The sequence below is a fragment of the Nomascus leucogenys genome, chromosome 16 (genome assembly GCF_006542625.1).
Source record: "Nomascus leucogenys isolate Asia chromosome 16, Asia_NLE_v1, whole genome shotgun sequence".
NCBI lineage: Eukaryota > Metazoa > Chordata > Mammalia > Primates > Hylobatidae > Nomascus > Nomascus leucogenys.
Window position 1 is genome coordinate 45,635,225 of NC_044396.1, and position 144,179 is coordinate 45,779,403.

Genomic DNA, 144,179 nt, shown 5'->3' on the forward strand with positions numbered 1-144,179 from the left:
GAAAGAAATTCACTGAAAACAGAAAGCAAACTGGGGTGAATGTGCTGTTTGCATTCCTGCTAAGAAATAAGATCTGACACCACGCATTATCTGGGAAGGACTCCTGCCAGAGCTGTGGGAATCTTGCTTCCCAATAGGAAATCTGGTTTGAGAAAGAAACCACTTTGTTTCTCTGTCTGACAAGATGGAATCCTTCGTTTCCTGATGTTCTCATGTTAATCCCCTAAGCAAGACTGGCTGGCAAACAGCACTGCTGAGATGAGGGATGAAAGTTCTAGAGAGGAAATGGAGACAGTGTTAGGTGCTGGCCCCTGTCCGTGAATTCACTATGAGTCATGTTTTTTCTCCATTTGTTCGAAACTCCAAACTGTTTGAGCAAGACAAATTAAAATTTGGGGAAATTAGAAAAAATAAAAAATCAGATATCATCTCCAAAATATTAGGTGGTACCTGGCACTCTTTTAGTAAAACTTGAATCCCTATTGAAGCTCTTTGGAAACTCTGAAATGATAGTCCTGATTAAAGCCACCCAACAAAGTTCAAAGGAGTAAGAAAATAGTCTTTGAAATTATTAAAGAGCCAAGCCATTTGAAAACATGTCTGTACTTTCAAGATACTAAGTAATTTTTAAAATAATGGTCTATATGCTCATACCTCATAAGGATATAGAATTCTTTACTATCTATTTATGAGCAAATAAAAAGCATTTTTTAAAATACGATTATAAATTTGTTCATTTAATGTTTTTCACTTCTGCATTAGTGCTTCTAAGACCATAAATCTCCAAAATGCAGAGACATTGAACTGAGTTTCATGTTCATAAACAATAAATTCCAGGAGGCACCCCTTATCATCTGTTGCTTACAAATAAATATTTTATCCACTTAGAGAAAGAGGTACTCTGTGGCCCCCTCAGTGAGATCATCTCAACCTGTGGAGAGAAACTATTCACCTGATCCTGTGGCAGCCGTGCAGTGTTGGGAGGAAAGTTATCTGAGTGTTTTTTTCCTGATACCTGACATCCCTCTCATATGTATGTGTCTTAGTTCAGAATTCCCTGTCTACCTGTGCATGTCCCCATCCCATAAGCTTCAAATCCCCTTGTTGACCTCCTACAGTAAAGGGGGCTTAGGGGCAACCTTATTGAACTATTTGAATCAAACATTTGGTGCTACAACTTATCGGGAACTGCTGGAATCACTGTGCCCACACAGGTCACAAGCATGCTATCCATACCTGAGCACTGGAACCAGCCCTCAGAGCTGTGGAGCAGCTGGATGCCAGCCTTCCGCACCCATGGGGCCGCTTCTGCTAATGGCCACAGTGGAGAACTTAGAAATGAGTGATTTCTATGGTATAGGAATTATATCTCAATAAAACTGTCGTTTTTTTTTTTCCAAAAAACATCTAGGGATTATTTAATGTTGACTCTAAATCAGTGATCCTCAAACTCAGACAAGCATCAGCATCACCTGGAAATGTGTTCAAACACAGATTGCTGGGCCTCACCCTCACTGTTTCTGAGTCAGTAATTCTGGGATGTTCCTGAAACTTTGCATATCCAATATGTTTCTGGGTGATTTTGATGCTGCTGCTCTGCGGGTTGCACTTTGCGAACCACTGCTCTAAAACAGCAACTTTTTGAATCAAGAAAAGCACTTGCTACAAACCAAAGCCTGCCTCCTACTTCTATGTGGTCTGTAGTTGGCACAGGCTGATGCCTGAGAGGATAAAGAAACCTGAAGAGCAGCAAGAGTCAGCCAAGTCAAATGACCCTGTCAGCAGAACTAAAAGCCATCCTGCCTCCCGACTGAAACAGTGCTGACAATAGCAAGGACAAGGTGTAGCTCTGAGAGTTGCTTATGAGCAGCTGTGAACATACCTTTATAATCACTAGTCCTTAGAACTGGAAAAACAAATAGCTTTTGGGGGAACCATGTGTTCTTTTGTGGCCACAGACTAATGGAAGGAAGCCCCCATTCTCACTTACCCTTTTCTTTTTTCAGGTAAGGGCATATCAACCTTGCAATCATATTAGAGTCTTTATTTAATTGTATTAGTCCATTCTCACACTGCTGTAAGGACATACCCAAGACTGGGTGATTTATAAAGGAAAGAGGTTTAATTGACTCACAGTTCCGCAGAGCTGGGGAGGCCTCAGGAAACTTATAATCATGGTGGAAAAGGAAGCAAACTCGTCCTTCTTCAAATGGCAGCAGGAAAGGGAAATGAGTGCCCAGTAAAGGGGGAAGCCCCTTCTAAAACCATCAGATCACATGAGAACTCACTATCACAAGAACAGGATGGGAAAACCACCCCCATGATTCAATTATCTTCACCTGGTCCCACCCACAACATGTGGGGATTATGGGAACTACAAGATAAGATTTGGGTGGTGACACAGCCAAACCATATCATTCATTAACATATTTCTCTTTTTTGTAATTGTTTTGTATCAAAGTGAGAGATTCTTAACCGAAAAACTATATTATTAATTGAAACAAATGGCAGGCACTTTAGATAGCTCTCTCTCCTCACCTTTCCTCCCTTTCTGTGTCATGATTCCACAGCTTACCAACTGTGTGGCCCAAGCCTCAATTTTTAAATCTGTACAATGAGAGTATGATACTACTTCTGAGGGCTGTCAAGAAGATTAAATGAGCTAAAGAACATTCCAAACTTAGAATGAGGCCTGCTGTGCAGCAAGCCCTTCATGTTAGTGGGTTCTGGAACCTGACTGTCTTCAAGTTCTTCAGATCCAGGAGTTGCCATCCTGTACTATAATCTCAAATAGCAGAGTCCCCTCTGCCCCACCCTGTGTGCCTGTAAAAGATGACCAGTGGGGATTTCTGGGAATCTGGGGAAAGCACAGCCATTCTCCAAATCAGTTCTGGTTGCTATTTGTTATCTCTTGCCCCAGCCCTGTAGCCTTGTGTTTGGGTCACTTGCTACTTCTCATAGCTGTGTTCAAGAGAGACCCTGTAGCCACTGCCTCTGGGCACAGACACCTGAGCTCACTGTGCACACCCTCTGCCAGACACTACCTTTCAAAGATTTGTCTTTCAAACAGTTTGCCTTTCAAAGGGTTCCTCTGCAAGCTGATCTTTCACCATCACCCTCACTTTCATTACTTCACACCGTACTGCCTTCTTCACATCAGTGCTCTCCAAGTTTAAAGCCACATGTGAGATTTGCAGAGTCCGAGCCACGTATCAGTGTCCTCGTGGCAAAGAAGACTGGGAACAAGAGTTTCTGGTTCTACCATGTGGAGATGAAGCTGTGAACAGAGAGGTGTGATTCAAAGTTCTGTGAAGCAAGGAATCAAAACAAATATCCATACAGATACATGGGCCTCAGGACAGCCTTCCAGAGTCCCTTGCACACCAGTAAGGTGAGCAGAAAGATGTTAGGAGTCCCACAAGCCTCTATGGGGCACAGGAGTACTTAGAGGGCTGGTGGATCCAAAGGGCCTGGTTGGAGCAAGGGGAGTACAGAACACAGATGCTGATAACTGAAGCCCACTGTGGGATATTGGGACACTTCAGGCATAGATGCAAAAAGAATAAAAGGCCAATACCCAAAGGCTACAGCATGAATACCTTGAGCAGAGGCCATATTTTGAGAAAGAGAATGGTACTCGGACCAGACACCTATCCTGGAAACCAAGATAGTAATGGAAGCCTCTGTGAACTCTGCCACCCCAGGGGAAAGATGAAAGCACAAGGGAAGGAGAGAGCTCTGTGTGTGACACCATATATATAGCCAAATTGCAGGGTCAGTAGCTCACCGCTTGCAGAGTCCAATTAACAAGAGCGGGATCTGATATAAAGAAAGCGACTTTTTATGCCATAGCTCACTTAGAGGAAGAAGTACAGGCTTCCTACCTTAAGGGTACTGCTTCCCTGCTGGGGCAGAAAGCAGGGGTTTTTAAAGGGGGGACTTGGCATGAATGACATGCAGGATAGGGGGCAAGAAGGAAGGGGTCTATGTGACTCGTTTCAGTGCCTTATCTACTGGGTGGTCGAGCTGGCACCTTTACCAGCAGAACTAGGTTGTAAAGTGGTTGCTGCCCCAAGGTGCTCTGCAGGTGGGAGAGAGTTTTGTAGCGGGCATACTTCGGGTTGTAAATTGACTGTTGTCTTTCAAGGCAATCTCCTGGCAGAAGAGGTTTCTGCTCTGGAGCTCCTAAGCACATAGTTAGATAAGCTTGCCCTGTATCCCTGGTGAAGGAAAGGTAAAAGGTTATAATTGCATCTCTAAAGAGCTAAGTAGGAAGTGGGGTATAGGGAAAAAGGAGGAAAGATAAAAGAAGAAAAAAATATACAAAATAACTTATTCTCTTTCTCTTAGAAAAGTAGGGGTACTTGGTTACAGGTAGAAAGCCCAGTGTTATATCATAAATCAGTGTTATATTGAGTGTGCAAGTGTGAAAATGAGCAAAGACCAACCAAATAGAAAAAACAAAGGCTATTTATACAGAGCTTGCTATAGCAAGGAGTCAACCACCATCACTGTGTTTTGGCAGAGACTGAAAGGCAGGCAGATGAGTGGGAAAACTTAATCGAGGAAAAAGCCAAGACTTCGAATGTGCTCTGAGTGGAGGCTGCTGGTCCGGGGAAGCTGGAGGTGACTGACTAGAAGGAGTGTCCTATGTAATTGGAAGGGGGGTGCATCCAGCTTCCTCTGGTTAGTACTAAATTGGAAGCAGAGACAAAAGTTAAGGAAGCTGCCAGTTATTGATCAAGTCCTGGCTATTTTGGACAGATTATTACTGAAGTGATTGTTTAGCTTCTTGGATTGTTACTAGACATAGTAATCTGGCCACTTGCAAGTGTGACTTACAACAAGCTGGTTTTCTGGGCTGTTTATTATAGACTGGACGGTAGTTTCCTGGGAAGAACGCTTCAGATTGTGTGTTGAAGCTCTATTTTCATATTGTCTGTCATTGTCAGTTTTTGTCTCTCACAAGGTCAAGTTTTTTCTTCATTAACTAGAAAAGATGTCCTAAAATTGAGCTCAGAAACACAAAAATTTACATTCTTTCAAATCAGGTTCATGATCACAAATTCTAAACCTACTTGTTCATATTATTGATATTCTCTGGCCTCAGTGAAGACCGCCTCATATATTATGACAGAGACCATAGACTCCTCCACGTGATAACAGCTCCTATAGGATAAAATCTGCATATGGAAGAGAATGGCGTTTCCAAACAAAAGAGCAGGATTTCCTATAGGTAACTTTGCTATCTTCTCCCTAAGGACACTCCTCCTGCAAACACATTTTCCCCACAACACCTTTGAAAATAGCATTGTTGGGGTCGCTTCCAAGATGGCTGAATAGGAACAGCTCCAGTCTGCAGCTCCCAGCAAGATCAACACAGAAGGTGGGTGATTTTTGCATTTCCAACTGAGGTACCTAGTTCATCCCATTGGGACTGGTTGGACAGTGGGTGCAGCCCACAGAGGGCAAGCTGAAGCAGAGTAGGGCATCATCTCACCCGGGAACTGCAAGGGGTCAGGTGATTTTCCTTTCCTAGCCAAGGGAAGCTGTGGCAGACTGTACCTGGAGAAACAGTACACTCCTGACCAAATACTGCACTTTTCCCACAGTTTTAGCAACTAGCAGACCAGGAGATACCCTACCATGCCTGGCTCAGTGGGTCCCATGCCCACTGGGTCCCTTGCTCACTGCTAGCACAGCAGTCTGAGATTGACCTGCGACACTGCAGCTTGATGGGGGTAAGGGCATCCACCACTGCTGAGGCTTGAGTAGCTCACAGTGTAAACAAAAAGGCTGAGAAGCATGAACTGGGCAGATCCCACCACAGCTCAGCAAGCCCTACTGCCCCTATAGATTCTACCTCTGGGGGCAGGGCATAGTAGAACAAAAGACAGCAGACAGCTTCTGCAGACTTAAACGTCCCTGTCTTACAGCTCTGAAGAGAGCAGTGTTTCTCTCAACATGGCATTTGAGCTCTGAGAATGGACAGACTGCCTCCTCAAGTGGGTCCCTGACCCCTGTGTAGCCTGACTGGGAAATACCTCCCAGTAGGGGCTGACAGATGCCTCAACAGGCAGGTGCCCCTCTTGGATGAAGCTTCCAGAGGAAAGATCAGGCAGCAATATTTGCTGTTCTGCAGCCTCTGCTGGTGATACCCAGGCAAACAGGATCTGGAGTGGACCTCCAGCAAACTCCAACAGACCTGCAACTGAAAGGTCTAACTATTAGAAGGAAAACTAACAAACAGAAAGGAATAGCATCAACATCAATAAAAAGGACATCCACACCAAAACCCCATCTGTAGGTTACCAACATCAAAGACCAAAGTCAGATAAAATCACAAAGATGGAGAGAAATCAGAGCAGAAAAGCTGAAAATTCCAAAAAACAGAGCACTTCTTCTCCTCCAAAGGATCATAGCTCCTCGCCAGCAAGGGAACAAAAGTGGACGGAGAATGAGTTTGATGAGTTGACAGAAGTAGGCTTCAGAAGGTTGGTAATGACAAACTTCTCTGAGGTAAAGGAGCATGTTCTAACCCATTGCAATCTTTAAAAAAGGTAAGACAGATGGCTAACTAGAATAAACAGTGTAGAGAAGACCTTAAATGACCTGATGGAGCTGAAAACCACAGCATGAGAACTTTGTGACACATGCACAAGCTTCAATAGACAATTCGATCAAGTGGAAGAAAGGATATCACTGACTGAAGATCAAATTAATGAAATAAAGCGAGAAGACAAGATTAGAGAAAAAAGAGTGAAAAGAAATGAACAAAGCCTCCAAGAAATACACTTCTCAAAAGAAGACATTTATGCAGTCAACAGACATATGAAAAAATGCCCATCATCGCTGGTCATCAAAGAAATGCAAATCAAAACCACAATGAGATACTATCTCACACCAGTTAGAATGGCAACCATTAAAAAATCTGGAAACAACAGATGCTGGAGAGGATGTGGAGAAACAGGAATGCTTTTACACTGTTGGCAGGAGTGTAAATTAGTTCAACCATTGTGGAAGACAGTGTGGCGATTCCTCAAAGATCTAGAACTAGAAATACCGTTTGACCCAGCAATCTCATTACTGGGTATATACCCAAAGGATTATAAATCTATGCTACTATAAAGACACATGAACACATATGTTTATTGCAGCACTATTCACAATAGCAAAGACTTGGAACCAACCCAAATGTCCGTCAATGATAGACTGGATTAAGAAAATGTGGCATATATACACCATGGAATACTATGCAGCCATAAAAAATGACGAGTTCATGTCCTTTGCAGGGAAATGGATGAAGCTGGAAACCATCATTCTGAGCAAACTATCACAAGGACAGAAAACCAAACACTGCATATTCTCACTCATAGGTGGGAGTTGAACAACGAGAACACATGGACACGGAGTGGGGAACATCACACACCAGGGCCTGTCTGTAGGTGGGGACTTCGGGGAGGGATAGCATTAGGAGAAATACCTAATGTAAATGATGAGTTGATGGATGCAGCAAACCAACATGGCACATGTATACCTATGTATCAAACCTGCACATTGTGCACATGTACCCTAGAACTTAAAGTACAATTAAAAAATAAAAAGAAAATAGCAGTGTTACCATTGTCCCTAAAATTTTTTGTCTTACTCCCAATTCTCCAAGAAATACAAATGCCAAGGCTGTTAAATAACTCCCATTTAGCTTTCCTTTTTTTTTTTTTTTTTTTAAGACAGAGTCTTGCTCTGTCACCCAAGTCTGGAGTGCAATGGCACGATCTCGGGTCACCGCAACCTCTGCTTCCTGGGTTCAAGCGATTTTCCTACCTCAGCCTCCCGAGTAGACGGGATTACACCTAGCTAATTTTTTGTAGTTTTAGTAGAGATGGGGTTTCTCCATGTTGGTCAGGCTGGTCTCGAACTCCCAACCTCAGGTGATTCGCCCGCCTTGGCCTCCCAAAGTGCTGGGATTACAGGTATGAGAGCTTTCCTTATAAATACTTTTATTAAATACTTTTATTCTTACACGAATTCTTCCTTCCTTGTCTCAGAGAATAAGATTTCTTCTCCTTTCCTGAGTCAGCCCATCTGTGCTTTTAAAACTACTTCCCCTTCTTTATCATCTTACTCTACAATTGTTTCTCTTTTTCTCCAGCACCTTCATCTTCTCTCTTCACGTTATTTTAAGTCAATAAATATTTATGGAGCACCCCTCTGTGCCAGGTATCATGCTGGTCACTGAGAATATAAAGAAGAGTAACATGCATCCCTGCCGTTTCTAGGGGAGGAGAAAAGGGCTTCCCACTGCCTGAGAACATGGTGGAGAGACAGAGTTTTTCACTGTGGCCCTTGCATGTCCTTGTTCCCGTAGCTGGTGTGAAAGGAAAATAAATCTTGGGGCCCCAGGCTCACTAAGCCAAAGTGAAAAGTCAAGCTGGGAACGGAGTCACACAAAGCTGCCTCTCTTTTTTTTCCTAAATAAGATAGGTACAGAGATAAAAGAGCTACACACCTCCCTCACCATGTGTCCACAATGAGCTCCAAGATCTTTACCCTAAAACAGTTTTGTTGAATTTCATCCTGACAATGTAAGTTGATAGCTCATTTATCTTCACGAGCATGGAACAAAGGACAGAACTTAAAGTCATCCCTCTGCTCACCTGAGACAAATGTATATCTGATTGCTTCCTCTGCCCTATGTTTATTTTATCTTACATAAAAATGCAGTTTCACTGAGTGAGAAAAATGCATAAGTGACTATTCCTGTACTTCTTTCTCACATGTAAAATGTGTATTCAATAAATGCTGATCAAAGATTCAAAAGAATGCAACTGCTTGCCTCTTATCTACCCACACCCTTATACACTTTTTTTACTCTTTTCCCAATATATGCCCTTTTCTCTTAAAATATTGAGGTCCCAGACCCTCTTTGGAAAAAGCATGAACCACAGTTTTTCCTGTGGTTCCATGTCTTTTTCCCAGGCACATCCTTAACCTTGGTGAATAAGCCTTTTAAAATGATTGAGACTCACTACTGTCTTTGATTTACACTGACCAATAAAATCCAAATTGCCCAAACAATGGCTGCACATCCACAGAACAATCCCTTCCTTCTCAGAGAATCATCCAAGTTAAACTAGTTAAACTTTCACAGAATGCCTCTTGCCCAAGCCTTGTAAAACATTTCACTCTTGTTCCCTTAGTTAGACTGCTCCCTCAGGGCCTTCTAGTCCCTGGGATTTTTGAAGAAAGTCCTATGCTAATGGCAGTGTTGATTTTCACAATTTTTGATGCTGTGACTTAGATAGGGCTTGACCCTGCTACTCAGCATCAGCACAAGACAGCAACTTTAGAGAGACTGTTTAAAGAACAACCACAATTACATGAGGTCAAATCCTTTTAACAAGTTCCTTATTTTATATATACTTTTTTTTTTTTTTTGAGATGAAGTATATCGTTCCTGTCGCCCAGGCTGGAGTGCAATGGCGCTATCTTGGCTCACTGCGACCCTCCACCTCCCAGGTTAGCGATTCTCCTGCCTCAGCCTCCCAAGTACCTGGGATTACACGTGACTGCCAGTAGAAATGGGGTTTCACCATGTTGGCCAGGCTGGTCTGGAACTCTTGACCTCAGGCAATCTGCCCACCTCAGCCTCCCAAAGTGCTGGGATTACAGGCATGAGCCACCTTGCCTGTCCTTTTATATATACTTTTATATACATGTACATAATATATATTCCTAGCGGTTTTGCTTTTCTGATTGAATTTGAATTGATACAGAATTTGGCACCAAGAAAGAGTTTCAGAGGGACAACATCTTAAGGACAAGTTCTTTGAATTGAATATGGAGTTGGTTTTCAATTTGATTAGATTTGAAGGCATTAATGACCCTGTTTCCAGCGGCAAAGGGGCAGAACATGGCAATCAGTTGCAAAAGTCATGCAAATTTTTAACTACATTTACCCATAAGAGAAGCCTCTTGGGGACAAAGTTACCACGCTAGAACATTTAGAACATTTTAGCAAAATGAAGAGTAAAATACGGTAGGTTGGTTTCTTCTAAATGTGCTGTAGAACTTAGGGGAATAAAAATGAGTTCAGGGCTTTAAATTCCCAAGTTAATATCTGCATAAGGACCTGAAAAGCTCCTATGACTGCCTTAAAAACAATACAGGCCAGGGGCAGTGACTCACACCTGTAATGACAGCACTTTGGGAGGCTGAGGTGGGAGAATCGCTTGAGGCCAACTGTTCAAGACCAGCCTGGGCAACATAGTGAGAATCTGTCTCTACAAAATTTTTTTAAAAATTATCCAAGTGTGGTGGCACATACTTGTAGTCCTAGCTACTTGGGAGGCTGAGGTGGGAGGATCACTTGAAACCAAGAGTTTGAAGTTAAAGTGAGCTTTGATTGTGTCACTGTTCTCCAGCTTGGGTGACAGGGCAAGGTCTTGTCTCTAAAATAAATTAAAAACTTAAAAAAAATTCTTATATCCTATGACTACAGAACTGAGATTCTGAAAAACAAATTCAAAGTTTTATCTTGCTGGTGGGTGAATTACAAGGCAAACTGAATACTCAAACTTGCATGGTCTATTTTGTCAAAATTAGGGCAATGACTGGAAAGGAATGAGATTCTAAAAATTGGGATTAGGTCATATGGACAGATTCTGATAAATCTGGAGACCTTGTACCCCCAAATTCCACCAAGCCTTCTTTGCACTTCTACTGCTGCTGCCTGAAGAACCTCTAATAACTTTCACTTGGCTGCTTTACAAAGGGCTGCTGGTGCTCTCCAGGACCTACTCCCACCACAGGTCCCTGAGGGCCTCAGAGGGTGAGACTCAAAATGAGGCCTATAATGAGATGCAATGAACACCAAAATAACTGCATGATTTTCCAACTTATATTGACATAAACCTGAGGAATATATGTGAGAACTGATCCTCAGGGTGTGGAATCAGAGTAGAGAAAATACAATGTTGGACCAATAAATAAAGACACACCCAAGACTGGCTAATTTATAAAGGAAAGAAGTTTAATTGACCTACAGTTCCACATGGCTGGGGAGACTTCATAATCATGCCAGAAGATGAAGGAAGAGCAAAGGAACATCTTAGATGGTGGCAAGCAAAAAAGAATGAGAGCAAAGAGAAAGGGGAAACCCCTTATAAAACAATCAGATCTCATGAGACTGATTCATGACAATCAGACTCGTGAGACACTACCATGAGAACAGTATGGGAGAAACCACCTCCATGATTCAATTATCTCCCACCAGGTCCCTCCCACCACATATGGGAATTATGGGAGCTACTATTCAAGATGAGATTTGGGTGGGGACATAGCCAAACCATATCAGAAGGCATTTATTATGTGTGTCTGGAAAGAATCTGGAAATTAGAATGAGTTATGCAATGAACTGAATGTGTAACTCCCAAATTCATGTGTTGAAACTTAAATCCCAATGGGATGGCATTTGGAGGTGGGGCCTTTGGGAGGTAATTGGTTCATGAGGGTAGAGCCCTCATGAGTGGGGTTAGTGCCCTTATAAAAAGAGGCCAGAGGCTGAGCTAGCTCTCTTTAGGCCAGGCAAGGAACAGCAAGAAGACAGTTACCTATAAACCAGGAAGAGGCTCCTTACCAAGAACCTGATCCTGTTGGCACCCTAATCTTGGACATCCAACCTCCAGATCTGTGAGAAATAAATGTTTGTTGTTAAAGCCACACAGTCTATGGTATTTTGTTATAACAGCCGGAGCTGACTAAGATAGGTTATCACTTGTTTTTCAGATTTAGCCATATGCTAAAGTGAGTATTTTATTCATTGCACATTCATGTCACATACTATCAGAAAAGACAAGCAGAAGCTGAAAATAAAAGGTGGAGGCCTACCAAAACCTTCCACACTCATCTTAATGCAACTATTAAATGCTTCATTAAAATTTTTTAGAAATCTAGGGAAAACATATGACTAAATGGGGTGCTAAACTTCTTGCATTAATGAGGATTGTTCTTAGCAAGTGGAAACATAATTTTACCTATAAGCAAATTCCTGTCATACTTTTTAATTTTTATGCCCAATTATTTATATGGGTTATGACTTTGTACAATTACTTATCACTCAGTGCTTTTCTTACAAATTTAGATGAAACAAACTTGTGTGGCCTCTATGATGATGTCTGTAAAATAATTAAATACCAGACCTGGAGCTGAGCTGCAGTAGATAAGGACATTTAATCCCAGGCTACAGAAAACATAAAAGCATCTATATCCTTCCAAGTGGCCAGCCAACATGGTATCCAATGTGAAAGGAGTTTTGTCCCCCAGGAAACAAGGAAATAAAACCTTTTTTTGTGACAACATAAAGCTGAAAATGGATCTTAAAAATGGACAGTCAGAAAGAGAACCCTCAAAGAGAAACAAACACCTTCAGGGCTGAGAAAATGAAAAGAAACCATTCCAATGGCAATGAGGAGCAGGCAGTGGGCATGCGGCTGGAGGAAAGCAACCTTCTTTAAATAGTCAATGCAAGCTCTGAATGTAAGGGCTGGAATTTGACTATTTACAGTCTGAGAAACTGCGAATGTTCTCCAGTTAAATATGAGGCACAAATTCAGGGAAATAAGTGCAGCAATTCTGGCCCCTGTGAGACATGGACCATGTAGGGCCCACAGATGAAGCTCTGTGGAATGAGAAAACTCAAAAATAGTAAGAATAGCTAAACTTTATAGGTGATACTGATGCAGGAAAACCCCTAAATTGAAGCTCAGCTCAGGAGTTTTCTTGATAGTGAAAGAAAGCAGGTTTATTAGGGCAACAGTGTACAGCAGAATGGCTGCTCCATAGATAGAGCAGGGCTACCACATAGGCAGAGTAGCACTCGTGAATTGCTGGCTAGCTATATTTATACCCACTCCTAACTATATGCTAAATAAGGGGTGAGTTATTCATGAACTTTCTGGAAAGAGGGCAGAGAGTTCCCTGAACCATATAAGGTAAATTCTGGGCATTGCCATGGCATTTGTGAATTGTCACGGCACTGATAGGAGTGTCTTATAGCATATAAATGTATTATAATTCCTAGTCCTAGATGTTTTTAGCTGGTTTCTCTGCTTCATCCTACAGCAGGGCCCTGAAAACAATCCTGCTGCTCTCCTACCTCAGTGTGATGCCTTGTGATTAGACCTTAGAGGAAAACAAATTATCCTAATTTTTCAGATAAGAAAACTGAGTCACATAGAGGATAAATCATTTGTCCAAGGTCACTCAACTAGGTGAGAAGCTATCCCATCCGACTTCTGTGCCTGTGTTCACCACTACCCTACATTCTCTCAGCTGAGAAGAAACATCTCTCTGGGCTGCTGCAACTGCCACAAAGGCTTGTTGTTTTTTTAATAGTTCCTTGAGAGGTAGAATAGTAAATTATAATTAGAAACCCACCAAATAGCATTTATGGTTGCTGTACCTGGTTAACTTACACTACCTAAAGCTTGTGAAGTTCTTGTTTCATTGGGTGGAAGGATACTCTTGACAAGTCATTGTTGTTTACATAAAGTCCCAAACTGTATAGCTTCAAATTAATGCTACTTATCAATATCTCTATGGTGCACACATCACGTGAATATTTTGGAAAATTTCAAGTGCTCAGGAGGTGTATTAGTTTGTTCTCATACTGCTATGAAGGAAACCCCTGAGACTTAGTAATTTATAAACGAAAGAGGTTTAATTGACTCACAGTTCAGCATGACTGGGGAGGCCTCAGGAAACTTACAATCATGGCAGAAGGCAAAGGAGAAGTTGGCATCTTCTTCACAGGGAGGCGGGATGGAGTGAGCGCAAGCAGGGGAAATACCAGATGCTTATAAAACCATCAGATCTCATGAAACCCACTTATTATCACAAGAACAGCATGGGGGAATTTGCCCCCTCCACACTTGGTCTCACCCTTGACATGTGGGAATTATGGAGATTAAGAGGACTACAATTCAAGATGAGGTTTTGGGTGGGGACACAGCCAACCCACATCTGACGGGGAGGCACACCAAGCAGCTTCCCTTATAGGAGGAAAAGGACGTGGCACCCTTGGCTGGTACAGTGAGTGATTGACATGTGCTGTTTTTCTTGTTATCCAGAAGTCACTATGTGAGATACTGTGAAATATATATTTAGTCTTTATCCCCATTTCCTGTCTCACAATCTTAAAATCCTTGGAATCTCCAAACGCTTTCTGTATGCTAATGTTGATAGATAGCTTCAGTGTGGGGCTGGTCACTGGAAAAGAAAGAGCTTGATTCAAGGGTTGGGACTTTCAGCCCCACCCCCAACCACCAGGGAGGGTGAGGGGGCTGGTGCTGAAGGTCAAATTGATTACCAATGGCCGATAGTTTAATCAATCATGCCTGCATCATGAAGTTTCCATAAAACCCAAGAGGACTGGTTTGGATAGCTTCCAAATAGCTGAACTTGTAGAATAGTTTCCTGCAGGGTGCCCTGCCCAGGGAGGGCATGAAAACTCCGTGCCCCTTCCTGCATACCTCGCCCCATGCATGTCTTCATCTGTATCCTTTATAATAAATGTCTAAGTGTTTCCCAAATTCTATGAGCTGCTCCTGAACCCAAAGAGCCCTGGGGGCATGGGAACCCCAATTTGAAGCTGGTTAGCCAGAAATTCCAGAGACCTAAGATTGGTATCTGTGGGGAGTGAGGAAGTCTTGGAGATTGAGCCCTCAACCTGTGAGATCTGCTGCTATCTCCTGGCAGATAGTGTTGGGATTAGATTGGAGAACACTAGCTGGTGTCCACTGTAGAACTGAGTGCTTGCTTTCTGATGCGGGAGAAATCCCCACATATTTTGGGGTCTGTGGGGTTATATGTTGGTTTTCACCCACAGTTCCTGGCTCATAGCTCCCATAGCCCTTGTTGCAGTCTTTTGTTATCAAGTTGGGTGTGTTAGGCCTCAGAGTCAGCCCTCTGACCCTCTTCTGCCTTTTTTCACTCTAACATTCCCCGCCCTTCTGATTGTGGCTCCTGAGATTCTCCCATGGAAGACTTGCTCTGTCGCTCAGGCTGCAGTGTGGTGGCACAATCTCGGCTCACTGCAACCTCTGGCTCCTGGGTTCAAGCAATTCTCCCTGCCTCAGCCCCCTGAGTAGCTGGGATTACAGGTGTTGCCATCATGCCCAGCTAATTTTTGTATTTTTTAGTAGAGACAGGGTTTTGCCATGTTGGCCAGGCTCGTCTTGATCTCTTGACCTCAGGTGATCTGGCCACCTCAGCCTCCCAAAGTGCTGGGATTATAGGCATGAGCCACCATGCCCAGCCCTATCCTATACTCTTGGGAAAGGAATGCTGACATCATGAAGCTTCCATAAAAACCCAAGAGGACAGGGTTTAGTGAGCTTCCATAGCTGAACATGTGGAAGTTCCTGGAGGGTGGTGCCCTGGGGAGGACATGGAAGCTTTGCATTCCTTCCCCCATACCTTGCCCTCTGGATCTCTTCATCTGTATCCTTTTCAATATCCTTTATAATAAACCAGTAAACATAAGTGTTTCCCTGAGTTCTGTGAGCTGCTTCAACAAGTTAATCAAACCCAAAGAAGGGTTGTTACTGGGTAGCTAGACAGGCATCAGCAGGGCAGGAGAGGGCTCCCTCTCCCTGCGACACACACACCAGGGGTGTCAGGCACCCATCTGATGAGGGCCAGGCAATTGTTAAGCTGTCTCTCTAAAATAATAAATAAAATAAATAATAAAATCAGTTGCAGACAGTGTCAAGGAAAGACAGTCTCCCAATAGACAGAAACATCTGAAACTGGTGATCAGCTTCCTGATAAAATCTCAGGAGTTGGGCAAGTGGGCTCAAGCATGTGCACCAAGAGGCAAAATGGTGGAGTTTCGCTGCTCTATGACTTTCCTCTACGAATGCTAGATTGGTAAGGAGAAACACCTCAAGTGAGCAGGCATACAACTCCAGTAAACACACTGCGCCTGCAGCCCCTCCCAGGTGCTGGCAGGCCATTGTGCGTGTGGAAAGCTCACACCCAGGGAAGAATCGTGGGAAAGGGATGCAACACCCTGGAAGCCTGCCAACATATAAGACCAAAGGTCAAACAATGCACTTGATCTCTCAAGTCACCCACTTGGTCCTTTTCCAAGTGTTCTTTACTGCCTTTTGTTCCTACTCTAAAGCTTTTTAATAAACTTTCACTCCTGCTCTAAAACTTGCCTCAGTCTCTCATTCTCTGCCTTATGCCCCTTGGTCAAATTCTTTCTCCTGAGGAGGCAAGAACTGAGGTTGCTGCAGACCTGTATGGCTCCACCACCAGTAACATGGGGACCCCAACTTGAAGCTCGTCAGTCAGAAGTTCTGGAGGCTCAGAATTAAGACTGGTGTGTGGGGAGGAGCAGTTAGGGACTGAGCCCTCAATCTGTGAGTTCTGACACTGTCTCTGGGCAAATACTGTCAGAACTGAATTAGAGGACACCCAGTCTGTGTCCACTACTTGGTGTCTGGGGAAAAAAAGAACCCCACACATTTGGTTACGGAAGTCTTCTATGTTGATGATTGTTATGCTGTGAGGGTAGAGAAAAAACATAGAGTTTTTTTCTACACAAGGTCATATAAGTCTTCTGTGTTGATTGCTGTGGTGTAAGAGCAGTGGAGAACAGCTTGAAGGTTTTTTCAAAACAGTATGTCTTGCTTTTTTTTGCCAAATTTTACCATAATATTTGTGTTAATATTTGCCCTAAACACTTTTTTTGTGGATCTAGTGCATCCCAGGCTTTGTTCATCTCTTTCTCTGCTTAAACCAGAATTTTTTTCCCAAGAAGTAGACCTGGAGTGCTCTTCACATACCCAGAGAAGAATTCCCCCCCCCCCGACTTCAATAACTAAGAAATTGTTGGAGTCAGTAAACATTGTCTCTGAATGAACTAAAGATAAAAACCTTTTCTGTGCAAAAATAAATTTATTCTTTTCTGGTTGGAAACATTTTTAATTGCCTTCACAAATGAAAGAGCTCATGCTGTAACTTGACTGTTATTCTGCTTTTATTACCATATAAATCGCTTTTAAATTCAATATATGACTCAAGTTCATGCAAATTATATAAATAGAAAATGTTCATTTTCAGAAAACTAAAGTCTAGAGTTTAAATTTTTTTATACTCCAATAACTAAGCAGTTTAAATTATGAGCATTACAGGAATCCTGACATTTTGATTAGACTACCTATGTTTAATCTTAAAGTGCATATGAATTCTCAAGACATTGACCATCAAATTTCATTCATTATAAATTATTCTTGGTTTTAAAGGAAAAAATAGTAAATAAACTATATTTGTAGATCATGCTTTACTTTCTCTTCATTTTCTGATGTTTTGTAATAACCAAGTGATAAAAGATGGATATTCAACAAAATGCTTAAAAATAAGTTAGTAAATATTATGTCCTCTGGAGCAGGTGTCCCAAACCCCTAGGCCATGGACCAACATCAATCAATGGCCCATTAGGCACTGGGCTGCACAGCAGGAGGTGAGCCACGGGTGAAGCAAAGCTTCATCTGTTATCTACAGCCACTCCCCATTGCTTGCATTACTGCCTGAGCTCCACCTTCTGTAAGATCAGTAGCAGCATTAGATTCTCATAGGAGTGCAAACCCTATTGTGAACTGCATATGCGAGGGATCTAGGTTTCACGCTCCTCATGAGAATCTAATGCCTGATGATCTAACATTGTCTCCCGTCACCTCCCAGATGGAACCATCTAGTTGCAGTAAAACAAGCTCAGGGCTCCCACTGATTCTACATTATGGTGAGTTATATAATTATTTCATTATATATTACAATGTAATAATAATAGAAATAAAGTGCACAATAAATGTAATGTGATTGAATCATTCCGAAACCATCCCCTTCCTGCCTTAGTCTGTGGAAAAATTGTTTTTCATGACACTGGTCCCTCATGCCAAAAAGGTTGAGGACCACTGCTCTGGAGAATATGCACCTCTTAAACAAATTTAAAATTTTGTTGAAATAATTTTTCATTTCTCAAGATGCTGACTTCTTGAAATCGAAAGGAACTACACATGCAAAAAGTCAGGAAAATAAAGTTCATAATAAGAAAAAAAAATGTTTGAGACAGGGTCTTGCTTTGTCACCCAGAGCCACTGGAGTGCACTGGAGTGTCACTGGACTGCCACTGGAGTGCAGTGGTACAATCTTGGCTCACTGCAACCTCTGCCTCCTGGATCCAAGTGATTCTCCTGCCTCAGCCTCCCAAGTAGCTTGGATTACAGGTGTGCGCCACCACGCCCAGCTAATTTTTTGTATTTTTAGTAGAGATGGGGTTTCACCATATTGACCAGGCTGGCCTTGAACTCCTGACCTCCGCTGATCCACCCACCTCTGCCTCCCAAAATGTTGGGATTACAGGCATGAGCCACTGCACCCAGCCTCATGTCCTCATATTTCAAATTCAATCATGCCTTCCCAACAGTCCCCCAAAGTCTTAACTCATTTCAGCATTAACTCAAAGTCCACAGTCCAAAGTCTCATCTGAAACAAGGCAAGTCCCTTCTGCCTATGAGCCTGTAAAATCAAAAGCAAGTTAGTTACTTCCTAGATACAATGGGAGTACAGGTATTGGGTAAATACAGCTGTTCCAAATGGGAGAAATTGACCAACACAAAGGGGCTACAGGCCCCATGTGAGTCTGAAATCCAACAGGGCAGTCAAATTTTAAAGCTCCAATATGATCTCCTTTGACTCCGTGTCTCACATTCAGTTCATGCTGATGCAAGAGGTGGGTTCCCATGGTCTTGGGCAGCTCTGTCCCTGTGGCTTTGCAGGATACAGCCTCCCTTTCAGCTGATTTCACAAGCTGTCACTGAGTGTCTGCGACTTTTCCAGGTGCACAGTGCAAGCTGTCGGTGGATCTACCATTCTGGGGTCTGGAGGACAGTGGCCCTCTTCTCACAGCTCCACTAGGCAGTGCCCCAGTGAGGACTTTGTATCGGGGCTTCAACCTCACATTTCCCTTCTGCACTGCCCTAGCAGAGGTTCTCCATGAGGGCCCTGCCCCTGCAGCAAACTTCTGCCTGGACATCCAGGCGTTTCCATACATCCTCTGAAATCTAGGCACAGGTTCCCAAACCTCAATTCTTGTTGAGCACCGGCAGGCTCAACACCACGTGGAAGTTGCCAAGGCTTGAGTCTTGCACCCTCTGAAGCCATAAACTGAGCTGTACCTTGGCCCCTTTTTGCCATGGCTAGAGCAGCTGGGAGGCAGGGCACCAACTCCCTAGATTGCACAGAGCACAGGGACCCTGAGCCCATAAACCATTTTTTCCTCCTAGGCCTCTGGACCTGTGATGAGAGGAGCTGCTGCAAAGATCTCTAACATACCCTGAAGACATTTTCCCTATTGTCTTGGTGATTAACAGTTGGCTCCTCTTACGTACGCAAATTTCTGCAGCTGTCTTGAATTTCTCCTCATAAAAAAAATTTTTTTCTATCCCATCAGGCTATAAGTTTTCTGAACTTTTATGCTGTTTTCCTTTTAAAACTGAATGCTTTTAACACCACCCAAATCACTTCTTGAATGCTTTGCTGCTTAGAAATTTCTTTCACCAGCTACCTTAAACCACCTTTCTCAAGTTCAAAGCTCCACAAATCTCTATGGCAGGGGCAAAATGCCACCAGTCTCTTTGCTAAAACATAGCAAGAGTCACCTTTACTCCAGTTCCCAAAAAGTTCCTCATCACCATCTGAGATGACCTCATCCTGGACCTTATTGTCCATATCATTATCAGCATTTTGGTCAAAGCCATTCAACAAGTCTCTAGGAAGTTCCAAACTTTCCCACATTTTCCTTTTTTAATTCTGAGCCCTCCAAACTGTCCCAACCTCTGACTGTTACCCAGTTCCAAAGTCGCTTCCACATTTTCAGGTATCTTTACAGCAGCACCCCATTCTACTGGTCTCAACTTACTGTATTAGTCTGTTCTCACACTGCTGATCTAAAGACATACCCAAGACTAAGTAATTTATAAAAAAAAAAAAAAAAAAAAAAGGTTTAATGGACTTACAGTTCCATGTGGCTGGGGATGCCTTACAATTATAGCAAAGGCAAAAGGCACATCTTCCATGGTGGCAGACAAGAAAATGAGAATCAAGCCAAAGGAGTTTCCCCTTATAAAACCATCAGATCTCATGCACTACCACAAAAACAGTATGGGGGAAACTGCTCCCATGATTCAAGTATCTCCCACTGGGCCCCTCCCACAACATGTGGGAATTATGGGAACTACAATTAAAGATAAGATTTGGGTGGGGACAGAGCCAAACCATATCACACTTATATGATAGAATCCTATTCAACAATTATTTTTAAAAATTCAGTTGAGCATTTCTAGAAACAGAGACTAAGCAAATAGAATACAATATAAATGGAATGGGAAACATATTGATAAGAGGCAGCAGGCAGACAAAGGCCTAGGCAGATAGGGAAGGGTTCCTGGAGAATCTCTGACCCTCCCCACAAGTGTTTACCTGCACAGGGGGCTTGCCTGGGCAGGCCCACAGCAGACTGGAGGCCCACAGGCACTAGGGGAATGGGGTGGAGCAACCAGGAATTCATGCCATATGCAGGGAAGGGGGCTGGCCTCTTAAACTTGTGTATGGTAGCCCTGGTATTGAATTGTGACAGGGAAACCTGCTTGAAGAACCCCTCTCTGCTGAGAGCTTTTCTTTTGCTTAATAAATTCCACCCTCCTCACCCTTCAATGGGTCCATGTGCCTAATTTTTCCTCATTGTGAGACAAGAACCTGGATTTAGCTGAACTAAGGAGCAAAAATCCTGCATCGATATGTATATAGACATACAAAGAAATCTAGGTTAGAAGGACATACACCAGTATGCAGTAAAGGATTAACCTTGACCAGGAATATTTGGCTCTTGACTAACTTCTAGGAAGTAACCTCTAATCCTTGAAATACCCTCCCTGATAGGACAGCATGTGTTTACCTGGGGGCTGTGAGCCACACTAGATAGTCTAGGCTAACAACATGATTTATGGCAGGGACTTTGGTTCACATGGTATCAACCTGACCTCTTAAAGAGCTGGAGACTAAAGTCAGTAATGTGGCCTATCGATCATCCTTAAGTAATCCATCCCAGTAAAAACCCTGGACACCAGGGCATGAGTGAGCATCCTGAAACAAACTTTGCAAAAATTGTAACAGTGAAAAAATTGTAACAGTGAAAGAGATCTGCTTTAACCAACTCCATCTTGCCTTTAACCTCCAAACTGTCCTTGGCCATTCCTGGGCATGGGCCAAGCTAACTTTTGGATAAATTTAGTTTGTAGTTTAAATAATAGCCCTTTCCAAAAATTAACTGCCTTTGTAAAACTAATAAAAGGCCACCAGGTTAGGAGGGGGAGGGAGGCTTGAATTCTGCAACAGATAGTAGTTACATGATTACCATCTGTTATTCTGGAGGTCACAAGATTTCCAACTCCCTAATTTCTCCTATAAATAACATCACTATTGTAGGACTGAAGATTACTGGCCTTTTGAGATGTCTTTTCAGGCTTTTGCATTTCTGATGACCAGATGGCCCCACCCAGACCAACAACTCCTCTGGTGGCCCCTGTCCAGAAGCGGACTCAATGCACAAGGATTGATTTTCACATCCCTATTGGTTGCATCCCCAACCAATCAGCAGCACTCATTCCTTAGACCCTTGCCCATGAAACTATTCTTGAAAAACCCTAGTCTCTGAATTTTCAGGGAGGCTAATTTGAGTCATAATAAAGCGTTGATCTTCCACTTAGCCTTACACAAGCTCTACATGTATTAAACTCTTTCTCTATTGCAATGCCCCAGTCTAGATAAATTGGCTTTATCTGGGGAGTGGGCAAAATAAACCTGTCTGGTAGTTACACTCCCAAGGTGGCAATACTCCATGCATGTTGCTACATAGAGTTGATGACAGAAGTAAGTGTTGTCTGCATGACTCCACTGGGAGAGGACAATTAGAAGCTTATATCTAGAACTCTTATGGACTCTGCCCTATGACCCTTTTCCCATTGTTGATCTTAATCTTTATCCTTTTGCTTTAATAAATAATTACCATATAATAGTTTTACTGAGTTCTATAAATCCTTCTAATAAGTTGAAGCTAAGAGTGGTCTTAGGGAGCTCTAGAACTTGCAGCCATTATGTAGTGTTTGTCTGGGTGGGGTTCTGCAATTTTGGCTGATGTATAATTCTATGATAAACATATATTACTGATTTTATCAGAATGTTTCCACCGCTTCAATCCTTTAAACGTGTGTATTATTTTATATAGAAGTAGTTTAAGGAAGTAATCCCAGGGGTGATCATTGTAATGTTATTTGTAATAGCTAAAATGGGAAATAACCTAATTGTACAAAAGAGGATACATTAAGTAAATCATACACATCTGTATAGTTGAATATGTTTTATAATTTATGCTATAATGAATATCTACTGACATAAGAAATCAAAGTTATATTGCTAAGTTTAAAAAGCAGAGAAAAAACATATTTCTATTATTATTGAAATACACAACGCAATTTATATTTCCATAGGAAAATATAGACAAAAAAACAATAAAAATGTGAATCAGTTTTCTTTGGATAGGGGGATTAGGGTGGTTTTTATTTTTTGCATTGCACTTATCTGTATTTTACTCATTTTCTTTTTGAACATGCATTGTTTTAAGTTAGGAAGATGGCCAGGTACAGTGGCTCATGCCTGTAATCCCAGCACTTTGGGAGGCAGGTAGATCACCTGAGCCCAGGAGTTCGAGACCACCCTGGCCAACATGGCGAAGCCCTGCGTCTACTAAAAATACAAAAATTAACCAGGCATGGTGGTGCATGCCTGTGTGCACTCGAGAGGCTGAGTCAGGAGAATTGCTTCAACCTGGGAGGCAGAGGTTGCAGTGAGCCAAGATCGCGCCACTCCATTCCAGCCTACGTGACAAAGTGAGACCTTGTCTCAACAAAAACAAAAAAACAGGAAGAAAACTTACTTGGAAAAAAAAATTACTTTCAGTTCTACCCCCTCAATTATTTTTAAATATTCTAAACCAATTTAATGATAGAATCTAAAATTGTTCAATGGCAAATGGAAAAAGAAACAGTTTCAAGAGACATTGGTGAGTATAAGTTCTTAAAGATGGGGTGAAAATAGACACAGACAATTAGAGAAAGGTGATGAACATATCTCTAAATTTCCTAGTTTGGAAGGGTTTTTGGACACTATTGTCTTTAGCTAAGGAGACTACCAGAGGTTGTGTACTGCAACATAATTACTTTAGATTTGAACATACTGAATTTGAGAAGCATGCAGTATAGTCAATTAAAGATATGCATTTGAAAATATCGGTCTGAAGTGTAGGATAAATTTAAAGCAGGGATGTATAAATCTGTGGTCATCAGTACATAGGCGGTATTTGAAAATTGCTCTGGGAGAATATGATGAATGGAGACCCAAAAATGGAAACTTTGAAAACACAAACACTGAAGTGTGAATTGTAGCAGAGGACACAGTAAAGAAACTGAAAAGAATAGTTGAAGAGGCAGGAGGATAACCAGAAGAAAACAAGGTCACTGAAATCAAAGGGGGAAAAATAGTTCCCATAAAGCATTAATTAGCCACAGCAAAGTTCAAGCCAGACAGCCAGACAGGAAACCCACTAGGCAGTTTGGGAAGTCACTATTGGCCAGTATGAAGACCATCTCTAATATGGGAATATTCGCCTTCCCCTCCATGGGCTGTAAGTAAGGTTGACATAAGAAATGTAAAAATATCATACAAATTATCTAACCATCCTCAGATGCACATAATCCAATTCCCCACCCTTTTATGTGGACACATTCATCTTCCTCAAGTAATTATCAAATATCCACTGTACTCTTTTCTGCTTTTTACCACTCTTTTAGGTACTACTTGTTTTTATGTAATCCATGAACAAAGGTGTTCCAACACAAGCTAGACTCTTAAATATATATATATATATATATATATACACACATATATATATATATATATATATATACACACATATATATATATATATATATACACACACATATATATATATATATATATATATATATATATATATACACATACACATATTGAGATGGAGTCTTGCTCTGTCACCCAGGCTGGAGTGCAGTGGCACGATCTCAGCTCACTGCAACCTCTGCCTCCCAGGTTCAAGCAATTTTCCTACCTCAGCCTCCTGAGTAGCTGGGATTACACGTGCCTGCCACCATGCCCAGCTAATTTTTGCAGTTTTAGTAGAGACGGGGTTTCAGCACGTTGGCCATGCTGGTCTCAAATTTCTGACCTCAGGCGATCCACCAGCCTCAGCCTCCCAAAGTGCTGGGATTATAGGCGTGAGGCAATTACAATATTTTAAAAATATAAACCCAACACTCCAATGGACTCATAGACAGTAAAATATTACTTAGGTCTCTAAAAAGCATCAAGAAGTCATGAACTTCTTGTAATATTGAGGTATTTTCTGCCTCTATATGCAATTGTAGCCTGGAGAGTGTTCTTGGAAGTATATGGAAGGAGTGGTAGTGAATTCCAGAACACTGGCCCCCTAGACAACAGAGGCTGGGGCAGAATTCACCAGCGTTCAGAGCAAGCCCACAGTCTCCCCAACCCAGCCATCTTTACATGCAGCTTTGTCAATGGGGAAGTACTAACCCGCAGTCAATAAATACTTTTTCCAAGAAGTCCTTAGGAAATTTAATGTGCAAAATTTCAGTCATGCAACATTGGAAAGAATGTCAATTTATACTTAAGAACTATAGCTGAAGAAATTAATGTTGTGGGTAATAAAAAGTTGCTCTCAATGGACTTAAAGAGATAAACAGTTTGCCAGTGATGGAATGAGAGGTCTTGCTATTTTGAAGCTTGCTTTATTGATCCTCAGAAGAAACTTGAAAAATTTTACAGAGGCTAGATGATGCCTAACACCTACAAAACTTAAGAACAAAAGCCTGTGTAGCCTTTTCATCATGCTTTATTAGTGAAACTGGCCCAACTAACAACAGAACTGATGTTTATGGGATTTTTTTCAGTCAACATAGCAATTGACCCTCCTGGGCTTAAAGCTTGAAACTTACATTTGTCTTATCTGAGTTCCTTCAGGCCTCCCAGATAGTATTAACAGCAAGGAACTGAATCTTACCCTATCATCCCATCCATCTAATGAGATGCCAGACCACTCATTCAACCACTTGCTGCCTGTTGACCCACTCCATTTCCTCACCCCTCCTGTTTTCCTTCTCTGCTACATAAACCTGTAACTTTAGTCAGGAATTTGGGGGGTTCAGTGAGAGACAGATTTGAGAGATTTAAGACTTATCTCCCAATTCCCTGACTTAACATCACCCAAATAAATAAAGCCTTTCTTCCTTGGCAATACTCATTGTCTCAGTGATTGGCTTTCTGTGAAGCAAACAACCAGACCTAGACCAAAACCTTTATGTTCAATAACATTACCGCCTTTCTACAATTTTTTCCTTTCTTCTTTTGTTCTTTTTATCCTCCATCTTACTTTTTAAAAATCTAAGAAAGGATTCAAGTTTTATAATATGTATGTCATGTACATCCATTCTCAAACAGATGACTTAAGAGTTCAAAATCAGATGAACTCATAGAGACAGAAAGCTGAAGAGTTACTAGGAGTTGGCTCAGGGGTGGGCACAGGGATTTTGGCAGTGGCTGGTAAGGATGGTGGAGAATGAAGAGTTACTATTTAATGAGTATAGTTTGTTTAGAAATGATGAATAGGTTCTGGAAATGGTTCCAGGTGGTTGCATAACACTGTAAATGTACTGAATGCCACTGAACTGTATACTTAAAAATGGTTAAAATGGTAAACTTTTATGTGCGTTTTACCACAATGAAAAAAAAAAGGTGGGGGGGGGGCGCGCGCAAAAAAGGAGATGCAGCACACCATCTCTTTTAGACATGACCAATTTATTCAGAGAATTCAAATTTCGTTTGGCAAAGTATATCCAGGGCAGAGAGTTTGGGATAATTATGTCATTGGAAGCAATCACATTATCTACAGCAAATTGCCTGGGGTACTATCTGAAGGAAAGGCAAAACTTTTAAAAACAATTTAGTATGTGGGGGGGTGATAATCATAAATATTTGCAAAGGTAACAAAACAAACAACCAGCTTATACAACCAAGGCACGAAACATGCTAATGCTAATAATCCTTTATTCAATTTAGTTCAACACACATTTGTGCAAGAGACTGGGCTAGGTGCTGGAGTTGAGGTGGAAATACAAAAATACCAAGATGCAATCCCTCTCAAGAACTGTATAATCTAGTAAACGCACATATAGAGATGGTGCTTGCAGGTAAAAACTGCTCTAAAACCATGGGGAGAGAAGAGTTTACTTCCTTTCAGAGGGTGAACTCGGAACCCATTTAAATTTGGTAGTATGGGTGAGGAAGGTCATAACATGCTAAGTAAACTGGTGTCTAAGCATGAGACAGCAACAGCTAATGGTCTAGTTCCTCTGTGGCTTTAAATACATGAAAGGGAAAAGAGTATTCAAAGGTATTTTTATTTTATCTCATTGTTAGCCCAGTATAAGGCAGATGACAAAAAAATAAAGTATGAAGAGGCAAGAACATAGATTGAAAACTCAATTTCCTAGTTTTAGTGTAAACTCAAGCCCCTATGCATATACATCTAGTTTCTGAAGTCCACACTGCCAAAAGGGAAAAACAAGAAAAACCAGCCCTAGCAGTGCCCTGTCATCATGGCAGAGCACCGTCTCTTCTGTGGGACTGAAACAGCTAGCTTTGGCTACTGCCGGTAGTGGACAATACAGCACATGGAAATTAGAAGTCCATAAATGTGCCCTCCTAACACGAGAATAAGAAAGGTGGCTAAAGGAGATAATTTCAGTGACGGAGGGGATGAAATATTTTTTGGTTAATTGATGTAATGATGACTCACTATGCCTTATTTCCTATTTTTAAAAACACAGAATGAGCAAGTCATTCCTGAACAAAAATTTACTATGTGTATAACATACACCTCAAAATGAATTTTAAGGGAACATATTACTAATCAAATAACACAGTTTATGCTTTTTCAGTTTCCACAAATTGTTAATTATGATAGTTAAGGGAACCCTTACAAACACAATATATAACAAGTCATTTCAATATTGTTCATCATCCTTAACTTCTGAAAGTTTGTTATCTTATCTAGAAAGAAAACTACTTACAAATCTCATTTTCCCACAAAATTAATTCAACATCCAACCTTAAAAATAAATAAAGCTTTGCCAATGGTAAATGGAATGCATATACCTGCCAGGCTTTGATAAAATAAAAATAAACAATTTACATAAGCAGTACCTGGTAAAACCAAAACCTCCTTTTGAAGTATAAAGTTCCATTCTTCTTGCCCTCTCAGAACTGCCAATCAATTAGAATCCTCTCCCCCAGGAACTGTTCTGGTTTGTAATGTCATACACAGTATTTTTTAACATTAATAAATTATTGATATGCTACCATAAATAAATAGTCACTTTTTAAACCAAAATGACTGTAGAGGACTAACAGCACACTGAAATAATTTATTTAAAACTAAGATTTGTAAAAATGTGATCTATCCTGGCCTAATATTATTAAAATTAAAAATCAAAAGGTGAAATATTATTTCAGACCTATATACATCAAGATGCCAGTTCTTATAAAAAACATACTTTAGTTGTAAATGCTAGGTTATGCAAAAATAATTTTATTTCAATTTAATTTTAATGAATCTCCCCCAACTATAATATTAAAAACGTCAAAAGAACTTAAGTTTTAATGGCAAAAAGTTCCTATTTTCCCCATCTACTAAAAAGATTGTTTTCCCTTATTAACATACAATGCCCTATTGTTAAGGCACAACTTTTTTTAGATTAAAAATGAAACCATAGATTAGGTTTATTTTATACAACAGTTACAAGACAGACTTTTTGTAGGCATATAAATACATCTTAAATTCAATCAAGATCTAAAATGAAAAATTATTTTTTCTTTCTAGGATCAATCAACACATAGCCGATAGGTAGTTACAGCCAGAATAATTCCAACAGTTCCTGTTTTAACCCATCAGATTGTCTCCAGAAGGCCATCTTCAAAGTGCGATCTAAGAGAGGAAAGCTGAATATTTTCCTTTCTGCATTGGCACTCCACCTTTCTTTACTTAGGCTCAGCTATCAGAGATAGCTGCCACCTTCAAAGCCTAAGTGCGATCCAATTTTTTAATTCAACATGAGACAAGGACAGATATCCTGACCCTGGGGTGACCAGGGCAGACGTCTGCTTTGCATCCTCCCTGTTACCCTTCCCGACTTCCCTCTAGCTTCTTTCTGACCCTCTTCCTAGCCACCACCCCTCTCCCTCTGACACAGTTCACAAAATATTCAAAGGGAGCACCTAACAAACAGGAGGAATTTGCACAACTGTTACTTAAAACACACAAACCAAAATGTTTTTGTTACTTCATTATATAGTATAAACAATCAACTGAATAATTACTGATTTAAAATAAAAAAAGAAACACTAAAACTGGGTAGCACATACCAAGACAAACATGACCATCTTGTAGGTCCTTGTAAATTCAACTGAACTGGGGATACAAGTAGGAAAACAGTAAAGGAAGTTTCGTCAAGCATGCGCATCTACCCAACTCTCTTGTATTTTTTTTTTTACATTTACATTCTTGAACAATGGGTAGAAAGAAATACTTTGTAAAAACACTCATATTAGACTTGACAACGTAAAGGTTTGTGGTTTTGAAGGTGATTTTCCTTTACTTTCTGAGGAGTCTTTGTAATGTAATAGTTAACTAGGCCTCCTCCAGGATTGATCTCTGGTACTAGGAACTTTACCAGAGCTTCAGATTTCAGCAGCCAGTATCCAGAAAAATGTGTATCTAAAAGAATTTGAGAGTGAGAGTTGTGAGGGAAGTATCCTGGCTAAGAAAGAAAAGCAGAGATACAGGAGAACATGAACCGGTAAGGGAAATGGTCACAAGGTAGAAGAGATGAAGAGGGGCAGAGGAGGGGGACAGCTGATGGGTACTGAGATCATTGATGTCACTGCCTCTACTAAATGTGGTGCATACAAGTCATATTTTAAGGAAAAATTGCCTCAAAATAAGGGCAACAGTGAAGAAGACCAGGAGCTGGTGCGGTGTGGATCATTAAAAGTAAAAGGTAATGACTTTGCTACTTTTTAGAAATAATTTTAATGTAATTCTGGGAGATTACATTACTCATTCATGAAGGTTTTACTAGTATGCTCTGGCACAATGTCTTGTATAAATAAATATAAATACTGTTCCTAATTCTGCAATGTATATTGGCTTTTAAAAACAATTTTAAAAACGAACTTTTTATAAAAGTACTTAAAAATCATTAGTAACTAGACTATACCCAACATATTATAAAAATAATGTATTTAACTCTCAACCAATATCTTAAGTTTTGCACACAACACACAACCTTCACAAAGTCATTATCTACATGCAGATTAATACAATTAAAAATAAAAATAAAATCATCACTTTGGGAGGCCGAGGCGGGCAGATCACCTGAGGTCGGGAGTTCGAGACCAGCCTGACCAACATGGAGAAACCCTGCCTCTAATAAAAATACAAAAAAATTAGCCAGGAGTGGTGGCGAGCACCTGTAATCCCAGCTACTAGGGAGGCTGAGGCAGGAGAATCGCTTGAACCTGGGAGGCAGAGGTTGCAGTGAGCCGCGATCACGCCACTGCACTCCAGCCTGGCCAACAAGAGTGAAACTCTGTCTCGAAAAAATAAAATAAAATAAAATAATTCCTGCTAATATGAACTAGTTTGCTTCCCATTAAATCAGAGTTCCCACATAACATTGAAATTAAATTCCATTTTTTACTTGCCAGTCCCATTTCCCTAACTTTGACATACTATAATAATTTCCCTAACTTTGACATGCTATAATAAAAACAGATGCTTATACCACAGGACTCTGGCAACAGCATATACCTTTGCCATCTCTCCTGAAAAAGAAAGTTTCTTCAGCTTATTGCAAAGTAAAAAAGATGAGGTCTCTGATACTCTTTTCAAAATTTTCAAGTCTTATTTAAATATCAAGTGTTCCAACTACCAAAACTTTGAATGAATTTTCACTGAAAAGACCTACTAATGAGGCCCACCATCTTCTCGAATTTGACCAGTTGCAAGAGACTGGGTGAAAACATTTGTGTTATGTTAGATTCAGTTTACTAATAAGAAAGTAAAGGGCTTTGGACAATGTAACATACAAACCTAAAGTATGCACCTTCCACCAGGCTAGAACGTACATTCTTTGGTCAATTTTACTTCCAAGATAGGAAAATAAAGGGAAAGCTGCTTTATGGTTAAAAAATTTAGCAAAGAAAGAAACCATGAGAAATGCCTCTCCTTTATCAGTATGTTATGGAATACAAGGGCACTGGAGTCACATGAAATAATGGCATGGATAGTTTACATGAAGTTTCCAGATTTCACATTGAGAGAAACCATACATCCCAATGAAAGACAGTTCAGAAAGCAAGGTTCTAGTTACGGTAACACAATGAATATGTCACAACTTTTTTTTTCTAACCAGACTAGAAAAAAATTTCATCAAAAAGTACCTTCAACCTTCTCTATTTTAATCTGAAGGGAAATTAAGAGAATCTCAAAAGTTACTAAACTTTCAGAGTTTGGTTAGGCTAGATACATTTATTAATAGTAAAAACAACCATGGCAAAAGCAACCATACTCATTCTCGATAATGAGAGAATCTTCTATATACAAACCTGGCAAATTAAAAAAAAAATACTAAAACAAAGTGTCTGAAAATAATGAAAGCTAGTTCAATTCATGTAATGTCAAGTAACTTTCAACTGTAATAGGATCATTTATATTCTTATAGTGCCTTATAGCATATTTTATCCTTAATGAGAGAATGAACCAAAACTATAGTGCTAACCCTGAAACCTTAAACCGAACCTTACAAAGTTAAAGACTAAGCGTTGGTCAGAAGGAAAAGGATGCAACCATGCATCTTCCATAGGGAAAATGAAAATAGCAAGATGGCAGAAATGCTGAACTCATGGGTACAAACACACTTTTCTTTATAAAAACAAAACAACATACACACATACAGAAATTATTACAATGCAAACCATCATGTATCGCTATTTTCTACCAGCTGGTGAACCTGTTATTAAAATTTCAAAGGAAAAATCAATTAAACTTTTTCTATTTTAATCCATAGAAATATCCAGTAACATAAATACATTTGTTGCATATTAATGAATGTGTGGTTTCTTGTGCTTTCCATCCAAATTAGAGGTAAAAATCCCCAATGACTTTATTTTCAATGAAATATAGCTGTAAAGTTATATTAAACATCTACACAAAAATCAATCTTTCCTTCAACCAAATTCTATATGAAAGTACTAACAAACAGTGAAGATTCATGATGTTGTGTGAAAATGGTGACTCATAACAATGTAGACTCAGCTACAGATTTTAATTCACAAATATATATATGCGCCTTGTGTATGACAACTGTATGAAAATAGTCTCAAAAATAAAGACAATACTTGAGACACAAAGCAACCCATTTTCCCTGATCTTGCATCCTATTACAGGGAAAATAAGTCTCTGATGCTTCATAAATACTTTAAAAAGTTTGGGATGGCCTTAACCATGCATAGTCTCCACCAATCCTTTGAAGCTTCCAGCATCTCAGGCTAACCATTTCAGCTGTGAAGAACTGTACCCTGTAATCAGTTATGCTTATTTATGTCCTGTCTTTTCTAGATCTGGGAGTTTTCTGACCAGGGCCTGGTGGTTCATTCTGATGCTAGCAAGGAGTCCCCCTTCAATGCCGTCTGAACCAGTGTAACTGATTTCTTCACCACTCAGGGTAGTCATATGCCCCCCTAGGGCTTTTAAGATGGCATTACCAGCACATATATCCCACTTTTTGATGTATGTCACATGGATATATAAATCAGCTTTTTCTTGACTCTTATCAGGCACATCCAAAAGTGCTAAAACTTTATAACCTAAAAGATAAACAAAGAATTTAGGTTATTATTCAAAAAATTTTAAGAAAGTAGCATACTTTTCTGATTAAGCATACTGTTAAAATAACAGGACGGGGTGTGCAGGAGCTTGCTGCAGTCTCTGCAACTGCTTAAGTTTAAAATTATTTCAAATTTAAAAAAAATTTAAAGTAACAGTATAAACATTAAACTCAGAACAAAAACACATTGCAAAGTAACTTATTTTTTATTTTTTTATTGAGACAGAGCCTCACTCTGTCGCCCAGGCTGGAGTGCAACAGCGCAATCTCGGCTCACTGCAACCTCCACCTCTCGGGTTCAAGTGATTCTCCTGCCTCAGCCTCCTGAGTAGCTGGGATTACAGGTGCGTGCCACCACGCCCTGCTAAATTTCTTTGTATTTTTTAGTAGAGATGGGGTTTCTCCATGTTGATCATGTGGGTCTTGAACTCCTGGCCTCGTGATCCGCCTGCCTTGGCCTCCCAAAGTGTTGGGATTACAGGCGTGAGCCACCACACCCGGCCTGCAAAGTAACTTATTAAGCTAGTCTCAAATGTAACCAAATATATATCTACAATTTAAAAATTTTAAATCTACATTGTGGTTATTTTCTATGGAATGACACATTCAGTATGTGCCATTTTCTATGGAATGACATATTACACACACAAGTTTTACCTAAACATCTAAGTAGGCCTGATGTGAAAGAGAACTAACAGTAACACTACCACTCTAAAGCCTTTTTGTAATGAGGCAGAATTTAAAAATTAAAGTAATAAAACAAATGCAGAAGAAACTGGGTCTAGAACCTAGTCATCTCATCCCTGCTGGGTATTCTGGACATTACTTTTCCTAACCAACCTAACAGACAGCCTCTAAGAAAATAATGAAGCCATATGAAAGAAAGCAGATATACAGAACAGAAAATTAAAATTATTAGGCATAAAAGTTAAAAAGCATCGGCCAGGTGTGGTGGCTCACGCCTGTAATCCTAGCACTTTGGGAGGCCACAGCAGGCAGACTGCCTGAGCTCACGAGCTCAAGACCAGCCTGTGGCAAAATCCCGTCTCTACTAAAAATAAAAAATTAGGCAGGCATGGTGGTGCATGCCTGTAGTCCCAGCTACTCGGGAGGCTGAGGCACGAAAATCACCTGAGCCCAGGGGGCGGAGGTTGCAGTGAGCCTAGATCACACCACTGCACTCCAGCCTGGGAGACAGAATGAGACCCTATCTCAAAAAAAGAAAAAAAAAAAAAAAAGTTAAGAAGTATTACTTCTCCCTTTATGTGTGCTGAGAAGGTTTTCCAACACATTTGTTTTCTGACCATAATTTGCTATTAACCTGAATTAAAACATTTCTGACATGTTAGACAGTACTCATAACAGGAGTTGACAAACAGCCCCTCAAGCTAAATCCAGGTCATGGCCTGTTCTTGCAGGGATCTTAAGATGAGAATTTTTAAAAAATATGTTCAAAAGTTCATTAAAGAAAATCAAAGAATAGTATGCAACAGAGACTGTATATGGCTCACGAAGCTTGAAATTGTATTATCGGTTTATTTTCCGAAAAACTAGGCTGACTATAATACAATAGTACAGAATACACAGTAGGGTGGGTGTGCACTAGCCTCTCTTGCTCATCCCAGGCACGCAGGTTAAAGAGTTCAGGGGTGTTAGAAGTGACTCAGGGATTAGCCTTTCTAATAATACTTAATGATGACTCCTGGCGTCTTTCTGCCATATGAAGCATCTTAAGTGCTTGATCTTTCTTCCTCTCCCTGATATTCCCACAGTTAAGTAAGACAATTATTTTGAAATCAGATTGCATAAAAAGCAATTAGTGGTAGATCTAATGGGAATATGCTTTTGTGTATTCAAGAAAGAGAAATCACTGTTGTGAGACTGCTTCTTTCTAATAAGAAGGGCAGAGTGACTAAAATCCCACCCTCGAGGTTACCAAACAGGAGACCAAGCCTGCCTTGAAAGTACACCACTCCTCCTCACTTTCTTCCCAAGCATGCACAAGCAAATTAGTCTCCTAACATAGCCTTGACCATGCCAGGAACATTCTCCAGGGATCACACAGGAAGAGGAACATACCAGCCCCACCAGCTGGGATAATTGTAGTCTGGTTTCCAAAAGTCTGAAGAGCGACCTGTTTGACCATCCCTGAATGGGAACGAGACACAACGATCCTTGGGGTCTTCTCATTGTAGGAAGAGCGGGCTTTCACATTTGAACCACCATCTACCATTGCCCAAGCTGAAAAGCAAATATAATATCCATTAATGGCACTGAAGCTTTAAAACTAAAGGTTATATTCTTCAGAACCCAAAATGCCATGTATGACTGACAAAATAACTCTCTTCTAAAAAACTATTTGTATTTTTCCCCAAAACAGAAAGCTTTATTTTTTTTCAGAGTACTAAAGTAGTATATATGTATTTGTAAAATAGACATGTATTAAGACAAAACTAAAAAAGGTCAGGTTATCTTGCATAGCCAAAGACAACGACTATTAAATATTTGGCTTAAGGATTCCCATGCTCCACTGGGATGACACTGCAACTCCACTTTTCCCTGCATCTATCCCACTTCCTTCCCTCTCTTTCACAGTTGTGATCCCAAGAGCACTCCCTAATAAACATCCTGAAGCTAATCTCCAGCTCCAAGTCTGATTCCTGGAGAACCCAACCTGCAACATAAGCACAAGTAACTTCCCTAACTCCAATTTTAAAACGCATTTTCTCCTATACTGCCTCCACTTCCATATACTCATGGTTTCAATTATTTGCATATTAGCTCAATCTCCTAAGTGACTTTATAAACAGAAAACAGTTAAAAGAGGTGAGTTAGGTTTACATATCCGCTTTATCAGAGTATTAAAGAAAAAGCCTTAGATTTCAAAATAGAATAGAATTTTTAAAAGGAAAGGGGATGTCAGAGATGGCTTCAGCTGATTTTCTTGGTTTGGAAGTTTTCTTCACTGACTATAAAACTATACAAGAGAACAAACTTACTCAGAATTATCCCAATTAGATTGTTGTTTTAGCAGTCACTCACTACAGGGCAAGATATAGTCCACCATGGCTAGTAATGAAACCAGCTGCATCACCAGCTTATTTCTGGCTGCAGAGAAAAAAATCAAAAACATTAGCTGAGTTTGGGTTTCTGAGTTCCCCAAGAATGATGGCAGTCTCCTGGACTCTTCTCATACCTCCTTCTAAAAACTATATACAGCAAGAAGAAGAACAAATAGAAATACCCATGCTCTGTACCTACAGAGTAAGAGACAGAAGAGAGCTATCAACACAAACGTTATGAGAAAGTAGGGAGGTAAACACCGAAGATCAGCAGGATAAGCGCTGGAGCTGACCCTAGTGTGGGGATTATAGCAAGAGCTTCGCAGAGGTGCTAAGAGGTCAGAGAACTCTCAGTAGCTGTAGGACTCAGATAATAGCAGCCAGGATTTCTCCCTAGAAGGAAGAGGTTCCATCTAAAATGGGAAGTACTGAAACAGGCCTGAAACTTGGCAACAAACCATCAAGAAGCAGCTGGGAGGAGATACAGGACCAGAATTGTAGTCTTGAGAACACCCTGGTGGCGGCAAGGGAGGGGATGATGATGTAAGACATCTTTTGGGATTTGGAAGGTAGCAACTAGAGCTGAAGAGAAGGAAAAGATTAAGATAGGGGCTTTATTGAATCAAGGTCAGATCAAACAAGAAAGAAGAGCTCTGAAAACCAAAAACCATACTGATAATGAAGATAAAGCCTTTCCCACACTAACAGAAATGAAATCTCCTGAACTGAGAATCATCCAAATTCCCTTCCTGCCACCAACCTTCCATCAATCTCACAATAGCTGGCCCAAACAGGGATAAGAAGTATAAAACTGCAATTTCCACTGAAAAATATAAAAAGAAAACATAAAGAACACAGATTAAAACATTTCAGGATACTCAAATTTCCACAATGCAGAGAAAAACCATAAACCAATATTCTAACATGATTAAAAATAATAAGCAACAATATATTGAATAAATGCCATGAAACACAAGACCAACAACTCAGAAAAGATGGGCAAACAATAACGAGATGTAAAGTGGGAGCTCATATAACACAGAAAAGAAACTGAAAAAAAAGAAAAGAACAAAATCACTGCAGGCTTAGCACTAAATCACAGGACACACAAAGGGCAACAGACTTCTCCAAAAGTATGGCAAGCAATGAGAAAAGCAAAAAGGAAAGTGAAACAAGTAAACAGATAAAAGGGACCACGGAGAAAGTGACACATTCAAAAAAAAAAAAAAAAGAGTCAACATACATATATAAGGAGTCCCTGAAAAAGAAAAATTAATGGGATAGAGCTAATCTTTAAAATTACAATTCAAGAAAATGTCCCTAAAAAACAAAAGAGAACCTTAGTCTGGGCTCAGTGGCTTCTGCCTATAATCCTAGCACTCTGGGAGGCCAAGGTCGGAAGATCACTTGTTGAGCCCAAGAGTTCAAGGCTGCAGTGAGCTATGATCATGCCACTGCACTCCAGTCTGGGCAACAGAGTGAGATCTTGTCTCTAAAAAATAAAAAATTTAGGAGAGGACCTAAATACCTACACTGAGAGACATACCGAGTACCTGGGAAATTTGCCCAGAATGCCAATTCTAAAAGACATCATAGTTATATCATTGAAGTTCAGCGGGTTGAACAGTGTCCTACCAAACTTCATGTCCACTTGGAACCTTCAGATTGTGAACTCATTTGGAAGTAGGATCTTTGCAAATGCAATTAGCTCAGCTGAGGTCATAGCGGAGTAAGGTGAGCCCTAAATCCAATGACTGGTGTCCTTATAAGCAGAGGAGACAGAAAGGAGACTGTCATGTGAAGATAGGCAGAGACTGGCTGGAGTGATGCATCTACTGACTAAGGAATGCCAATAACGTCTGGAGCCACCAGAAGCTGCAAGAGAAAACTTCCTCCAAGCCTGCAGAGAAAGCATGGCCCTACTGACTCCATGATACCAGACTTCTGGCCTCCAAAACTTTGAAAGAATAGTTTTCTGTTTCAAGTTTGTGGTAACTTGTTACGACAGCCCGAGCAAACTAATACAGGGTGAACCAAAGACTGTATAACTAGCCAAGTAGTCTTTTAAGTATCAAGACTATTGACAAAGTTGTTAGCATGTACTCAGGGAAGATCATACCATGAGTTAGCTCTTCTGAGGTAATCTATTAGAGGACGAGCTTTATCCAACCAAGGGGTGACTGAGAAACTCTTAGCAAATGCATTGTCAGTTACCATTGAACAAATTTAACTGTGGATTTAACGTGAAACCAAAGATGGGAATAAGGTAAAAGAATAAAGGTGTATAAATGGTTATCTCATAGTTGGCTGATAAAAGTTAAAGGAAACCATTTAACTCTGACAAGCTGAACAGCAGAGTTGAAAAGTAAACATCAAAAAAATATAACTGTCTAAAATACAATGATGGTCAAGGCTGAAATATGCTAATTTCATTGACGCTTATAGTAGTGAACCAAGAGACAATGAGACAATGTCTAAAGAAAAGGACTGCATGAGTATGTAAAGAAAAAAGGATAAATAAAGGCATTAGTAAAAGCAACAAAAAGAACAAATATAACTTAAAAATAATAACAGTAATTGTTTGAACCACACTGAACATATAAAATTCATTAAGATCATAAGAATATTTTACAGAGAAGAGAGAGAAAGCCTGTTCCTTCCTGGAAAAACATGTTCCCGCTGGAAGGGTTCTATACTCTAACTCCTTATCTGAAAATTGGTAAATAAAGTAAAAGAATTAAACACTTATCCTGCTTTTCTAGAAGAAACATTTCAGGATAAACAAATTAATTCCAGTTAATAGAGAAAGTTCTCTATAGAAGAATTCATGCTAATATATGTGGAAACAACAGAAATAGAAAATCTCATTTTATAACATCCTTAATAGATCTTAAAACTATTATGCGAAAGGTTTAATAAAACTGGATCTCAAATGACGTCAAAATCTCTCCAGCTTACCTGCTAGTAGCAAAAAAATAAAAATTTTGTAACTAAGAGATCAGGTCATGAACACTTTAATCAGCTGAGCATCATGAATGGCGAGACAAGTATTATGTAATACGATGCAGTAGGAAGTACGTGAAAAATACCTACGATGTATTCATGACAAAAATGCTTAACCTCAATCCAATCAAGGATTCAGATCTAACCTGCACTTCATAAGACGATATAAAAATAAAGAAGTTAAATGACACCCTTTGGAAAAATTTAGACAAGTCCAAAAGATGGACTACTCTAAAGGAGAAATGACTTAAGCTTCCCAACATCAACGTCATGGGGGGCACAAGGGGCCTAGGGGTTGTTCTAGATTAAGAAACCTTAACTTAACAACCTATCAACCAAAATAAATGTTTGTTGGTTGACTGGATCTTGGTTTGAAGTAAACAGCTGTAAAATCCACTTTAGCAGCAATTGGGGAAATGTAAATATTTGATGACATTAGGAAATAATTGTTAACTTTATTATATTAATATACTGTCCTTTTGTAGAAAATCTCCTTACTTTTTAGAGATGCATACTGAAGTATAAGGGTAAAATGTTTATTATGATCCTTATAATTTTTTTTAAGGTACATAGGCCAAAAAACAGGAAAGCAAATACGTAAAACTGTTATCAACTGTTAAATCAGGATGAAGGGGTATATAAGTATTCATTATAATTTTATGTTTGTTTGAAATTATTCATAAAAGTAAAAAGAAAATGAAGAGAAAAAAAAACAAAAAATCCTCTTAATTCTTTTTATAAATATTCCAAAACCAGTTTTACTAAGAAGTGAATTTACAGTGCTTTATCTCTAGAGGTCAGTATTGTGTAAGAGAATAAAAATATTATAGTATATCTCAGTACATACTACCAGAATAATGTAAGAATTGCTGACTTAGTATTTTTGAAAATGTTCTTCATGTTACATAAACTCAATACATTAGTAACACTTACATGACATAATTATTTCAAGTGTCTAGTACAGTATGTACTTAAATATAAATGATGGATGATAATGAGGTATAGTGGTAAGGTAGAAGAGCAGCTACAAAATGTGTTTATTTTACCTGTAAGATATGCTAAAAAAAAAAAAAAAAAAAAAAAAAAAAAAGAAAAAAAGAGCCCAGTAGGAAATAAAAAGTGGTTGGTACGTTCCTACACCTACTTCAGACTAACAATTTATTATTAATAGCTACAAAATTTCCACCGAGTGAATATACACTTGACCATTGAACAACATGGGTTTGAACTGTGTAGCTCCCCGTATACCCAGATATTTTTCAATAAATATTTTGGTAAGATTTTTGGAGATTCGTGACGATTTGAAAAAAATTCACAGACAAATTATGTAGCCTAGAAATATTAAAAATTTAAGAAAAAGCTAGGTATGTCACGAATGCATAAAATATATGTTGGTACTAACTTTATCATTTACTACCATAAAATATACACAAAGTATAAAAAGTTAAAACTTACCAAAACTTAAGCACACAAGCACTTACAGACCATACATACATAGCGCCATTCACAGTTAAAAGAAATGTAAACAAATGTAAAATCATAAACTGCACAAAATTATAGTATGTATTACTGAAATAATCTTGTACCACCCCCCACCCCAATGCTATTGTGTGAGCCCAAATGTCATGAGCACCCACTTAAAACCCTATGTCACTTTGGGAGGCTGAGGCGGGCGGATCACGAGGTCAGAAGATCGAGACCATCCTGGCTAACATGGTGAAACCCCGTCTCTACTAAAAATACAAAAAATTAGCTGGGCATGGTGGCGGGCACCTGTAGTCCCAGCTACTCGGGAGGCTGAGGCAGGAGAATGGCGTGAACCTGGGAGGTGGAGCTTGCAGTGAGCCAAGATTGCGCCACTGCACTCCAGCCTGGGCAACAGAGCGAGACTCTGTCTCAAAAAAAAGAAAAAAAAAAAAAGAAACCCTATGTGATGTAATCATCTCTGTGTGGGAAGTTTGTCTCTCCGGCAAATTGCTTATCATGGCAAAAGTGATCTTTTGTGGGTTTTGAGTATTTTTCATAGCGTTTAGTACAATTTCATAGTGTTTAATACAAACTTTGAGTAACACCATGAGACTCATTTGAACAGCCACTAGTGATGCCAGAAGTGCTCCCACCTAGAGAAAAATCATGACATTACAAGAAAAAGTTGAATTGCTTGATATACACCACAGATTGAGGTCTGTAACTGTGGCTGCCTGCTATCTCAAGATAAATGAATACAGCGTAAGAATAATTGTGGGAAAAAAAACAAGAAAACTCATGAAGCCATTGCTGAAGCTACACCAACAGGTGCAAAAACCTTAACACTTTTTAATGAAATACCTTTTTATCTCATATTGAAAATGCAGCTATTATGTGGGTACAAAATTGCTATATGCCTAAAGACTGTAGTATGATTAAAAAAAAATGAAGTCATATGACAACTTTAAATAAAAGGAAGGGGAAGAATCTAAAGCTGGATTATTTAATGCCAGTAAAGGATGGTTTGATAATTTTAGAAAGAGGTCTGGTTTTAAAAAATGCCAAGATAACAGGAGTAGCAGCTTCTACCAACCAAGAGGCAGCAGACAAGTCCCCAGATGCCATTAAGAAAGTCACTGAGTTCTGTCTGCTTGAACAGGTTTTCAATGCAGACAAGTGTCCTATTCTGGAAAAAAAATAATAATAATAAAAAAAGGGCCACAAAAGACATTTATTAGTAAGGAAGAGAAATGAGCACTAGGATTTAAGACAGGAAGGGATGGGCTAACTCTACCGTTTTGTATAATGTAGTCAGGTTTATGACCAGGATAGCCCTTATCTACAAAACCGCTAACCCCCGAGTCTTGAAAGAAAAAGATAAAACACCAGCTGCTTGCTAGTCTTCTGACTACAACAAGAAGGCCTGGACAACAAGAATCCTTTTTCTGGATTGAGTCCACTGATGCTTTGACCCTGAAGTCTGAAAGTACCTTGCCAGTAAGGGACTGCCTTTTAAAGTTCTTTGAGTACTGGACAATGCCCCTGGCTACCCAGAACCCCACGAGTTCAACACTAAAGGCATCAAGTGATCCACCTGCCCCCAAACACTATGTCTCTAATCCAGCCTCTAGAGCAGGAGGTCTTAAGGACCTTCAAGGCTCATTATACAAAGTACTCTATGGAAAGGATTGTCAATACTAATAGTAGAGAACCCTGACAGAGAAAATCATTCAAAGTCTGGAAGGATTACACCACTAAAGATGCCACTGCTATAGAAAACCCATGAATTCATCAAGCCCAAAATAATAAGTTCCTGCTGGAAAAAACTGTCCAGATGTTGTGCATGTCTCCACAAGATTTACAACAGAGGCAATCAAGAAAATCATGAGAGTGCAGATATTATTTTTAAAAGGTGGGGGGTACAGGGTTTCAAGATAGGGCTCTTGGAGACATTCAAGAGGGAACAGACACCACACCAGAGGAATTAACAGAAGACGACTTGATGGAGATGAGTGCTTCAAACCAGGGCTAGACAATGAGAAAGAAGATATAGAAGAAGCAGTGCCAGAAGATAAATTGATATTAGACAATCTGGAATAAAGGTTCTCATTATTCAAGACTGCTTTTGACTTCTTTTATGACATGGACCATTTTACAATACAGTCACTGAAACTAAAGCAAATAAGGATTGGTACCATATAGTAAAATTTTTAGAGAAATGAAAAGTAAAAAAGTCAAACAGACATTACAACATATTTTCACAAAGTTACATCAAGTATATCCTGCCTCTCCTTCCACCTCCTCCACCCGAGACAACAAGACTAATAATCCTTTCTCTTTCTCCTCCTCCTCTGCCTATTCAATGTGAAGACAAAGAGTTTAGACCTTTAGGATAAGCCGTTTCCCTCTTATTCAATCATATATTTGCTCTTATGATTTTCTCAGTAACATTTTCTTTCCTCTAGCTCACTTTATTGTAAGAAAACAGTACATAATAAATATGCAAAATATGTGTTAATCAGCTATTTATGTTGCTAAGATTTCTGGTCAAAATGAGGCTATTCGCAGTTAAGTTTTTAAAGAGTCAAAAGTTATACACAGATTTTCAACAATCAGTGCCCCAACCCCTGTACTGTTCATGGGTCTACTGTACTACACTTACTTATACATTTATATATTACTTCAGTAAAATACTATTCAAGTATCTCTTGATTCTAAGAATTTCAAACTCAAGGAATTAATTCTAATTAAATTTGATAAAAATTTTTATAAGCTTTGCTCCAACTACTGCCAACAACAATAATATCTAGTTCCCACTATAGTCAAGTGTAGCTAAATTCTGGTAAACATACCAATACTTAACTGGTATTCCTCCAACATCAACATACTGTCTGGATCTGAAAATAACATTCCAGGACGAGGGCACAAGGCAAGCAAACATTCAGTGTGGGAATGGAAAGTCAACCCAACGTAATTCTAAACTTATTGATTATTTTAGAGAGTTTGCAGACTAGCAAGCACCTTTGAGTTCCAGTACATTGGGCAGGTTAGCCGCACTACAGAAGAATGGGGTATTATATTACTAACTTAAAAAGACATTTTTAGAAACCACTTTTTGCTAAGTTAGGGATGTTTGGCTTCTTTAAGGTGGGTAAGCCTACAGACGAGAGAGGAATATAGATTCTTATTAAATAAAGGTTTCTAAAAAGGGGCATTTTATTATCCCTATTCTTCCCAATATGTACAGATGTGGAAATCAATGCCCAGAGAATGTAAATCTATTTGCCTATCTAATATCAATTTCCTCTTCACTTCCTTTATTGAGCTTCCAACTCTCTTTGGAATAGCAGGCTCTGTTTGCAGCTAAGGGTGTCATGTGACATTCAGCCAATAAAATGAAGCAGAGGTTTAATGGATAGGACTTCAAGATATTTTTTTCCTCATACAAAGAATATCTAGGGTAGACCTTTTGTCTCTCTTCTTTCTCCTTTCTTCCTGCCTAGAACAGAGAACCATGGTAAATGAGAAGAGCCACCTTTGTGAACATGCAAACAAAAAGCTATCTTCTAAGAAAAAAAAGCAAAAAGAGAGGAGTCAGATCCTTAAACGTATTATGGAGCCACTAAAGCACACCTATGCTTTGGCCTTCTTGTTAGTTGAGAAAAAGAAACCCTTGTTGAACCACTGTAATCAGATTTACACTGTGTGTAGCTAAATGCCATCCTAACTGATATAGTGAGATAATAAGGGACAGTGCCAAAAGAACAAGAGGGATTCAAAGACTTAAGCTCTGTATTTAACTTTTATATGCCTGTTTTTTTAATTTAAAAAAGTCATAATTTCCATTTTATATTTCTTCCAGAATTACTGAAGACTGAAAAAACTTATGTCAATGCACTTCATAAACTGTGAAAATACAAAATAATTGTAAGATACTAACAAGGAGTGGTTACTTCTTAGAGTAACATTTTGAACTTATGGTTTCATGACAGGAGCTCCTAAGTCCATTTTTTCATCTATGAAAAAAGATAACGTCTTTCCTTTTCACATAGTTACTGAAAGGTTCAAATGAGATAACATTAAGTATACTGCAAATTGTTAAACATGATATAAATGTTAGAAATTATGGAGTTATTATTTTGAAAGTGGTGTGACACTGATTTGAATAAAATTTCTATGGTTGATTCTACCACTAATTTACATGAATGACCTTGAGGAAGGTATTAAATTTTTGAGTCTCATTTCCTCATTTGTAAGTGAGAGTACTGATTTTAGTAACTGTGTCTCTCTGTGTAGCAGTACTATGCTGTACTCCAACATCCACTTTCCCTGTTTTCCTTGAATGACAGAATCCCTAAATTTTAGTTTGGATGCCCATTGAAAATAAGGACTATTTTTTTTGCCTCCTTTGTGACTGGGTTCTAGATAGGTTTTGAGCAATGGGATGTGAGGTGAAGAGATGCATGTTTGACTTCACAAGTCAAACCCTTAGTGGGAAATGTCCTCCATGTCTCCCCTTTTACCCTTTCCACAGGTGAAATACAGCTGAAGTGGTGAGCCATCCTCAGTCACACAGAGGAAGACAACAGCAAAGCAACAATAGAGATAGAATTGCATGCCTGGCACCACGGAACTACCTTGGCAGTCATGGGCTGCTTATATACTGTCTGTTAGAGAAAAATTAACTACTTTGTATTCAACCTCATATGTTTTGGTGTACATTACAGCAGTCTAAATTAACGGCCTAGTGTGTATCCTAAACTAATTCAGTAAGGATTAAGGAAAATATGTGAAGGTAATCCATAAGCCATAAGGCAGTTATATAATTAATCTTACAGTATACTGTCATAGCAATGGCATAAATCTTTTGTAGCTTATCAAACCATCAACTTTAAAAATTATTTGAAATGAAAAGAAGAAAAAAGGTCAGATAGCACAAAGTGGACTTGATTTTGAAACACAGAGCCACCACTCAAATAGATGTTTAGCCAATCTCAGAGCAGCCCGAATTTGGGATTCACATTTATTCAGCAAAACAAACACATAATTTTAGAGTAATCAAAAATTAACTTTGTCTTTCCGTTTCTCACCACTTCACAGGCAGCCTTTTCATGCAATTATCAGTCACGCCCTTAAGACACAATGGAGATGACTGCATAAATGATGGTAGTATGGGATGCTCATTGTATCAATGTCCTAAAGCTGCCATAAAAAACTACAGGTTGAGAATCCCTAATCCAAAATTCCAAAATCTGAAATGCTCCAAAAATCCAGGACAAGCACTGACATGATGTCACAAGTGGAAAATTCCATACTGGACCTCATAATAGCTCACAGATAGAACTTTGCTTCAACCACAAAATTATTTAAAATGTTGTATAACATTACCTTCAAGCTATGTAAACAAGCTATATATGAAATATAAATAAATTTCATGTTTACACTTGGGTCCCATCTCCAAGATATCTCATTATATATATGCAAATACATTAAATCTGCAATGTGAAACACTTCTGGTCCCCAAACATTTCAGATAATGGATACCCAATCTGTACCACAAACTTGGTGGCTTATAAAAATGTATATATTTTCTTACAGTTCTAAAGGCCAGAAGTCTAAAATCAAGGGGTCAGCAGGGTTAGTTTCTTCTGGAGGCTCTGAGGAAAAATAACTTCCATGGCTTTCTCCTAGCTTCTGGTGACTGCAGTCCTTAGCCTATTAAAGACATCACTCCAATCTCTGCCTCCACCTTCACATCATCTTATCCCACATGTGTCTGTGTCCTTTCTGTTTCTTACAAAAACACTCTAATTGGCTTAAGAACCTTCTCTAATCCAGTATAATCTTATTTCAATGCTTACCTTAACTTTCTGGGTTGTTATGGTTAAACTGTGTCCCCCAAAAAGATATGTTGACATCCTCACTCCCAGCACCTCGAAATCTGACTTTATTTGGAAATAGAGTCATGGTAGATGTACTAGATTGAGATGATGTCACACTAGAGTAGGGTGGGCGCTGAATCCAATATGACTGGTGTGCTTGTAAGAGGAGAAGAGACACAGACACACAGAGAGAATGCCATATGATGATGGAGGCAGACATTGGAATAAGCACTTATAAGCCAATGAATACCACAGAATGCTGGCAAATTGCCAGAAGCTAAGAGGAACACAAAAAGACAGTCCCCTACAGGTTTCAGGGAGAGCATGGCTCTGCCAGCACCATGATTTTAGATTTCTAGGCTCCAGAACTGTCAGACACTACATTTTTGTTGTTTAAGACACACAATTTGTGTTTTTTTGTTACAGCAGCCCTAGGAAACTAATACAGGAGTGGACACAAATTTAGGTACATGACAGTAAATGCTACAGACAAACGGTTCAATAACAATAATTCTTGAAAGCTCTAGCAAATTTCATACCTGTATATTCGGAAAATGGCTTATGTATAACTCCTAGCATGGGTTTACCATTTACAGCCACACACACCATAGTAGTGACGTACTTTCGAAGATCCTCTATGAGAAAAACAAAACAAAACAACACACACAAATGTCAAAGTAATGTGCATAAATTCAGGATACAGTATTACACTTTAGTTCATTAAAAAATTTATATATATGAAATGTCTTTCCAAAACAACAATCCCTTCAAGCAAACAGAGTCCGAGGGCAAGAGCCAGTTTAAAGGAGTGGCTAACAGTTCTGGTTCACGATGAGATACCATCTCACACCAGTCAGAATGGCTATTATTAAAAAGTCAAAACACAACAGATGCGAGTGAGGTTGTGGAAAAAAAGGAATGTTTATACACTGTTGGTGGGAGTGTAAATTAGTTAAGCCACTGTGGAAGACAGTGTGGCAATTCCTCAAAGGCCTAAAGAAAGAAATACTATTCGACTCAGCATTCCCATTACTGGTCCAAAAGAATATAAATCATTCTATTATAAAGACACATGCATGTGTATGTTCATTGCAGCACTATTCACAATAGCAAAGACATAGAATCATCTTAAATGCCCATCAATGATAGACCAGGTAAAAAAAAAATGTGCAACATATACACCGTGCAATACTATGCAGCCATAAAAAAGACAAGATCAGGTCCTTTGCAGGGGCATGGATGGAGCTGGAGGCCATTATCCTTAGCAAACTAACACAGGAACAGAAAACCAAATAAGACGTGTTCTCTAAGTGGGGAGCTAAATGATGAGAACACATTGACACATAGAGGGGAACAATACACACTGGGGCCTTTCAGATAGAGAGTGGGAGGAGGAAGAGAATCAGGAAAAATAACTAACGGATACTAGGCTTAATACTTGGGTGTTGAAATAAACTGTACAACAAACCCTCATGACACAAGTTTACCCTATGTAACAAACCTGCACTTGCACTCCTGAACTTAAAAGTTTTAAAACAAATTGCATTTAGAGTGAAGACCCTTTTATATTATAAAAATCACACAAACAAAACAGTTCTGGTTCTACAGGCATTACCTGGGTTATTCTCCTAGCCCACCATTTTGTTAACTGAATGTCCTTGAGTAAATTACTTAAATTCAGCTTCCTTATCTGTATAATATAAACAATAACTAAGCACTCATCTTTAGGTATAAATTAAAATAACTTTTAATTAAAAAAATCAAATTAGACACTTAAGATAGTCCCTGCACAAGGGACGTGCTCACTAAATGTTATTATTATATGAACAGGACAATCTCAGTTTAGGAAGAACTTTTTATGAACAAATTTCTCGATATTCCATATTTCTATTATCTACTCCTGAAAAGTTCTGTGTTGTAATTTTAGTTACTATTAGATATATACATCCACTGTCTTCTCCCTGTTCTCCAAAGTTATGTATTGATTGTTATGGTTCAAGTTCAGTGCAAAAGCACTGAAATACAAAGGTAAAAAGGTAGAAGCCTCCACATTTAGGGAACTTACCATCTAGCAGGACAAATAGATAAACTTTAACATATAAACCAAATGAAGAGTGAAAAGGCAGAAACTAGCTACCTCTGGGTAAGAAACAAGGCCTGAGAGGGGAATCTACAAAAATAAAATCTGACTAGGACTAGGTAAAAAAGGTGACTGGAGGGACAGTAGTTCTGTTTTGTTACTTACTTGCCTTCTGGATACCTAGAAATTTACTATTTTGAATTCCAAAGTCAGATGTACATGCATTAAAACTTAAATTCCTAATATCCCGAGTAAACATTAAATTCTGGCTAAAGAATTTTCTTCAATTATAGGTGTCCAATATAAAACATTTTGCTACTACTGTTAAAAATGCTTCCTTACTGAATAATCAGTGAGCCACTATCACCTATAGGAAGTATGCCTTGGTTCTGGTTCTCTACTACTAAATGTCAATCAAATGTTTTGAGTTCAGTTTAAAAATTACCTGTATATTCCTGTGTAGCATCAAGTGGGTCAATCCAGACAGTAACACTTTCTGCTGGTACCTCTTTAGGAGTAGTTACTTCCTTTAGGATATCCTCAGGAATCTTATGATCCCACAAGATAACCTCCTGATCAGCTGCATCCACGTGTTCCTCAGTATTAATCTGCATTAAAAACAGGTGACAGTTAAAAAAAGTAAGAAAAAAATCACTATTTGATAAACTACAAAAGAAAAAGTATTTCAGACAAAAATCACAAATTATAAATAAGTAAATCCCTATTTTTATTTATTTTGATGCTCCATATTGCAAAATGAAAATGAAAAAAAAATCCATGACATCAGGTCTTTAAATGCTTCCCAATCTAATATTCAAGCCTGGTTTGTTGACTAATCAAGACAGATAATTCAGATATAGAGAAATATAGAGAAACTGAGCATTGAAGAAACAAGCTACTTAAACCTTAACAATGCTTTATTTAAGATAATAGCTCTAAAGTGTGAAAATAGACAATATTCTGGAACACAACACAAGCAACTAGAGTTAGAAGAAAGACATATCACAGAATAGGGAGGTACAGTCAAATTTTCTACCTTTTTTTTTTAACTAAGGAACAAAATTAAAACATAAAATAAATTTAACTTACCATACAGATATGTAAGGATGTAGGGTAAGGAGAGAAACATAAGTAGAGGAAGCGTTGTTAGGAGAATAGAGGAATATATTCTCTCCTTACCCCACACCCTTACATACCTACATATATATATATATATACACACACACACATACAAAACCCCCCTTACATATATGTATTCTCTCTATATATTATTTCTATATATAACATATATATACATGTATAATACTTTATGTAAGTATTCATTTACAAATACATTACAGATTCCTTTAAATTGAGATTGCTCAACTTTGGCACGACTGACAATTTGGACTGTATAATTCTTTGTTGTGGGGCTGTCCTGTGCATTGTAGGATGTCTAACAGCATCCCTGGCTAAATGCCACTAGAACGCACTAGATGCCAGCAGCAACACCCTCAGGTGTGACAAACAAAAACGTCTCCGGACATTGTCAAGTATGCCCCTTTCCCATCCTATGTAAAAAACACTGTTTTCAACAGTGTGCTTCTTAATGCATCCTAAAATATACTCTAATTTGCAAAATAGTGTTTTAAAAATAATGTTTTGGCCAAGTGTGGTGGCTCACGCCTGTAATCCCAGCACTTTGGGAGGCCGAGGCGGGTGGATCACGAGGTCAAGAGATCGAGGCCATCCTGGCCAACTTGGTAAAACCCCGTCTCTACTAAAAATACAAAACTTAGCCAGGCGTGGTGGTGCGTGCCTGTAGTCCCAACCACTCGGGAGGCTGAGGCAGGAGAATCATTTGAACCCCGGAGGTGGATGCTGCAGTGAGCCGAGATCACGCCACCGCACTCCAGCCTGGTGACAGAGCAAGACTCCATCTCAAAAAAATAAAAAATATAATAATAAAAAAAAGTTTTAGAACTGCATTTACTTTTGTAAACTGGCATATACCAACTGACTAAATCTAAGAATTGAGTGTTCTTTAAGAATTAAGTTAAGAACAGATCATCAATCTTATTTGAATACTGCCTCACCACGAGACTTCTATCACATCATAATACACACACACAAGAAAAAATGTCCCCAAAATTTGGATTTTAGTTAGGGACTTACACTCTCAGCAGACAGGCTGTTGGGTCCTGTGCTTTTTGACAAGCTCCCTTTCCAGAGTAGGTCATGTTTATGCCACATGTGATGCCATGCCTAGACCCCGTGCTACAGTGCCAGAGTGATTACAGCACTGACAATACATGAGTATTGTCAATACACCATCTCTCACCTGTAGTCTTCAGAAAGTCAGACACACAGACAGGTTTTTAAAAAATACCACAACTATCAGCAATCTCCAGAAGGTACCCTGAAACACCCCAAATTATCACAGGAGAGGTTAAAAATAGTAATAGTCTAGAAACATCAAACCACTTAAATCATTAAATATCTCTTTTTTCTTTTTTTTTGAGACAGACTCTTGCTCTGTCACCAGGTTGGAGTGCAGTGGTGTGATCTCAGCTCACTGCAACCTCCACTTTCCGGGTTCAAGCGATTCTCCTGCCTCAGCCTCCGAGTAGCTAGCACTATGGGCACCTGCCATCACACCCAGCTAATTTTTGTATTTTTAGTAGAGATGAGATTTCACCATGTTGGCCAGGATGGTCTCGATCTCCTGACTTCATGATCTGCCCGTCTTGGCCTCCCAAAGTGCTGGGATTACAGGCATGAGCCACTGCGCCTGGCAAATCATTAAATATTTCTCAGTACAGAGCAAAGTAAACATTCAATTTATTCACTTATGTCTTTATTGATTCAGCAAATGTTTACTGATTGCCTACTATATGACTGACACAGTTACAGGTCCTAAAGATACCACAGTGATCAATGTGAGACAAAAATTTCTGCCCTGTGGAACTCGGATTCTAGTATAGATAAACAAGACACATGCAAAAACATGTAGTATGCTGGACAGTGATAAGGAGGAGAAAATAAAGACCAAAAGGACAGAAAGAGTGTTGTTGGAGGGTAGAGAAAGGACTGTTAGAGGAAGGGTTATTCTTTAAGAAAAAGGGGTAGACAGGATTAAGAAAGGGTGGCTAGGCAATTATTCATAATGGCTAAAACCAGAAAACTAGTAATTCCATCAATTAGTAGTTTATCCATTATCCTGATGAATGGATAAATATATTTGGTATATCCATACAATGGAAAATTACTCAGCCATATATAGGAATAAAGTATTGATCATGCTAAATCATGGAGGAACCCCCTTGCTTTGTGAAAGCATCAACACACAAGAGATCATATACTGTTTGATTCCATTATGTAAAATGTCCAGAAAGGCAAATCTATAGAGAAAGACCAATTAGTGGTTGCCTGGGATAAGGGATAAAAACAAGAATAAACAGTTAATGGGGACAGGGGTATTATTAGGGTGGTGAAAATGTTCTAAAACTGATTAATGATGATAGTTGTACAATTTGGCAGTTCTGAAAATTACTGAATTGTATACTTGAAATAGGCAAATTGTAAGATATAAAAACTATGCTGCAATGAAGTTGTTTTGAAAAAAAGGTAATGTAGCTAGAGAAGCCCCTCACTGAAAAGGTGGTATCTGAGTGAAGAGATCTAAAGAAAATAAGCCTGGCAGGCATCTAGAAGTGCATTGTAGCCCAGTAAATAACAAATGAAAAGATCCTAAGGTGGGAATGTGCCTAGTGTGTTCAGAGGGCAGCAAGGAGGCCAGCAAGGCTACAGCAGAGTGAGCCAAGGAGAAAGGCTAAGGAGTTGAGGTCAGAGAGTAACGGAAGCCAGATGGTGAAAGACCTTGCAGGGTGCAACACAGAGCCAGTTGCCCTCCATCATAACAGCTATTAACAATGTGCAGAGGGTCCTAGTCATTGCAGTAAGCTAAAGGGAGGCGGAGAGGAGCAAGTGGGGAGGTACAAAGTTTAGAAAGAAACCAATCCATAATATGAAGTTGATTATTGATCACCGAGAAAATCTAAAAGAGCTTGCAGATAAATGCAACGCCAATCAAAATCCCCACAGGTGTTTTTTGTTGTTGTTGGTTTTTTTTAACCTTCTCCTTGGAAACTGGACAAGCCATTTCTGAAAATTACATGGTAGAACAAAAAGTCAAGAAGCAACACAACATTTTGGGAAGAGGGGAAAAAAAATACCATCATGGTGTGGTGACTTACCTTACCAGATATCAAGACCAGAATAATTAAGACAGTGTGGCACTGGTGAGGCATTTTGGTTCAGAAACCACGCTTAACAACAATGCCAGACTACCTCAGATGAATGAAGGTAACAGTAACACCATGCAAAAAGGAATAAACTTTTAAAAAAAAGAAATGTGACTCCTAGAAAAGACGAAGTAGTTTATGGGCCTTAACCACTATAGCTTACAAAAACGGCAGTGCCAAGTCTGGCAACTACTGAGCTTCACTGATTTTCACAATTCAAGTCAGCTTCTCCATACACTTGCAACTGAGTATAAGCGAACACATTATAGAACAGTATTTGAAAAGATCTTCACTGAGAATCGGGTTAGGGAGAAACAGAGCAGGAGAACAAGAACATACCTAATCTGCTTTTGCATAACTGCTATTTATAACCTGCCACAAACACTACACATCTACAAATTTGAAAAATATACTACCCACCATTGTAAAAAACCTTATCAATAGTTGCTATGGTCAACACCAGAAAGTCTTCCTCAATCCTTTTTCACATGCCACATCCAATCAGTCAGTAAGTCCTGGAAATTCTACCTCCCAATTCTAAATATGTCATCATGTCTACCAAGAAAATCTTAGTTTAGGCCACCATCTCTCACCTGGATTTCTACAATAGTCCTCAATTGTTCTTGCCTCCTACAGTATATTCATTCACCCATTCACTCAACATCTAATGGCTGTATACTCTAAACTGTTTTGGGCATTGGGATACAGTAATGAACAAAACAGATAAAATCACTGCTTCTACAGGGCTTCCCTTCTCAACCCAGCAACCTGCCATCTTCCTAAATCAGACCATGGCACTCTAGTTTAAAACCTTCCAATGGTTTCTCATTATGCAGAGATAAAATCCAGACTCCTTATCATAATCTACAACATTAAGTTCTAGATGATCTGGATAATGACAGCAGTAAATGCTATCCCGTAATCTCTCTCTTGTTTGCACCCTTATTTACTGTACCCCAGACTTACTAGTCTTCTCATGGTCACTCGGCCTCAGGGCCTTTGTACTTACTGTATTCTTCTGCTTGTACACACTTTGCCAGATCTCTGCATGACATCCTGGTTCTTATTCGGGTCTCAGCTCAAATGAGACTGCCTCAAAGTGGCCTTTCCTGACTACCATTGATAAAGAAGGACCACCAGACTTTTTCTTCTTCAAAGCCCTTATCAGAAACCATGTTACTTGTTTACATTTACTATCTTGATCAGCTAGAATGTAAATTCTGTGAGTGCAAGGACACAAATTTTCTTCATTACTGTAGCTCCATCTCCATTGTCTAAACCAAAGTAGGTACTCAATAAATACATCTTAACTGACAATATTATTCTTAGCCACTGTAGTTTTTCATTTCTTCCCCATAATCCTCTTCCACTCAACCTACTCTTCCTTCCTCATCCTTACTGCCTGTCGAAGACCTCAACAGGGAATTGAAGCATAAGAAATCAACCCAAGCTCCAAAAACCCGTACCTACAAACAGCCCTGGCCAATCCCTGCCCCCTCCCGACACCCAGCCAATCACTCCCAAAGAAGCCCATTATGGTGGGAATGAACAATGCAGCTTTTAGAGAACCTATAATTTTAGAAGGGTAAGCATAAAAAGGTTCTAGAAATCAGAAAACACTAAACTGATCTTGGTCTATGCTGATACATAATAGCTCATCTTACAGTCTCCACCTACACCTGGCAACTATCAAAACATTCTCAGATCCTTTTGTTAGCCTCTATGTATAGCAAGTTTGGATTTCTTTAGGTTAATTTGCCTCCTGTGTAGGCATTTCTAGTACTCACAATGTCCACTTTTCTTTTCCTTCCTGAACATCTGGGAGACTATACTTCCCATATGCCTTGTAGTTATAGGCAAATGAGAGCGATTCTGGCCAGTAGAATATGGACAAAAATGTAGATGTACAAAATTTGGACAAAAATGTGAATGTGCATCACTTTCTGGCTTAGGCAATAAAAAGAAAGCTCCTGCCCAATTCTTCAATCTCTTCTCTTTCCCTGCTATGTTGACATGGCAGAATCACATATCAACATCAACTAGGTCACAGTCACTTCATGGAGGACAACTGCTTTGGAGAGTGTCAGGCTTCTGAGAATTGGAGGATGTCATTACTACAGCATTGCCTACTCAGTCTTTCCTGACTAATGCATTTTCCCTTTTATAAAAGTAAATATTCCTAAGTAGTTTAAGAGCCAGAAGAAATTCACACGTGTGAATCAATTTAATTTGAGTCTCTTCCTTTAAACCTCAACCTTGCATCAGGAACTCTGAGAATAAACAAAACAAAACAAAAAAAAACATTGTTGTTACTGGATGGGAGGTAGGGGAAATAGGAAAAATAATTTAGGGGATAAAACAGTAATAGCTAGGTGCAGATCTGAAGGGAAAGCACAGCTTAAACGAGGCAGCATTAGATATGAGAATAGGTACAGAATAGTAGGAGTGTTCCATAATTGTGAGGACAGAAAATGTTAAATCCATACGCTAAACAATACCTTAAAATTAGTACAACCAAGTCAGGGGTCAGGAATCAAATGCTATGTAATACAAAAGGTCCTCAACTTATGATGGGGTTACGTCCTGATAAACCCATTGTGAATTGAGAAGCATTTGTACTGCGTAAGTTGAAAATATCTGAAGTCAAAAATGCATTTGATACATCTAACCTACCAAACATCACAGCTTAGCCTAGCCAACCTTAAATGTAGTCAGAACACTAACATTAGCCTACAGTTGGGCACAATCATCTAACACAAAGCCTAACTCATAATAAAGTATTAAATATCTCATGTAATTTATTGACCACTCCATTAAAACTGGAAAACAGAATGGTTGTATGGGTACTACAAGTATAGCTTCTTTACAATGAATGGTGCTATCATTTTTGCACCATTGTAAAGAAATCCTAAGTTGAATCATCTTAAGTTGGGAACCATCTGTACAAAGGTTCTTAAGACACATTTGTCTATTTAAAGATTTTATTTAATTATATGGACATATACACACACATATACATATACATATAATACATATACACACATATGTGTATTTAGGCTAGTCTTTTAAATTCCAGAAAGGGGAAGGAAACTATTCTGCATCAGTATTGTCAAAGTTCAAGGCCCCGAAACACAATCAATGCCATTAGTATGCTAGTTCAGTTACTTTGGGGTTTGAAGGGACTTCTGGTTAATGCCTTAAGAAGGAATCGATCATTTACTTCATTTCTCCATAAATCATTATATCCTAACCTCACACAGTGCCTATCATACCATAGGTGTGATAGTTAATTTTATATGGCAACTTGACTGGATTATGGAATGCCCAGAGATTTGGCTAACATTATTTCTGGTTGTATTTGTGACGGTGTTTCTGGATAAGATTAGCATTTGAATCAGTGAACTCAATAAAATAGATTGCCCCCTCTAATGTGGGTGGGCAGCATTCAATGTTTCCAGAGTTCAGAGTGTGAATAGAACAAAAGGAGGGAGAAGACTCTGCCCCTTCTTCTGCCTTACTGCTGAGCTGAAACATCAGTCTTCTCCTGCCCTCCAACTGAGACTAACACCACCAGCTCTCTGGTTCTCAGGCCTTTGGACTTGGACTGAATCACATCACTTGCTTTCCTGGGTTTCCAGCTTGCAGGTTTCCAGCTGACAGATCAAGGGACTTCTCAGCCTCCATAATCACAGGAGCCAATTCCTTATTATTATAATATATCCTTATAATTTAATATATATCCTTATAATATATCCTTATAATTATCCTTATATCCTTAATATATATCCTTATAATATAATAAGGATAATATAATATCCTTATTATTATAATATAATATGGATAATATCCTTATTATTATAATATAATATGGATAATATCCTTATTATTATAATATAATATAAGGAATTATTATAATAAGGAATCTCTACTGGTTCTCTTTCTCTGGAGAACCCTGACCAATACAGTAGGCATTCAATAACTATTTTCTTTCTTTTTTGAGATGGAGTCTTGCTCTGTCACCCAGGTTGGAGTGCAGTGGTGTGATCTCGGCTCACTGCAAGCTCCACCTCCCAGGTTCACGCCATTCTCCTGCCTCAGCCTCCCGAGTAGCTGGGACTATAGGCGCCCGCCACCACGCCCGGCTAATTTTTTGTATTTTCAGTAAAGACGGGGTTTCACTGTGTTAGCCAGAATGGTCTCGATCTCCTGACCTCATGATCCGCCCGCATCGGCCTCCCAAAGTGCTGGGATTACAGGCATGAGCCACCACGCCCGGCCTCAATAACTATTTTCTAAACATATAAATAAACGTCCCTCTACCTGTCCTATTCTCTTCCCACCTTTATAGAAACCTTTTACTATCAGCTATTATCTCTCAAATATATCTCTATAAACAATTAAACATGCTGTAGTGTCTCATATCTTAAAAAGAAATATACCAAAAAGAAAGCACAGAACCTTCTCTTAGGAAACATAATACACCTAACACCCCAGCCAATTTCCTTAAAAGCCCAATTTCTCACAAGACTTGTCTTTACTCACTGTCTCCATTTCCTCACCTCCTAATCATAGGGTGCCTGAGTTCAAATGCCAACTCCTCAATTTATTGGGTATATGAATAATTTAGGCTAGTCACCTAACCTTTCTGAGCTACAATTACCTCATTGGTAAAAAGGGACAATGATCTATCTCCCTGTAAGGTTCTTAAGAAGACTAAAAGAGAAAAGGTAAAACAAACTTAGTAAAGTGCTTAACACAGAGTAAGCATTTAATAAAGGTTGGCTGCTACTATTCTTGTTAAATGATTGTTTTCAGTCTTCATTATCCTTGGTTCTAGGCCCTGATATTCCCTTTCATGTTATATTCTCTCCCTAACCAATTCTGTTCACAACTAGTTTCAATTAACATCGCAACACCGACGACTCACAGATTTGTATTTTCAGTTCAGATGTTTCTTCAGAGCTTCAGACTCATATATTCAACTGCCTCTCTGACAGCTCCCCTTGGACATATCAAAGGCATCTCTAACATAGCAAGTCTAAAATGGCATTCATAATCTGCCCCCCAACTTCACCACCACTCCCCTTAACTAGCAACAAAACCCCAATTGTGAAAGCTATAGAGGAGTTATTTTTGACATATCCCTAAAAATTCTTTCATTTCCTTCTACATCTATCTTCTCTACAACCATAACCCTAATTCAAAAGATATTAGCTCTGACCTGAAAAAGGGCGTCCTAACTGGTCTCCTAGTATTTACTTTGCTCCCCTCCAAACCATCCTCCAAGCAACTACTCTGAGTCCTTCCATTCATTTTTAACACTGCAGTTAAGAGTATACTTCTGTTACATCTGCTATACTGCCTTATATAGAGAATTAGACAGACCTGAGATGATTCTCTGACCATTAAGTGAATCTCAGTGACTCTAAAATTATTCTCACGGTGAAACCCCGTCTCTACTAAAAATACAAAAAATTAGCCGGGCGTGGTGGTGGCGCCTGTAGTCCCAGCTACCTGGGAGGCTGAGGCAGGAGAATGGCGTGAACCTGAGAGACAGAGCTTGCAGTGAGCCGAGACTGCGCCACTGCACTCCAGCCTGGGCAACAGAGCAAGACTCCATCTCAAAAAAAAAAAAAAAAAAAAAAAAAAAAAAATATATATATATATATATATATTCTAGCTGGGCAATCTTTGGCAAATTATTTAGCCTCTCCAAGCCTTTATCTGAAAAATAGAGGCTGTAGTACTTAACCTCCTTTGTTGTTATGAAGATAAATTAATAATGTCAAGAAGTTTAATTCAATTTTTGTGACTTGCAAAAGGCTATGCAAATGTTAGCTAGTAAAACAAGCTCAGCATAACTTCCCCACTGCTTGAATCCTGGTCCTCATCTCTCACATGGCCTGTTCTAACAGTCTCTAACTAGTTCCTATCTACCTCCAAATGCCGAAAGCCCAAAGTATGGCTTATTGCAGGCCTCAAGAAAAGTCAGCTAAATCTGGCTTTCTTTTAGTATTCTAGTAGTAAACTATGGACTAGATCCAAATTCCTTTGAGCTTGGAATATGACCTAGCCCCTACCTACCTTTCCAATCTCTTCCACAATAATTCTCCCAAGTGCATTTTACTCAAACTCATCAGATTACAAGAATTAGCTCTCCTACTATCTCTCTTGGGGCCTGTTCCTTTGAACTAGATTCTTTCCCTCTGTTTTCAGTGCTTATGTCTACACCAATTACTAGTTACTCTGATTTTACAGAAGAGGAAACTATGGCTCAAAAAAGTTAAATGACTGGCCAGTACCACCTAGGCTGGTGAGTGCGTAAGATGTCAATGCAAGTGTTCTGTGCACCATATTAGTGCTTCTCAAACTTTTCTGGGACATACTTCTGTCGAAAAAGAGAAGCTTAACTTCCATCTTACAGGTCAAGGAAGGCACAGACCCAAGTGGCTGCTACCAGCTTGGAGTACCATGCTTTACCTTCAAATAAGTCATTGTCAGAACTTTGAACAAATTAAGTTGAGGACAGGAGCCCCTCAAACAGTCCCCTGTACATTAAATCAAAACTATAAATCTCAGTTTGTCTGTTCTGTGGCTGCAAACTCACTCCACAAAAGTATCTTTAGCCTTCATTTTCATTGTTACCTGCAAGGATAAAGAGACAGTGCCATTACGAATGGCTGGAGTTACTATTACTTTGACACAATGAAGTCAAGCATTGCCAAAGTGTTTAGGAAGAGGAGACTAGCTGCCCGGAGGACTCTGTGGGATCTCTAACCTGAAGAAAACTGAAGACAAAAGGAAATCCAGGGAGCCTAGGTGACATCTGAGTTTTGTTAGGACAGCACTCACTTATCTGGAGTATGACTCCTCAACTTGGGCATCAATTGACAAATGAAGCAGATAATTCTTCGTTATAGGGGGCTGTCCTGTGCATTATAGGATGTTTACCCTCTACCTACTAGATGCCAATAGCATCCCACCCCTGGTTGTGACAACCAAAAATGTCTTCTGACGTTGTCAAATGTCAGGGGACAAAACTGTCTCCAGCTTAGTGTTCCAGGATAACCCCTGGTATATCCTTTTACTGAGGAGTGAACATTAGATATGAAAGCTCAGACTTCAGACTCTACATAGGAAAGTAGTGGGAGAAAACAGATCTTTCTACATTTACATAGGGCACTAGGATAAAAGAAAGAAGTATCTGTTGCTTCTCAATGGTCTTTTTCCACTAGGAAGTAAACTAAGTGGGATATAATTTAAGTCTCTTACCAAGAAATTTGGGGTGAGGCTTCAAAATCAAGCAGGCATTTAAGACTGTACTTCTGGGCATTAGGAGAGGGGAAGGCAAAAAAGGAGAAAGACTCTTTTAGGTGATTCTCCACTTAGTTGGCTACAATATTTGGCCTCTAGCCTATAACACAGGGGTAGGCCGGGCGCGGTGGCTCACGCCTGTAATCCCAGCACTTTGGGAGGCCGAGGCGGGTGGATCACGAAGTCAGGAGATCGAGACCATCCTGGCTAACACGGTGAAACCCCGTCTCTACTAAAAATACAAAAAAAAAAATTAGCTGGGCGCAGTGGCAGGTGCCTGTAGTCCCAGCTACTCGGGAGGCTGAGGCGGGAGAATGGCGTGAACCCGGGAGGCGGAGCTTGCAGTGAGCCGAGATAGTGCCACTGCAGTCCGGCCTGGGCGAAAGAGTGAGACTCCGTCTCAAAAAAAAAAAAAAAAACACAGGGGTATAAGGAGATCGCTCAACATGACACCATCCCTACTTTGACACTGTATAAATGAGCACAAACCTCTTCTATTCCTTCAGTCATGACCCAACATGAATACTACAGAAGCACATGCAAACATTCAAATAGTCACAAGAAAACAAAAAGTTTTTATATTAAGCCAGAGACTTCAACATCTGCAATTCCAAAAGCTTAGCTTTTGTGTTAATAAAATGCAGCTCACTACCCTTGGCAGCCATTCCCTTATTGTTTGCTAATAAATGAGAATGCACACACATACAGATTGTTTTCAACATTTAAGATACTTTTGTTTTTACTTAAAAAAAGAAAAATCAACTCTGTTTGCTGTATTTCACTATTACTGCTTTTAAGCTTCTATAATTATAAGTTTTAAATAGCCTTCTAAAGATCTAGCTAAAATGTGGGATAGTTCATATAAGCTGGAGTGTCACGAGCCTCAGACTTCCCGTTTGTAAAGTAGGCAGAAATAAAATTTACTTCTTAAAGTTGCTGTAAGGATCAAATGAAGTCCTGTGTAGCCAGTATTTCGGCATGCAGAATATATTCAATATATGGTTATTATTAGTACTGTTATAACCATTAAATAGCAACTTCTCTGAATCTCCTGTTTCCTCTATAAATTTTTGGGAAAGGAAACATGTTTTGAAAAGGGGGTAAAATATTTCATAAACACATCTTACATCTAGATGCAAAAAAAGATAAGTATTATTTGTGATGATAAAAACAGAGCAAGGAAGAAGAAAAAGTGGAAATATTCTGTGTTTTAAGCAGAAATTTGAAAAAAAAAAAATTCTAACGTTAATTACATCTGGTATCCAGTAGCTCATGATAGGAAATCCAATGTTCCTTTCCACTGGAAAAAAAAAAAAAGACAAAAGAAAAGGGAGGAAGAGAGGAGAATAAAAAACAAAACCAAAGCAATATTATGATAGACTGGAAGAAGCCTTACACAAAATACATAACTAAACAATGACAATATTCTCCTAACTCTTTCAAGATCAGCAGTAAAGGTCAGTCCCCTTCCAAAGAAGCCTGGGTTTGCACATCACTGTTTATCTAATAAAATTCCAGTGAAGACAATTTTTCTTCCCAGTGGCCAAAACTACAGTTAGGTGAGTTAAGATATACGTTAATAAGGTGCTGCTACGCTACGTTGAGCTCTTCCTCAACAAAATTTGCAGTTCCCGGAACTGCAAATTTTAAATACACTTTATTCAACTCAATAGCAGCTCCAGTGAAATGATGAATTCAAAAAGTATTAATAACAAATCCAAAATGTCTGGATTTCCTTAAGAAAATGTCAACTCCCTTCCTAGAAACCTACCCAAAGAAAAGGCAAACGTTATTTAATTCTTATTCTATGCAGTAAATATGGATCTTTAATCAAGGGCCAGGTAGGATCAACAGCTGGTATATTGCTAAGTACCTCCTTAAAAGGGCCCGCAAACAATAAACTGAAGAGCGTCCTGACAAAACGACAGCGAAATGAGCATACTCACCCCCCACCCCCGAGCGCGCACACAGGCACACACAATTGCCCCGCACACTAACAGCTCTGCAACCAGACTCGGTCTTTCAGCTGGCTACTGGCAGGCCAGCCAGAAAATGTGTACTCCAGTTTCGACCCTTCTAGGGATGAAATCAAGGAAGGATAGAGGGTCTTGGTGGATTTTAGCCAACCCCTTAATTCTACAGAGGAGCCTGAAGCTGCGCGTGCAATTAACTTTGTCAGCCTTTTTGTTTCAAGGCCTTCTGATCCCAGGTACACACGGCGCACACCCGACCCAGGACAAGCCAAAAGGGCACGGGCCCTGAGTCAGACTACATGCAACCTCACCCAGCTCCTCTGCTGTCTGTCTGACCTTGTGCACGTTAACTTCTGCGTCTCAATTTCCACATCTACAAAATGGAAACAGAAGCTCCACACCCCATACTGTTAAGAGTCGACGGGCCGAGACGCGCTACCCGGCTCCAGTGGGCGCTCCGCCCGTGGGCTCCCACCTGGACGCTGGGGAAGGCGGTCTTGAGCAGGTAGAACATCTTGCGGTTGGACAGCACGTCGCCGCTGGTCATCTTGTCCTCGGCTCCCTCGCGCGTCTTCCCCTTGGACTTCTCGTGGAGGACGTTGCTCTCGCGGACGCGCCTCACCTCGTCGCCGCCGCGGACTGCTGCCAGCACTGACACAGCCAGCATCTCGCGCAAGTCCACGGTGCCCCCGTCGGCCGCGGCCGCGGGCCCCGCCGCGCCTCCGCCAGGCTCGCTGCCCAGGCCGAAGAGGCTGAAGCGGCCGGCCAAGAAGCCCGAGTAGAGGTGGTAGAGGACGCCGAGCCCCAGCAGGCAAAACACGGCCACCCCCAGTGGGGAAAGGCGGATGCCCATGGGGGCCATGGCGCGGGAAGCCGGGCGCTCCGGGCTGCGGCTCTCACAGGCCTCCCAGCGCCCGCCGCCGCCGCAGCCGCCGCGCTCCGGGCCAGGCGCCGCACGGGCTACACCGGCGCCCGCTCCCCGGCCCCGGTGCGCCCCATCACTCCCTCCCAGGAAAGGCCGAGTTGCGCCGCGAAGACTACTAACGCCGCCCCGCGCGCCTGACTCGCCAGGCAGCGCGGTCTAGGCTCTTCCGCCGGCCGGCTAGTCCGACTTCCACGTTAGCCTACGGCCGCGAGGTGAAAGGGGAGCGTGGGTGTGTATCCGGGTTACGCGACGGGGCGGGGCGAGGGCGAGGGCGAGGGGCGGGGAGAGCTGGGCACCTCCCCTTGGGGCGGGGCGGGACGGGAGGCGCTGGACTGAGCTGCCTTCCTTGGTCTGGGTGGGAGGGTATTCCTGGAAGTGGCGAGCAGCAATCCGCGCAGGAAAGTGTGCTATGCTGAGTGCCTTGTGGATGTTTAAATTAAATATCCCATTGTACGACTATGGATGGCTGTAATAAAGCCACAGTAACAGTCTAGTCTTCTCATCACTCTCAGATTATTCAGGAATGGAGGAAAACACAATAAACCATTTTAAAAGATTGATTTGCAAGCTTTTTTAGCCAGCGGGGGTGTAGACAGCCTGTACCTTTAAGTCGCTTCTCCGCGCACTTCCCGGCAGGACGGGGAACTGGGCGGTGAGGGGAAGAATTGTACTTGGCTCTTTATTCTGTTGACATCTTTGTCGTGCCCTAAATGCTTATGTGTGTATAGAGTTTCCCTCCTCCACCTGCCAGAATAAACCATCCCCGAAGCAGCTGAAAAACATGCCTTGATCCGGGTTTTCATAATGAAAGAAAACAAACCAGGCTTCTCTCATTTCCAAGGGTACTGGAGCCTGGCTCTCCTACCAGAGCTTAAGGAGAAGAGGAATTGCTTGATAGAGTCCACTTAAAATAGAGGTTATCCGGAGATGGTCAATCTAGAACATATAATCTTTGAGTCAGTGTAGGCTCCCGAAGTATTTGACAGAAATAACTACCTTCTACTATAACACCGATCTTAGAATGATAGCGAATACTTTATAAGTATTCATGAGTTTATCTTTAATCTTAAAAGTGAATATTAAGATGTATAGTATTGTTCTTAAATGTTAAAATATCTATATAAAATCAACTTAAAATGTAGCCTGTTTTACTGTTCATAGCGAAACAGCATTGGTTTTAAGTGGACTTTAGAATTAACCACCTGAAAAACTGCAAGTATACCAAACTTCTAAACATCCATTGCTAAGCAAGTCATGTAGAGCCTGACCTTTACCGCTTACTTAGAGTTCAGGGCATCTCTAGAATTTGCATGTGATTATACAGATACAACGAAAGCACTGACTATTGATTGTTTGATTTCCCTGCCAGCAATCTAAGTAGCTTGAAAATAATCACAGCACAAAATCAAGTACAAATACAAATCAATGAAAGAACAATCCCTAGAGTATTGACAGCACCAGAACTTAAAGAACTAGCATTGCCTTTCTTGTCAGCTTTTGAGAGTAACTTTGCAATGAAGCAAAGCTGCTTTCAAATATGTAAAAGTGAATGTCACAGAGTAATTCTCAAAACCCATCCCAGGGATAAAGATGAAGATGAGGGTTGAAATATAAAGGTTTAAGTTAAACAGAACCACCCCAACCTACACTATGAGAGCAGCAAAAAGATGAGTTGGATAGTAGTCATGTCAATATTAAAAGCATCATTGGGAAGTCTGAGGTTTCCCAAAATAAACGGAATAATATTTTCCAAGGATATTGGAGAATAATATAGGGTCACATTCAGTGTGGCAGTATACACAGTATACCACTGAGGGAAATACTAAAAGCTCTGGAGCATTTCTACTGCAAAAAAGAGATTTAAGACTTGAGGGAGAAAATGCCAAGGTATGTGGAAAGAAGGAGTCACTTTAAAGATTGTAGCTCCAAGAGGCATTCTAGCACTCAAGTGATAATTGATCATAGAGAATGGGTATTAACAGATAACATTTAATCAACAAGAGAAGTTATGACAATAAGAAAACATTTGATTAATTACATGTGGTACAGTGATGTCAGAAAACCTTTATAGGAATTTGATTGAAAGAAACTTGTTTTTTAGTATCAAGTTGTCAGAAGCTTCAAACAATGCATATATACAAATGAAAATTATATGGCTTTCATATTAAGATTGTGGACAGTCTGTTCCTAAAACATAATCTACATCTATTCTTAAAATTGTTTCCCCCAAGATTTTGAAATAAACAATTAAATGTGTTAATTTTTAGGCCAGGCGCGGTGGCTCATGCCTGTAATCCCAGCACTTTGGGAGGCCGAGGCAGGTGGATCACGAGGTCAGGAGATCGAGACCATCCTGGCTAACATGGTGAAACCCCGTCCCTACTAAAAATACAAAAAAGTTAGCCGGGTGTGGTGGCGGGCATGTGTAGTCCCATCTACTTGGGAGGCTAAGAGAAATGGCATGAACCCGGGAGGCGGAGCTTGCAGTGAGCTGAGATCGCGCCATTGCACTCCAGCCTGGGCCACAGAGTGAGACTCCGTCTCAAAAAAAAAAAAGAAATGTATTAACTTTTTAAATTAAAGCAAAATAATTATGTAGGCTGATGCAAGTAAGACAACTTGAAACTGCAACTAGAAACTATACCCAATGAAAAACCCTGCCTTAAAAGATAGACAAGTGGATATATTTTTACTTGTTTTAGGTTCAATTGTTAAGATGTCTAGTTTTTTTCTGTAATTCTCCACTTTAATTCAGTTTTCTCAGTTAACTGGCCCACACTAGTTCTGATTACATCAGACATGGGACCTCTTCTAAATGTCTGGATATTGCTATCTTTCCTACAAATACCGGTTTTCCTTATAGTCTCCATGTGTACAGAATAAATAATATCAATGTTTGATATTATTTATTCTGTACACATGGAATAAATAATAATAATATGTTAATATTGATATTAACATAGCATCTTAGATGTTGAGGACATTTTGGTTCCTTTCAATGACTCCTAACCTTCAAATTTACCCTGGAAAATGTTTTTTATAAAAATTAATCTTGGCCGGATATGGTGGCTCACGCCCCAGCACTTTGGGAGGCCAAGGCAGGTAGATCACAAGATCAGGAGTTCAAGACCAGCCTAGCCAACATGGTGAAACCCCATGTCTACTAAATATACAAAAATTAGCCGGGCACGGTAGCACACACCTGTAATCCCAGATACTTGTGAGGCTGAGGCAGGAGAATCGTTTGAACCCAGGAGGCGGAGGTTGCAGCCTGGGTGACAGACCGAGACTCCATCACAAAAAAAAAAAAAAAAAAAAAATCTCTGCCAGTTAGTTTCCTTGTATTTTTTCCTTTAAATATGCGTTGGAGGTGTACAATATAATTAATGAAAGATTCAGCTTAGTTGAACCCTCATTAAAAGTGTTTTTACGGGTGGCTCACACCTGTAATCCCAGCACTTTTGGAGGCCGAGGCGGGCGGATCACGAGGTCAAGAGATCGAGAACATCCTGGCTAACACGGTGAAACCCTGTCTCTATTTAAAAAAAAAAAAAAAAAAAAAAAAAAAAAATACAAAAAATTAGCTGGGCGTGGTGGTGAGCGCCTTCCAGCCTGGGTGACAGAGCCAGACTTCGTCTCAAAAAAAAAAAAAAAAAAGTGTTTTTACCACCTTTCTGAGAAAGAAAACAATGAACTGATGGCATTTTACATGTTTAAAATATAAAACTTCCAAGAAGATTATTATTTGCATATTCTTTCCTTAAGTGATTATATCCTATAGAAACAATAATTCTGTTTTTTAATAGATCCAGTGATATGGTGTTTGCTTCTGCCATTAAAGTTCTCTCTTTGGCAGATAATTGAAGTTCAGAAATAGTGGCTTTCATATATCAAGATTGTGGATAGTCTTTTTCTAAAACAGGATCTACATCTATTCTTAAAATTGTTTCCCCCAGATTTAGAAATAAACGATTAAATGTGTACTTTTAAAATTAATGTAAAATAGGCTGGGCGCGGTGGTTCACGCTTGTAATCCCAGCACTTGGGGAGGCCGAGTTGGGCTGATCACGAGGTCAGGAGATCGAGACCACGGTGAAACCCCGTCTCTACTAAAAAAATACAAAAAATTAGCCGGGCGTGGTGGTGGGCGCCTGTAGTCCCAGCTACTCCGAGAGGCTGAGGCGGGAGAATGGCGTGAACCCAGGACGCGGAGCTTGCAGTGAGCCGAGATTGCGCCACTGCACTCCAGCCTGGGCGACAGAGCAAGACTCCATCTCAAAAAAAAAAAAAAAAAAAAGTAAAATAATTATGTTAGCATTATAACATTGTACTATGGTCCCAATCCTAGCAGTAGTAATATTGAATTCTTATTGGAGACAGTTCTGTAGGTATAATCATACTTTGGTATCCGCAGGGTTTGGTTCCAAGACCCCCACAGATACCAACATTTGAGATGCTCAAGTTCCTTATAAAAAATATATAAGTGTTTGCATGTAGCCTACACACATCCTTCCATTTACTTTAAATCAACTCTAGATTATTTATAATACCTAATACAATGTAAATGGTATGTAAATAGTTGTTATACTGTATTGCTTATTTGTATTATTTTTACCATGGCATTGTTATTTTTACTGGTATTTTGTTTTTCAGATATTTTTGATCTTGTTGATTGAATGCATGGATGTGGAACCCACAGATAGAGAGGGACAACTATATATACAATAGAAAACTGGAAATAGTTGCAATCCTTTGAAATTATAATCACTCTGATCCATAGGCACAAAATAAAGCCACGTAAGTAATTTGCATATCTTTGTATCTCCTGACTTAACTCAGATCCTATGCATATAGCAAGAACTCAATAAGTATTTATGAAACTGGACTTTTAAAAGCTACTTTTTAATGAAATGTTGTATATTTTATAAAGTGTTTCTCAAAAAACATGATTTTAACAAACACATTAAGGACCCAACATTCATTTTGCTTATTCAAAACACTTGTTTCACCAGCATACAAATCAGCCTAAAAATATATATATATATATATATTTGCTTTGGCACCATTAAGATATCAAATATTTGTTAACTTTTTTGTTTGTACTCTTCATTAAATCTTATTGCTTGTAAAGCATCAATTCAGTGAGTAATGTAAAATTTCCCACATTATATTTTATTCTCTAGGTGATCTGGACATATACATTTTGCTCACTACCTATCTAAAACCTGAGGTAAAATTATCACCTTAAAATTTCATTTATTAAAAAAAATATAGTCCTGGCACAATGGCTCACACCTGTAATCCCAACACTTTTGGAGGTCAAGGTGAGTAGATTGCCTGAGCTCAGGCGTTTGAGACCAGGCTAGGCAACATGGCAAAACCCTGTCTCTACAAAAAATACAAAAGTTAGCTGGGCGTGGTGGTGCATGCCTATAGTCCCAGCTACTTGGGAGGCTGAGGCAGGAGGATCACTTGACTCCAAGAGGTTGAGGCTGCAGTGAGCCCAGATCCCACCACTGTACTCCAGTCTGAGTGACAGAGCAAGACCCTGTCTCTAAAAAATATATACATATAATATCTAAAATTTTCTCATCTGCAGAAAATAGCATTTGAATGCTATCATCAATCATAATTAGAATATGTAGTCTATGAAATTTTATTCATAATTTATATTATGTAAAAATCTCAACATAATACGTATTGCTATTACACAGATTTAGACACAAAACAAGACAAATTGTGTCACCTAGAATGTAAGAACTCAATACAGCCATCATGTCCTAGCAAGTGTTTCTCAAACTTTTTGAGAATTAAAATAAGTTTTACATTTAGATATAGCAAACAAAGGCTTCGCTAAACAATACTTACCTTGATACATGACATATTCTTGTATATTTTTATACCCTTCAAGCTGATTTGATGGTTCCATTAATGAGTCACTGTTGAGAGACAAATCTCTGTGATTTCTTGTGTTTCTCAATGTCTTTCCTGCAGAGGGACTGACTCCCTTTTCAAGAATGTTATCTTTTTTTTTTTTTTTTTTTTGAGATGGAGTCTTGCTCTGTGGCCCAGGCTGGAGTGCAGTGGCGCAATCTCGGCTCACTGCAAGCTCCACCTGCCGGGTTCACGCCATTCTCCTGCCTCAGCCCCTCCTAGTAGCTGAGACTACAGGTGCCCGCCACCACGCCCAGCTAATTTTTTGTATTTTTAGTAGAGACGGGGTTTCACCTCTCCTGACCTCGTGATCCGCCGCCTCTCCAGTGCTTTCCTCCAGTGTTTCTTTCGGATTTTTACTGCTTGAAACAATTGTTTTCTCTAGCAACAGTTTTTTTTTTTTATAATGGCTCGCTCTCAAGGTAGGGCGGATTTATTGCTAGTTATAAAAGATTTAGGATTCCTCAACTCAGAATTCCTTTCCTGGAATGCATCCAATTGTGTGTGCACAAGTTGAGACCCTCTTAGTGTCACCCTGTGGAAGCTGGGGCTTGAGGAACAAGTGCAAATGCTGACACTCTAAATGCCACAATTGCTTTGTCTTCACCCTGGAGTCTAGTGACTTCTGCCAGCATCCATGTGGCTAGCAGACTCACTTGTTAGCTGCAAGCAGAGTAAAGTCTCAGAAGCTTCACACTCTTGACAGTCACAATCCCCACATTTTGGAAAAAATTTCTGTGGTTTATATACAGAACTATAATTTTGTCCACACTGAGATTTCACTACATCCTCAAGTTAAAAAAAAACTTGAAAATTAAAGGATAATCATATGAAAAAGGACATTTTTTTAAAATTCAGACTTTTTCAGAGATGACTTAGAGATTTTTTATAACTTCCTGTAACTTTTAAGCAAAGTTGAACTATAAGATAAATTTTTCCTTGTCATGTTATTTCAAATGCTTCATGTTAGCATGCCCAGAAATTGACCTAAAAAGGATTAATAATAAAGCCAGTCTTTCTAATAGCAAAAAAAACCTCTTTTTTGCTTTTATGAGTTTGAAGAAAATTCTAATCATAATTCAATAAATAAAACACAACCCAAATTAATTAAGTGGTAAAACCAACTTTCCCAATTTATTTCTTTATCTTACTCCTAAACCAAATAGAAAATATATAGTTTTGCCACATCAACTTGCTAAAACTGTATTATGCTGTAAGGTCTTCCTGAATAACCCATTCTTTGAGAAGAACTAGCTGCTTACTCATCTGTCTTCATGTATAAGCCCCATTCAGATGGAGACATCCTCCTGCCTGCCCCTGAGGTTTTCACAGTTGTAAAAGATGAGACTCACCCATATTTCTCTGGGTGATGGGAGTTTGTGGACAAATATCTGTAGTAAAGAGGAGCCCAGGAAGGCAAGCAACTGTAGAGTCATTCTGTCTCTCAGCGCTTCTAAAACTGTCACGTTCAGCAGATCCTGAAGCTCTTCAAGAATGACTCATAGTCATGTAGAATACAAAAGCAACTCTACTGACCCACTTTTTCTTTCTTTTTTTTTTTTTGAGATGGAATCTCCCTCTGTCACCCAGGCTGGAGTGCAGTGGCACCATCTCGGCTCACTACAACCTCCACCTCCCAGGTTCAAGCAATTCTCATGCCTCAGGCTCCTGAGTAGCTGGAATTACAGGCATGCGCCACCAGCCCAGCTAATTTTTGTATTTTTCGTAGAGATGGGGTTTCACCATGTTGGTCAGGCTGGCCTCGAACTCCTGACCTCAAGTGATCTGCCCGCCTCAGCCTCCCAAAGTGCTGGGATTACAGGTGTGAGCCACTGCGCTCAACCTTTTTCTTCCACGTATCAATGTTCACACCGGCATGAAGAGCTCCCATTGGGTCATTCATGCTGGTCGTGTTTCACCCCAAGCTCCTTATCACTTTGTAGTTCTCACATACATTCACATAGCTGTCTTGCATCTGGCCAAATCATTTCAGCCAGAGTAGCAAGGTTATTTGTATTTGACTTCCACACACATGGGAAAAGCCATAGCAACTTGAAGAAGTGTAGTAGCCTGATGGTACTTTCCTTTGCAGAGGGCTGTGGCAGATATGGCCATTGTTATGCTTCTAATAAAGTTCCTCAAGAAATAACATGATTATACCTCATGACAAAGTTATAAACATCTGCTGAGTGCACAAAAAATCGAAAATTTTAGAGGTTAGAGCGCTAGAGACATAATTTAGCTCAATCTCTTGATTGTAAAGTGAGTAAACTGAGTTTTCTGAAGGCTAGGCCAAATTGAGAAACATGGTCTCCCAGTTCCCATTTAGCATGATTTCCACCAAATGCCCAGATATGGATGATGCAAATATCGTTGGGAACAGAGTAAGTGCGTTAGCCCCTCAAACGCAGAGCTGGAGTTTTCAGCCCCTGCTATCGTGCCAGCTCCATAGTGGGGTGCAGAGTGTTCTTTCTCATTCTTTCTCTTTTCATTTTTTAAAATTTCTTTGAACCACTTTTGATTTCCATATGATTCAGATTGCATTTTTATTTTTCTTCACTTCTTGAGTGCTTTTGATTGATACAACTTAATTTTAAATATTCTCCTATTTCTCCTTTATGAATCACTTATTACTATGAACAACCCTGACAAATTCTCAAGTTTTATACGCCTCATGTTTTTCAAGGCTGGTTTTAGATATCACAATCTTTAAGAAGCCTGCTTGACCACAAGACCATTTCGTGTTTTGCTTTTGTTTTTGTGTGTGGTAGATACAAATTTTATTCTGTATAAAATATAATAAAAACATTCCTGCATTCTAAAGGTCTTAAAACTCCAATCAGTGTACATTTTTGGTATTTAAATAAAAAAATACTTATTTCAAATTAAAATACAGTACATATTCTGTTTCTTTTAACTTTTTAGTTTTGGGGCACATGTACACGTTTGTTACATAGGAATATTGTGTATTGCTGAGATTTGGTGTATGAATGATACTGTCACCTAGGTAGTAAGCATAGTACCTGATAGGTAGTTTTTCAACCCCCACCTCCCACCCCCTTTAATTGTCCCCTGTGTCTATTGTTCCCATCTTTGTATCCATGTATATTCAATGGTTAGCTCAAAACTAACAAGTGAGAACATGCAGTGTTTGGTTTTTTGTTCCTGCATTAATCCATTTAGGGTAATGGCCTCCAGCTCCATTCATGTTTCTACAAAGGAGTGTTATCTCATTCTTTTATATGGCTCATTCCTTTTTATGGCTGTGTAGTATTCCACAGTGCATATGTACCACATTTTCTTGATCCATTCCACCATTGATGAGCATCTAGGTTGATTTGTGTTTTTGTAATTGTGAATAGTGCTACAATGAACAAATGAGTGTGTGTGTATTTTTGGTGGCACAATTTATTTTGTTTTGGGTACATACCCAGTAATGGGGTTGCAGGTCAACGTAGTTCTGTTTTAAGTTCTTTGAGCAATCTCAAAATCAAAGTGACTAATTTACTTTCCTGCCAACAGTGTGTAGCATTCATTTTTTTTTTTTTTTTTTTTTTTGAGAGGAGTCTCTCTGTCGCCAGGCTGGGTGGCGCAATCTCGGCTCACTGCAAGCTCCCCTCCGGGTTCACGCCATTCTCCTGCCTCAGCCTCCGAGTAGCTAGGATAGGGCCCGACACCACGCCCAGCTAATTTTTTGTATTTTTAGTAGAGACGGGGTTTCACCGTGGTCTCGATCTCCTGACCTCGTGATCCGCCTGCCTCGGCCTCCCAAAGTGCTGGGATTACAAGCATGAGCCACCACGCCTGGCCAAGCATTCCATTTTCTCTGCAACCTTGCCAGCATGTGTTATTTTTTGACTTTTTAATAATAGCCATTCTGACTGGTGTAAGATGGTATCTCATTTTGATTTGCATTTCTCTAATGATTAGTGATGTTGAGCACTTTTTCATACCTTTGTTGGCCACATGTATGTCTTCTTTTGAAAAGTGTCTATTCATGTCCTTTGCTCATTTTTTAATGGGGCTGCTTGTTTTTTGCTTGTTGAATTGTTTAAATTCCTTATAGATTCTAGATATTAGACCTTTGTTGGCTGCAAAGTTTGATAATATTTTCTTCCATTCTCTAGGTTGTCTGTATACTCTGTTGATAGTTTCTTCTGCTGTGCAGAAGCTCTTTAGTTTAATTAGATTCCTCTTGTCAATTTTCGTTTTTGTTGAAACTGCTTTTGGTGACTGCTCATTAATTCTTTGCCAAGGCCAATGTCCAGAATGGTATTTCCTAGGTATTCTTCTAGGATTTTTATAGTTTAAGGACTCCGTTTAAGTCTTTAATCCATCTTGAGTTGAGTGTTTTGTTTTGTTTTGTTTTTGAGACAGAGTTTCACTCTTGTTGCCAAGGCTGGAGTGCAATGGCACAATCTCAGCTCACTGCAACTTCCTTTTCCCAGGTTCAAGCAATTCTCCTGCCTCAGCCTCCCAAGTAGCTGGGATTATAGGCACCTGCCACCACGCCTGGCTAATTTTTATATTTTTTAGTAGCAACAGGGTTTCACCCTGTTGGCCAGGCTGGTCTCAAACTCTTGATCTCAGATGATCCACCCACCTCAGCCTCCCAAAGTGCTGGGATTACAGGCATGAGCCATGGCACCCAGCTGAGTTGTTTTATATATAGTAAAAGGTAGGGGTTCAGATTCAATCTGCTAGCCAGTTATCCCAACACCATTGCTGGGAACAGGCCCCCAAATCTGGCCATAAACTGGCCCCAAACTGACCATAAACAAAATCTCTGCAGCACTGTGACATGGTCGTGATGGCCATGATGCCCACGCTGAAAGGAGTCGGAATGATTGCAAAGAACACCTGGCCCACCCAGGGCAGAAAACTGCTTAAAGGCATTCCTCAGCCACAAATAATAGTATGAGCAATCTATGCCTTAAGGACATGTTTCTGCTGCAGATAACTAGCCAGAGGCCATCCCTTTGTTTCAACCCATCCCTTTGTTTCCTGTAAGGAATACTTTTAGTTAATCTATAATCTATAGAAACAATGCTTATCACTGGCTTGTTGTCAATAAATATGTGGGTAAATCTCTGTATGGCACTCTCAGCTCTGAAGGCTATGAGTCCTCTGATTTCCCACTCCACATGCTATATTTCCGTGTGTGTGTGTGTCTTAATTTCTCTAGCACTACTGGATTAGGGTCTCCCTGACCGAGCTGGCCTCGGCACCGTTTATTGAATAGAGATTCCTTTCCCCCATTGCTTGTCATTATCAGCTTTGTTGAAGATCAGATGCAGGTATGTAGCTTTATTTCTGGGTTCTCTATCCTCTTCCATTTGTGTACGTATCTGTTTTTGTACCAGTACCAAGCTGTTTTGGTTACTGTAGCCTTGCAGTATAGTTTGAAGTCAGGCAGCATGATGTCTCCGGGTTTGTTCTTTTCACTTAGGATCGCTTTGTCTATTCAGGCTCTTTTCTAGTTCCATGTGAATTTTAGAGTAGTTTTTTCTAGTTCTGTGATAAATTATGTTTATGGTTTAATAGGAAGTGCATCGAATCTATAGATTGCTTTGGACAGTACGGCCATTTTAACAATATTGATTCTTCTATCCATGAACATGGAATGGTGGGATGTTTTTCTATTTGTTTTTGTCATCTCTGATTTCTTTCAGCAGTGCCTTGTAATTCTCATTGTAGAGTTCTTTCACCTCTTTGGTTAGCTGTATTCCTAGGTATTTTGTTCTTTTTGGCTATTGTAAATGGTGTTCTTAATTTGGCTGTCAGCTTGCTCATTACTGGTGTATAGAAATGCCGCTGACTTGTGTATGTTGATTTTGTATCCTAAATCTTTACTGAAGTTATCAGTTCAAGGAGCTTTTTGGTGGAGTGCTTAGGGATTTCTAAGTATAGACTTATATTGTCTGTGAAGAAAGATGATGTGACTTCCTCTCTTTCTATTTAGATACCTTTTATTTCTTTCTCTTACCAGATCGCTCTGGCTAGGACTTCCAGTGCTATGCTGAATAACAGCGGTGAGAGTGGGCATCCTTGTCTTGTCCCAGTTCTCAGGGATAATACTTCCAGTTTTTGCTCATCAGTTATAATCTTGGTGGTGGGTTTGGATCTTATTATTTTGAGGTATATTCCTTTGATGCCTAATTTGTTGAAAAGTTTTAAGATGAAATGATGTTGAATTTTATCAAAAGCCTTTTCTTCTTCTATGGAAATGGTCGTGGTTTTTGTTTTAATTCTGTTTATGTGGTGATCACATTTATTGATTTGTGTATGTTGAACCAACCTTCCATTTTTAGGAATAAACCCTGCTTGATCATGTTGAATTAGCTTTTTGATGTGCTACTGGATTCAGTTTGCTAGTATTTTTTTAAGGAATTTTGTGTCTGTGTTCATCAGGGATATTGACTGGAAATTTTCTCTTTTCATTGTGTCTCTGCACAACTTTGGTATCAGAATGATGCTGGTTTCATAAAATGCATTAGAGAGGAGTCCTTCCTCCTTGATTTTTGCAGCAATTTTAATAAAACTGCTCTTTATTTCTCTCGAGGGTTTGACTGGTGTAAATTGGGTATAGTTTACTGACATTGTTTCTGGCTCAGCTTGACACTCCTAGGCTGTGCTCTCTAACCCTGAGGGCTGGCACCAGTCCTGTGGTTTTATTCGCTGGCCCCTCAAAGTCAAGTACCAGCTGTGCTAGGGGTGCTGAGGTGCTCTCTGGCTGCTAGCAAGAGCACTCCATTGGGGGGCCACCAGCTAAAGCACTCCTTTGGGGACAGCAGAGGCTGCTGCTGGTGCACTCCCTGGGGTGGTAAGGACTGCTAGCGAGGGCACTCTGTCAGGAGGCTGTTGGCAAAAGTGCTCCAGTAGAGTGGTGGGGGCCATCAGTAAAAGCACTACAGCAGTGGTCTTCAGCAGAACACCAGCAGAGCAGTGGAGGCTGTGCTATGTGCTCACTCCATTGCAAGCAGCCAGGCAGGGACCCTAGGAGGGGTCAGTAGACAGGAGACATGTAGCTCCAATTTGCCCTAGTTCCAGGAGGAAGACAGCCCAGATGTTTCTAGGTCTGGCAGTTAGCAGAGGCCTGAGCCACCTAGAGGAGTATGGAGAGCCTTGGGGAATGGGTGTCTATGGCTGTGTTCCTTTGCAGCTGTCTCTGCACCAAACTTCCTAGGTTTTGTGCAGACTCAAGCTCTGTCTCTGTTGACTTTCTGGGCAGGTCCCCCTGCCAAGTCAAATGTCCATGGGTATTGTGAGACTTCCTGCAGCTAGGATCCCAGAGGTCCATGGTGAGAGTGAGCCACACTGCAGTTATTTCACTTACCCTTTCCTTAGAAGCTGTTTAGGGGGCTGGGTGCGGTGGCTCACACCTGTTATCCCAGCACTTTGGGAGGCTGAGGTGGGTGTATCACTTGAGGTCAGGAGTTCTAGACTGGCCTGACCAACATGGTGAAACCCTGTCTCTACTAAAATACAAAATTAGCCAAGCATGGTGGCACACACCTGTAATCCCAGCTACTCAGGAGGCTGAGGCAAGAGAATCGCTTGAACCCAGGAGGCGGAGGTTGCAGTGAGCCAAGATCACACCATTGCACTCCAGCCTGGGTGGCAAGAGCGAAACTCCATCTCAAAAAGAAAAGCAAAGAAGGTGTTTAGGGCCAGGAATGAGTCCTAGTGCTTGGGCAACCCTGTGCAGGGTTCCGAGCTTCCTTCTCCTGCAGCCCCAGTGTCTCTGTCACCTTCCCATCCACTTTCAGCGCATTCTCTCAGAATATCTCAGCCTGCTTTTTGTGTGTGCTCCCATAGTAAATAGTGTTGCTGCTCTCATTGCATGCATCACTTATCATCTTTGCCTGATTACCTGGCTGTCTCCTCTACTTGGATGTATGCCTGTGGGTGAGAATCACAGCATATTCTGGTTTAATATCTCAGAATTGTGCTTGATGCATGCTCAACAAATGGTTTATAATGCATTTTTATTCATCTCACCATATTTATACTGCAATTGTCCATCCTCTAGATGCATTGCTCGAACCTCATCCACTCATTATTCCTTATCTTTTCCTATTTCCACAGGTTAATAACATAACAATCTTTCAGAAACAAAACTTTATCAAAATCTAGCCAAAGGGTAATAGAAAAATAAGTAGGAGATGGAGTTTACTACATTTAATTGCATCTGTGCATCTCTTTCTCTTTAAGCACAGAGTGTGTTTTCAGCCTCTGAGGAGATGCCAATTAGCATGACATATCTTTGGAAACATGAAGCTAGTATATCTTTGATATACGCGGAGCAAATCAACAAAGATAATGAGTCCAGCTGGTGGCTATGGAAGTGGACAGAAGGTAGGCAGATTTTAATGATTTCCAATTCTTCCGGATGCCAATTAGGAAATGACCAACAACGTGCAATCACTGTAGATTAAGAACAAGATGCCATAGGGAACATTTACATTACCAAGCTGTTTTTTAGACTGTCAACATTCCTCTTCATATTTAAGATAGGAAACAAGTTTCCCAGGGACAAGGCTAGGAGAAGGGGATTGACTGCAAGGGCCTCTGAAGGGACATCTGGAGTGGCAGGAGTGTTCTACATCATGATTGTGGGGTAGCTGTGTGACTCTATACACTTACCAAAAATTATCAGATTGAGCACTTAAAATCGGTAAATTTTTGCATATAAATGAAACCTTGAGAAACCTGATTTTTTAGAAGAAAGAAAGAAAAAGTAAAAAAGAAAAAAGAAAGAGGGAAGGAAAAAAGGGGATCAAGTCAAGAAGCAGAATGCTATGGTTCACATGTTTGTCTTCTTCAAAATTCATGTTGAAGTTTAATCCCCATAGTGATAGTTTTGAGTGGTGAAGCCTTTAAGGGGAGAATGAATTAATCCACTTATGAATTAATAAATTAATAGATTAATGGGCTATCATGAGAGTGGAGCTGGTGGCTTTGTAAGAAGAGGAAGAGAGACCTGAGCTAGCATATTAGCATGCTCATCCTCCTTACCGTGTGATGCTCTGCTCCCTCTCAAGACTCTGCAGAGCGTCCCCACCAGCAAGAAGGCTGTCACCAGATGCAGCCCCTCAACCTTGGATTTCCCAGCTGGCAGAACTGTAATAGATAAATTTTGTCTCTTATAAATTATTCTGTTTCAGTGTTCTGTTAGAAGCAACAGAAAACTAAGAAAATTGGTACCGAGAAATGTGGTATCGATGAAAATGAATACCTGAAAACATGGAAGCAGCTTTGGAACCAGATAATGGGGTGAGGCTGGAAAAATTTGGGAAAGCAGGCTAGAAAACCCCTATATTTCTGTAAATGGAACATTAAAGATGGTTCTGGAGAGATCCTTAGAAGGCAAGAAGACTAGGGAAAGTTTGGAATTCCTTAGAGACTGGTTAAGTGGTCATACCAAAATGCAGATAGAAATATGGTCAGTAAAGCCCATTCTAATGAAATCTCAGATGGAACTGGGATACAGATATCTACATCTATCTATCTATCTATCTATCTATCTATCTATCTATCTATCTATGTGTTTGTGTGTGTGTGTGCGCCTGTGTGTGTGTGTACACAGAAGGGATAAGCTCATGGGTTATGGATCTAGAATATATCTTGATAGATAGTCCATTTTGAAGCTGTTTCTTCAAAATGTAAAAAATCACTCAAGCCACTACCACTCATCACTTTTTAATTACATATGCATCATGACAGCCATGGCTCAAAGATTTGGGTTATAGCTTCATGAGGTTAGTTCTTGCTATAGACTATATCTTTACTTTTACTTCTTGTTACCAGGCTCTTAGGTTATTAATGAGTTTCTTTTTCTTAAAAAAGAAAGCCCAGTAAGAGGCTTATGCATAGAAATCTAAGAATCATGGGAATTATATGGTCTAATTCCATTGATGCTTATTAAATATAATTTCATATATAATAAAAAATATATGATGAAAAAATACATTTTCTTAAAACATCAGATAGTAAATAGAAAAAGGAAGAACAGCATTTAGCTAGTTATAAATAATGCTATCAGCCGGGCGCGGTGGCTCACGCCTGTAATCCCAGCACTTTGGGAGGCCGAGGCGGGCGGATCACGAGGTCAGGAGATCGAGACCATCCTGGCTAACACGGTGAAACCCCGTCTCTACTAAAAATACAAAAAACTAGCCGGGCGAGGTGGCGGGCGCCTGTAGTCCCAGCTACGCGGGAGGCTGAGGCAGGAGAATGGCGTGAACCCCGGGGGGCGGAGCCTGCAGTGAGCCGAGATCGCGCCACTGCACTCCAGCCTGGGTGAAAGAGCGAGACTCCGTCTCAAAAAAATAAATAAATAAATAAATAAATAAATAAATAAATAAATAATGCTATCATTTATTGAGCATTTAATTCATACCTAGACCTTGGATAAGAACTTAAGAAAAATTATCTCATTTAATAAAAGCTTTGTAGCTTTTAATAAAAGGGTAACTTCTAAGATTTCTGAATTATTGAAGTATTTAATCTTGCATTTTTCAGCTTTGAACTCTTATACATAACAGCTTGATTGGGTTGAAAATTATTTTCCCTTAAAATTCTTTCTAATTTATTATTATTTTTTGAGACAGAGTCTCACTTTGTCACTCAGGCTGGAGTACAGTGGCATGATCATAGCTCACTATAGCCTCAACCTCCTGGGCTCCAGTGATCCTCCCACCTCAGCCTCCCAAATAGCTGGGACTATAAGCACAAGCCATCATACCTGGCTAATTTTTAAATTTTTTGTACAGATGGGGGTCTTGCCATGTTGCCCAGGCTGGTCTTGAACTCCTGGACTCAATCTTCCTACCTCAGCCTCTCCAAGTGCTGGCATTACAGGTGTGAGCTACCACATCCAGCCTAAATTCTTAATTATTTATGAGTTGTTACAAACTAGAGTCACTATACAATACTCAGGTGGCTTCCATTAATTTGCATTAATTATTTATAATACATTTTATTGTACACATTTAAGGTATACAACATGATGCTGTGGACTACATGTAGATGGTAAAACCATTATTATAGTGGAGCAGATTATCATCTCACATAGTTACCCTTCGTTTGTGTGGCAAGAATAGCTAAAATCTACTCATTTAGTATGAAACCTAAAACTGTGTAATTTTATTACCTAAAGCCTTTAAGTCATACATTAGATCTCTAGACTTGTTTATCCTCCATATCTGTTCCTTTGTATCCTCTGATCTGCATCTCCTCTAATCTGCATCAGTCTGAGCTCTTCCCTGGGTAAGCCAAACCCACTCAGTCCTGCTCTATTTGTGGAGCAACACTGCCTTTTATTCAATATATTTGTTATTACAATGCTTCTTGCAGGAAGTCAGGGACCCCAAATGGAGGGACCGGCTGAAGCCATGGCAGAAGAACGTGGATTGTGAAGATTTTATGGACATTCATTAGTTCCCCAAATTAATACTTTTGTAATTTCTCACTCCTGTCTTTACTGCAATCTCTAAACGTAAATTGTAAAGATTTCATGGACACTTACCACTTCCCCAATCAATACCCTTGTGATTTCCTATGCCTGTCTTTACTTTAATCTCTTAATCCTGTCAGCCGATAAGGATATATATCGTTCCAGGACCCTGTAATAATTGTGTTAACTACAAAATTGTACAGCATGTGTGTTTGAGCAATATGAAATGTGGGCACCCTGAAAAAAGAACGGGATAACAGCAATTGTTCAGGGAATAAGAGAGATAACCTTAAACTCTGACCGCCGGTGAGCCAGGCAGAACAGAGCCATATTTCTCTTCTTTCAAAAGCAAATGGGAGAAATATCGCTGAATTCCTTTTCTCAGCATGGAATGTCCCTGAGAAAGAGAATGTGCACCTAGGGGTAGGTCTCTAAACTGGCCCCCCCGGGGCATACCTGTCTCTTATGGTCTGTAGAGGTGAAATAAACTCCAGTCTCCCATAGCGCTCCCAGGCTTATTAGGAAGAGGAAATTCCCATCTAATAAACTTTCGTCAGACGGTTGATCTCAAAACCCTGTCTCCTGATAAGATGTTATCAATGACAGTGGTGCCTGAAACTTCATTAGCAATTTTAATTTCGCCTCAGTCCTGTGGTCCTGTGATCTCACCCTGCCTCCACTTGCCTTGTGATATTCTATTACCCTGTTAAGTACTTGATGTCTGTCACCCACACCTATTTGCACACTCCCTCCCCTTTTGAAAATCTCTAATAAAAACTTGCTGGTTTTTGTGGCTTGTGGGGCATCAAAGATCCTACCAATGTGTGATGTCTCCCCCGGACGCCCAGCTTTAAAATTTCTCCCTTTTGTACTCTGTCCTTTTATTTCTCAAGCCAGCCGACGCTTAGGAAGATAGAAAGGAACCTACATGATTATCGGAGCAGGTTCCCCGATAATGCTTATATAGATGCGGCATGGATATAGGACAGAGTCAAAATACAGAAATCTAGATAGAAACAAATTTAGTACTCTTTTGTTGAAGATGTACTCATCCTTTGGGAAAGTTCCTACTAGACAATGTGATTGTTACAGCTTAGCTTACATTTGAAAGCATATTAACATACAATTTAACCTTCCATACAATGGAATATACAGATTACATTTTAACCAAACAATATGAGTCATAAGCCAAATTTGTCACTAAAATTCACTGCTAAATATCTGGTTTAGCCTAGGGGAAAACAATAGGAAATGGTAGGAAAAAGGTAATTCCAGGATATTCTGAGCATGGAGGCAAGCAGGAAATAAACATTCTGGTTTGGTACTATAACATGGTCATAAGTGAATAACATTGAATGTGGTTTTTGTTTTATAACAAGATTTTAAAAAATAAGTGAATAACAATTCAAATAAGATTTAAAGTGCCTGCATTTCCTTCCCAGTAAGCTCTAAATGGGGGAAGATGATTAAGAGTCTGAAACAGAGGCTATTTGGCCGGGCGCGGTGGCTCACGCCTGTAATCCCAGCACTTTGGGAGGCCGAGGCAGGCGGATCACGAGGTCAGGAGATCGAGACCACGGTGAAACCCCGTCTCTACTAAAAATACAAAAAATTAGCTGGGCGTGGTGGCGGGCGCCTGTTGTCCCAGCTACTCGGAGAGGCTGAGGCAGGAGAATGGCGTGAACCCGGGAGGCGGAGCTTGCAGTGAGCCGAGATCGCACCACTGCACTCCAGCCTGGGCGACAGAGCGAGACTCTGTCTCAAAAAAAAAAAATAAATAAATAAAAATAAAACAGAGGCTATTAAGAAAAGACACTCTGGCTCTAAGGGTTTGCCAAAAAAGAAAAAAAAGGAAAGACAGAAAAGTTAAGAGGAAGATGGATAGAGCAATTTTTACAAAACAGGTTTTTTCTTTGCAATGTGTTTGGCATATGCCTGACATCCTTCCGATTTAACGTTGCTATTGAAACGACACTTGCTGTAGCTTGGGCCTGCACTGTAATTAGGAAAACACCCTATACTCTGAGGCCGAGATGATCACTTGCTCTTTGTTAGCCAACAGTATAGTTTCCAGAAAATGTCTTAACCTTTCCAGTCAAACTGACACAATCCACATTGTGTTAATCCAATTGTGGATTGTGTCGATTCGATTGGATATGTGAACTGTTAAAGTTAACAGACATACTTTCGTAAAACAAACAGAACTGTCAATTTAGAAAATATAGCATATGTAACTAGATTCCTAAAGTAGAGCATTTTAAAATGTTTGAATCAGAATACCACAATACCAAAGAAATTCTCCGCAACTTGAAAGAGTACCTGCTAGACATTTTTTTTTTTTTTTTTTTTGAGACAGAGTCTCGCTCTGTCGCCCAGGCTGGAGTGCAGTGACGCAATCTCGGCTCACTGCAAGCTCTGCCTCCTGGGTTCACGCCATTCTCCTGCCTCAGCCTCTCCGAGTAGCTGGAACTACAGGCACCCACCACTATGCCTGGCTAATTTTTTTTGTATTTTTAGTAGAGACGGTGTTTCACCATGTTAACCAGGATGGTCTCTGTCTTCTGACCTCATGATCTGCCTGCCTCGGCCTCCCAAAGTGCTGGGATTACAGGCGTAAGCCACTGTGCCTGGCCTAGAACTTTTTATTCCAGCATGGTCCACAGACCCAACAGCATCAGCATCACTTGGGAGCCGGTTAGAAATGCAGACCTTCTAATTTAGAATTTGAACTTTAGGTGATTCTTATCCCTGCTAGAGTTTGAGGGGCACTAGCTTAGAATACTTAGTCTATTACCAGTGAGTGAAAGGTACGAAGGGAAAAAGAAGTCCTTTTCTGACAACATTTTTCTCCTTTTAAACCGGTAATCTCTTCAGAATAGGAACGTTTCTTATTTATCTTTGTGATACCTATAACTAGTAGTATCTGGTCTGTAACAGGCAATCAAATATTTGTTAAATAGCTGAATTTGCTAATAATCCATTTTTTAAACTCTCTTTAGCACAGGCAAGCTTAGAGAGATGCCGATAGAAAGGTTAATTCACCAGACTGGTATTTTTTAATGGCAGCTCTAGCAAATGAATATAGGTATATAATTCTATGTGGAAGACATTTTTCTCAGTAGTTTGAAGACCTTGCTCAAAACTGTGAAGTCAGCCCTATGTAAAGTATAATATTTTGTCCTTTATAAGTAAGCTATTTTTTCACTCTGGTTTCTTTAATATTTTTCTTCTTTGTTGTCCTGTAGTTTCATCATATTCTAAATGTGGATTTTTCTCTTTTTTTCTTTAATCTTGCTTTCTTTTTTATTTTATTTTTATTTTAGGTTAGGAGGCATAGGTGCAGGTTTGTTATATAGGTAAACTCATGTGACAGGGGTTTGTTTTACAGATTATTTTATCATCCAGGTACTAAGCCTAGTACCCAATAGTTATTTTTTCTGCTCCTCTCCCTCCTCCCACCCACCACCCTTAAGGTGGGCCCAGTGTCTGTTCTCTCCTTTGTGCCCATGAGTTTCTCATTACGTAGCTCCCACTGATAAGAGAGAACATGTGGTATTTGGTTTTCTGTTCCTGTGTTAGTTTGCTAAAGATAATGGCCTCCAGCTCCATCCATGTTCCCACAAAAGACATGATCTCGTTCTTTTTATGACTGCCTAGTATTCCATGGTGTATAAGTACCACCAAATGTGGATTATTTTCATCTTGTTTAAAACTGCACGTTTCTTCCACATGCTCTCACTCATAGGTGGGAATTGAACAATGAGAACACCTGGACACAGGATCGGGAACATCACACACTGGGGCCTGTCGTGGGGTTGGGGGAGGGAGGAGGGATAGCATTAGGAGATATACCTAATGTAAATGATGAGTTAATGGGTGCAGCACACCAACATGGCACATGTATACATGTGTAACACACCTGCACGTTGTGCACATGTACCCTAGAACTTTAAGTATAATAATAAAAACAAAAATAATAATAATAATAAAAAGATTTTAGAAAAAAAAAAACTGTGTTTCTTGAATCTAAGGATTATCTTCCAGTAACTTTTGAAAATTATTTATTTGACATTCTATCTTCAAATACATCTGTTTTCTCAATGATTTACAGCCTCTTCTTCTGGGATTCTAGTTATACATATATATGATAGATCTTATCTCTACCCAGTCTCTACCTTTCTGTAATAGTTTCATTCTAATAAGTCTTGGATTATATTTTGGATAATTCCATCAATTTATAGCCCAATCTGCTATTAATAAATCCATTTATTTTTTATTTTACTAGCTATGTGTTTTATTACTAGCATTCTATTCTTTTTTCCCTTTTTTATACTTCAGTAAGTTGACTTTAAAAACTATCTCATAAGAAAGAATAAAATATTTCTTAGGTCTCGAATATTTCTGTTATTTTAAATTATTTTCTTTTTTTTTTTTTTTTTTTGAGATGGAGTCTCGCTCTGTCGCCCAGGCTGGAGTGCAGTGGCGCGATCTCGGCTCACTGCAAGCTCCACCTCCCGGGTTCACGCCATTCTCCTGCCTCAGCCTCTCCGAGTAGCCGGGACTACAGGCGCCCGCCACCACGCCCGGCTAATTTTTTGTATTTTTAGTAGAGACGGGGTTTCACCGTGGTCTCGATCTCCTGACCTCGTGATCCGCCCGCCTCGGCCTCCCAAAATGCTGGGATTACAGGCGTGAGCCACCGCGCCCGGCCATTTTAAATTGTTTTCAACATAGGCTTTTAAAATCATCTTTTTAGTTTGCTTCTATAGTTACACGCCCTTGGGGTGGTAAGTCTGCTGACTCTTGCTCATGGTGACTGTTTCCTCAAGTTTTTAATAATATTTTATCTCAAGTGTATCTTCAGTAGAGGTTTGGCTATTAGATTCTCATGTACTCTGGACTATAGGAGGAGTTTTGCATTCACTTCTTCCAGATTCTTCAGGGGTGTTGTTACAGGATCTTCGAGGTGTCATTTTTCTGGCGAGAAACCTTTGTGACCAGTGGTGCCTTTGCCCAAGTTTTGCTCAAGCCCCCTGGGCTTTTTTTGCCCACTTGGCCTGTCAGGCTGTGCTTGGCTTATACTACTGGCCTGGGTCCCACACCTGCCAAGGGTGAGTCAGGCATGGAGTTGTGACGGGTGTGTGAGCAAGCATGGGGTCTGGCCACTGTGCAGTCAGACATGCCAGCTGCTGCAGTGGGGCAGGCAACTCCAGGTGCTAGCATGGGCTCAGGCTCTCTGCAAGGATGCAGCTGGACTAGGCGCACTGGAAGCAGCTTCCACGACTGGCACTGGAAACACAGTGGCACCCGGATGCTTGGAGATGCCAGGAACCGTAGGGCCCCAAAGAGGGAATCACAGCCCTGGCTTGGGGAACCCCCAGGTCTAGGGTCCCTGAAGGACCACAGCTCTTCTCTCCTCTTCACCTGCAACATGGTGAGCAAGGAGCATGTTTCAGCCCTGTTTGTGTTACAGCTCTTTTAGTCTTGCCATTTGACAGGTCCCAAGTTCTTGTTTTGCACCCAGGAAGAATGAGGTATGCAGCCAAGTGGAAGGTGAGCAAGACAAAAAAGAGCTTTATTGAGCAATGGAACAGCTCAGCCTCCCACAGGGGGCAGCTCCTTTCCGCAGACAGGATGTCTTGATGAGTGTTCAGCTCCTAGCAGAAAGGAGACTTGGAGTGGGAAGATCTCTCTGCAGGCAGGTCATCCAGTCATCTCTGCAGCTCTCCGCAGAGAGGAGGCCCTGGAGTTGGTAGCTCCTCTCTGCAGCTGGTCATCCTGATGTCTGCCCAGCTCTGGCTGAGCTGGGGCTTCTCTCGGCCTCAGAGGGGAGGAAGTGCACACTGATTGGCCCATGGGTGGTCATGGGCAGGCCTGGAAAAGGCACCACATATCTCCACACTGGCAGCCCAGGCCCCAACTTTCAGGCCCTCCCTGGCCTGAAGGTGGAGCCTCACTGGGGACCTGCCCCCTTCTACCCAGGAACCTGTCTGTCTCCTGCTGCTGTTCATGGTGCTGAGGCTGTAGGTGCCAAGGGGTGCCTGCAGGCCAGTGTGAGCTGCCCTCAGACCCTCCTCGGCTTCCCTCCTCTGCTCATTGGCGCCCAAAATCTGGAGGGGGACAAGGCGGCAGGGACTGGCATGTCAGCTCTGTCCTGAGCATGTGCACACCCCATGGGGCTGTCACAGTGCCCAAGATCAGCCCTGACTTTGCTCTGACATCAGAACAGGTGCTGATAGCAGGGAGAAGCCAGGCAGTGGGAACAGGCATTTCTGAGCCTGCGAGGGCAGGGGTCCTTCCCGAGCTCCCAAGAGTGCAGGGATACCTGGGTCTGCAGCCACAATTTGGGCAGCTGCCGCTATGCCTGGGGGGATGGGGATCCTGCCTGCTCAGTGGAGCGGGAGGCCTGGGTCTGCAGCTGAGGTTTGGGCAGCTGCAGCGGTCCTGCCAGCTCTATGGAGTGGGAGGCCTGGGTCGGCAGCTGTGTTTGGGGTGGCTGCGGCTGCACCTTGGGAGCTCCTGCTCCACGAGCTTGGAAGGGGTGGGGCTCCCAGTTGTTGCCAGCTCCACGGAGTGTGCAGCCCCAGCTGCGCCTCCTTGCTGCAGCTGGCATAATGGCAGTGGCCGCTCCAGATGGCCCCTGCTGCCATCAGTATCACTAATAAAGGAACATTTTTTTCGTTGATTTCTCAGCTTGGAATTTCTCACATCATGCAGAGAGTATGGATACTCATTTCTGGAATTTTTTTTTTTTTTTTTTTTTTTTTTGACATGTTTTTTTTTATCATTCATGTTGATTTCTCACATTATCGTCATTTAGCATTAGTGTATTCTATGCTGTCCCTCCCCCCCCCTCACTCCCGGAGTTGATGTTCCTTCTGGTATATTCTTTCAATTCCATGGGAAATGGTTTTTTTTTTCCTTATTTACTGAGAATTTTTTTTTTTTTTTTTTTTTTTTTTTTTTTTTTTTTTTTTTTTTTTTTTTTTTTTTTTTTTTTTTTTTTTTTTTTTTTTTTTTTTTTTTTTTTTTTTTTTTTTTTTTTTTTTTTTTTTTTTCTACCCTAACTCAGAAAGAAAACGTTTCCCTGAGTTTAGTACACTGTTTTTCTCAGCCACCAAAGTGCAGCCCTTGATGAGAGGGCGCTTGTGTGTATGTAAATATCAATGCCCAGCCATTTTCTAGTCTAATAATCCTCCACCAGTCTCTGCATAATTAGCTTCTATACTAACTGCTCATATTCTTTCTTCATTGTACTAACTTCTTTCTTTATTGCCTTAAGCATATTGTTAATTATTTATTAGGATTGATCAGAATTCTGCTTTGTGTATTATATGTAGTTCAACTTGTTGTCTTTCTTTTATAGTATTTGTATCCATCTGGTATTTAGATATTTTAGCTCAAAAAGTCATATTCTGATACATCAGAATATGATGTATCAGCTACCATGTCTGGCAAAGTTTCTTGAGGAAGGACAGGAGACCAAACCCCAGTCTGGATCCCTTCCATTGAGATTAAGGAGAGAGGAGGGGTTCAGTGCCAGGGCAAAGAGCCCCAAGCACCGCAGAACCACTCTTTGCAATTCTGATTTGCAATCACTCCACTGACAACACATAAGGAAGATGGATGGAGAGAAGACAATCTCCTGGGTTTTGATTCACCCTCCCTGGGGATTTGAAAAGAGAACTTAGAGGAGAGAATGCCTGATGTGGCTCACCTCTGATCTCAGGCTTTGCACTGCCCTGGTATTACTCTATGAACACCAGTAATCTGGGGCTTTTGTCTTTAATTTCTGTTCTGAGTGCAGAAAGTGATGCTTGCCCCTAGACAGCTCAGGAAGAGACCAGACTATAGCTTAAAGCCTTTCTCTAAGCTTTCCTCTCACTGCTGTCACCAAGGTACAGACTGTGAGACTGAGGCCATTCTTCAACCAAGATGTAGCTGCCCATCCACTCACAAGTCCAGACTGATCTCAGCCTTTTTTTTTTTAATTTCTCAAATCCTCTTCTTTTTCCTTTCTATTGTTTCTTTAGGTCTGATTTTCAAATAGGGAACCAACAGTTCATACTGATTTTAATATCTTGATAGACATATATAATCTGGCATATTGATCTTCCTTTCTGGGTATTTCCTTTAACTCCTGCTATCTCTCAGATATGCATTAAAGGTCATTGTTATGTTTTATTCAACTCTGGGGGGCTTTACAATATAAGGGTTTGGGAATTGGCATGCTCAGAAATTATTGAAACCAGAAATCACTTTGATCTTTTCAAATCTGTGAAACACATATCCTTATGCATTTGAATTGGCTACTTTTCTTTCACCCTTTGCCAAGTTTTCCATGAGATAGTTTTTAAAATCAACTTAATATTGCTTGGGTCATATGAGCTTCATGATAAACCCTATGATCTTTAAAATAAACAGGAATGTGGCAAAGAAAAAATTAAGAACCTCTGTCTCAACATGAAGCCATAAGGCAGGGTTTTGTTTTGTTTTGTTTCTAATGAGGTAGTGATATAATTATGGTTAAGAGTGTGGGCTTTAAAGTCAGAAATTCAAGCTGGATCACGTGAAGGCTCACTCAGTTTTAAACTACATAAACTTCAGTTGGGTTCTTAATCCCTCTAAGCTTTAGTTTGTGCATCTGTAAAAGTGGCTAATAATAATAGCTACCACGTGCATTGATGTGAGAATTAAATTCTATAACGAGTGCTTAATACAGAGCTGATCATACAGCAGGTACCTAATTAAAAGCTAGCATTATTTTTATTATGTTTATTATGTTTTCTGACTTAGGAATATTGCAAAAGATGAATTAAGATGTTAGACAACTCCCCTTTTTGTTTTTCCCTGTAAAGCCTCATCTATTCTCATGTCCTGCATTTATATTTATATTTGAAAAGTGACAAACCCCCTAAACTGGCAGATATTCAAGTATTATTTCAATGTAAACCCTCAGCTGCCTCTTTCAGTTTTACTGGTTTTCCCTATTATTTGCAGTTTCTGCAAAGCATGGTAATTTATATGAACCAGAAAGACTTTAGAGCCATTTAAATCTATTGTATTTGTTTAGTCTGATAATGATTTGGAATTAAGATACCTATTTTCCAGGTTTAGCGATACTCTACCTATCTCATGGGTTTCATATTAGGATCACAAGAAGTAACATATGTTAAAGTGCACTGAAATTAGACTATATGAGTATCATAACGGCTACATAAAATAATGTTATAAAATAGATAAAACTATGCCTGCATAATTTTGCTATTAAACATATGTTTAAATACATTAAGGATTTAAAACAAAAATTTATATATTACTGACTGGGGATAAGTTTGAAGAATTTATCTTGTTTCATGATTGCTTGAGTTTCTATTGATGCTTTTGTTTTTTGCTTTTCTAGATTTCATTAACATCATTTGAAAAATCTTTGGATCATTGATTTAGATTTTTAAGATAGGGTTTAGGAGACATTTATTCTGGCCAAGATTGAATAACAGGGACTAATTCACACTCCTGCCTAAACAACAAAAAAAGCTGGACAAAATATATAAAAATAATACTTTTCAGACATTCAACAACAAGAAGCTCGGGACCCTGACTCCCAAAAGAAGGGAAGTAAGCAAGGTAAGGCTTGCGGTCATCTCTGTTTTCTGCTGCAGGCATTTAGTGAATTTTGGCATAGGAAGGAGTGAAGCAGGAATAGGGCCATATGAGGGAAAGTCGAGTGAGGTCCAGAAGATGCAAAATTTAGAGAGATGCTTGCTGCCAGGGTCATGCAGGCACAGAGTTAGCCCAGAGGAAGAAGAATGTGGAGTCCTCCTTGAGCTGGGGAAGGTTAGGTGGCAGGAATTCATAAGAAAGAGTCCAAAGTAAAAGGGACGACGAAGAAAAACAGTTACAGATATCTGCACTGAGTCTCCTTTTCTGACTGATTACTAAGTTCTGCAGCTATAAAGGGACCCCAAGTGAATGAGAAAGGAGACATTATACAGGGCAGAACGTTACTGTAGATAACATAGGGCTGGTTGTGGATATTGAGTTCTAGCCAACCAGCTAAAGCAACCATGCTGAACAACCAGAACATTCAGTAGAGACCCAAGAACTGTCATTACTTAAGAGGAGAACCAAAGTAGTTTTAGAGTAAAGGCTAATCCAAACTCATCCTAACAAACCTTAAAAACAAGTTTCAAAAGAGTCAAGTTGTTCTGCAACTAAATTAACTGCCTACTGGAAGAAAATGTGACAATTTTTAAAGAAAGTTACCAAAACTAGACAAACAACATTATATTAACAATAATAAGTACCCAATTAAAATTAGTAGAGAGGTGAAGAAGCAGAAAAATGTCACATACAGAGGAGAAAAATCAGTTAATAGAGTCAGACCAAGAATGACAGGTGATGGAATTAGCAGTCTAAAGGAAACATTAAAATAATGAAGAAAGAAATAAAATTTTCACTAAATTTAAGAAGATTGAAATTAAACAGGCACTGTTTTCGGATTATACCAGATTCAAATTAAAAATCAGTAACCAAAAGATCCATGGAATATATCCAAACACTAGCATGTTACACACACACAAACACACACACACACTTCTTAATAACACATGGGTCAAATAATCACAAGAAACATTAAAAAATATTTCAAACTGAATGATAAGAAAGCACAATATATCAAAACATGTGAGAGATAGGTAGAGCAGAGCATAAAGCAAAATTTATAGCTTTAAATTACTGTTAGAAAAAAGACTAACATTAGTAATCTAAGCTTCTGACTTCATGAACTAGAAGAAACAACAATTTGAATTTAAAAATAAGTAAAAGAAGGAACTAATAAATGTAGAAGCTAAAATCAATACAATTTTAAAATTGAAATGATATAATTCTATAAACTCCTTCAGAAAATATAACTTGACACTTTCAGACTCATTTTATGAATCCATCATGACTCTGATAGCAAAATCAGACAAAGGCATTGCAAGAAAGGAAAATTATGAACAATACCACTGGTGAACATGAACAAAATAGTCCTTAACAAAGTTGTCATGGAGAATCCAGTAATATGTATAGATGATTATGTAACTAAGTAGAATTTGTGAAAGAAGTGAGAGGTTGTTACAACATTGGAAAATCAAGCAATATAATTTAATATTAATGAAATATAAAGAAAATCATATGATTTTTTCAATATAGGAAGAAAATGCATTTGGCAAAATTAATTTCCTACTTTGTCACAAACTGTCAAAAACCCAAGCAACTTCAAATTGATGAAGGCCATATATGAAAAATCTACAGCTGATATAATACTTCTTGGTAGGCTGAGGCAGGCAGATCACTTGAGGCCAGGAGTTTGAGACCAGCCTGGCCAAAATAGCAAAACATCATCTCTAAATTAAAATTTTTAAAAAAACACTTCTTGGTAAAATATAATATTTTTTCCTTTAAAATTGGGAACAAAACAAGAATGTCTACTAACACTTCTAATAAATATTGTCCTAGAGTTCTTGGCTGATTAAATATGGCAAAGAGAATAAATAAAAGACTTACAGATTAAAAAGAAAGAAAAAAAGCTATTGGCAGATGATATAATTATATATTAGAAAATTCTAAAGAATTTACAAAACAACAACTATATCTAATTAATGAATTTAGCAACTTTACAGAAACATCAATATGCAGAAGAATTAATTGTATGCCTATATACTGGAAATGATTGGGAAAAAAATTTAAGAAATAACATATTCTCAATAACTTCAAAAAGTCAATATAAATTTACATAAACTTAACAAAATATGGTCAAGATCTCTATGCTAAAATCTACAAAATATTTCTTTTTTCTGAGACAGTCTTGCTCTTGTCACCTAGGCTGAAGTGCAGTGGCGCATCTCAGCTCACTGCAACCTCCACCTCCCCGTTTCAAGCAATTCTCCTGCCTCAGCCTCCTGAGTAGCTGAGACTACAGGCATGCGCCACCATGCCTGGCTAATTTTTGTATTTTTAGTAGAGGCGGGATTTCACCATGTTGGCCAAGCTGGTCTTGAACTCCTGACCTCAGGTAGTCTGCCCACCTCGGCCTCCCAAATTGCTGGGATTACAGGCGTGAGCCACTGCACCCAGCCAAAATAGTCCTGAGAAAAATTATGAAAGATCTAAATAAATGGAGAGATATACCATGCTCATTGATCGGAAGTCTTGGCATTGTTCTAACGTCAGTGTTTTCTAAATTGATCTATAGATTCAGTGCAATCTCAATCAAACTCTCAATGGAATATTTTCATAGAGATTGACAAGCTGATTTTAAAATTTATGTAGAAAATGCAAAGAACCTAATAAAGGTAAAAGAATTTTGAAAAAAGCAGAAAGAACTTAATAACAAAATTTGAGGACTGTGACTGCCTGACTTCAAGACTTCTTATATGGCTACACTAATCAGGTCACTGTGATATGGTCATTATAGTAAACATATAAGCCAACGAATCCAAATAAAGAATCTTTAAGTTGCTCTACACTATTTTGTCAATCAAATTTTTACAAAATTGCCAAAATATAATTTAGTGGGGGAAAATAGTCTTTCAACAAATGGTGCTAAAACAACTGAATTGTATGGAATGCCGTACAAAGAAATAAATTTGACTTAAATCATAGTCTTACACACAAAAACTAAAACTAGAAAATTCCTGGAATAAATTTTCACAATCTTATGAAAGGCAATGATTTCTTATGACAGGCAATGATTTCTTATGACACAATAAACACAAACCATAAAACAAATAAATTGATAAATTTTATCAAAACTAAAACCTGCTCTGCAAAACAGAATGTTAAAAAAACAGAAAAGCAAACCACACACCCAGAGAAACAACTATTAATATTTGAAATACATATATCTGACAAAGTTCTTATATTCAGAATATATAAAAAACTCCAATAATTCAATCCAGATTACAAACTAATTTTTTAAAAAAATATATAAAATATTTGAGTATCAATTTTACAAAAGAAGAGAATGCCCAATAAGCTCATGAAAAGATGTTTAATAGCATTAGTCATTAGAGAAATGCAAATTCAGACTACCATGAGACACTCTCTAGACTCGCTACAGGCTCTCTAGACTGGGAAACATTAAAAAGAAATAGAAAATGATAATACTAAGTGTTGGAAAAGATGTGGAGCAATTAGGACTCATACACTGCTGGTAGAAGTGTAAAATGTTATAACCACCTTGGACAAGAGTTTGGCAGATTCTTACAAAGTTAAATACATACTTACCAGTAATTTCACTCCTAGATATTTGCCCCAAATAAGTAAAAACTTATGTTGACATCAGAAGACATGGACACAAACATTTATAGCCATTTTATTCATAACTAGTAACTGAAAATAATACAAATATCCATTAACTGGTGAATGGATAAAAATTATGATATGTTTACACAATGGACCCCTACTTAGAAATAAAAAGAAATGGCATCACAATACGAATGAGTCTCAAAAACATACTGAGCAAAAAGCCAGAAACAATAGATTGTATAGTGTATAATTTCATTTATATGGCATTATAGAACAGGCAATAGTAATCCGTGATGGGAGAAATCAGATCAGTGATTGCTTAGATCTGAGAGTAGAGGGTTATTGTCTGCAAAGGGGCATAAAAGGAACTTTTGGAGTTATAGAAATGTACTATATGTTGATTAAGGTTCTATGAGTATATATATTTTATTTTAGAAAATCATTGAACTGTAAACCTAAATCACATTTTATTGTATGTAAACTATATCTCATATTTTATTTAAAACAAAAATAGATGCTGTTTTCAATGTTGAAAAATATTTAATCAAGACAAGCAAACACATCTGATTAGAGCCCAGTAAGTGGAGAGAACATGATCACAGTTTTTCTTTATATTTGATGCATTAATGTCCTCAGCATAAAGACTGTAAGTTTATTTAGTAATTCTTATCTATTATTTAAGGTCACACAGTTAATTTTTAAAGCTTCACAAGACAACACTAAACAATAAACTAGCTTAAAAGTTGGCATCTGCATTGTGGATTTAATATAATAATGTGTGCTCATCATGACAAGCCAAACAATACAGAAATGTATACATATATAAATAGTCCCTAACTCTCCTGTATGTGTGTCCAACCCTCCCTCCCCATTCCCAAACTTTTAGAAAAACAACAGAAGCAATTTTCTATGTATTCTGCCATACCCTCTCTCTGTTATGTCAACACATACGAACACCCATTTATATTAAGAAAGGAAGAGAGACCTGAGCTAGCATGTGAGCAATGCAATGTAATTATTATTTAAAATTAAAAAGTTTAAGTTAATATTAACAGAGTCAACTTACAATTTTTTAAAGTTGCATAGTTTTCCAGAGACTGGTTGTACCACAACATATTCAACCATCTCCATGTTGATGAACATCCAGATTTTCTTTTCTATTTTTTCCTTTTGTTTATAAAAATGAAGTCATATTCTCTATATCATATACATATATAATATAGACATATGAGCATATGAATATATACATAGTCTCTATAACTTGTTTTTCATTGAACATATTTTGAACCTGTGTTTAAGTTAATACCAACAGTTTCAACTTACAATTTTTTAAAGTTGCATAGTTTTCCAGAGATTTGTTGTACCACAACATATTCAACCATCTCCATGTTGATGAACATTCAGATTTTCTTTTCTATTTTTGTTAATACTAAGGATGCTCAGAGTGCCAAGTTTATAGTTTATGCTCAACAAATATTTATGAATCAAAGAATTAACGCTGGAATAAATATCTTTATTCTGAAATCCGTAAGGAAAAGAGCATATCAGAAAACATTCTTTATCTCCTCCACTTCATTCTATTTGTGGCTTTCACTTAACCTTGTCATAGGCATTTAACAGTGATAACAGAGATTTTCAATTTTTAAAAAATTCAGCACCAAATCATACATGACATGCCAAAGTTTGAAATGGAGGAAAGTGGAGTTGTCCTGGCTGAAATGGAGTGAAAGGGTGAGGCTCCACTCCAGCAACCCAGGGACATCTTGTAAAGTTCCGCGGAAGAGGATTTGAAGTCCAATGATCTACAGCTCAGTTAATTTATCCCACTCTCCCATTACTATTTCTGAGGTCAGTGCCTGAACTTGAAAGAATTCTAATGCTGTTTTAATGGCTGTGAGGTTGTTTTTTCAATGAAAATGCTCCTAGTAAAATCACAAAGATCTAAGCCAGAGTTTTGGTTCTGTTTTTTTATGCAATGTTGCTACTAATTGCTAAAATGAAAGGATGTGATGTATAAGCACCATAAGTACGATGTAAATATTTCCATTTGAGTCAGAATTTAGAAAGAAAACCGTAATACTGTACCTTGCTATTCACGATATGTAATTTTGGAAAATGTGATGAAGACAGTGTTCAGTTTGAGTTAGTGCAGGAGATGCTGTAAGTATGTATTGTGCTTCATATAGAACAAAACTTGCTGGCCTGTTAGTATATAAAGACAAAAATTACTTATCTATGCTTGTATGATATAAACATAAAACATATTTAAAATAGCTTTCTTTTTTTTTGACATGTTTTCATCTGATAAAATAGCTTTCCAATGGAAACTTCATTCAGTTTCAACTGGATGAACATCTAGATGTTTTCTTTACCCAGATCTGTATATTTCCTGATTCAGTTTCAGTATGTATTTTCAGGGCAAACCACTCAATAAAGTATTGAAGAAGTATTTGCTGTTCAGCCATATAACAATGATGTCCTCCTTACCGCCGTTAGGAGGCTCTCAGACCTAGCTCTGCAAAAGCTAGGAAAATTGAGTAAAATAGACGTGATCCCTATTCTCCTAGAAGTTTATAATTAGACTCTATACATACTTATTGTCAATTATCTAGATTTGCCAAATACAACAGTCTCTTGACAGCACCACAGCTCTGGCCATATTACATCACCCAGTGTAATTATTATTTAAAATTAAAAAGTTTATATAATGCAGGGATTTTATACCCTCAAAGCCACCCTTTTCTCTTCCACAGTGTTAAAGGGATTACACTATTTTCATTCATTCAACAAAGATATAGTACTTGTTGCTATGTGTCAACACTGTTTTAGTGATAGGGATAGGCAAGAGAGCTTACATCCTAGTAAGCAAGTACATATCATATATGCACAACAAATTAATATAATATTAGGTAGTGATTTATTATATTGTCAAGGTAGAGATGAGTGACATGAAAAATACAGCATTTAATATGTCATTTAATATTAATATAATTTAATATATTAGATTTAATACAATGTCATTTAAATAGGTCAGGTAGACATTAATAGTTAATGGCATGAAAAAATACAATGGAATAAGGAAATACAAATTGATGTGGGAGTGGCAGTGAGAGATGCTTTTTTTTTTTTTTTTTGAGACAGAGTCTCACGCTGTCACCCAGGCTGGAATGCAGTGACATGATCTTGGCTCACTGCAGCCTCCGCCTCCTGGGTTCAAGTGATTCTCGTGCCTCAGCCTCCTGAGTAGCTGGGACTACAGGAGTGCGCCACCATGCCTGGCTAATTTTTGTATTTTTAGTAGAGATGGGGTTTCACCATGTTGGCCAGGATGGTCTCAATCTCCTGACCTTGGGAGCTGCCCACCTCAGCCTCCCAAAGTGCTGGGATTACAGGTGTGAGCCACTGCGCCCGGCAAGAGATGCTCTTTTAAATAGGATGATCCTTGAAGACTCCTGTACTCAATATCTGAATAAAGTTGTGAATTAAGTGGGGTAAGTTATGTGAGGGTCTGCTGGAAGTACATTTTTCTTGGCAAGATGAACAGCAACTGAGTAAATGCTGAGAATACAAATATGTTTTATTTCAAGAACAGTCAAGAGACTTGGTGTCTGGAACCAAGTGCTTTAAAGGAAGCACATAGGAGATACGTTCAGAGTCAGGCAGAGGCCACATCATGCAGGGCAGGCATGATTTGGGATTTTATTATGAGTGAAACAGGAAGTCATGTGGACGCTATACTATAGGTAGGCAAGAGTGGAAGCAAAACCATCTAGGAGGCCAGTGCATAATCGAAGCTAAAGGGGGTGGTAGGCAGCAATGGAAGTGAGAAAAAGTAAAAAGGCTGGGATACATTTTGAAAACAGAGATGACAGAGCTTGCTAATAGATTAGCTGCAGAGAGTGAGGGAAAGGAAAGAATGAATACTGTTTCTGACCTGTACAACTGGATGAATAGAGATGACCTTTACTGAGATGGAAAAGACTGGGGAAGGAGCTGATTGTGAAGGTTGCTATGGTTAGATGTCCCCTCCAAAACTCATGTTGAAATTTAATCCCCAATGTGGCAATATTGAGAGTGGGGGGCCTTTAGGAGGTGATTCAGTCATGAGGGCTCATTTATGGATCAGTGAGTGAATGGTTATCATGAGAATGGGACTGCTTGTTTTATAGGAAGAGGAAGAGAGACCTGAGCTAGCACGTGAGCACATGCAGTCCCCTCAGCATGAGATGGCCTGCACCCACCTCAGGACACTGCAGAGAGTTCCCACCAACAACAAGTCCCTCACTAGACGTGGCCCCTCAACCTTAGACTTCTCAGTATCCATAATTGTAAAAAAAAGAAAAAAATCCAGTCCTTTCTTTATAAATTACCCAGTTTCAGTTCTGTTGTAAGCGACAGAAAATGAACTAAGACACGGGGACAATCAATAGCTGTACTTAGGATTCTAAGTTGCCTGTCAGAAGATATGTCAGGTGGGCAGGTAGATATACAAGTCTGAAAACTGGTGAGGAGGTCAGAGTATTTAAATCTATAAAATTTGAAGAGAAACACAGGCCTCTGGTAGAGAAAAAAGAGAACACAACCAGCCGGGGCCCCAGGATGCTTCTACATTGAGAGGATCAGGAGCTGCCACTGCGTAGGAGCCAAATTAGGCACAGTGCCCTGGAAACCAAGGGAAGGAATTGTTTCAAGATGAAGAGATTGTTCGGCTTATCAAAAACTATATTTTGGGTAAATGAAAAAAAAATAGACGTTGTTTCTAAATTTGTCAAGGTAAACAGTGATAATGAGAATGGTGAAGTGAAGTGGTGGGTTGGAAACCCTGACGGGAATGCGCTGAAGATAAAATAAGAGGTGAAGAAGGAGCAGCTAGCAGAACCAGCTGTTCCAAGATGTTTGGCTAGAACAGTGGACTGCAAAAAGTGTGATTCTTGGAGGGGTATTAAGAGTTAAGGATAGTTTTCTTTTATTTTGCTTTATTAAGAAGTGAAGACTGCAGAATTCTCAGCATGTAATGACTCCATCCAAACGTCTGCACTAAGAGACAGCCCAACTCTAGCACGGCTCCTAGCAGCATAAGGCCCTGTCTCCTGGATGCTCCCTCCCCGTCCCCATTAAAATGCCTGCTTTTCTTAAAAGGGGTTACAACTGAGAATCCTTCCTCTTCTCTGTAAGATGTATATATGTCTCCCATAACTCAGGAGTGTCTTTCTCAAAGACGAGAACGCCCCTCAGGAAGGATGGAGCCTCTGTCTCCCAGTGTTTGTGGGAGGACGGAATCCTAACTTTGATAATTGCCAGGTGGAGTGCACAGCTGGCCCAATCTCACTTCCACTGATCAACCTCTTGTAATTTTTTACTTCCCTGACTCTACTGAGCATCTTCTCGCCCCCTCCCTACTCCCTTCACAATACCCAGTCACCTCTGCACAAACTGGAATCGAGCTCAGCCCTTTCACCTATTGTCAGCAATTACTGAAGAAGATCTGTTTTCACTGTTTTGACTAATGGCTGACCTTGTTTATCTTTGGCAGTAGGGAGAGATTGCAGCATATGGGCAGGTGGATGGGATTACTCCAACAGAGAGAAGAATGATGATACAGGAGAGAGACTAAGGTAATTTGGAGACTCGAGACCTTGAGTAGGCAAGGGTCCCTGTACACGGCATGAGATTGGCAGCCCATCAGCTGCATGAGGAACGCAGTCTAGGGCTTTGGGTCCCAGTAGGATAGTAGGTTAATGGCAGAGACACCTGGAAATTTTCTCAGGAATGCTTCTAGATTTTTAACTGAGGTAAGGGGCCAGGCCATAAACTGAGAGTGACGAAGAGAAGGAAGCTTTTAGAAGTTTGAGGAAAAGAGAACATTGTAAAATAGTTGTCTTAGAAAGTGGGAAAGCAAATTGGCAAAGGAAATGCTTTGTTCTCTATCACTACAACCACTATCAAAGTCCCAGGATAATAAGACTCACAAGTGAGATGATCGTTTCTCGCTTTACACATAAAGTGCTGTGGCTGCCTGGCCAACAGCCTTTCTCTGGCCCAGTCTTTCTTCGTTTTTAGACCTAAGCTTGCCTGCCACTACTGGTGCTGAAATTCCGGAAACTTGCTTTCCTACTAGTCTTTCTTTCAACTAAGTCTTTGCTTATTATCTGTTTTGGCCAAGGAGACCGGAAAAGAAATCCATTCTCGGGGGTGGGACTCTTCTTGGAATTATTTTCTTCGTTGATCAGAGGGAGATGCTCTAGGAGAAGTGCCTGCTTCTGTCTTGTGGCCTTTGAATTCTGTGACGTGGGGTGCGGGGTGTGGCTGTGACAGCCACCTCACAAAGGTGAGTAGAAGCAGAGACTGTGCAGACTCAGTGGATCCAGAGATCTGCACTGTGAACCTGCTGACACCTCTGTCCTGGAATTGTGTTACTTTAGTTTTATTGACCTTTAACCACTTTTAACTCAGTGTTCTTTTACTTGAAACCAAAGCACCCAAGCAGATACAAAATGTGGCTATAGGTAGATAAATTAGGAAATTAGGCCACAACCAGTGATATTCGGAACATATAATAGACCAACATCACAATTATATTGTTCTTTTAAATGTTGAGACAGAGGCCGGGCGTGGTGGCTCACGCTTGTAATCCCAGCACTTTGGGAGGCCAAGGCGGGCGGATCACGAGGTCAGGAGATCGAGACCACGGTGAAACCCCATCTCTACTAAAAAAAATACAAAAAATTAGCCGGGCGTGGTGGCGGGCGCCTGTAGTCCCAGCTACTTGGAGAGGCTGAGGCAGGAGAATGGCGTGAACCCAGGAGGCGGAGCTTGCAGTGAGCCGAGATCGCGCCACTGCACTCCAGCCTGGGTGACAGAGCGAGACTCCGTCTCAAAAAAAAAAATAAATAAATAAATAAAAATAAATAAATAAAATAAAATAAAATAAAATAAATGTTGAGACAGAGTAAGGCAAATGGTTTAAATACTTCGAATTCTTCTACATTATATAAATAGAAAATCTAATTTACTCTTGAATTGTTAGTATTCTACCTTTAAATTTCATAGTATGTCACACAAGGTCTAATATTAACATACCCTAAATTCACTCAATATATATATATATGCATGCATTCTATAGCTGAAAGTAATAATTTGAATAGAGGAGAGATATACGTGTGAAATACTTTTACTTATAATTGTTTTAAGGAAGACATTATTACTGAAACTATAATTGCCAGAGATCACTAAGCTTAAGATCTAAAGTTGCAGGAACATAGCCTATGATGTTGAGCTGCTATTAAAGGACAATTGTATTTTTCCACAATCCTTTCCTGTTTCTCTGCTGTGAGTAAATCATCGTTGTCGAAATATAAGGATCGCTGTGGATTTCACAGAAGATCAGTATTTCTCTAAACCTACATGCCTTTAATTTTAGATTAAATACTTGTGGGGATTGCGGGAGTGGGGATAAAGAAACTTACAACAACAACTACAAAAAACCCTGTACTAGTGTGGTTTCCCAGCACACTTGGCTATTACCACCTAGCTCTATTGAGTTTCTGATGTTGGATAGAGCATTATAATCGTGAACATATTGCAATCTTCAGAATGCCCTTTACAGTCTTGTAAAAGAAGACTTGTTAACTACATTTAAGGCTAAACACCTTTTGAAAAAGGAGCATTTCCTTTCTTTAAGGTGTTATAGAACCCCTATCAATCTCAAAAGAAATTACCTACAGAGGTAGAGAAGAAAACAATCCCCTTTATGGTAAACTGCTTTTCTTCAATGAGTTAGAGTGCCTCAGCTATTGAAAGCTTTATAGCTTTATTTGTTGGAAACATGGCAGAAAGAACTCATATAAATTATATTTGTGTAAACTGCTGTTTCTATTGCTACAAGTGTTTTAGCTGATGTTTTATGTATTTAATCTTTATGTAGTGTCCCATTAATGCCAAAAAGAATTGCATAGACAGAATGAGATCACCTCCATGAGTTTTCTAAGGAACAGATTTAGCATAGAAATACTTGCCAAGAATAATCCACAGCAAGCTCTGGGAAATCAGTTTTGGAATTAAAAGTCACAGCCAGTTCAGCCTCTTATTTTTTTGCATTTGTAGTCCCCTAGATTAAATTATGGAGAATGTGAATCGTTGAAAGAAGAATTCATGTCAGAATTGTGTTTTCACAATACTCTCTGGGATATACATTTGTTTACTTGGGCTAGTTTGCAACAATGTAAAGTTTTAAAGGTTAAATTGAGAAAATTCAAAACTAGGACAACCTGTGATTCTGTATTTTATTCCCTGACATTTCAATATTTTATAAGAATAAAATTTAGAGGAGGCAGAATCACAGTAAACAATTAAATTTTTTTCTTACTGCATCTCAATAAGACCACTGGCAACCCAATCACCTAAACATCTAGGTGAAGAAAATGTCTAACTTTTTACAGATCTATCAACACATTTCAAGTTATATAGCATCTATATTTTTAAAAGAATTTCATTTCTTAGAATTTATAATCCTCAGGAACTAGGTCCAAATATTTTGCTACATTAGTATTGTTATTAATAACCAAAAATAGGAAGTAGGGAGAATTATCTAAAGTGTTAATAAAAGAAAATTTGGCTAAAGAAGAAAGTAGTAAAACTGTACATTGGAATACTATGTACACGTTAAAACTTACTGAACAGGCCGGGCACGGTGACTCACGCCTGTAATCCCAGCACTTTGGGAGGCCGAGGCAGGTGGATCACTTGAGGTCAGGAGCTCAAGACTAGCCCGGCCAACATGGTGAAACCCCGTCTCTACTAAAAATACAAAAATTAGCCAGGCGTGGTGGCAGGTGCCTGTAATCCCAGCTACTTAGGAGGCTGAGGCAGGAGAATCACTTGAACCTGGGAGGCGGAGGTTGCCGTGAGCGGAAACCAAGCCACTGCACTGCAGCCTGGGTGACAGGGTGACACCGTGTTCAAGAAAAAAAAAAAGAAAAAACTATTGAACAAAAGCTTAAATGACATGGAAATATATTTGCAATACATTATTAAGTATACAAGCATGTGACAAAACACTATATAAAATACTATGTGCACTCGTGTATTATTGGAGTAATGGCTGTCTCTCCCACCTGGGAAAAAACTTCATTTTGTTCATTATGTCCAGTACAATGCCTGGCACATCATAGTCAATGAGTAAATATTTGTTTATATATAGTGTATATTTCCCTCCCCGGTAATGAGATTACTGAGATTTATGATTAATGAGATACATAAGATTATTTTCTTCTTATTTTTTATGTTTTTCTAAAATTCTTCACAATGAGTATGTGTTTCTTTTATAAATACTAAGCTACAATGCAGGTTTGCCATCTGTATATTTCACATAATTCCTTTTTCTGCCATCATTTAGACCAATATATGTCACTAATTCAAATGAGTTTAACTTCCAACCTGAAATATAAAAGAGATCAACAAAGGAAAGATGAAGTAGAAGAACAATGCAGAGCAAATCTGCTGCTGAGGCAGTCCCTGGAAGTTTCTGCCTTTACATTTGTGTTGGCAGAGGTGAATTTTTTAAAAATGTAAATTGAGCTTATATTTCCTCAGAAAGCTCTTTGACAAGATCTTCTTGTTTTTATTTGTCCACTAGTGCCTTCTCTCTGCTTTGTTTTGATCTTTAAAGTCAACTATAAATCATGCTGCTATAAAGACACATGCACACGTATGTTTATTGCGGCACTATTCACAATAGCAAAGAGTTGGAACCAACCCAAATGTCCAACAACGATAGACTGGATTAAGAAAATATGGCACATATACACCATGGAATACTATGCAGCCATAAAAAAGGATGAGTTCATATCCCTTGTAGGGACATGGATGAAACTGGAAAACATCATTCTCAGTAAACTATCACAAGGACAAAAAACCAAACACTGCATGTTCTCACTCATAGGTGGGAATTGAACAATGAGAACTCATGGACACAGGAAGGGGAACATCACACTCCGGGGACTGTTGTGGGGTTGGGGGAGGGGGGAGGGACAGCATTCGGAGATATACCTAATGCTAAATGACGAGTTAATGGGTGCAGGAAATCAACGTGGCACATGGATACATATGTAACAAACCTGCACATTGTGCACATGTACCCTAAAACCTAAAGTATAATAAAAAAAAAGTCAACTTTATTGATGAATTGCACTCATTTTAAATGTACAATGTAATTAGTTTAACAGCTGTATAATGTACACCTGTGTAACCACAGCCAGACTCAAGATTTAAGACACATCACCCCCAAAAATCCTCCTATGACCCTTTCCATTCAGCCCCTTTCTCTACTATGGCCACCAATCATTTTCTGATCAGCTTTCAGTACTTATAGATTCATTTTTCCTGTCCTAATATGTAAAAAGACTCATATAGTATGTACTTTTTTTAAGTCTGACTTTTTTTGCTTAATTTTTTGAAATTTATCTATACTTTTGCATATATTGGCAGTTTATTGCATTTTATTGCTGCATAGTCTTCCATTGTGAAGATACCCAATAGTTTTTGTGATAAATTCCCATTTGATGGATTTTTGAGTTGTAAAAAACTGAAAGTTTGTAGCTATTATAAATAATATTTGTATGAATATTTAAAAACAAATTTTGTGTGGGTATGTGTTTCTTTTTTGCATAAATATAAATATCTAAGAGACCACTTGTTCAGCTGTATATTTAATTGTATAAGAAACAACCAAAACATTTTCCAGTGTGCTTGTAACGTAGACATTCCCTCCAATAACATGAGAGTTCTAGTTGCCTTATATTCTTGCCAACACTTGATATTGCCTTTTCAATTCTAGCAATCCTAATGGGTGTATTCTGGTATTTCAGTGTGGTTTTAATTTGCATCCATTAAGATATTCATATATTTTCCCTTTATTCTGGTAATATGGTGAATTACACTGATTAATTTTCAAATGTTAAACCAACTTTATATTTGTGAGATACACTCTATTTCTTAATGATTTTTTAATATGTTGCTGGATTCATTTCGTTAAAGATTTTCACATTTTGTTAAAGATTTTCATATGTTTAGGCTGTGGTGTCTTTGTCTAGTTTTGCTATCATGATAAATCTGTCCTTATTAAATGAGTAGGGATGGGTTCTTCTTTGACTTAAAGCTGTTTGTGTAGGATTAGTAACATTTACAGATGAAGCCATCTCAGCCTGTGTTGTTCTTTGTAGTGGCTATAAGTTTATTCAGATGTTTTATTTCTTCTTTTCTGAATTTGGGCAATATATGTCTTTAGATAATTTCATTTCATCCAAGTGATTGAGCGTATAAAACAGCATAAAATTGCTTATAATGCCTCTATTAGTGGCAAGATCTGTAGTGATATCTCCTTTTAGATTTCCGATATTACCAATTTATGTCTCCTCTTTTTTGCACTACTAGTCTATCATTTATCAATTTTATTGATCTTTTAAAAGAACTAACTTCTTGTTTCATTAGTGTTCTTTATTTTGTATTCCTATTTCTTGCTTTCTTTTTTAGGATTTATATTGCTCTTCATTTGCTAACTTTCTTGGGTGATTGATTTTAGATCTTTTGTGTTTTCTAATGTAATCGTTTAAAACTTTTAATTTTCTGTCTCAATGCTATCACATAAATTTCTCTGTGTATTTTTTATTTTTGTTTAGTTCAAAATATTTTCCAATTTCCCTTCTGTTTACTTTTTAACCTATGTGTTAATGAGAGAAGTATCATTTAATTCCAAAATACTTGGAGAGTTTCCAGATTTTTAAAAATTTATTTCTTGTTTAATTTTGTTGTGGTCTGAGTACATGTTCTGCATGATTCCACATTTTTGAAATCCACAGATTTTTTTAGTTAGTTTTATGGTCTAGCAAATGGTCTATCTTGGTTAACAGTCTAAGTGCACTGAAAAATATGATGTTATCTGCCTTATTGGGTGGAGCGTTCTATAAATGTCAACTAAGTGTAGCTCATTAATATTATTGTTCAAATATTTTATGTATTTCCTCATTTTTTTGTCTACTTATTCTAACAATGACGGACAGACGGGTGTCAAAATCTTCATCTACTCATAAATTCGTCTTTTTTTTAGTTCTTCCAGTTTTTATTCCATGCATACTAATGGTCTTTAATTAGGTGCATACATATTTAGGATTGTTATGTCTTCTTAAGGAATTGACTTTTTACCATTATAAAATGTCCTTCTTTATTATGGATAATATTTCTTGTCTTGAGTTCCACTTTGCATAATAGGAATATAACCCCTCCAGTTTTCTTGTGATAAATATTTACATGGTATATATTCTGAGGTAAGCCTCCTCACGTTTCAGGGCATTAGCTGCGGGGATCTGCCCGCAGACCTTGACCCAAACGATGGATGAATAAAACGTACACTGACACACAGATATTCTGTTTTGCCAGTCCAGCTGAATGTCCGACTGCCTGCACACCAAGAGAGGCTTGTCACTGCGGCTGGCCCTGAGCAGCTCACACTTCAGGCATTAATTTCATATACAATTAACAACAGAAGCTGAGCCAACACACTTGTGGATAATTAACACGGTTAAGAGAGTAGTTCTACCAATGATTAAAGCTCAGGTACCGTGGTCTAAAGTAAATACCATTAGGGGGCAATATGCCTAGTCGACTTCCTCCCTAGAGGGCCATCTGGGTCAAAGGTTAGTTAATGGAGGTCGAGTAAACAGACTTAACTGGGGAAGCCTTTGTTGTCCCTAGTATTTACCCTATGACCTAATACTCTAAGGTAAGAACCAGCTGCCTTCAGCCTGTTCAATTATTACAAGCTATGTAACTTTTCGGCCTTCAAAAAGGTCTGTGACTATTCCCTATAACTTTCCCTAATATTTCTCTTTAATATTTCTGCCACCATACTGATTGAATCCCAACATTCTTCTATCATTATTTTAAATTGAACTGTTTTTTAAAGTGCATTTCTTGCAGATAGCATATACAGTTGAGCCTTGAACAATGTGGATTTGAACTACATAGGTGCACTAATACATGGAGTTTTTTCAATAAATCTATTGGAAATTTTTTTTGAAGATTTGTGACAATTTGAAAAAACTCACTGGTGAAACACATAGCCTAGAAATATTTTAAAAATTAAGAAAAAGTTCGGCCGGGTGCGGTGGCTCACGCTTGTAATCCCAGCACTTTGGGAGGCCGAGGTGGGCGGATCACGAGGTCAGGAGATCGAGACCACAGTGAAACCCCGTCTCTACTAAAAATACAAAACAATTAGCCGGGCGTGGTGGTGGGCGCCTGTAGTCCCAGCTACTCGGAGAGGCTGAGGCAGGAGAATGGTGTGAACCCGGGAGGCGGAGCTTGCAGTGAGCCGAGATCGCGCCACTGCACTCCAGCCTGGGCGACAGAGCGAGACTCCGTCTGAAAAAAAAAAAAGAAAAAGTTAGGTACATCATGAGTGGCTAAAATATATGTAGATATTAGCCTATTTTATCATTTACTACCACAAAGTATACACATATCTATAACAAAAATTAAAATTTATCAAAACTTACACAAACACAGACCATACATGGTGCCATTTGCAGTCAAAAGAAATGTAAACAATTTAAAGATTCAGTATTAAATCATAACTGTATGAAATTAACTGTAGTTCATACTGTAATAATTTCCTAGCCACCTGCTATTGCTGTTGTGGCGAGCTCAAGTGTTGCAGATCTCTGCTTAAAATGCCATGTGATGTAATCAACTCCACCTGAGCAACTTACTCTCGCTAGTAAAGAGCATATCACAATAAAAAGTGGTCTTTCATGGTCCTTGTGCATTTCTTAAATCATGTTTTGTGCAATATCTTAAACCTTTAGTAACATCATGGGACCCATACAAAGTGCCACCAGGGATGCTGGCAGTGCTCCTAAGAAAAGTCATGATATTACAAGAAGAAGTTGAATTGCTTGATAGGTACTGTAGATTGAGGTCTGCAGCTGTGGTTGCCGCCAGTGGTTGCCACCAGTTCAGACAGACAATTCATCCTGTAAACAGAGCATAGAGCTTACAGTATCAATACAGTATAGTACTCTTCCCTATGACTTTCTTAATAACATTCTCTTTTCTCTAGCTGACTTTATTTTAAGAAAACAGTATATAACACATATAACATACAAAATATGTGTTAATTGACTATGTTATCTATAAGGCTTTGGTCAACAGTAAGATATTAGTAGTTAAGTCTTTGGGGAGTGAAAAGTTATATTCGGATTTTTTACTGTGTGAGCGTTGGTGGCCCTGACCCCCACATTGTTCATCTGTAGTTAGGTTTTGCTTTTTTATTCCATCTATAAATCTCTGTCTGCTAATTAGAGTGTTTAGACCACTTTTATTCAATGGAATTATCAATTATTCAATGACTGGTTCCAAGACCATCTTGCCATTTTTTCCTATTGATCCCATCTGTTTGGTTCCTTCCTGCCTGACTTCTTGGATTTAGTACTTTTTAATTTTTAGTATTTGATCTCTACTATTGGCTTATTAGCTATGACTTGTTATATTTTCCATTGTTTACTCTAGGGTTTACAATATACCTCTTCAAATTATCATCATCTACCTTCAAATGATATCGTATCAGTTTCTGTATATTGTAAGCAAATCACAAAAATAGTGATTCCTTTCCCTCTTCTCACTCTTTGTGCTATTGTTGCTATACATGTTGCTTCAACATATGTTAGAAACTCTTCAATACACTGTTGTTAATTTTTTCTTGAAGTCAATGAGATTTTTTTTTTAATTTAAAGGAAAATATTCTTTTGTGTCTACCCATCTTTCAGCTATTTTAAACACTCTTCATTCCTTTGTGTAGATTCAGGTTTTCAAATGGTATAGCCTTTCTTGAGTCCAAAAAGTTCCAGACATCTCTTACAGGCAGGTCTTATGGTAAAACAAAACAAAACAAAACAAAAACCGTCTCTCACCTTTTGTTTATCCAAAAAGTGTTTTTATTTCACTATCATTTTATAGGATATTTTCACTGAATATAGAATTCTAAGCTGCAATTATTTTACTTTCAGTTATTTAAAGCTGGTTTCATAGTTTCCTGGCTACAATGTTTCTGATGTGAAGTTCTGAGTTTATTCTTATATTTGTTCCTCTGTATGTAATGTCTGATATTATCTGTCTGCTTTTAAGATTTCTTTATTTTTCCTTTTCAGCAATTTGATGATTATGATGTACCATGGGTTCATTTTCTTTGTGTTTTTCATGCTCGAGCTTTTTGGATATGTGGATTTCTGGTTTCCAACAAACTTGAAAAATGTTGTGACCATTTTGTCTTCTTTTTTTTTTTCTGTTACTCTCCCTTCTTTCAAGGTTCTAATTTTACACATATTAGAACATTTGCTGTTATCCTAAAGTTCAGTAAGGCTCTATTCTTTTTTTATTTTTCCCAGTCTTTTCTTTTTTCTATTTTTGGGCGGTTTCTGTTGTCTATAATCAAGTTAATTGATTTTCTTCTGTGAACTTTATGTTGAACATTAACTTTCTCATATCTAAGCATTCCATTTATTTGTTTATCTTCCATTTCTCCTCATTGTGTTGATTTATTTAAATTCTTAAGCATATTCTTAATAACTATTTAAAGTTCTTGTCTGATCATTCCATTATTTCTGTCATTTTCAGGTCTCTTGATTCATTTCTCTTCTGGTCATATTTTCCTTCTTCTTCACATGCCTAGTACTACATGTACTAGTGTTACATTATTGAGTGTTTGAATTCAGGTATTTGTTATTTTAACAGTACTGACTTTGTTTGAAGTGGCAGGTAACTTCTGGATCAACTTAATCCTTTGGAAGCTTGTTTTGAAGATTTGCAGCGGTAGTCTGGTAGAGTCTTTAATCTAGAGCTATTTGAGCTCCACTACAAAACCTAACCCTTTCAGAGCTCTGTTGAATGCCTTGGCTATTTAACTAAGTCTCTTCATTCTGGATGGCTGTAGTTTTAAGGTCTATCAGGCCTTAGTGAGCTCCGTTTTTGTCTAACTTTGTGGACTTTGTCTGTGTATGCACAGCCTAGAATTCAACAGCAGAATCAAGAGATGCCATGAAGATTTCTTTGTTTCTGTGGACTCCCTCGGTCCTGCAAATTTTAATGCCCTCAGAAGCCTGGGACTCTAATCTCTATCTTCTCAATACACTTAAAACTCCATGCCCTCCCCAAATTCTCCCTTCCTGCACTACTTTCTAGAAAGTGTCCCAAGGCAGAAAGCCAAGTAATAAATGACTCACTTCATTTCATTTCCTCAGGGATCATAGTCTTGTGCTGCGTGTTGTCCAATGTCTGAACACTGTTGTTTCATGTATTTTGTCAAATTTTCAAATTGTTTATGAAGAGAGGGCAAGCCCAATACCATTTATTCTGCCATGGTTTAAGCTTAGACTCTACTTTGCTACAATTTTGGCTTTTGTTTTTCCAAGTCAGACCTGCGAGGAGGCAGCCCTGACATAATTTACCAGTGGACTGTCGATGAAAAAAGTCAAACTCTGTAAAATATTTGAAGAGATTTATTATAAGCCAAATATGAGTGACCCTAAACAAAGCCTTCAGGAGGTCCTGAGCACATGTGCCCAAGGTGGTAGGGGTGCAGCTTGGTTTTATCCATTTTAGGGAGGCATGAGACATCAATCAAATACATTTAAGAAACACATTGGAGCAGGCACAGTGGCTTATGTCTGTAATTCCAGCACTTTGGGAGGTCAAAGCAGGTGGATCACTTGAGGTCAGGAGTTTGAGACCAGCCTGGCCAAATTGGTGAAACCCCATCTCTACTAAAAATACAAAAATTAGCCAGGTGTGGTGGTGCATGTCTATAATCCCAGCTACTCGGGAGGCTGAGGCAGAATTGCTTGAACCTGGGAGGCAGAGGTTGCAGTGAGCCAAGATCATGCCACTGCACTCCAGCCTGGGTGACTGAGTGAGACCCCGTCTCAAAAATAAAAAAAGAAAGAAAGAAAGAAATACATTGGTTTGGTCTAGAAAGGCAGGACAGCTCAAAGTGGGGGTGGGGTGGTGTGGGTTTCCAGGCTGTAGGTAAATTTAACATTTTCTGGTTGACAATTGGTTGAGTTTGTCTAAAGACCTGGGATCCATAGATAGGAAATGTTCAGGTTAAGACGAAAGATTATGGAGACCAAGGTTCTTTTGAAGTCTTATACTGACTGCCCTTAGAGACAACAAATTGTTTCCTATTCAGACCTTTAAAAGATGCTAGACTCTTAGTTCATCTCTTGAGGACTGGGTGGGCCTAGGAGAAAAAGATCTAGCTATGTTAATAGAGATTCTTTACAGCTGCAAATTTTCCCCCACAAAGGACAGCTTTGCAGGGCCATTTCAAAATATGGCAAAGAAATGTGTTTTGGGGTAAAATATTTTGACTTTCTTCTTTGCCACATAATGTTATACCAGAGTCAGATTGGAAGGTAAGTCATGACATATAAGGTTAAATAAAACCTCCTTGATGAGAATTTACAGTTTGTAGGGCATGACTCCCCAGACCCCTTAGATAGGAATCTGGGCAAGATAGAAAACAAAAAAACAAAAAACAAAAAAAACAAAAAGCAGAGCTTAGTCCTGAGGATGATCACATTGATTCACTTTACTAAGGGAATGAGAAAGAGTAGCAAGAGAAGCCCAGCAAAGGCCTTGGAGAAGCCGCAAGAGGCAACACAATGAACACAAACTGGGGTGAGAACAATTCTAAAAGTTGTGATCAGAAGGGAACCGAGATAAAGCATATAGCCTGTTGGACATAAAATACTTCAGGAATAAACGCTCAGTGCCACAAAGTAAAACCAGCACTCAGGCAAAAGTTTAATTCTCTCAGCAAGGCAATTTACTTCTGCAGAAGGGTGCCACTTGCATCAATCAAGATCACAAGAGTACAGGGAACAAAGGAGACTAGGGGGTTTTTATATTCTTAACGCAATCCCTACCTCTGTGTCCCTCCAGCATGGGCTGGGGTCAGACCGCACAATCTGAGCTGACCTGATTGGCTACTTGTACATATTTTTCTAAATATAGAAGGGGAGGGGGACATGAGGTACAGAGGTGGAGCATGTGAGACGTGCAGTTTCAGGGGAACAGTGGGTGCAGGTAACCAAGGGAACAGATGTGCGTTATTGATTAGACCTGACGGGAAAGGGATAGGCTCTTTTACGGTAACTGGGGCAAGGAGGAACAGGAAAGTTGAGTTTGAGAACAAAAGACGATGAAGTTAGCAGGATAAATTTTTGGAGAGAAACTCGGAGAAATTCATTGTATCTTACATAGCCCAAAGTTATCAGTTTATCAAAAAGAAAACTACAGCTTAGTAAAGTTGTTATTTGCTCATTGATACACAAATAATTAATATCAGAGAAGTATTCTAAGTCTTTGTCTAAAATTCTGTCTATAATAGAAACTGACAAGATCTTCAACAGCCCATAATCCTTAACAAGAAATCAAACTTATTCCATCTTAGGAAATGTTCTGGGGAAACTGTGGTCCACAAAGACTATCTTAGTTCTATAACAATCCATGCTTTTAAATGGCAGGAAGACCCACCCAAGCCTCATTCCCAGTAATAGCTTGGTAGTCTACTAGACTTCCTCTTGAGTCTAGGCTTGGAAGATATCACCTCTACTTTTTTTTTTTTTTTTTTAAATAAAAAAGTCTGGCTGGGCGCACTGGCTCATGCCTGTAATCCCAGCACTTTGGGAGGCCGAGGCGGGTGGATCACGAGATCAAGAGATCGAGACCATCCTGGCCAACATGGTGAAGCACCGTCTCTACTAAATATACAAAAAATTAGCTGGGCATGGTAGCGGGCGCCTGTAGTCCCAGCTACTCAGGAGGCTGAGGCAGGAGAATGGTGTGAACCCGGGAGGCGGAGCTTGCAGTGAGCCCAGATCGCGCCACTGCACTCCAGCTTGGGCGACAGAGCGAGACTCTGTCTCAAAAAAAAAAAAGAAGTCTGATCAGGCTAACGGATAACCAAAAGAGTGACCTGTGTCCTTCTGACCCTCATATAGACCATACCCTTCAGAAGGTCCTTAAATTCAACCCATTTGTCTACGACAATGGCAAGTAATTGAGAATCAGGACTGGGCTGGCTTTTGGGGTCTCACCTTTAAATCTCTGAATTGACAGACTGAGTTTTGCAGAACCCTGAAAAGAGTAGGTCCAGTAGTTTTGATAGGCCTAATATGATTTCTCACCTACTTCTTAAAAAGAATTCAGGTTTTTACTGGTCAGTGAATGTTTGGGTAAGTTGATAGCAAGGTAATATAATTCTAAAATTCAAAGGCAAAAATTAGGAGTTGGTGATCCTAACTGCACTTTGTACCTTCAGTGTTGGGACTCAGAATTATTCATTTACTTGTCTACCTCCCCATCTCTTTATCAAAAGTGGGAGGCTGCTAGAGATCAGGGTTGGGATGTGCAAGGGTCCAGGTGTCAGCTGATGGGCTGCAGCTGGAAAAATCAAGTGGCACTGGGGTGGTTTGATTTGGTTCTGAAAAGAGGGAAAAATAATTTCTAAAAATAGATAAAGGAAAAAGTGAAGAAAGGCAGGATTTGTTTTCTTTTATGGTAGTGAATAAATTCTTGACTCTTCCTTCTTACCCTCAATCTCAGCGTGCAATAAATTTATGATTCCTTTCACCCAAAATCTGTTATCTACTCTCAGTTCAACTTACAATCTTCTAATGCATGCCTGCTTATCTCTTGCCTGGACATTCGTGATAGTCTTATCTCTTGACCCTTATTCTTTTCCTTCTGCGGTTCATCCTCAATACTGCTGCTGTAAGTTAACTTGTCAAATCAATGCTCAGAAACCCTAAGTGGATTCCCATTACAAGTAAGATAATATCCAAACTTAACTTCATTCTAAGTCCTTAAAAATCTTCTCTCTCATCAATGCCTCCAGCTCAACAATGTGCCCCATGCTCCAGACTTAAATACCATTCCCCCAATGTGCCATTCATGTTCCTTTTCTCTGGTCTTTGTTCCTAATATTGCCACTATCCATAAAGTCCTTTCATCTTTAGTTCCACAAGGTTCTATTTATTTTCAAGGTTCTTTTGGCCCATACTTCCTCAGTGAAGCCTGCTCACAACTTCCCAAGCAAGAGTATCGTTTTTCTGAAATTATATAACTTTTTAACAACCACTAGAACACTTGCCACTGATTTAATGTTCAATGGGTCTGCCTACCTTCTATGTATCTTTATTTCTCTACCATGTAGCACACAGGAAGTGATCAATAATGTCTATTTAAATAAATCAAATTGCATAAGAGTTCATGATTAAGGCACATTGTAATCTAAAATAGGTATGATTGATGCCTAGAATCCATACACATATATCAGATTACAGGATACTTGTGGAAGTACTTTGGCGATGTAGCTAATCAGCGGATTATGCAGGTGATGTGAGGGTGAGGGTGAGTGGAGTTGATTCTTTTCATTAACTAGAATTATTATAAAATGTAGTAGTGGAAATGACTTGAAAAATCATCTAATCTCAGTATGATTTCAACTCTTATGCTTATAGTAATTGTTTGGTGGAGGCTGCCTGGGATACTACATTAGGGATTCTGTGGCTATGCACAAAGGACAAAAATGCTCTGACATGTAAGTAATGTTTAACATGTGTATTTGTGAAAGGAGAGTGGAGGGGGTAAGTACTAGTGTGTGAACCTAATAGTTGCCAGCCCCTGATGACTAGTCTATATGTTTCTTTAGGTCCACAATTTAAACATCTTAGAAATATCCATTTCTGGCCGGGCACAGTGGCTCATGCTTGTAATCCCAGCACTTTGGGAGGCTGAGGCGGGCGGATCACGAGGTCAGGAGATCGAGATCACGGTGAAACCCCGTCTCTACTAAAAAAAAAAAATACAAAAAAATTAGCCGGGCGTGGTGGCGGGTGCCTGTAGTCCCAGCTACTCAGAGAGGCTGAGGCAGGAGAATGGCGTGAACCTGGGAGGCGGAGCTTGCAGTGAGCTGAGACTGCAGCGCCACTGCACTGCAGCCTGGGTGACAGAGCGAGACTCCGTCTCAAAAAAAAAAAAAAAAAAGAAATATCCATTTCTATCACATTTTTAAGACCTCCATATAAAAACAAAACAAATCCTGCTATATGATTTGCTGTAGTATCTAATTTTTAATATACAAGGATTTGTGTCCTCTCTAATCCATAACTCTATGCTGTGGGTTAACAAAGCCTCCTCTAACTCTGCCTTTGGGGAACATGGAAGCCTGTGTTATCATTCATGTAGGAGCTAGCTATGGTTTAGATATTTGTTCCCTACAAACTTCATGTTAAAATTTGATCCCCAGTGTTGGAGATGGGACCTAGTGGGAGGTGTTTGGGTCATGGGGGTGGATCTCTCATGAATGGCTTGGTGCCATTATCTCAGGAGTAAGTGAGTTTTTGCTCTATTAATTCCCACAAGAACTGGTTGGTAAAGCCTGGCACCTCCCTCCCCTCTCTCTTGCTTCTTCTCTTGCCATGTGATCTCTGCATGCCAGCTCCCCTTCACTCTCTGCCATTGGTGTTCCACTGAGAATAGCCTGAGCCCTCACCAGAAGCAGATGCTAGTGCCATGCTTTCTGTATAGCCTGCAGAACTGTGAGCTAAATAAGCCTCTTATCTTTATAACTACTCAGCCTTAGGTCTTCCTTTATAGCAACACAAATGGACTAAGACAGAGCTCCTACAAACCTGAAGGTCACTGTTATTTTTCCCCAATATTTCTGTTTTTATCCATCCATTACCCCATTACCCATCTGTATTAGTCAGGGTTCTCCAGAGAGACAGAACCAGTAGGATATATGAAAAAAGATTTATTAGGGAAAAATTGGCTCACACAATCAGAGAGGCAGAGAAGTTCTATGATAGGCTGGTCTGTAAGCTGGAGAAACAGAAAAGCCATTAGCATGGCTCAGTTCAAGTCTGAAGCCTCAGAACCAAGGAATCTGATAGTGCAGCCTCCAGTCTGAGACCAGACCCCTAAGAGCCTCCAGGAGGCTGTGTGTGCAAGTCTCAGAATCCAAAAGATGAAAAACCTGGAGTCTTATGTCCAAAGGCAGGAAAAGAAGAAACACACCTCTCCAGAAAGCAGAGAGAGAGAGCAGAGAGAGAGAGCAGAGAGAGAGAGAGAGAGCAATCCTCCTTCTTCTGCCCATTTGTCCTAACCTCCAACAAATAGGATGGTGCCTGCCTGCACTGAGGACTGGTCTTCTCCTAGTCCATTGACTCACATATCAATCTCTTCTGGAAACACTCTCACAGACACACCCAAAAACAATGTTTTACCAGCCAACCAGGCATCTGTCTGTTCAGTCAAGTTGACCCGTAAAATTAACCATCACACCATCCATCTATCCATCCATCCAGTCTGTATTTTACTAAATGAGATGATAAAAACAACACAGTTGACCCTTGAATAACTCAGGGGTTGGTGTACTGACCCCTACACAGTAAAAAAAATCCATGTATAACTTTTGACTTCCTCAAAACTTAACTACAAATAGCCTATTATTGACCAGAAGCCTTAGGAATAAGAAACAGTCCATTAACACGAATTTTGTACATGTATTATACACTGTAGCCTTACAATAAAATAAGCTGGAGAAAAGAAAATGTTGTTAAGAAAATCATAAGGAAGAGAAAATGTATTTACTATTCATTAAGTGGAAATGGATCATCATAAAGGTCTTCGTCCTCATTGTCTTCACATTGAGTAGGCTGAGGAGGAGGAAGAGGAAGGGTTGGTGTTGCTATCTCAGAGTAGCAGAGGTGCAACACATGGAAGAGGTAGAAGGCAAGGCAGAAGAGGAAGGCACACTTGGTATAACTTCTATTGAAAAAAAAAACACATATAAGTAGACCTATACAGTTCAAGGATCATGTGTATTGGAAAGGCACTGTGCAAAGGCTAAGAGGTGCTAATAAGGACCTGCTAAGCATTGATCAGAAGGGGAATATTACTATCTTGGATCTACCAGTTGGCTCAGTGCTGGCTCACAACTCACAATCATCCCCGTGTCACTGACCTTCAGTTCCTGGTGCAAGCCAGGTTATATAACATTCGAGTCCACAGCTAACCGGTCATAGTTTCTTGATTAACATCGTTTGCACCAGCACCACACTGAAATTTTGAAATTCACTTTCTGCTGCTCTAATTTGTATTACTGCCACTTCTGCTTTGTTATTAGAAGGCCTTATAAATGTACTCTCAATATGAAGCCATTTTATAGAAACAATAGACTTTCTACTGCTCTATTTAGCATGCAGAGGTGCTCCAACCTCCCATCCTTAAATAAAATAAAACCTTTCTAGCCACTTTACTCTCCTTCCTTCCCCTCACAGCAAAGCTCCAAAGAGAGGACTCCAAGCTCACTGTGTCTGCCTCCTCACCTCCCAAATCAGGACCGTCCACCACTCTCCAAGGTCCCCAAGTACCTTCTTGTTGCTGAACCCAAAGAATGTTCTTCTGACTTTATCTTTGTAACTGAAATGTTAACTTGAGTTACTTTCACCCTGGAGATTTAGATCAGATCTAAACTACATGCTGCCACCTAGGACATGTGAGAGCATAAGGCACTCTCCAATCTTTCCATGGTTACCCCAAACTGGGGTCCACAGCTCCACTCTATCAGTTCTGCAGTGGATTATTTTACAGCCCATGCATGTTGTCCTACCCCACAACAATCCATACTTGCCATTTAATCCTTTTCCATTATTTATACAAATTACACTCAGAAAGGTCTGTGTGTGGGCAGCAGAATTTACTATAGTTTGGTAGATACAGAGGAGATGAATTATGCTGAGGCAAACTCAACAACTTCAAACATGGCATTAGTCATCCCACTTTTCAGCAGCTCTTCAGCCTCCCCCTCACTCCTTCATCCCACTTGGTGTTTAGCATCAAGACATATTGCTGGCTCCTCTTTCTTCCTTCTCCTCTGATGCCTCCCATTTACCTCATTCCTAAGTTTGTCCTTGTCCCCTCTCCACACTTAGGATCCCAAATTCTTCTCATTCTATTAGGCAAAGTCATTCAGTTCTCTCCAAGTTCTACTCCCAAACACTAAACTAGGCCCACTTAATTAAGCCTCGCAAGTCTAGCTTGGCAGAACCACAAAGATTTCTGTTTGGCAAATTCAAGTCCTCCTTCTAAGGCAATTGGGGTTTTACACATATTTTTTCCTCCATTACATCTTACAACCTCTCCATGGCTTTTGACATTTTGATAATTCTTTCTCTGAAATGTTTTCCTCCTCTGACACCTTTCTCTCTTGATTTCAATCTCAGTTCTCTATTCTTCTATTTGGAAGGCTTTTATTGTTTTGCATATTTTTTAAAAGTTGATTCTAACCTTGCCCCATGTATTTTACTCTAGAGTAGCTCCAGCTCTGTTCAATAGAAATATAATGCAAGCAGCATATATAATTTTAAATGTTCTAGTAGCCACATTGTCAAAAGTGAAAATTGAAAGGTAAAATTAACTTTGTAACATATACTGTCTAATCCAATATAGCTAAGGTATTTTTTATCATGTAATCAAAATGAAAATTATTAATAACTGTATTTTATGTTTTTTAAACAAAATCTTCAAAATCCAGTGTGTATTTTATACTTACAATATGTCTCAATTTAGTATCTACTAAATTTTCATCAAAATATTTTATTGGTGCTTGGATTCATAAACTTTGGACTTGAAAAAGTAGATGTACATACCCAAATTGTTTGAAATGTAAGCTTTCTAATAATTGAATGCACACCAAAAATCACTATGTTTTCATATTTACATCCATATTGACAAAACCAGTTCATCATTTTTCAAAGAATGGATTTGACATTGAAGCAAAAGCATAGCTGTCCAAGCTTAGTAAATTTGCTAATTCTTATGTCAACTCGGTGTTATTAACATGAAATTCAAAGGTATATTGCAGACATTGAAAAGCAGCTCTATATATACTATTATAAACAAAGCATTCCTTAAATTATTCTTATGGTTCTTGTAGCCAATATACACAATTCTGTCAATTACAATTAAAAGCTTGTACATATTGATTCATATTGTAAAAACATGTAAAATTGTTTTTTTGGTTTGTATTGTAGAAAGTTTCAGTTTCAACATAAATGATCATACCTCTCTTAGCTAAGTCATAAATAAGCTTTTCTTTTCCTTGGCACTTAAACTTTTGCTGATTTGTAATATCTCCTTTTTCAACTCTGATTTTATTTATTTTGGATCATCTCTCTTTTTTATTTAGTCTGGCTAAAGTTTTCTCCATTTTGTTTAAGTTTTCAAAAACCAACATTTTATTTCATCGATCTTTTGTATTGTTTTCATTTCAATTTTATTTCTTCTCTTATGTTTATTATTTCTTTTCTTCTACTAATTTTGGGTTTGGTTTGCTCTTGCTTTTCTAGTTCTTTAAGATGCATCATTAGGGTATTTATTTGACGTTTTTCTTCTTTTTTGATGTAAGCACTTATAAACTTCCCTCTTAGTACTGATTATTGACACTGTAGCAAGCATTCCTTTCATGGTTACTGGGTACTTGAAATGTGGTTAGTGCATCTGAGGAGACAAATTTTTAATTTAATTTTATTTTAATTATTTTACATTTAAATTTTAAAACCAAGGCTAGGTAAACTATTTTTCTGTTAAATAAAACTTTATTGTTTCTAAGTTTTACAAGCACTGCAACATGTAAGACACCATCTTTATTCTGTTCGTAGCAACAGGAGGCAGCCAAATGCCTAAGCAGATAGGGGTGGGTCTCTGGTGAAACCCCACCTTCAAGCCCAAAACAGCCTGAAGGCTGAAAGACCAGACCGATGGTCCTGGATGAAACCTGCAACCCAGAGTGAGAACTTTTGTTCCTGTTTGCCCACCCTTTCCTGATTAAATTTTTCTGAGTAATGCCTTTTAACCAATCGAATGTTGCCTTTTCAAATACTACCTATGGCCTGCCCCTCCCCCATTCTGAGCCCATGAAAGCCCAGGACTCTGTCACATTGGGGGGCACTTTCCCACCTTTAGGTAGGGGGACCACTCCCATGTCCCCTCTTTGCTGAAAGCTGTTTCATCACTCAATAAAAACCCCTGCCTTGGGCTTAATACCTAGGCAATGGGTTGATAGGTGCAACAAACCACCATGGCACATGTTTACCTATGTAACAAACCTACACATCCTGCACATGTATTCTGGAACTTAAAATTAAATTAAATTAAATTTAAAAACCTGCCTTGCTCACTCTTAGACTGTCAACACATTCTCATTCTTCTTGGGTGCAGGATAAGAACTTGGGGACTGGTGTGCAAGACAGACTTGGCCCTGGCAGCTGAGTGGGTGGGCCATCTCCTGCAGTGGGTAATGTGCCCAGGCAGGGTGTCACTGGCTGGAGGTTCCCAGCTTGCAACGTGACCAAGAAGAAAATCCTGTGTCACTATATAGTGTGTGTTGAGCATCTGCATCATTTCTTGTTATTGTCAAAGGGTTGATTCAGTTTGAATGCTTATTTTTTATGCACTGGTGTAACATTGTAACATATTTATTAGAATATTTTATATGTGGAGCACAAGTTACAGTGGTACCTATCTAAATTAAAATTAGTAATTAATTTGAAATGCTTATTATTTTAATTATCTCACAAAACATTTTTCTAGATTGTTTATCTTTTAGGCTCTTTGGGCTTGACAAAGACCCTCTCCTTTGACCAAAATCTCAGGCTCCTCTGAGTCCTGAACTTGGCCTGCTTTTGCTTCGAAATCAAATTCATTTTCTGAAAAATGATGAACCAGTTTTGTCAATAGGGATGCAAATGTAGAAGGATAATGATTTTTGGTGCTCATTCAGTTATTGGAAAGCTTACGTTTCAAATAATTTGGGTATGTACATCTATTTTTTCAAATCCAAAGTTTATGAAAACCAAGTACCAATAAAATATTTTGATGAAAATTTAGCATCTGAATTGAGGCATATTGTAAGTATAAAATACACACCGGGTTTTGAAGATTTTGTTTAAAAAACATAAAATATAGTCAATAATTTTCATTTTGATTACATGATAAATAAAAATATATTGAGTTAAATAGTTTATGTTAACATTAATTTTACCTTTCAGTTTTCACTTTTTACAAAGTGGCTACTAGAACATTTAGAATTATACATGCTGCCGCTTGCATTTTATTTCTATTGGACAGAACTAGAGCTATTCTAGAGTAAAATACATGGGGCAAGGTTAGAATCAACTTTTAAAAAATATACAGAGTTATAACAGCCTACTGAACAGAAAAATAGAGAACTAGGATTGAAACTCTGTGTCCTTATAGAATCTAGTTTGAGCAGGAATCCTGCTAAATCAGATTAGTGAAAAAATCTCCCACCCTTGGTATCTGACCACTTTGATATCTTATCATCACGGCCTGCCTTCAGCAGTAATCCTATCCAGTCACTTTAATCAGGAACTCCTTATCCTTGATGTTTCCTCTAGTAATTTTCCATCCACTGACCCCACCCTTGGTTATAAATTCCCACTTATCCTTGTTGGAGTTGGAGTTGTCCAATCTCTCCACTGCAAGATCCCATGGTGGTGACCCTATCACCATAGCTCTCTTGAATAAAGTCTGCCTTACCATCTTTAACAAGTGTTTGGATAATGTTCTCATTTAGCAGGCACCAAGAGCTGTGTCTTTTCTGCTCTGTACTTCTAGTGCCTAGCATAGCACATAGCAAAGAACAGATGCTCAGTTAGCACTTGTTGACTGAACAGTCAGGGCTCACCACGCACCTCTTCCCTCCCGTTCTTTCCACTAGCTGACTGCATTAGATGTCTAGATACGTTCCTTATTTAACATATGGCATATCCAGCAAAAAGAAAAATGAAAATGCTTAAAAGGAATTCTGCATGCATATTTTCTCAGTGTGGGTTTCAAAACTTGGAGAGTTCAGATATTCAGAATGCTATCTATACAAAGATCAGAAAAGAATTGTCTTCAACTGCAGGCTTTATATATTTCCTTGAGAAGATCTGTGCTTAACCCACAGTATTAAAACAATATATACTGTACTTGTCATGACTAGAGGCAGTTCGAGAGGTCAAACAGACCTGGGGTTCAAACCCTGCCTCCTCTACCTGGTAGCATAATCTCAGGCAAACTACTTAGTCTCGCTAAGTCTAACTGTGCTCAAGGGTAAATTGGCAATAAATCTAACTATCCCCTGAGGTAATGGTGGAGATCCTTAGCAATTTTTATTACGAATAATAGTAATAAACAAAATGTGTTAGCTAGCATGTTTTATTATAAGCATCAGAAATAGATTCCGATTAACTTAAGCAAACAAGAGGGGAAGGAAGGTGAGTTACAGAAGCTATAAAGCAGCAGAGAACAGAAAGGAAGACTGAATCAGGAAAAATAGGAAGCAAGGATGCTCTGGGAAACTACATTTCACAAATTAAAAAATCTACTCAAAGTGCCATAATCAGAATGATTCACCTCTGATGATTTTTCTGCCCTGTGCTGCTAGGTTAGATGTTCAAATTCCAGATTCATGGAAGAGAGTCTTATCTGCCTAGTATGGGTAATTTTATGCCAACTCTTTGGCATGGTGGCAAAGGTGGCTTGCAGGTCTGCACCACCTTGATTGACAGTTTCTTCAAGAATATATTCATATGGTGTGGGTTATCCCCTCAGTAAAATTGGAGTGCTGCGTTCAAAACAAGGAGTAAGGAATGCTTTACAGGTAAAAACAGCAGATGTTCTCTACATATCATTTTATCACAAGCTATAGATTACACAGACTCTGCAGTGTTTGTACAGGATGTAGAAAAGCTTTTGTTATTATCTAGTTCACTCCAGTGAGATAGAAGTAAAATAGGTAGAGAGCTGCCTGCTAAGGATGTGGCCCTGAGATAAGGATTCCTGGAATGTTTGAGCTGGGAGGGGTGGATTGCCCAAAGCAATCTATATTATTTGAGACTGTAGGAAAATTTGAATAGCGGTGGAAGGATGCCAAATTCTAGATGGAGAGACAGGGCCATTGAACTCTAAAGCACAACATGAAACAAGAGAATGAGCAAAAGTGAGAGACTGAAAAATAGAGAGTAAAATGAATTGGGTTTGAAAGACTTAGAGCATCTAGTGCAGTTAAACCTCTGAATATAATTAAGGTGGTTTATTTCTTGTTTTTCTGCCTTCCAGAGCATTTCTAGTGGCTAAAGATGAGTGCTTCAAGGGATCATCTGAAGAGGTTTTGCAGGGCTGGAGAGACTCCAAACAAAAGAATCGGGCAAACACTGAACTGGATGTGGTTGCTGAATTGTTTCTGTCCTTATCTTGTCCAGATGTTTTACATCTTTCATCAGAAATTTCTTCACTATCCTTGAGCTAGTGTTTTCCAAATGCCAGTCAATAGAGCAGTGCTGATCTGTGACATTTTCACTGATCTGTAGTCATATCAAAGAATTAAAAAAATAGGGTGTACGAAGTGGCTCATGCCTGTAATTCCAGCACTTTGGGATGCCAAGATGTGCAGATCACTTGAGGTCGGGAGCTCAAGACCAGCCTGACCAACATGGAGAAACCCCCGTCTCTACTAAAAATGCAAAATTAGCCGGGCATGGTGGCACATGCCTGTAATCCCAGCTACTCAGGAGGCTGAGGCAGGAGAATTGCTTGAACCCTGGAGGTGGAGGTTGCAGTGAGCCGAGATTGCGCCATTGCACTCCAGTCTGGGCAACAGGAGAGAAACTCTGTCTCAAAAAAAAAAAAAGAAAAAGAAAAATTCATATTTCTTGTGAGGTTTTCATAAAATTAAACTTCTCAATTTGAAGGGTTTTCTTTTATTCTAAAATTATGTCCTTCATTTTGGTTTCTCTTCAGCTTGTATAAACCTTTTGGTTTCTCCTCAAATTATGTCCTCATACATTTTGATGTTAAAATATCCTTATTTTTAGTGGGAAGATGGCAAAAATGGATGGTAGTTTTTAAAAATATCTTTACTTGGCACAATAAATACCTGGCAACTATATATTGATTTCCTCCCTACTTTTTAAAAAAAATCATGTTAGTCTATAAAATATAAAATCTGAAAACCATGGCTCTAAATGCCTTTAAGTCTCTCACGGCTCACTTCCCATGCGAGTGCACATGGGGAAAGTTGTTACAGTCCCCATCAGCAGGAGGAACACAGGCGACCCAAGTTCAAATCTTGCTTCTCCACTTACTGGTCCTTTGACCTGCAATAAGACATTTGGTTTTATCTGTAAAATAGCAATGATTATTGTACCTACCTTATAATGGCTTTTATGGGGTGCTCAGTAGATGTTTGCCCTAATGACTACTATTACTAATTTCAGGTAATTTTTTTTTGTCTCTCAAATCATAATTAGAGTTTAGACTTTAAAGACCAGATCTTTTCATCTAAATTTTTATATCTCAAAATGCTATCTAAATGATGGACAAATCTCTCCTTAAGGTAACAATTTAAATTCATTCTCTGAAAAAAACGTATTGCATCATGAAATGAAAATCGCCTTTAAAAATATAAATTGCAAAGTGAATGGTGATTTTCCTCTGACTTTCCATTGATACCAGAAGGAGCTGGATTGTCAGAATCCTTTAGAATCATAAAGAAAATGGCAAAGGGGACAGGGGCCTGTTCCTCATTTGTTTTGAGTAGACACTTATCACCAACACACCATAGGTCTAATCCTGTCTAAATCTAGAAATAAGAGCTTAGATTCAATAACTTCTAAAAATTCCCCAGATCAGAGCAATTGGATTTAAGCTTCATAAGCAGACAATATTGTATAACTTTTAATTGCCTAATTGTAGGCTTAAACATGTTAAGCTATTTTCATTTCAAAGTTTAAAGCCCAAGTCTATTTAAATAAACTGAAATCAATGGCACTGCATAAACTGCCTCTTTTACAACAATTCCACAGTCATTCTCTGTCCCTTTTTTCTTTGCGACAGCTTCAACTTTTATGCTTTCAGAACAGATCACTGGCAGAATGTTCCTACAGTAGAAATAAAACTACTTTGTAGTTTTGCTTCATTATCAAGATCTGAAATATTTTAACAAATGTAAGTTGGTTGGTGAGGCCTGGCAAGCTCTGGAAGGAGCTCTGGAGAGGAACCAAAATATGTCTCTCACATGTTCCCACGCCTTCTTATGTAATAAAAAGAGTCCATGCTGCCTGAATGTCTTTCATCATTATGATTTTCTAAGACTGTCTGAAGTGTATGGATAATCCCATTGTTACCTAATCCATCACAGTACTTAATATTCCCAGGAGCACCCTTCCAGCTTTCCATGGAAAATTTCAGTTTCAGAAACCTGGGTTTGGAAAGCTCAACATTCTTGATTTCAAGCAATGAATTGAGAAGCCTGGTGAGCAGGGTAAGCTTGAAGGGCGGGGCTGGTATTCAGATCTGGGTATTTTCCCATACATTTCCCTCAGATGGGTTTTGCGATTAGATTTGACAATCTCCGGAGGCTGTATCTCCATAGGCCTAGAGCAACAGGCTCACTTTCAAACAGTAAAAGGAAATCTGATAGAATGCAATGGCTGATAAGGTCATGTTTTCCTGTGCAGTGTTTATTTGTTCTGCTCTGACACTAGGTTTTGTGGCTCAAATTAAATTTTAACAAACACTGTCTGAGAGCTTCCCCTGGGAAGGGGCTGAGTCAAGTCGGGAGGATAGAGCACTGTGGCGGATGAACTTGGGGCAAGGCTGGACTGAACATTTGGATGAAAGCTAAGGGCTCAGGATGACCACTCCACGTGAGCAGGGCGACAAGGCCACACTGCAACATCAGCCAGGTGTGCAGTGAAGAGTGGCATTCAGGGCAGGTGCAGTGGCTCACACCTATAATCCCAGCACTTTGGGAGGCCAAGGTGGGCAGATTACTTGAGGCCAGAAGTTCAAGACCAGCCTGGCCAACATGGTGAAACCCCATCTCCACTAAAAATCCAAAAATTAGCCAGGTGTGGTGGCACACATTGGTAATCCCAGCTACTCAAGAGGCTGAGGCATGAGAATCACTTGAACCCAGAGGTGGAGGTAGCAGTGAGCTGAGATCATGCCAGTGCACTCCAGCCTGAGCGACAGAGCCAGACACCACGTGCTGAAGATACAGCAGAGAACAAAATAGACAGTGTCGCTGTCCATTAAGAACTCGTTTTGATTGAGAGTTCTGGATGATAAATACTTAACAAATAAAGCAGTGTATAATTTCAGGAAGTAATAAATGCTAAAAAGAAAGCTGAATAAGAACCACAAGATGGAGATAATGAAAAGAAAGCCACTTTAAGTATGCTTATCATATTTGAGGGACAGCATCTATGAGAAGAAATTTGAGTTGGGGGGAGCTGATTGAAACCAGGGAATCTTCTATGTAAAGATCCCATGGAGCAGTTCTCAGGGAGAGCAGCATGTGCGAAGGCCCAGTGGTGGAACAGTTTGGCATGACTGAGAAACAGCAAGAACGTCAGTGTGCCAAGAACAGGTTGAGCAAGAGGAGAAGCTGGCAGGCAATGAGTTTGAAGAGAGGCAGCAGACAGGTTTCAGGGCCTTCCAGGCCCTGGTTAAAAGCTTGAATTTTATTTAAAATGAAATGAGACATCACTGGAAGATTTTTAATAGGAGAATTATTTGATTAAATTCCATTCTAAGAAAACCACTCTGGCTATACGTTGTAGCACAAATTGGAGGTAGACAAAGAGTCATGGCAGAGAGAACAATTAATAGACCAGACTGGACATTATGGACCAGGATCATGAAAACAGAAATAAATATCTCAAAAATATGTATAAAATTAGAGATAGAAATAATGGATCTTGCTAACAAATTAGTTGTAGAGGTTAAAAAAAATAAGGACAGAATCAAGAAAGGGCCTTTGAATTTCAGAACAAAAAGGCAAGGATTCTGGGCAGGTTATTCTCCTTATTTATTCTCCCTTAAAATTATAAACCACCATTTCTTGGTTACTGTAGATTTTTGCCCTCAGGCTTGTAACTGTTCATTTTTGTCACTTGCAGCATAGCTACACTCTGCAAATGATCAAAATCAGCATCGCTCACTCTGTGGGGCTCTTGGAAACAAGTCCACTTAGCTCTCCCCAAACTCCACAGGGTTCCCCCAAATGGCAGCACTGGGGCCCAGCATGAAGCAGCTAATGCTGTGTATGGGATGTAGTTTCAAAACCCCCCAGATCCAGTCTAGCTAATCAAGTGGGCCAGAGGGGAGCTCTCCTCAGATGTCCAAACCACACAATCCCCATAGCCCATTTTATATTCTCAAATATATTTCTTTGAATAATTTTTTGAAGTGAAATTATTTTGAATTCTCATGATCTTTCTGTTGAAATTTATGAAAAAAGATGATTCATGTGCTCTTCTGGATATAAAATATAGCTAGAAAAGTAAAGCAAAAATAAAATCAATTCCATGTTAGGGAAGGAAATTCAGAATGTATATATTAGATGAGGAAAGCTGGGCCATAATTAATTAGCAAATATTCTTAAATTTGGCTGAGCAAATGTGTTCTGTTTTTATTGTGGAACGCTGAGCTGTGGAGACGTTCTGGACCTGATGCCAATTAGCCTCCCATTTTTACTTAATTAAGTGTCATCTAGAGCTCCTGCTGGCATAAAATGGTTTTAAGTTCTGCTGCTTTTCTTTTGCTTTCTTGTCAAAATCCATTAACCAAATGGTACCAAAAACTATTTTTTAATACATAAAATGTAGAGGTATGGATAGGTATGCAGAACAGGATCTGTGGAAGCAGATAAACTCAACTGAATCCTAGCTCTGTCACTTTCTAGCACCTGGTCTTTGCTATTATTTCACCTTTCAAATCCTTAGTTTCCTCACATGTAAGACAGGTGAAAATACCCACCTCATAACGCTGTTGTTAGGACTAAATGAGATAGGGTAAGGACTTAATGAATGAATGGTTGTTCTTTTGTAATAATTATAGACTCATAGGAAATCGCACAAAGAATATGGAGAAGTCCCTGTGCCCTTCACCCAGTTTCCCTCAATGATTACTCCTTACATAGTTATAGTACGATCTCAAAACAACAGAATTTATTTTGATATAATGTGGATGTATATTTTGAGGTCATTTTATCACATGTGTGTATTCCTATAGTCACCACTACAATCAAGATAAAGAACTATTGCATCACTACGAAGGTCTCTCCCTCATGCTACCCATAAAGTCACACCCACTTCTTTCCCTCACTCACACCAACTCTAACCTCTAGCAACCACCAATCACTATAGTGATGAGTTTTCCATCACTGTAATTTTGTATTTATATGTGAATGAGAATGTTTATGTAAATGGAATAACAGTGTATTACCTTGAGACTGGCTCATTCAGCATAATGAACTTGAGATCTATCTAAGTGATTGCATGTGTCAATAGTTCATTTCTTTTTATTCCTGAGTAGCACTCAATGGTATGCATATACCACAGTTCGTTTAGCAATTCAGTTATTGAAGGACATGTTTGTTGTTTTTGGGTTTTGGCTATTACAAATAAAACTACTTGGGAACACCTTACACAGGTTTTTGTCTGGATATAAATTTTCAATTATCTGAGATAAATGCCCAGGAGTGTGTTTGCTCAGTTTTGTGAACTTTTTATCAAATTCTCCTGTTATGAGTCACAAGATTGCAATTGTTGCAATATAAGAGATTGCCAATAAACCCCATCAAAGGCAAGGAGAGGAAGTTGAATAAAATCCTTGGGTAGTACGTTAGTCCATTTTCTGTTACTTAGAATACCTAGAACTGGGGAATTTATATAGAAAAGAAATTTATTTCTTACAGTTATGGAGGCTGAGAAGTCCCAAATTGAGGGATCACATCTGAAAAGAGCCCTCTTGCTGGTGGGGACTCTCTGCAGAGTCTTGAGGCAGCACAGGGTGTCACATGGCAAGGGGGCTAAGCATCCTTACATGCTAGCTAAGGTCTCTCTTCCTCTTCTTATAAAGCAGCAAGTTCTCCTCCCATGGTAATTTATTAATTCATTAATCCCTTAATGTTTAATCCATTCATGAGGGCAAAACTCTCATGACCCTCTCACCTCTTAATTTTAGGCCTACCTCTTAATACTGCCATGGTGGAGATTGAGTTTCAACATGAGTTTTGTAGGAGACATTCAAACTATAGCAGGTAGGATTGCAAAATTATTGTATGTTAGTTAGGATAATTAATATTAGCTACTCTAACAAACAACCCCACAATCCTAGTAGCTCAAAACAGTAATCATTTATTTCTTCCCCAGTCAATGTCCACTGTGGGTTGGGCAGCTCTGCTGAGTGGCGTGCTGTCTCTACTCTGTGGCTCCACCCATTGCAGAGTTCTAGCAGCTCTGCCATCTTTGCTTTTAGCTGGGTGGATGGGAGAGAAAGGAGAGCCCATGATAGATCAGTCTGGATGTTTTTGGACTCAGGCCTGTGAATGGCATACATTGCTTATTAGCTAAAACCAGTTACATCACCTCCACTACCTACAAGCAAGGTTAGGAAATGCATTCTCCCAAGAAGAGGTAATGAGGCATCTATCTGGCTAGGCTCTGTCACAGAGAAGCGTTGTATCACTAGTAAGCAGCAGCTATGAACCAGCGGAGCGACAGACGTTTTGTTACTGCTATTAAAGCATTGCAAGTTGAACTTAAATCTTGTTTGAGGTAAACTCAGTAGCAATCCTTGAATCACTTTCTGTGAGGATGACTGACAGAACTAAAGACAAGGTAATACCTGTAACACAGAGAACAGTGCCCACTATTTGGTAGTCACAATCATGAAGGCAGTTGATGCGTACTGCATATATTAAATGCTCCTGACTGGAAGCAGGTGATCTTTGGGAAATCCAGGAGTGAAGAAGGGATGAAGAAAGAAGAGATGGAAATGTGCCCAGACCAGTCTCACTGGCCTCTCTTGCCAGCTCTCAAGGATTCTGCTCATTCTACAAGATATAGCCAGGCTAAATCCAGGTTAAGCTGGGATCATCCAAGGGTCACGTCCAGCCCTCTGACTGTTTTTGTATGGATGTGAGCTAAAGACAAGGTTTATATGTTTAAATGGTTTTTTTAAAAAATAAAAAAGGAATATTATTTTGTGACACTGAAAATTACATGAAATGCCAATTTCATTGTAGGTTTTGTCAGATCTCAATCAAATTCGTTTGTTTCCATATTATTTACAATTGCTTTCATTCTACCCAACAGAGTTAAATAGTTACAAGAGAGACTGTATGTGGCCTACAAAGCTGAAAACATTTACTATCTGGCCCCAGTTTGCCAGTGCCAAGTATAAGCCATCTGGGCCTCATAGCTTTTCAAGGTTTTGAAAATGTTACTAGATTCATGGAAAGCCATGCCTCTTTTATGCCATCTTTATTTAATGACTTTTTCACATTGGAAAAATAGCACTGTTATTTTTTAAAATCCACTTTTAACAAAACTTCATCATCTACTTGTCAGAGGAGCAGTCATCCCAAGCATTAATAATCCTACTGCTGAGCCTGCAGGGATAATGGTATTATCTTTGCAGTCTACCAGCATCGACCTTAGAGTTTCCAGTCCTGAAAAAAAACTGCAACATATCCAACATTGCACCATCCTAAAATGTTACATAACTGTAGCATACTTACATTATGTGACTGAAAACCTTCACTATGAAAAAGACATTCCCTGGACATAAAGTGTACAGGTTTTTAACTGTATTTAGAAATCGTTAGCTTTTAAAACTTGCTTGTTCCCCTTTGAACAGCAAGTTCAAAAGTGTCAGGGAAAAAAATACAAAGTTTTCTTTAAAGAAAAGTGTTCCCATACTGGCAGTGTTGTGAAATACTTCATCTTTTAAAATAACCTCCAGAAACTCAGCTGTAACACCACAATTGACAGAAATGAATAAGTAGCCCTTGGGTTATTTTGATGTCCTAAGAGAATACATGAATCTCTCTTCCTCTGATACCTTAGGAAAATTATCACATTTCATACCTCCTTAACAACTCATGAGATTTCTTTTTCCATATATGATTTTTTTTTTTTGACAGGGTTTCACTGCCATCACCCATCACCCAGGCTGGAGTGCAGTGGTGTGCTGTAGGCTCACTACAACCTTCACCTCCCAGGCTCAAGGGATCGTCCTGCCTCAGCCTCCTGAGTAGCTGGGACTACAGGTGTGTACCAACACTCCTGGCTAATTTTTGTATTTTTAGTAAGAGATGGGGTTTCACCATGTTGGCCAGGTTGGTCTTGAACTCCTGACCTCAAGTGATCTGTCCACCTCGGCCTCCCAAAGTGCTGGGATTACAGGCATGAGCCACCGTGCCCAGCCTGGTTCTGTTTTAAATGTGTAGTTGACAAGAGCACTGCCTTAGAAATCAGACTGCTCCAGATTCACACTCTCCTCTGGTACTTAAGCTCGTGACTTTGGGTAAACTACATGCTGCCCTGTGTCTCAGTTTCCTCATCTGTAAAAGGAGGTCACACAGTGCTGACTTCAGAGAGTTATTGTAGAATCAAATGGGGTATATCATAGAAAGTCCTTAACACAGTGCCTGGCACACAGAAAACTGTCAATAATATTGTCTACGATTAGTGATTTTTATAGTCTCACTATTTTTCAACTGCATGGTTATAAAACCCAGAAATAGTTACAGAGACAAGTAGCAACCATTATCAATAAAATATAAACCATCCATCAGTAAATTAAACAAATTCAAACAGAAAAAGTGTCTCTCATTTAGCAAGGTACAGAATGAAATATATCAGTTACATGGTCAGAAATATTACAGATATTAACTTAAGCCAACACAATCATTTTGCATAATGCTGTCTTAAACTCTTAGTAAATCTTAAGATTTATAAAACCACCTGATTAACTCATCCTGCCCCTATTTAAGTCCTTCTTATGGTGAGGAAAACACTGTCCCTTGAAGCAACCCATTATGATTTGAAACACTCTTTCTTAAACTGAGCTGAAAATTGTTTCTCTCGTGCTTATAGCCCTTGGCCCAAGTCCCACACTCTGGAGACAAATCTAATAGTGCTTACCTTTGACAGGCCTTCAAATGTTTGATAATATCCACACTTCTCCTTAGTTAACTTCTCCAGTTCCTTTAACTCTTCATCACACCATAGGGTTTGTGGAGCCTTCATCATCTTGGCGACGAATCCCATTGTGCTTTAAGAATAACACAACCCCCTTAAAAAAAAAATCTCTAGACCCTGCCCTGTGGCAACTGAACAACTACCTAAATTAACCCAACTGTGCAGCTGGAGAAAAGGCTTCTAAGTATGTTCTCAGAGCAAAATTCAAAGCAACTTATTTAATGTTTTCACTGGTTCTGTTCTGCAGGTTAGAATAACATAACGATAATACTGAAAGGCACCATGAGAAACTAGAAATTTAGGACTCAGTGCTTAGAGAATTTAAAATTGGAGGTCTTGTTTATTTAGACCCCCATACCTCTAAATAGATTCTGAATATCTGAATGATATTGAACCCAGCAATTAAATGAATGTGCTTTTCTTTCCAACACTGTGTCAGGAACTGTGAAGGGTCTGAGATTTTATCCTATTTACAAACTAACGAGTGAGCCTGCCACAGTTTTGTGGATGCTGTCAGAAGACACTAGACTCCTGGGTCAGAGCCAAGGGAGTCTATTACCCAAGGCATAACAAGTAGCCTAAGCTTCGTGCTCCTGTTGTTTCCATTTGCCCCTGCGTTCCATGGGTGTGAGGTAGAACAGTGTATGTGAATGGTAAGATTGCAGTGGGTTTGCATTACAGCTGAGAAACCTCAGGCTTAAAACATCCCTTCAATCTTTTTTTTTTTTTTTTTTTTTTGAGACAGAGTCTCGCTCTGTCACCCAGGCTGGAGTGCAGTGGCGTGATCTCGGCTCACTGTAAGCTCCGCCTCCCGGGTTCACGCCATTCTCCTGCCTCAGCCTCTCCGAGTAGCTGGGACTACAGGCGCCCGCCACCACGCCCGGTTAATTTTTTTTGTATTTTTAGTAGAGACGGGGTTTCACTGTGGTCTCGATCTCCTGACCTCGTGATCCGCCCGCCTCGGCCTCCCAAAGTGCTGGGATTACAGGCATGAGCCACCACGCCCGGCCATTTCCCATATTCTTAAGATCCTACCTATAGTGATATAGCTATCACCTGAGCTTTCTCAGGCCCTAAAACCTATAAATATACACGGTTTATTATTAATTATAAAAATACAAATTTTATTAACTTTCATCTATGCTGTCTCACTCAGCTGCTTGGTGCCTCCTGCTACCCCACCTACAGACACATAGCAGTTATATCTTAGAATTTCACCAAAAAGTTAAAAAACAAAACAACAAACCAAACTGCAGTCAGTCAGCTGTAATGCATTTTATCATTTAATTCCCACAACAGCTCTGTTATGTGAGTTACTTTACAAAGCAAAAAATAACATCAGAGAGGCTAAGTAGTTTGCTAAGGTTCCATGTCTCTCAAAAGGCAGATTACTGTATAATTGCATAAATAATCATGAGATGTTGTGCAGTATGATAACAGATGACACAATCATTTAGTGTAACAGTTTTAAATTATCTTGTCTCAAATTTTTAGCAACCTAGATCATAGATGACCATTCCAAATTATTGTTGGTTTCATTGGCTGTATTTTCACAGGACTGCAGACTCCCACAGCTCACTCTGTGTGGTGATCAAGGTCAAGGTAGTAGTCAGGGTCTACACACTGTTTTTCAAGGGGAAGCGCACTCACTAGGCATACTAAAGCTGTGTGTTCAAGACAAGTGGAAGTGAAAGGTCAGGAACATGGTGACTGCTTTGAGTACTTGACCATCTAAGGCCCTTCACCTCCCTCAGAACTGTTTGAAATGTATCCTCAAACCACATTACCCAAATCTCACATCAATCTGAATTCTGTCTCTGTCTCTAAATGGCCAAGTCAGAGACCTATGCTTTAGGCTCCTATACTTTATAGACCAGAAAGGTCGTTCTGCAGCAAGTGGAATGTGACTGCCAGACGTTTCATGTCTGAGCTTTTATAATGCATGAGCAGGTCCAGCTAATACTAATTGCAGGGAAAATGTTTCAGTGTTTAAATCAGAATATGCTCCTTATGATTACTTTTGAAATCTATCATGTCCAAGCAGCTTATGACTGAGAACTCTAGAAAGTCAGGAAAAAAAATCCTAGTTTTGGGAATTTAAAGCCATATGAAGAACATTGTGCAGTTAATGACAGCTATGATGTCAAGCTCGTTGGGAGCCACCCCAGGAATATCCTGAATTCTTTTCCTTGGGCTTTGATCTAAAAGTATCTCTTTGATGGAAGCTACTCCTTCATGTAAAAAGAGACAGCTCCACAAAGGAGGTAAGCAAAATCTTCTGGACTGATTTCTCTTTTGGGATCAGATTTCTGGATATGGATAAACAACATTTAAAAAAAAATTTTCCAGCCAACTTTACCATTCTTAATGCTTTATGTAATTTTTAAAAATCTTATCAGGATAAATTTTGTAACAGCTCTGAATTGAGTTGTACTCTCCTCTCATTAAAAATAATAATAAAATAAATAACAACAGAACAAAACAGCACCATCAAAGCAGGAAATTAGCTGAGGGAATAGAGCAAATGAAACACAAAACACACTCTCCTAGAAACTGACATAGTAGAAAAAGCTCAGCATTAAATATCAAATCCATAGCTGATCGATCTTGTGAAGATCATACGAAAATTGGCATACAACAGAAAATGCTATTGAAATATTGTTATTAAATTTAAGCCTCTTACTTAGAAACAGGCACATATATGGGCTCATGAATTTATTCAATCAACAAATATCTGTAGAGTACCCAGCACATACCACTGAGATAAATGTTAGGTATTTATTCTGACTTAGGTTACTGGAACAGTTTTTCTAATCTTGTCTATGATTTTTACAGAGAATAAAATAATTTTCTGTTGCATGATTTAAAACTTTCAGCAACAAGCTGCAGTAATAACTCATCTAAAGCACATCTGTTCACTTTTGGACTTCATGCCACCACTGCAATCCAATTATGTTACTTATCATAAAAACTCGGGGTTTCTTCACATTAAGGTATTTGTATTCATGGAAAAATTGAGGTACGAGGCCTATTTTTGATTGTTTTAACATGTATGAGTACCTGTGTCCCTGATTTCTGATCAAGTTGAGGAGACAGAATGAACTGGGAGAAGAACGTTAAGCATCTGAGAGATCAATCTTTTGTGTGATATGCCCAACAGAGCAATCTAACATGTTCTTTTGAAAAGTGTGAGGGTGGGAGGAGGGAGAGGAGCAGAAATAAATAACTATTGGTACTAGGCTTAGCGCCTGAGTGACGAAATAATCTGTACAACAAAACCCCCTTGACATGAGTTTACCTATATAATAAACCTGCACATGTACCCCCGAACCTAAAATAAAAAAATTTTTTTTTAAAAAAGGAAGAAGAAAAACTTGGTTTTGGAAGGACTGTGGGGGAAGGGTAAAGAATAAAGGCACAGTTGAGTGGATGTGCCTCTGCAGGAGAATGGGGTGTGGTGACACCGTTTCTCCCAATGGGTGTCCGGGTTAATTCCCAGCTACAATCCCTGGTAGTGGAGATGATGAGATGGGCATTTCTCTCCACATCCATCTTGCAGAAGGCGAGAGACAGCCACCCTCAGTGCTACAGTGAGAAAGAAGGCTTGTTGTTAGTTACTTAAGGCTGGGGAAGAAATGGGTATTCTTTTGGTAAAGCAAGAAGAAAAGTAGTGGTGGTGCATCTTTTTAAGTGGGGGAACATTCAAGGATTTTCCAGCAAAATAAAAAAAAAGCAAAAGATTCCCACTATCTCCATACCTCTCTATAATTGTATTGAAGGTATTTACCAACGCAATTGGCCAATATGAAGTAGTTATAGGCACAAGATTTAGAAAGGAAGAGATATAACTAACTGTATTTGCAGAAGGTATAATTATTAAATACCTGGAAAACCTCAAAGCATCCATGAACAAACACTACGGAATAACAGAATTCAGTGAACATAGAGAAATTATTTGTCCCTATACACACATAGGATAGCCTAACAAAGATAAAATGGAGGCAGACTCCATTTACAGTAGTAAAAATAATAACAGTAGTATTAACAGAAAACCTAGGCATAATTTAACAGTACATATCTAAAACCTACGTGAAGACAATTTTAAAACACTCCTGAAAGACACAAAAACAAAACCGAGCAAATGGAATTACACTACCTTGTTTGGTATAGGAAAGCTCAATACTCAATTCTCCCTAAATTAATTTATAAAGGAAATGTGTTCGCTACAAAAATATTCTCATAATTTTTTCCAGAGTAGGATAAGTTGATTACAAGAAGCAAGAAGAGCCACAAAAAAAAAAAAAAAAAAGAAAAGAAAAAAAAGAAAAAAAATCCTGAAAAGCAGAAAAATGGAAAGGGGCAAGAAATATATCATGGAAATTACTTCACAGCATAAGGTAAAGGTATTATCTAATATTAAAACATATTATAGTGCCCTCTAAGTATAGTTCTGTATTATTAGAGACTGAACAGATAGACTAATAGTAAACTTAAAAATAGATTCAATGGCATCTTGTCTCAATGGAGACAAGATGGACTTTTCAGTAAGTGCTGGAGTAAGTGAGTGGATGATTATATTTGTAAAATAATAAAATTGAATCCATTGTACTACATACCAGAATAAATTAAAACATACCAGAGATTTAAATGTTAAAAATAAACAAACCATATAAGTTTTAAATTCTGTTTATGTTATGTATCACATTTATTGACTTGTATATGTTAAACCATACCTGCATTCCTGGTATGAAACCCACTTGATCATGATGTATTATCTTTTTGATATGCTGTTGGATTCAGTTAGCTAATATTTTGTTAAGGATTTTTCCATCTATGTTCATCAGGGATACTGGTCTGTAGTTTTCTTTTTTTGTTATCTCTTTTCCTGGTTTTGGTATTAGGGTGATACTGGCTTCACAGAATGATTCAGGGAGGATTCTTGCTTTCTCTATCTTTTGAAATAGATTCAGTAAGATTGCTATTAATTCTTCTTTGGATATCTGATAGAATTTGGCTGTGAATCCAGCTGGTCCCGGACTTTTTTTTTTGTTTGCAATTTTTTAAATTACTGATTCAGTCAAAGACTTAAATCTAAGACCCCAAACCATAAAAATTCTAGAATATAACATCAGAAAAATTCTACTAGATATTGGCTTAGGCAAAGAATTTATGACTAAGAACCCAAAAGCAAATCCAACAAAGCCAAAAATAAATAAATGGGATCGAATTAAAGTAAAAGCTTCTGCACAACAAAAGAAATAATCAGCAGAGTAAACTGACAACCCAGAGAGTGGGAGAAAATACTCCCAAACGATGCATCCAACAAAGGACTAATACGGAGAATCTAAAAGGAATTCAAACAAATCAGCAAAAAACAAACAAACAAACAAACACAACAAATAAGCCCAACAAAAAGTGGGCAAAGAAGCCGGGCACGGTGGCTCACGCTTGTAATTCCAGGACTTTGGGAGGCTGAGGCAGGCGGATCACTTGAGGTCAGGAGTTTGAGTGAGTCCAGCCTGGCCAACATGGTGAAACCCCATCTCTACTAAACATTAAAAAAAAAATTAGCTGGGCATGGTGGCATGTGCCTGTAATCTCAGCTCCTTGGAGGCTGAAGTGCAAGAATCGCTTGAACCTGGGAGGCGGAGGTTGCAGTAAGCCGAGATGGTGCCACTGAACTCCAACCTGGGTGACAGAGTGAGACTCCATCTCAAAAAAAAAAAAAAAAAAAAAAAAAAAAAAAAGTGGGCAAAGGGTATGAATAGACAATTCTCAAAAGAAGGTATACAAACAGCTCACAAACATATGAAAAAATGCTCAACATCACTAATTATCAGGAAAATGCAAATTCAAGCCACAAGGAGATACCACCTCACTCCTGCAAGAATGGCCATAATTTAAAAATCGAGATCATGGCAGACGGGAGGCAGGACTAGATTGCAGCTCCAGACAGATCAGCAGGTGGGGACTCGTACTGCAAATTTTAGCTGTAGATCGACTGCAAGAACAAACCAGGAATCTTGAGAGGACCCACAGACCCTCTGCAGGAAGTGGACTGCTCCTGCAGGACCCGGGAGACACCCCCAAAACAGTGAGTGCCCCAACTGCGGAAGTGGGAAAGGGAGACCATCCTCTCCCAAACACACACCCCCACTGGAGAAGCTGAAGGTCTGTTTGCGGGAGAAGTTTCTGACTTTACCTGGAGCTGAGTCAATTTGGAGAGCCGAGGGAAATATACGGGTAGAGAAAGCAGCAGAAAGGCCCTGGGAGCTCGCTGGGTCCCCTAGCAGGCCATTCCTGCCTGGCACCTCAGGGATCCAACGGGAGAGGAGCAGGGGGTAAAACCACACAAGGAGAAGGAAATCTCTAGCTGAATTTTGTAATAATTTGAACGGGTTAAGAAGCGTCCTGGCCAGAACTCAGCGCAAATCCGTTGCGCAGACTCCACAGCAGGGGAAGAACCAAGCCCTTTTCTTTCGCGGCTGAGAGGCAGGTAGCCTGGGGCAGGTTTTCAAGCGCGTGCAGCTCTCCGTCTGGAAAGGACTAGGGGCTGTTGTTGGTGCAGAGTAGGAATGAGACACCCCCTTCGGTTTGCATGGGAGCTGGGTGAAGCCTGTGACTGCCGACTTTCCCCCACTTCCCTGACAACCCTCGTGGCTCAGCAGAGGCAGCCATAATCCTCCTAGGTACACAACTCCGGTGACCTGGGAATCTCACCCCATTCTCCGCAGCAGCGCAGCAAGACCCGCCCAAGGACAGTCTGAGCTCAGACATACCTAGCCCCAGCCCCAACGGATGGTCCTTCCCTACTCACCCTGGTAGTGGAAGACAAAGGGCATATAATCTTGGGAGTTCTAGGGCCCCGCCCACTGCCAGTTCCTCCCCATACTACCGCAGCTGATGCTCTCTGGAAAGTGCCACCTCCTGGCCGGAGGCCAACCAGCACAAAAATAGAGCATTAAACCACCAAAGCTAAGTAAGTACCCTCACAGAGTCCATTGCACCGCTGCGCCACCTCCACTGCAACAAGCACTGGTATCCACGGCTGAGAGACCCATAGGCGGTTCACATCACAGGACTCTGTGCAGACAACCCACAGTACCAGCCCCGAGCCAGGTAGACTCACTGGGTGGCTAGATCCAGAAGAGAGACAACAATCCCCAACAGAATACCACCATCATTCTTCACAGAATTAGAAAAAAAAATTCTAAAATTCATATGGAACCAAAAAAGAGCCTGCATAGCCAGAGAAAGACTAAGCAAGAAGAACAAATCTGGAGGCATCACACTGCCTGATTTCAAACTACACTATAAGTCCATAGTCGCCAAGAAAGTATGGTACTGGTACAAAAATAGGCACACAGATGAGTGGAACAGAATAGAGAATCCAGAAATAAACCCAAATACTTACAGCCAACTGATCTTTGACAAAGCAAACTACAAACATAAAGTGGGGAAAGGACACCCTTCTCAACAAATGATGCTGGGATAATTGGCTAGCCACATGTAGGAGAATGAAACTGGATCCTCATCTCTCACCTTATACAAAAGTCAACTCAAGATAGATTAAGGACTTAAACCTAAGACCTGAAACTCCAAAAATTCTAGAAGATAACATTGGAAAAACCCTTCTAGACATTGCCTTAGGCAAGGATTTCAGAACCAAGAACCCAAAAACAAATGCAATAAAAACAAAGATAAACAGCTGGGATCTAGTTAAACTAAGAGCTTTTACAGCGCAAAAGGAACAGTCAGCAGAGTAAGCAGATAACCCACAGAGTGGGAGAAAATCTTCGCAATCTATACATCTTGACAAAGGACTGATATCCAGAATCTACAAGGAACTCAAACAAATTGGTAAGAAAAATACAAACAATTCCATGAAAAACTGGGCTAAGGACATGAATAGACAATTCTCAAAAGAAGATATACAAATGGCCAACAAACATATGGAAAAATGCTCAACAACACTAACGATCAGGGAAATGCCTATCAAAACCACAATGCGATACCACGTTACTCCTGCAAGAATGGACATAATCAAAAAATCAAAAAACAGTAGATGTTTGTGTGGATGCAGTGATCAGGGAACACTTCTACACTGCTAGTGGGAATGTAAACTGGTACTATTTTCCACAATGGAAAATAGTGTGGAGATTCCTTAAAGAACTAAAAGTAGAAGTATCATTTGATCCAGCAATCCCACTACTGGGTATCTACCCAGAGGAAAGTCAGTCATCATCATGTGAAAAAGATACTTGTACATGCAGGTTTATAGCAGCACAATTCACAATTGCAAAATGGTGGAACCAACCCAAATGCCCATCAATCAATGACTGGATAAAGTAATTGTGAGATACACACACACACACGCACACACACAGTGGAATACTACTCAGCCGTAAGAAGGAATGAATTAACAGCATTTACAGTGACTTGGATGAGATTGGAGACTATTATTCTAGGTGAAGCAACTCAGGAATGGAAAACCAAACATTATACGTTCTCACTGATATGTGAGAGCTAAGCTATGAGGACGCAAAGGCATGATAATGATACAATGGACTTTGGGGACTTGGGGGGAAGAGTGGGAGGGGGGCGAGGGATAAAAAACTACAAATACAGTGCAGTGTATACTGCTTGGGTAATGGGTGTGCCAAAATCTCACAAATTACCATTAAAGAACTTACTCACATAACCAGATACCACCTGTACCCCAATAACTTATGGAAAAATAAAATTTAAAAAATAAAGGTTTATTAATTTTAAAAAAAGATTTCATTGTTGGCTTTTAGTTAACATCTTTATCTATGATCTGAGGAAAGGGTAATCAGTTTGTCAAATTTCTGTGTTATTCAATTAGTAACTATTCTAAAAAAAGTTGGAGGATAATAAAGTGATACTAGTAGATTAGAGAAGTCAAATATTTTGCCAGGAAAGGTAAAGAATAGACACATTTACTATCTAAAGAATCATTCTCTTTTTTATGAACAAAAATTCAAAAAAAGAATCCCAAAGCATTTTAAATTAACATGATTTAAAGCAAAAGATGGAGGAAGTCCTAGCTAGAGCAATAAGACAAGAGAAAAAGAAAGAAAGAAAGAAAGAAAGAAAGAAAGAAAGAAAGGAAGAAAGAAAGAAAGAAAGAGAAAGAAAGAGCATCCACATTGGAAAGGAAGAAGTTAAATTATCCTTGTTTTCAAATGATATGATCTTATATTTGGAAAAAGCTAAAGACTCCACCAAAAAACAATTAGACCTGATAAACAAATTCAGTAAAGTTGCAGGATAAAAAAATTAACATATAAAAATCAGTAACATTTCTATATGCCAACAGCAAACAATCTGAAAAAGAATCAAGAAAGTAATCCCATATACAATAGCTACAAATAAAATTAAATACCTATGAATAAACTTAACCAAAGAAGTAAAATATCTCTACAATCAAAACTATAAAACACGGAGAAAGAAATTGAAGAGGACACCAAAAAATGGAAAAATTCATGGATTGGAAGAATCAATATTGTTTAAATGTCCATAATACCCAAAACAACCTATAGGTTAAATGCAATCCCTATCAAAATACCAATGAAATTCTTCACAGAAATTTTTTAAAATCCTAAAATTTAAATGTAACCACAAGGGACCCAGAATAGCCAAAGCTGTCCTAAGCAAAAGAAAAAAACTGGAGGAATCACATCACTTGATTTCAAATTATACTATACAGCAACAGTAACCAAAACAGCATCGTGCTGCCATAAAAATAGACACATAAGCCAATGTAACAGAATAGAGAACCTGGAAACAAATCCACAGAGCTACAGTGAACTCATTTTTTAAAAAGGTGCCAAGAACATACCATGGAGAAAAAAATAGACTCTTCAATAAATGGTGCTGGGAAAATTGGATATCCATATACAAAAGAATGAAACTAGACCCTCATCTCTCGCCATATACAAAAATCAAATCAGAACAGATTAAAAACTTAAATATAAGGCCTCAAACTATGAAACTACTACAAGGTAACATTAGGGAAAATCCCCAGGACATTGGTCTGGGCAAAGATTTGTTGAGCAATACCCCACAAGCACAGGCAACCACAGCAAACATGGACAAATGGGATCACATCAAGTTAAAAAGCTTCTGCACAGTGAAGGATAAAATCAACAAAAGGAAGAGACAACCCACAGAATGGGAGAAACTGTTTGCAAACTACCGTGTTGACAAGGGAATGATAACCAGAATATACGAGAAGTTCAAACAACTCTATAGAAGAAAACCTAATAAACCAAACAAAAAAATGTGCAAAATATTTGAAGAGACATTTCTCAAAGGAGGACATACAAACGGCAAAGAGGTAGATGAAAAGCTGCTGAACATCACTGATCATCAGAGAAACACAAATTAAAACTATAATGAGGTATCATCTCACTCCAGTTAAAATGGATTATTTCCAAAAGACAGGCAATAACAAATGCTGGCAAGGATGTGGAGAAAAGGGAACCCTCATACACTGTTGGTGGGAATACAAATTAGCACAACCACTATGGAGAACAGTTTGGAGGTTCCTAAAAAAACTAAAAATAGAGCTACCATATGGTCCAGTGATCCCACTGCTGGGTATATCCCCAAAAGAAAGAAAATAAGTATATTTAAGAAATATGTGCATTCCTGTTTGTTGCAGTGCTGTTTACCATAGCTAAGATTTGGAAGACACCTAAGTGCCCATCAACTGATGAATGGATAAAGAAAATGTGGTACTTATACACAATGGAGTGCTATTCAGCCATAAAAAAGAACGAGATCCAGGCCAGCATGGTGGCTCATGCCTGTAATCCCAGCACTTTGGGAGGCCAAGGTGGGTGGATCATGAGGTCAAGAGATCGAGACCATCCTGGCCAACATGGTGAAACCCTGTCTCTACTAAAAATACAGAAATTAGCTGGGCATGGTGGGGCACCCTGTAGTCCCAGCTACTCGGGAGGCTGAGGCAGGAGAATGGGTTGAACCTGGGAGGCGGAGGTTGCAGTGAGCCGAGATTGCACCACTGCACTCCAGCTTAGCAACAGAGTGAGACTTCGTCTCAAAAAAAAAAAAAAAAAGAATGAGAATGAGATCCAGTCATTTGTAACAGCATGGATGGAACTGGAGATCATTATGTTAAGTGAAATTAGCCAGGCACAGGAAGAATATTGCATGTTATCACTTATTTGTGGGATCTATAAATCAAATCAACTGAACTCATACAGAGAGTAGAAAGAAATTACCAGAGGCAGCCGGGCGCGGTGGCTCACGCTTGTAATCCCAGCACTTTGGGAGGCCGAGGCGGGCGGATCACCAGGTCAGGAGATCGAGACCACGGTGAAACCCTGTCTCTACTAAAAATACAAAAAATTAGCCGGGCGTGGTGGCGGGCGCCTGTAGTCCCAGCTACTCGGAGAGGCTGAGGCAGGAGAATGGCGTGAACCTGGGAGGCGGAGCTTGCAGTGAGCCGAGATTGCGCCACTGCACTCCAGCCTGGGCGATAGAGCGAGACTCTGTCTGAAAAAAAAAAAGAAAGTATTGTTTAGTAATTAAGACATGGAATGTAATACGAAACTTAGTAAAGAAACGACTGAGTATAAAAAGCCAATAGTTTTTTGGGGTAAAATTATTCACACAAAGTAAGAGACGCACCTCCAAATGATGTAGGAAAAACTTTCACCCGGTGAAAAAAGGAAGTGAAAAGAATGCATTAAGGTTTTTTTCTGAGCCCTAGATGTGTGAATGGAGGGGGTAGGGAGATGGGGGCCCCCCTCTTTGGAATCAGAAACTATTGGCTTGCTTCGCCAGGAATTTGAGGATTGTATTTATACTGCCTGTGGATTCAGAAACAAGCAAGCCAAAAAACTATCATACGGATTTCACTTGGGCTGGTGACATGCCCAGATTTACAAGCAAAACTGCTTTTGGGAGTTGTTAATAGGCAGAATTATGTCCTCACCCGAAATGCATATGTTGAAGTCGTATACCCCCCAGTACCTCAGAATGAGACCTTATTTGGAGATCAGGTCTTTATAGAGGTAGTTCAGTTAAAATGAGATCATTAGGATGGGCTCTAATTCAACATGACTGGTGTCCTTGTAAGAGGAAATTTGGACACAGACAACACGTAGAGAAAAGATTGTATGAAGGCACAGGGAGAAGACAGCCATCTACAAGCCAAGGAGAGAGGCGTCAGAAGAAAACAACTCTGCCAACACCTTAATTTCAGACTCTGGCCCTCAGATTATAAGACATAGACGTCTGTGTTTAAGCCACCCGCTCTGTGGTACCTTGTAATGGCAGCCTCAGCAGACTAATACGGGGGTTGATTCCACAACACAAACCACAGTGGGTTCTCACAGAAAAATATAGCCTTACTAATTTTCATATCTCAATTTATAAAATATACAACAAATGAGGGAATGATCTACCATGAATGAGAGCATTATTAGAACTTTGAGAAATTAAAAAATTAGAATAGCAATGGGAAGTAGAACATAATATAAGCATGTTTAAAGTGGCTAAGATGTAAATGAAGGCATTGGTATATTAAGAAAAGATTAACATACTATGAAAAACAAATAGGCATAAATTTAGGAATGAAAGAATTTATAGAAACTGAAAACATAGTCTTTGAAATTAAGAAACAAATGGATCAATTAAGTAGCAAATTAGAGACGGTAAAAAATTAAAGCTTAAAGATAAGTACATGAAAATTATACAGCTTTTAGTATCAAGGGGTAATAAATGAAAACTGTAAAAGTGATGTTAAGAGACATGCCTGATAGAATGAGAAGAACCCGTATACATCAGAAATGTTGGAAGGGGAAAATAGAAGGAATGGAGGAGAAACTATAATCAAAAAGCAATGACTGAAATGTTCTATATGGTTCAGATTCATGAAGTGAAATATGAAGTGCCTCCTGAGCAGAATACATTAAAAAATACAACGACACCCAGCACAGTGTAATGTGGTTGCAAAATATCAATGACATAGATAACATCTTGGAAGCAACTTAAGATAAATGATGATACAATGACTTGATTTACATTAATCTTCTTAACAGCAATAATAGAGGTCAGAAGACAACAGAATAATATTGTTACGTTTCTGA

General features: G+C 39.3%; 1 protein-coding gene and 1 pseudogene across 2 annotated transcripts; both read right to left on the bottom strand.

Moving 5' to 3' along the window:
• Positions 1–26,015: 26,015 nt before the first annotated feature.
• On the bottom strand, positions 26,016–30,075 carry LOC101176709 (annotated as a pseudogene). The gene has a single exon (XR_179537.3). The product of XR_179537.3 is annotated as a histone demethylase UTY-like (transcript).
• Positions 30,076–30,991: 916 nt separating this feature from the next.
• IMPAD1 (inositol monophosphatase domain containing 1) lies at positions 30,992–62,400 on the bottom strand. The gene is made up of 5 exons (XM_003256002.4): positions 61,723–62,400; positions 48,123–48,285; positions 46,137–46,232; positions 34,263–34,424; positions 30,992–32,163 (listed from the first exon to the last, which is right to left on the bottom strand). The coding sequence occupies exons 1-5, from the start codon at positions 62,107–62,109 to the stop codon at positions 31,892–31,894; spliced, it is 1,080 nt and encodes a 359-aa protein (XP_003256050.1). The 5' UTR covers positions 62,110–62,400; the 3' UTR covers positions 30,992–31,891.
• Positions 62,401–144,179: the final 81,779 nt, after the last annotated feature.

Coding starts and splice junctions, on each gene's coding strand:
- IMPAD1 (XM_003256002.4), bottom strand. CDS start 62,109: ATGGCCCCCATGGGCATCCGCCTTTCCCCACTGGGGGTGGCCGTGTTT. Junction 46,233..48,122: donor TGCTACACAGGAATATACAG/GTAATTTTTAAA, acceptor TTTTTCTCATAG/AGGATCTTCGAAAGTACGTC. Junction 34,425..46,136: donor GCCATTTTCCGAATATACAG/GTATGAAATTTG, acceptor TTTGCTTTTCAG/CTTGGGCAATGGTAGATGGT.